Source organism: Peromyscus eremicus, chromosome 7 (genome assembly GCF_949786415.1).
Source record: "Peromyscus eremicus chromosome 7, PerEre_H2_v1, whole genome shotgun sequence".
In the NCBI taxonomy this organism is placed as follows: Eukaryota; Metazoa; Chordata; class Mammalia; order Rodentia; family Cricetidae; genus Peromyscus; species Peromyscus eremicus.
In genome coordinates, this window is record NC_081422.1 from 10,777,149 (window position 1) to 10,884,263 (window position 107,115).

General features: G+C 46.7%; 3 protein-coding genes and 1 pseudogene across 3 annotated transcripts; 1 reads left to right on the forward strand and 3 right to left on the reverse strand.

Moving 5' to 3' along the window:
- Positions 1–21,073: 21,073 nt before the first annotated feature.
- On the reverse strand, positions 21,074–54,565 carry Endod1 (endonuclease domain containing 1). The gene is made up of 2 exons (XM_059267330.1): positions 54,214–54,565; positions 21,074–24,900 (listed from the first exon to the last, which is right to left on the reverse strand). Exons 1-2 carry the CDS (start codon positions 54,511–54,513, stop codon positions 23,698–23,700), a joined length of 1,503 nt encoding a protein of 500 aa, XP_059123313.1. The 5' UTR covers positions 54,514–54,565; the 3' UTR covers positions 21,074–23,697.
- Positions 54,566–58,265: 3,700 nt separating this feature from the next.
- Positions 58,266–66,792, reverse strand: LOC131914613 (small ribosomal subunit protein uS5-like; annotated as a pseudogene).
- Positions 66,793–85,774: 18,982 nt separating this feature from the next.
- LOC131914061 (lysine-specific demethylase 4D-like) lies at positions 85,775–87,493 on the forward strand. The gene has a single exon (XM_059266656.1). The coding sequence runs from the start codon at positions 85,775–85,777 to the stop codon at positions 87,170–87,172; it is 1,398 nt and encodes a 465-aa protein (XP_059122639.1). The 3' UTR covers positions 87,173–87,493.
- Positions 87,494–96,671: 9,178 nt separating this feature from the next.
- On the reverse strand, positions 96,672–98,434 carry LOC131914062 (lysine-specific demethylase 4D-like). Its single transcript, XM_059266657.1, has one exon. The coding sequence runs from the start codon at positions 98,371–98,373 to the stop codon at positions 96,976–96,978; it is 1,398 nt and encodes a 465-aa protein (XP_059122640.1). The 5' UTR covers positions 98,374–98,434; the 3' UTR covers positions 96,672–96,975.
- Positions 98,435–107,115: the final 8,681 nt, after the last annotated feature.

Genomic DNA, 107,115 nt, shown 5'->3' on the forward strand with positions numbered 1-107,115 from the left:
ATTTTCACACACAGAAAGAGAGAAGTACCTATCTGAAACATTTTTGGTGAATCAGGTCATATGCACTGGTTTCTTTGCTCACAAGTGAATTTGAATGTATAGTCAAAACGCCCAGAGAATGGTGTTATGAACCGAGGTCAAGTAGGAAGGAGAATGGATGGGAAGGAACTGATGCCTGCATAATGTTGAGTGGTGATGAGGCTCGCGGCACACAAGGAAGAATCGGGAGGAACGTTTAGGGTCTTTTGTGAAGGCTTCCCAATGAAAGTCCTAAGAATCCATCCCAAAGACAAAATACCTCCTTGGCGCACATTCCAGCTGTAGTAGGGGTCAACAGAACCAGCTTCTTGCTGGTTGGAGCCCTTTTTTTATAATTTGCAACCTCCAGGGGGAGAAAGGGCAGGCAACCGAGACCAGCCCTTCTGAAACGGATTATCCCGAACTCAAAGTCCACACTTGCAAGGCTTTTATAAGGTTACAAACAACTTTATGTGTGTGTCTGTGTTTTGTTCTGTCCTGTATAAAGTCTCATTCAGTCCTCACGATAACTTGAAAAGAGCTGACCCTTTGATTTTACAGAGGAGAAAGCCAAGACTTGGCTTTGTCATCGAAGAATCACCACTTAGCAAATACAGACTCTGAACTCTGCTTTCTGACATTTTTTATTAACATAATTTCTTTATTGATTCTTTCGGAATTTCACATCATGCATCCCAGTTCTGCTCATCTCCCAGGTTCCCCCATATCCACCCCTCACCATTACAGTGCCCCCCCTAAAAGAAACTTTTAAAAGAGAAACAAACAAACAAAAAGCCTTTCTTCACTATCTTTCCAGCCTCTCCAATACCTCTTCGTTCATCTTAGTGGCATTGGGAGCTGCAGTGTGTCACATAGTATACCCTTTTGTCCAATCAGCCTTACTTGCAAATGTTCATTGCATTAAGTCATTGGTTTGGTCCAAAGCCTCTGGCTTCTGGTACCCCACCATCACTGAACCCTCACCAAAACTCCTCTCGGATATCCCTCTGCCACCCTGAGTCATGGAGATCCTGTTTCTATCATGCCACAGGACCAGTCCCTTCATGAACTCCAGCAAGTCCTAGACGGGGTAGATGTTAGAGTGGGCCAACCCAAGGCCAAGGCCTGTGTGGCAGCTGAGCTGGTTGGTCCAGGCCACTGGAGCCACCCACTTCAGGTGAGGGGCGGAGCCAGCTCTTCTCCGCCCTTGCCGTCAGGGCCAGTTTCCTCATACCCTTGGTGAGGGTTGGGGCCATCTCTCCCAAGTGTGGGGGTGGGGTGGGGAGTAGCTCTCCCATGAGGGTCAGGGGCATCTCTCTTGCTGCAGTGACCAACAAGGTGCAGGGCCAGTGAAGGGTGGGGCTAGCTCAGCATGGCTTTCTGATTTCATCACACACGGTTCCTTTGGCCCCTTGTGTAACACAGGTCACAGATTCCAACACAGACCTCAGCTGCAGCAGGACCACAGACCTAGACATGGCCCTCACCATGGCTGCAGGTGGCAGCACAGCCACTCAGATCAGCATGGCTATGGTGGCAGCATGGCCCTGGGACACCAACAAGGCCATAGGTTGTAGCCTATACCTCAGGCTTTCATGTGGCCTTTGGTGGTCGGTCACACAGGCCTCGGACTTCAACACAGACCCCAGCTGTGGTAGGACCATGGACGCAGACATAATCCTCCGCAACAGCTGGATCTGGATGCTACCGTCACCCAGGTAGCAGCACAGGCCACTCAGATAGGCATGGCTCCAGTAGCAGGGTGGCCCTCAGACACAAACATGGCTCCAGGTGGTGGCCCAGACCTAAGGCATTCACATGGCCTTCGATGGTAACAGGAGCCGTGGACATCAACACAGACCCTGGCTCAGTAGGGCCAGAGACCCAGATGCTTTCTCTCATTTTTATACTGAAGTGCACCACCTTAATTCAGCCCAGGCTTCTTGATCAGAGGTATAAATGACTATTGTCATATGCTATCTACATGACACTTTACTAAGATGTAAAAAGATAATATGTGCTCCAAACAATGAGATAATTTTCTTCTCTGGCTAACTTGATATTTTTAATTTTAAAAAAAATTAATTTTTTTAGTCCAAAAAAGGCCATATGATTTAATAAATAAGAGGTGAGGTCCATTAATCCATTCTCACCTAGGAATATGGACTACAAGATTCAGGAAAGCCTTAAACTAATGCACTTTGTTGGTGGGGGCTTTTCTATATAAAAAGTTATAAATCAAACTATAGCTTCTAAGGTAAGCTTCCCTTACCTTGGGGAGAAGGTGGGGAGAAAGTCCATCTCAGAAAATGTCTCTTTTCCCAGAGTCTCTCACATCGGACAAGACTCAAAGTATAGGGATTCCATAAAACACCACTTGTCTTGATATCTGGGAATCTGAGATGGCTTTAAGGCACTTGGGCAAAGATATCAAGTAGACTAATCGAGGCTTTGTATATGGGGCTTAGGGAAACAGTAAGCCATGAAGGAGGGTTGAGGGACTTCTGAGAGTTACAGGCCAGGTCAAGTGGAAAGAACCAAGGAATGGAAGAACCAGTGATACAGAGAAAAGGGCCTGTACCACACCTGTCCCCATGCTGGCTGCAACAGGGAATGGAGGAGATGTGGTCCTCACATGGAACTTATGGTGGAGGGAACAGAAATGGAGGAGAAAAAGCGAGAAGGCCACAAAGCTACCTCACTTATGTGTTGAAGCAAAGGGGAAAGAGAAGAAATAAGATTAAATGTTAAGGCAAGCCAGTCAGTCCCCACCAGGATGCTAGTGAGTGCCAGGTGCCCCCATGGTAAGTGCTATAGGGTCTGTGGTAGTCTCATCTCCTAGCATCAAAACTGATGGAGATGGGAATCCCCTCTACATGTTGCCTCCTCGCCCACTGCAAGGTCTTCCCTTCCCAGTTCAGAATGACTTGACCAGTGAGTGTCTCCAAAAATACCAGAACAGCTGAAGAATCCACTCAGAACAACCGAAGAAGGAGTCTGTGAATGTGCTGGGTGAAGGAGCCATCACAGACCCTGGCCCAGCTGAGACAGGTGGGAGGACTAGGCATTCCCTGGGCACTGGGTGAGATGTTAAGCATGGTTAAAACATGGTTAAAATCTGTTGAAACTATTGTTGGTAGTTCTTATGTTTATGGTGTAAGCACCTGCTACTCATGTTCCTGTAAATAAGAAATGATGTTGGGAAAGGGGCAATTGGACTCTGATCACCAGGTATTGGATTCTCACTTCTTTCCTGTGCTGTCTTAAGCAAGGCCTACCATAATGCCTAATGGTCAGTGGGGCTACCCTTCTGCCAATACCAGCTAGCCAGAACTCTCCATGACTTCTTCAAACGATCCCAACGATTCCAGCTGATCACCACTCCTGAAGGCAGCTCCTGCCAGGCCCATTTGAAACAGTTGTGTCTACCTTTCTATAATCACAAGCCTAGATGGACCATTTCCTCCTTAGGAGGGAGGGAAAAAAGAAGGAGCACTTTCCAGGGTGAAGGGACAAAGGTGACTAAGGAGTTGCTAAGGAGTAAGGCTGTGATTGGTCCAAAGCCACAAGCATTAATGACTGATTGGTGCTAAGAGACAAGGCTATGGTTGACCCAAACAAGTGGCAGTGATTGGTCCAAACACCCCTTGAGAGACATTCTCCTGTGCTACCTGCTTAGGTGTTACAACATGAGGCCTAGTAAAGGATGGGCCCTGTCTGTCTGTCTGTCTATCTATCTACTATGCTATCTATCTATCTATCTATCTATCTATCTATCTATCTATCTATCTATTATCTATCTATCTATCTATCTCCCCACACATACACACCTTCTTGTGCAGAGCTGGCTGGTAGCAGAGGCAGCACAGAGTGGGCAGCAGTGGTGGACTTGACAGCTCACGAAGAGGTAGGCTCAGCAGCTGGGACCACTACTGCCCAGCTTTCAGTCCCCATCAGTATGCTTCCAAACAGCCTAGCTTACGTCCATTAGTAACACTGCTAGACAGCTGAAATGCCTGCAGTGACTGGCCCTTCTGCTGTGCACCCTGTCCACTGGCGACCCTGTCTGCTTGCTTAAATCCCACCTAGTGGACAGCAATCCCACTGGTGCAAATTCTGGTGCCCACATCCTGAGCAGTCAGCTGACTGTTCTAGCTCCCAAGGGGTAGCAGGTGGCCAACTCTCAGGCACAGTCCTGAGCAGGCCAGCACTTCAGCTAATCCAGATAGTATATACTGAAGGGTCAGGCAGCCTTGATGATAACAATTTCAGAGCAACCAGGGCAGAAAAAGAAGAGCAGTAGAGGCCATGAGAGAGCAGAGCACTGATAAAAGGCTATGAGGAGCCAGAGAGGAGAACATGCAGGCCCTGCTCACCAGGAGAGCTCCAGAGAACCGGGCCCTGTAACACTGGTCACTGCCAGGAGCCCAGGGTTCTGATACCAAGGCCTGCAAAGGGGCTACAATGTTTGTAGGACTAAGGGTCCTAATATCCAATCAGACAGGAGGACTGTAACAATAGAATGCCACCTGCCAATGCTCTCCCTGCTGGCTGCCACCACTCACTGCTGTCAGGCCAGCATCTTGCTCACCCTGGATTTCACCTAGGTAAAGCAGAGCTCTCAGCCTGCTGATTACTGGCAGTTGGACTCTTCCCCAGGCCTAGAACCTGCACAAAGTGGTCCATGATGGGCCCCTAAGGGAACAAAACCCTTGGTTAAAGCAAAATTACCCAGCCAGTATGGGGTCTCTCTCAGCCATGCCAAGCCAATACCAAAGCGAAGATAACAGTGGTTGCCATGGTGATTTTTATGCTCAGAGCACTAGATAGTCAGACGATCACACTTACTGGGGCCCAAGCCATCTGGATAGAGCCTAACAGTTTTGTTGGGTGTCTGAAACACACCCCAGACTAAATCTTGATGCTGATTCAGCAAGGTCCATGTCATCTGCATTCTAGATTCCTTTAATTCTTGAGAAGTATGGTCTGATGCACTGCAGCCCAATGTAACTGGACACATGGGTGGCAGATCTTCAAGGCAGCAGGATTGTGCAGTGTGACAGGACCCCACCTCGAATTCCAAGCTCTACCAACTGGTTCAGTGCCCCTGGGTAGATGATGTTTGTTTTTAATTCCTTAAAACACTTTGCCTTCCTTCTTCACCTTTATAGGAGCAATGAAAAGTAAGGCCCTTCCCAACCTACTCGGGGCCAGGGCAGGCTCTCACTCCCCCATCCTGCAGGAATGTGTCCTCGCCCACAGCTGCGGTCTTCTCTCTGACCACATGCCCCAAACCCCGGTTTTCCCTGAATCCAAGTCTTCTGAACTCCCCTACTCATCTTTCAGGGTACAAAGCAAATGTCACCTCCTCTTTGAAGCCCCTGCACCCCACCTTATCCAAGGAGCTGCTCCTTTCTGGGCACCTACACCCTTCCTCCACCTCGCACATGTGTGAACGATAAACAGCATTGGGCATCAAAGCCCCAAGCCTTGAAGTGAGCGCGATCTTAGGATCCAAAATACAAGATAAAGGGAAACTGAGTGACCAGCTCAATGGTACACAGCCCATCAGTGGCCAGGCCAGGCTGTCTGACACCAGGGAAGTGCTCTGAACCACTGAACCACGGTACTATGCTGCCAACTCCAGTGCCCATGGCACCCATGCCCATCTCCTCCATTGAGTGAGACATCTAGGGACTGTATTTTAGTCACGTCCATATTTTATTCATTTTCTGCAGCTCCTCTCCTAGCACCTGGCACACAGGTGTATGCAAGTTCTGCCCACCAGACACTAACACGGGGCGATTGAAAGAATACCACTAACCCAGGAGACCCGTTCTCCCACCACATGCTAGTCCCCTGACCATGATTGCCAATACCTCCACTACAGTCCTATCCAAGGGGCCTGGTATGGCCTCGTGGAAGTTGGTGGGCAACAAAGAGCTACTTGTAGTGTGTCTGACTGAGACTCCACTGCCGGGTTTGTCCTGCGCAGCTCGGCCTGACGCTACACAGAAGCTGCATTTCTCCAGACACCTCTTCCTGTGGAATGACTATGCTCAGAGGGGAAGGGGCCACTGGACCTGCAGAGGGGCTCTGGCTGGCCACACAGCTCCCAGAGGCAGCGGTGATATCTGGGGTTGGAGGAAGCCTTGAAGAGGGAGTCCTCTGAAGGCACAGCTGGATACACAGCTGGCTGCACACCAGTCCTGGAGCTGGCAGCACACCAGTCCTGGAGCTGGCAGCCAGCCTTGCCCAGCTCACACCAGCCAGAACGTCGCTAGGCAGGCCAACGAATCAGAGAAGGTGATACATTTAAAGCCTTCAGAGTTAGCAAAACTGGAGGTCACCTGGCCTGTGCCTGTTTCTTTCGCCAAGTTTAATGTCTAGTTTTCATTTTTCCAGGACTCTGACCTATATAAACAGTCTCCAAGTCACCAATGTGCCTTGGGCATTTTCCCTCCTCAGAACCAGAAGGCAGACTTTGCCAAAGTGGAATTCTTTTCAAAGCCCCATGTCTGGCTTACTTCACCTGCCCAACAGGAGTGAAGCCTTACAAAGAACCATCTTTCAAGGTTGGGCTCTACACGAACCATATTTAAGCCAATGCTTACACAACTTGGGCTGAAAGCTCTGACTTGGAAACTGTTTGAAAGAGTAGGGAGGGGACAGGTGTGGCCAGGAAGTGTTGGCAAAGGAGGCACCCTGGTCTCTAGCTTTGCCACCAGTCTGCAGCTGATGCAGTTATGAGTTTTCAGACCCATGGTAAATACCCACTGAGCGTGTGTTTGCAACAATGCTCACTGTGGCATCTGAAGGTTCACAAAATAGGGTCACTGTCCTTAAGTAACTCTGTCACTGGGAGATTCTGGACATAAAGGGCATAGGACATGGTCGAGTCCCTGTGGGACCGTCTCCTTTTAGGTCTGCTGGAGAGAGAGACTCGATGGCCACTGGAGCTGCCCCTAGATAGATAGGCACTTTCACCATGGAAACAGAACATGAAGGGAGGGGCATGGTTGTCCTGCGTGGCAGAGGCACTAGCGTGAGAGGAAGATGACTGTGAGGGCTGAACATGGTCAGTTGGTAGAGAAAAGCTAGAGAAGGGTCCAAGCTGGACAGTAGTGAGAGGAAGGGGCCAAAGGGCCAAACCAGGACCTACAAGTGAAGGCCAAGTGGTTGGGCTTAGTCCAGGTTTCCACTGGGAAACTTGGCGCCCTGAGAACTGTGTGCATACAGGTTGGGTGTGGGTGGGAAGAGGGTAGGTATGTGGGATGTGTGTGTGTTTGCTTTAGTTGAGATTCATTATATAGTTTTTAAATCTACATGTGAATATCTGGGATGGGGAAAACAGTTGCTTTGCTTCTACCTTACCTCTCTTACCCACTCAGATCTTTGCACTAAGTACCTACATGAACCTGAGTTCCTGGCTCCCGCCATAGAAACAATAGGAACCATTGGAAGGTTTAGAATGATGGAAACAGAGTTTTAGGACTGCCATTCCCATAGGAGGTTCCCAGGTGAAAATACAGGACACCCAGGGACAGCTGAATTCCATATGAACAATTTTAAAAATAGAAGTATGTACCATATTTTTTTCTTTTTTTTTTTTGCCTAAAGTTTTAATTTAAAGGGGATCTATTTCCCCCTTTGCTAAATCTGGCAGCCTTGCCCATTTGGGATATGACAAACAAAAGGAAAGATATTGAGGAAGAAGTCCAATGCAGACCTGTGAGAGAGCCACATAGCCATGGGGGGCTCCATTTTCTATGGAGTAGGCAGGTGGGGTGCCATGAGAGTTAGTGAAGGATGAACACAGAGCAGGCAGCCGACAGGGTTGTGTGGCAAAGACAAAGAAGTAGCCCTAGCACAGAGATGCAACTCCTGAGTTAGACAAGAGACTTTTCTTGTTCCCCTGGGAATGCCAAGGTGGACACATCTTTCACACACTGCATATGAGTTAACAGTCAGCCCAGGCCACACTACCTGCCATGTCCTGCTGTGGAGGCCATGTCTCTTCTGAACTGCCTGCCTGGCTTTTTGATGAGTGGGTAACAGAATGTCAGCTTTGCCACCCCGACCCTGTGGAGGCCCACAGAGGCTTCCTAGTGAGACTTTACTCAGGGTCAGAGGGCTACACAAGGAGATGATTTGGCCACGGGCATGTTTACCAGGTGTTTGGAAGGGTCTACACTTGGCTGTATGGTGTGCTTTGATCTTGCAAGGGGGAGGTCTTTTGCCTCTCCCCTTGGTATATTATAAAAAACCCTTCTGAATAAATTTCTGGGTGGCTAGGTATTGATCCAGGGCCCTCCCGAAGCTATTCTGTCTTTCTTATCGTCTCTTTCTATCTTTCTACCTAATGTTTCCTCACTCCTCTGTCCTCCACCCATGAACCCTTCAATAGGTGAGAACAGGTCGAAGCTGGACTCCAACAGACTTCCACATTACCCCATGGCCTACACTGCTTGGACTTATACAACTCCAGTTTCTCTACTTACTAATTGGGTAGACTAGCCAGCTTTTCTACCCAAACACAAGGCACTTTGTAACTTGCACTCCTCTTATGTATGTTTCCGTTTGTCATATCAGTTTTAGAAGTGGCATTTACACTACATTGTCTAACACAGTTCCTTTCTGAGGCACATAAACCACACCTCTAGAGCCGTGGTTCTCAACCTTCCTAATGCTGCGATCCTTTAACATAGTTCCTCATGTTGTGGTCACCCAAACCATAAAATTACTTTTGTTGTTACTTCATAACTGTAATTTTGCTGTTGTGAATCATAAATATCTGATATGCCAGATATCCTATATGCGACCCCCGAGAACCACTGCCCCAGAGCTTGGATTTCCTCAAGTCCCCTCACCAACCACAGTAGTCCTGGAAGCCCTTCCAGCCCACACCTGTACCCTGACAACCTCACTTCCCACTTCTAGCTGGGCTCTCTACAGGCAGAAGTCTGCTTAATCAACCTTTTTAGTTGCTTTTCTTAAAAGTATCCAAAATTAAACCACTTTACTCTCTTTTCCAAAGTTGTCCAGTCTTGGTCAAGCCACTCCATCCTTCTCAGAGTTGTGCTTAATGCACCCATACATCATGGCACAGGAGACCTTTCAAATCTAGCACTGCTCTTATAGGTCAAGGTTCAACTGTCTGTCTGTCTGTCTCTCTCTCTCTCTCTCTCTCTCTCACACACACACACACACACACACACACACACACACACATCACTACTCTGGCCTTCAGATTGTGAATATCAATTTCCATCTGCTGCTAAATGTCCAAGGACAGTTCTCCCCTGCTTTCCCATTGAATCCACCATCTGCCACGCCTGTGGAGCTCTATCCAACTGCCCCTTTCCAGCAGAGTGTGACACTCAGGGTCTGACCACAGGCCCAGCAAGGCCTCCTTAACTGGCACATAGTAGATATTCCATAAATATGTGTTGAATGATAAAAACGATCATATGAGCCTTTAATTGCCAAGAAGAATCATTTTAAGAGGAAACTCATGAGGACATCCAGAGGACAGTCAGTTCTGCCCACAGCCACTGCCGTTACCACAGCAGGCAGCAAAGGCCTCTGCACACAGGCAGTCATTCCCTCTCCCTCCCTCCCTCCCTCCCTCCCTCCCTCCCTTCCTCCCTCCCTCCCTCCCTCCCCCCCCCCCCACACACGGACACACACAGAGACAGAGACACACACTGACACACAGATACACAGACACATACTACACACAACCATTCTCTGTCCCTCTTGCCTTATGTTGGAAACTTTTCAGCTACTTAAAATGTAAACAGTTCTTAAAAGGAAGGAGAGACAAAAGAACAGTCCCCTCCACACAGCCAGTTTACCTGGGCTTTACTAGTGACAAGGACAGACACTTTCTCTTGGAGAGCCTGGCCAGTTAGAACCAGTGCAGGATGCCCCATGCTGCCCTGAGAGGGGCAGGAAAGAGAAGCCATGCAGAGAAGAGGGACATCCACCTGGAAGATGCTTAAGTCCCACCTTGCCAGTGGTAGAGTGAGGAGCGATGCTGAGCGGCACACACAGAAACCTGGACTAAGCGTGCCCTCTGCAGGTAAAGCTGGGAAATGCACTCACTGTGCAAGAGTGTAGAGAACAGCAGGCTGCTCCCTGCTGGTGTGGGATTGCTCAGAGGCTCCACAGTAAAGAGGGCACTGTGGCACATTCAGTGCTGTCTGGCCACCTTGACAGAGTGAGCAGGCTGTCAGAGTCTGGTGGAACTCAACCTTCACTGCACCTAACTCCCGATCTGAGAGCACCGCCATCTAGCAGCTTCTGCACCGGCCCCCCTTGCTGTCTGTCAGGCATGCCTGGGGACCCCCAGTGGCACTGTCTAGATGCAAATTAGCAAGAGGCTCCACCACCAGCCTTCTCATCTCAGTCAGCCTACAAGGCAAGGACCTCAAGGTGGGCAGGCATGCACGCTACTATCCAAGGCTCCAATCCAAAGAAAAGAAAAGGATCGAAGTAAAAGGACTTGGGCCCACTATCCCACCGGCCTTTCTTAACCCTTTCCATCTCACCCCTGCTGTGTGTCTCCAGAGCTGGACAGGGGAGGGGAAGAAACACTGGGACTCACATAACTCTGACCTCTCAGGATGTGCCAGGAGCCAGGCATGGAGGCTCAATCACAGCTGGGGACAAACACTTTGTCCTAGATCTGCAATGCCCTGTGGGCGGCCCTGTTGTTCCCCATCAGCAGGGAACAACCCAGAGAGACTCAGGTCAACTGTGCATATCCCAGCAGGGATGTTCTCTCCACCAAGACCTCCTAGGAACGGAGAGATGCTATTCAAGGGCCTCTGAGTCCCCATGTGGATGTATGTGTGTGTGAATGCATACACAGTCTCTGTGTGTATTTTGCAACTGCAGGCAAACACTGTTCACTCTCAGGCCCTGCACAAGGTGCAGCAACACACTCAAGAGTGTGCTTGCATCTGCCAGGCAGGCAGGCCTATCAGAGGGTTTCATTCTTTCTCAACTCTGACCTCTGAATTTGCAGGTGTCCACATCTCCACTGTGTGTAAAGGTCCCCAACCAAGTCAGCTCCTACTCCTGGGAAAATGAACTGTTCTGGCTGGGTTTTTTTTTTTTTTTTTTTTTTTTTTTTTTTTTTTTTTTTTTTTTTTTTTTTTTCAAGCCTGTAGGCTCGAATTTGACAAAGGTATTGTTTGAGCGCAGCCATTGTGAGTCAGGGTGAAGGAGGACATCTCTCGGGCAGCCAGGCCTTGTCATTTCCACCTTCAAGGAAAAGAATGTCCTTTTGTGGCCACATTCAATTGGCTGGTCTTGATCTTGCACACCCTGGGCGCCCATCTCTTCTAGGATGCCAAAGAAAGTGCAAGCCCCACTCTTCTGGGACGTTTCTGCCTGGAGAGAAATAGACCCTCCTTATCACACCAGGGGGTGGATGGGGCTTCGCCTGCACTGTGAGTACTGCAGCCCTTGACTTCTTGCTGACAGGGGCCCCCGGGCAGGATGGAAAATTTGTGCAAAGTTTGCTGCCAATAAACGACAGAGGAGTCGCAAACCCCATGCTGTCTGGCTTGCAGAAATTAACCAGGGAGGACAAAGGTACAGGGAAATACAGTTAATGGTGAAATCGATGTACAGCCATGTGGACACAGACAATGAGACAGATGCGTAGATAACATAGTTATAACTATAGGAATCTAGACAGATACAGATGCATGCATCTTCCACCATGCCCAGAGATGAGGAAAAATGCCACTGAGACACTGTTCCCTTTCCATCACAGCCCTCCAAAAGCCCTGGCAGACGTTCCTTGACTCCAGTTCTATGTGCCACAGAAAATGGCATCTTCCCACACCCCATCAGCCTATGGCCACTGTCAGTCTGCTGTGTTTCCTGTACTAATTGTTCACCCCAGATAAATCACCTTGCTTCTCTTACAAACCTGTGTGGTGCCTAACTTTCCAACTCATTGCCTAAGATGCCAAGAAACACCCGGCCCGGAGCATGACTACCAGTGACAATGTGCCAGCCTTGATCTGCGGCTATTCAGAGGGGACAGGAAGGTAGACAGGGAGCCAGTGACAGGGCAGTCAAGGGAGTCTGGGTGCAGAGGGAGGGATAATGTGCTCTGGCAACACTTTGGAACTTCTTGCCACTCTTTCCTGAGAAATGTGTCCCCTCCTCTCTTCCCTTCAACTCTCTTCTTCTCTTTCTTGTTTTCTCACCCAGAAAACCTCAAGTTCATCTTTTCTTCTGCCCCACCGACTTCTGATTCTCCATTCACCGGCTTCTTCCGGTTCCCCTACAGCTCAAGAAGGGGAGGCTGGACCAGCCAGACTGAAGGATGGGGTCTGGCAAAGGCCTGCGTGCTCTGTTTTATTTCTTCCACTTTTCATGCTAGCCTTCGAAGATGACACATTGTGACTGGTTTGTTTGTTCTCAGCCTCTATGAGGGACTCTTGTCCCTGAACTATTTACAGTTAGAGCAGTGGTTCTCAATCTTCCTAATGTTGTGACCTTCTAATACGGTTCCTCATGCTGTGGTGAGCCCCCAACATAAAATTGTTTTCATTGCTACTCCATAACTGAAAGTTTGATACAGTTATGAATCATGACGTAACTATCTTTCCTGGTGGTCTTAGGTGACCCTGCACAACCCACAGTTTGAGAACCACTGCTTTAGTGCTTCTGTGTAGTTGTGTAGCCACAATTTGGAGCCCTAGAGAAAAACAAATTCAGTTCACAGTCACTAAAATGCCCCAGCCTGCCCTAAGGAATCCATGTGCAGGTTGTAAGGAGCCATTACAACATTGCCTTGGTGTTCTGTTTGAGCTAGGAGACCTGGCCTACCCTTTGAGAACTGTCTGGGAGTTGGGCCGTAAATACTGTTGTCCACATGTCCAGGGCCATGACTGGCTGCCCAGACACATCAGCTACAACTCCCTCCTAGGATGGCACCTTCACTGGCTATATTATTTACCGCGTCGCCTGTACTGGGAACTGGGTTGGTGTTAACGGTGCAGGCCCTTGATGCTGCTAAGACAATTCAGAAGGGCTGTCCCAGCTTCAGAGCCATGGGGTCTGCTAAATTCTCCATGGCTGTGGCACAGGCCACCTTCATGTCTATCTGTGGCCTTCCCTTTCCAAGACTTTGGTCCTCAGAACCCTGTTTTGTTTTGTTTTTCCAGTTCTTTTGGTTGGTTGCTTCCCTCCTGCTGCCCCTGAGTACTCTGTAAACTTCCTCCTAGGATCTCCCATTAACTCACCTCTCACTTCTCAGTGGTTCTCAGGAAACACACCCACAAAGCAGGAAATGCCTACGGTCAACCCTGGTTTTGCGATTTAGGGTAAGTTTTTAATCTTTCTAAATCTCATTTGCCACCAAGAGACAAGGGCTTCTATGAGGATGTGTTTTTGTACTGTGTGTGAGTGTCCAGAGCACTGAGCAAGGGAGGTTCCCAGCACCTCCTTCTGGCATGGTTCTTGAACACACCACACATTCTACTCCAGTTCAGAATTCTACTGCACAAAGTTTTTTTAATATATATTTTCCTCGTGTTTATAAATGCACCATACCCCTGAAAAGAATGGCTTCTTTGTAACTCAGATCTGAGAGCTCTGCCCTACATAAAGTTGCCACCATCAGAAGACCAGAGAACTCTGGAGTTAGCTGATTTCAGACAAACACTTCATCAAACCTGGCTAATTCATCCTGAAGTTTCCTTACCTGCCAAATGAGACATTCGTAGTGACTGCCTGTGGCCGATCCACCTCTCCATGAATTTCTTCCAATCCCAGCTGCTCCTCAGAAAGGCTCCATCATCCATCCTCCATCACTAGACAGAGACTGCCCATCATCTGGGCTGGGCTGACCTGCTCAGCCATTGCACTGCATAGAATATTCTTCTGGGATATCCAAAACAAGGTGAGCCTCCTTGTCTGGATCTTTTGGAATGTTCTCTCTGGTAACCCAGGCACCAAGCTGTGAGAAACTCATGCTCCCAGAGATGCTGTGTGGGGTGCACTGGGTTAACCGTGCCAGTGGGCAGCTGGTGTCAGTGGCAGCCAAGTGAGTGGACTTTCCTGGGCATCCTTCCACCTTGGCCTTTAGATGCCTACAGCCCCAGCTGCCACCTGACTGCAATTCCATAAGACCCCCCAAAAGAAGAGCCCTGCTGAGCCCAGAAACCAACAACCAAAAAATGTAATTATGTTGTTTTTAGCCACTAAGGCACACAGTAGTTTGTTACACTGGAACCATAATGCCACCTCCTGGGGGTGTTCGGAAAATTAAATGAGATGACTCATGCAAATGGATTAACAAAGTGCTCTGTCAGCAATTACTAACCTTTTAAAACGCAATCTGCCTATAAGCTCCAAGTCCTGGACACAGTCAGGCACCTCCTAGTCCATGTTTAGTGGGCGTCTGTCCCAGGCAAGCTTTCTGTGTGGTCATAGATTTTCTAAATAGTTTCATAATCCAATAATAGTTTTAAGCCCTATCTACTCCAGGAAGAGCGGCAATGGCCATGTCAGGGGTAGACACGTGGGCGTCTCTACATGGTTTCGTATGTACGGGCGGCAGGAGGAGGGAGGCATTTCCCTTTAAGGCCGCCCTCACTGCACACAGCGTACATGAGCTCTGGAGCCTGAGCTCTGGGGCCTGATTCTGGGTTTTCTGGGCACTACCTTGTGTTTTTGAGTGGCAGTTCTCGGGTGCCCTGGCTTCTGGATCCAGATTCTGAAGCTGGACTCTTGCACACCCACTGACACGTCACTGTCCCTACTGATCTCCTCAAGGAAGGAAGGGAGGGCAGGGGGGAGGCCTGCCTAACTCTGGAACTGGGCCAGCAGAGGTCTTTCAGGCTGTTGCTTAGGTCTTGTTTGTTAACTCAGCTTTAAGCCCCTAGCTCCCAGAACAACCAAAACAAGACAAAACTAAAAAGAAAAAGAAAAAATACCCTGTTGTGTGAAGTTCAGAAAAACATCAGCGATGATTCTTTGGGGTCAAGTCTGTTTCAAAAACAATGTCAGGGAAAATCAACAGTAGCCTCCTTGGGTTTCCCACTGATGCCATGTTTTTAACAGGCTGGCGATCTCAGAGGCAGGTGAAGCCAGTTATTACAAAACCCTCAGGAGTTCATGCTGGGGTCACCAGAGCCACACCAGCAGCAGCTGCTGAGGTTGACGGCTATCAATTCTCCACAGAGAGCTGAGTTTCATGGATTCTTAAAATTATCTTTAAAAACGTCTCGCAGGCGGTATGTACAATCACAGGGGTTGAAAATTTTGTGTTTTATTTTACCTGTAGGAGAGTTTTGCATACACGGATGGAGCGCCATATGTGTGCAGTGCCCATGGAGGCCAGAAGAGGGCGCCAGATCCCTTGAACTGAAATCAAAGACAGGCTAAACAGTCCATGCCGGAACTCTAACCCAGGGCCTCAGGAACAACATCGTGTTTTCTTTTTCTTTTTCTTTCTTTTTTTTTTTTTTTGTTTTTTTTTGTTTTTTTTTTTGTTTTTCGAGACAAGGTTTCTCTGTGTAGCTTTGCGCCTTTTCGTGGAACTCTCTTGGTAGCCCAGGCTGGCCTCGAACTCACAGAGATCCGCCTGGCTCTGCCTCCCGAGTGCTGGGATTAAAGGCGTGTGCCACCACCGCCCGGCAACACCATGTTTTCTTAAGCACTAGATTAGAACTTTTTATTTTAAATGACAGTCGTAAATTCTGTGCCATATTTTGGATTTGGTGTTTTGGTTTGGTTTGATTTAGTGTGCGGGTTTTTTGTTTTGAGCAGAGCCCTTCACCACCTCCCTGAGTGACCTGGAATCACTCTCAGGATTTTGGGAGAAGCACCGATCCACACAAGCAGCAGAAAGCTCGCTTCCTTGCGTAGTTGATTCTCTCTAGTCACAAATCAGATGTCTTCTCCTCTACCCTCTCTGTTGGTAAGTTTTGCCTAAAACCTGGTAAGGGTTTTATTAACATCTCTAGGAATGCCTGCAATTACAGTTTGCACAAAATGGAGCCGCTCTCTTAACCAGCTTACCGCAATTTTTGTAATTAACAATGTATTTGTATTGTGAGGGGGACTCAATCTGTTTAATCATCTTCAAAGGGTACATTGCCCTATACAATATCACCGATCCTTTTCTAGGCAGGAAAAAGTTAGAATTATAAAGAAAGCCTTGTAGGGAAAGTGTAGAGTATTTCCTTTGGAGTGTAGGGGAGGGGGCTAAGCATTTAGAGGGGAATGATGCCTTAGAAATGGCCGGAACTCTTGGGGAGATGTCAGTGAGTGTGTGCTTTGGGGCAAGAAGGATGGAAGCAGACAATTCCAGAGGCTGTAGACAGACCCCAGAAGATAGACAGAGGCTTCTGTAGTCTGGGGCAGTGGTGGGTGATTGATTGGAGAGCTGAGCACGGTGAGAGTGGAGTCCTGTGCCTGCAAGTGGCTTCTCCTTCTTAAAGCAGAAGTGGAGGAACCCTTACAGCGTGACTAAAGCTCACCTCAGCCTCTGCTCAGCCCCATAAAGGCGATGGGTTTGTGGGACTCCTTGGCCATTAGTCTCACTTTCACAGCCTGGCTAGGGGTTCGACCCTCTCATCCTCAGCATACACACAATAGCATACATGGCAACCGAATCTGTTTCTACTGGACCCCTTAGGAGAGAGGAGGCTCTGTGTGCATCTCCAGATTTCTCTCCATCACTGTCCTATAACCCAAGAACCAGACTTTGTATTTCATTTGTTCCTTCATCCCATCTTGACTTGGTCCAGGATCCAGTAGCTTATCTTTGGAACAATATTGTCTGGGGTCTTTCCCTTCCTTTTTATGGTCTTGCATTGGCTATGAACCTGCAAGTAACTCCAATGAGCCCATCGGTTCACCAAGGTGAACTTCAGTCCATCATGGCCTCTTTATCTGGGGGTGAAATAGGTGAGAGAAAGCTGAGGTGGCTTTAAGTGTGCCTGCTGGAGTGGGGCTGGTGCATCAAGACAAGTTCATTAACTTCCTGTGTGGCCTTGGGCAAGGTATATGACCAAACCCAATGTCCAACAGGCACACGCGTTACTCAGCAGTGCTCAGTGACCCCTGGCTGCTATTCAACTTATCAGGACCCTTATGGAATTGTCTACATGTGGAAACAGTGAGCTGCTCTCTAGATGTTCTCAGAGATCATAGCATAATTCTCACCTAACATGGCTTCTGGGTCCTAGACAGATGTTACTGGAAACTGAGCCCTACCTCAGAGGAGGGTGTCTCAGCCAGAGTGAGTGTGACAGTGGAGTGCTCTGTGTTGGTTTTGACAGTTTTCTCCAGATCTGAGAAACCAAATGTGGGCGCTAACGAGGTCCTGGAAGAACTGGGGCTGATCGGAGGAAGACTCACACCGAACACAGAAGAGGTTAACCTGATGACATTTCCTTCTTTTAAATTGAGAAGCAGAATTGACCACAGAAAGCTGAAACATTGTTGGAATCGCTCCTTTCCCTTTTGCCACAGTAAAGCACCCGCAAGGAGGTTTGGGGTCTGCTTAGTGTATTCACTCCACAGAGGCAGAGCAGCAGACGAGCCAGACAGGGAGAGTGGCTGATGCAGACTAGGAGACAGGTGTGGGCTAAATCGTGGTCTAGTGGCATTGGGCTAAGATAACTGGATACAAATCTATAAATATTCAAAGCAAATTCCCTAGACTTCCTCTGTCCTGCACAGCATGTCTTGGCCTCCCTGTGGCTTTTCAGCTCCTTTTCTGATGGACCTTGTCTATACATCTTGGTCTGTATATCTTATGCTCACAACCGGAATATAGCCTAGTGGTGTGGGGAGTCAGCTCCCAGCAGCACATCAATTTGGAAGCACAGGGCAGGGTGGGGTGGAGGTGGGAGCAGGGTGTGACCACCTCTGCCCAAGGCTGCTTTTGGAGGATCACACCAGCAGTGAAAACCCATAGAAATCAGCAAACATCACAAGTCAAGGAGCCCCTCCTGCACCCCAGAAGGCCAGCTGTGCAGCAGGTACCAACACCATTGGGACTGGAGTGTGCGTACTGGAGTGTGCATACTGGAGTGTGCAATATATCTCCAACCTTGTTTCTCTCGGGTGTACCCAGCCTGGAATGTTCTTACACTCACATTTAGAGACAAATGTCCTGGTCTTAGGAGGCCTCTCACTTTGTTCTCAGCACTCATAATCAAGGGCTTTCCTTGAGTCAGAAAGGCTCTGGGTTCATGGGAGGCTGGCCTAAGGTAGGCGCCTCCCAACTCTCAGGAAAGTATCCCAGAACACCTCTTACCTACTGAACAGATATCTCCTTGTATGGGGAAACTGTTTACAGCTTGGGGGAAGATTTCATAAGGTCACTGATAACCTGGACACACTGTGTTAGCTCTCCTCAGACTGTTTGTTTTTGTAACATACAGGAAGAGGGAAGTGGTGAGATTTCCCAAAGTGCAGCAGGCTGCTAGGGTGTTAGCTGGAAACAAGGAGAATGAGCAGTTTCTTAAATGCCTTCAGGTTAACTGCTCCAGTAACTCCTATATCCACAAATACAAGAAGAAGAAAAAAATGATAATAGTGTGGCTGCAGAGTCCTGCTGCTTACCATTCTCTTCTTGTTTACAAACACAGCAGCAGCAATCCCTGCCAAAGTGCTCACTGGGAAACTCAATCTGTGGGGACCGGGTAGCATGCTCCCACCCTGCTTCACTTCTGGATGCAGTGAACAGTAGATACCTGGGGACCACAATCTGCAAATATGTTCAGGAGACCATGCTCTTGCTTGCGACCTCCAGAAGTGCCGTCAGGAGTACTGTCTGGTGCCGAGAAGAGCCTGGGCTGGCCCAGGCTTTGCCAGCTGCCAGGCACGAGGCACCTTCTGCAGTCTAGAGTCTCACCTGCGGCTTTTCTATAGCATCTCACCTGTTTCCAACTCAGCTCTCACTGTTAAGTGACTCACATGTATCTTTATGTCAATGTCTATCATCCCAGGGATTCAGCTGACTTACCCAGAAAAGCAAATGGGTCTTAGGTGTGTGAGATATTCTATAGCAGAGGCAAAATGCATTGGGTTTTATGAATAAAGACTTGGGGCCAGAGAGGTGGCTCAGAGGGATACGGGCACTTGCCACCAAGTCTGACAATCTGAGCTCAGCTGTGGAGGTCCAGAAAGTCTGCCATCTCATTTCCCCAGGCCAAGTAGCCTTCTGTGAATGAATTCATAATGCCTTATCTAAGAGGCTGACAAATACAGAATGGCTATTCACAGTGAGGACCCACCACTTCCTGGCAGCTAAGATGTTGCCATCTGCATGGTTTCCTCTCACCTAAGTAGAAGTCTGGACAGGCCACATGTGTCATGAAATACTGGGCCCCAGGAGACAGAGACCAGAAGGAAAACGTCTGTCGGAGCCAGAGACCAGAAAGCCTCGTGTCTCCCTTCCTAAAAAAACACTTCGAACACAGGTTTCTGTTTTCGTATAATCATGTTTCCAGACATCCACCTAGTCTTTCAGATTCATGGACACCAATGAGGCACCCTGGTTTCCTTCGCTTTCATTCATGACATTGACTCCTGTACTGTACTCTGACTTTTCACCTTCATTCATGACATTGACTCCTGTCCTGTACTTTGACTTTTGACTTTCATTCACAAAATTGACTCCTGTACTGTACTTTGACTTTTTAACTTCCTCTATGACTCCTGTCCTGTACTTTGACTCTTTCAGCTTTGATCTAGAAACATCATGATCTTTATGGAAACTCCCAGTCAAGTTCACCCAGAACGTGCGGGCACAGTGCCAATTGCAGCAGCAGCACAGCTAACACTTGCTGAACAGTGTGCACAGTGACAGACACTCCATGTTCATTATCTAGTTTATCTAAAGTGTTTGTGGTAACCTGGCCAGGTGAATACTCAGTTAGCCCTGTCTTTCAGATGAGAAGTAGAGGTAGGTAACTTATGCACATACATTAGTAAGCCAGGACTCGGACTTTGTCATCTGAACTACAGAGCAATATTGGCCTCCAGGAGTGACCTCCTCACCTCCAGGGAGCATCTCAAATTGCAACCCTGGACAGACACAGGTGGTCATGAGTGCCTAGTTGGTTTGCATTGTGTCCTTCTGACATCAAATCATGACCCTGGGGAAATACCAACATAGACAGCCAATGAGAACTCTGAGAACTCACAGGAGAGGCAAACGGCCCCACTACATGCTCATAGTGCAGCACTGTGTAAAACATATGTGATGTGTTAACTAGATAGGGCACTCAACACATGACACAATGAAGTTCTTCCCTTTCACTCTAAGGGGTGCCTCACCACAGGCCACAGAGGACCACCTCTCTCTCTCTCCACAGGCTGCCTTTTCTGAACTGTGTGTGTTTCCTGATGCATGAACAAATAGGAGCATTTCTATAATTTTCTATGTGATCCAGAGTCTATGAAGCAAATGGGCCTTTGGTATGTACTAATGAAGGATATAAATAGAAGTTCTAAGCCCTGTTTCACTCATCCGAGCTTCTAATTTCTCACATACAACTCAAAAAATTTTAATGAACAAAAGCAAACTGAAAATTGCTTGAGTTGATATGAATCAAGAAGAAAATAAAGGGCCTGGGAGGATGGCATAGCACTTGCTGCATAGGCTTGAGGACTTGAGTTCAGATGCCCTGCACCCCACACATCTGTGACATCAGAGCTAGGGAGGCGGAGACAAGCAGGGCCCCAGGGCCCACTGAAGAGCTAGCCGGTTGGTGAGCTCCAGGTTCAGGGAGAGACCCTGACTCAATAAAACAAGGGGGAGAGTGAGAAGAAGGCACCTGACCTCCACCTCTGGCCTCCACACAAGCACTCATGTGTGCGCACACACAGATACAGAGAAAGAGAAGAAAACGAGCGTGGTGTGTAACTCAGTAGTACGGCACTCTCCGAGCATTGGCTTGGTTTACTCTCCAGCCTCACAGAGGAAGAAAGGGAAGTAATCCCAGAGAGCCCCAAACCTCATTCCAAGCACTCAGATGCTCCTCCACAAACCTTACAGAACCACTGAGTTGTCAACAACGACTTTATTGAGCATCTACAAGGTACATAGCATTGTACATAGCTTGATACGGCCACACCCTCTGTAACATCGTCCTTCATTCCCCACCGGTTTTCTTCCTGTGCTAGAGAGGGCAGGGCAGATACCCTCAGTGTGGTGCTTGTGAGGACACAGCACAGCACAGATTGTACCACCTCTTCTTCCCACCGTCCTGGACTCCTAGGGATGGAGCTTTTTCCATCTCTGCAACCTTGATGACCGAATACATGTTTGCTAGACAGATGGATGAATGAAGACCAAGGATGCTGCGTTTGGTTCCTTCCAATCCCTAGTTTGCCTTAGGCAGAAAAGGCACAAAAAGGCAGAGGGTGTATCCAAGAACATGGCTGACACAGACTAGAAAAACAGCTCCATGAATGACAGAATTGGCCAGCATCTCCAAGAGCCTGAGAATGGAATGAAGCCACAGCAAAATCTCCAAGCTGATGACAGGGCTCAGCTGCCGAAACTCCCACCTCAGAGCCCCGAGTAGCCTGCTGGCAACGGACCAGCAGCCCTGAGACCTGGTAGGACTTCAAAGCCACATGCAGCTGGTTCCAGTGACTCAGAGACCCTGCCCACAAGAAACTCCAGAGTGAAGGGTCTCAGCCCTCTAACCTGAAGGATATACTTTTGTCTTATCATCCTTTCCCATTTGAAAAAAAAAAAAGCCACACAAAGATAAATAATCAGACATCTGAATACAGGAAGGAGGCATTTCCAAGTGGTTCCCTAAAAGGGATTCAGGTGCCATGAGTGCCCTACTAGGGCCTCTAAGAATGCAAATATTCACTGAGAGGGAAAGAGAGCCACACAAGATGCAGTCTCACGTGGATACCTGGCATTTCACTAACCGTGTCAAATCCAGTTGATGATACAGAGCCTGGAGTATTTGATAGGTGATAAAATCCTAATTACACTCAGGGAGGCACACCCGGTGTGATGGGGTGTCTTAGCTCATAGCAACCTGCTTCCAGCTAGCCCCACAAACAAAATCAAGCCTACAGCCTCCTTGTGCCTCTGGGACCTAAACAAATGGGGGTTTGGCCAGACTGCTTCTCTGGCAACTTCTGAGAGTCCCTCTTTTGACCTATCAGTGCCAACACAAGCCCTCACACTCCACTTACACAGAGAAACCCTGACAAATACTGCTATGAGTCTTGATAAAAGGTGTGCATCTACCCAAGTGAGTTCTGCAGTCCAGACTCCAGATCAGGGCCAAATGGAAGTTTGCAGGCTGCTACTCTTCTCGGGTGCAGTTCAAATCATCTTCTGCAAAACTTAATTCTTGCTAAATTCGGGCTCTCATATGCCAGCTCTGGAGACAGCTGAGGTACTGTTCCCTCTTTGTTTTCTTTCTAGACTCCTAGTCTTTACAACTAACTTCCCGCCAACCGGGATGTCCCCAAGTTAAGACCACACTTGGCCCTTTTCTCCTTCACAATAACTCTTTGGAACACTAAGAAAAAATACTAGACAATCCATTCCCACTGTGGGAATGTTTGGTTCCCACAAAGCAAGTTTGGTTCCCTTTGTTATCATATTTAGTGCAAGATTTAAAATTACAAGTGATTGATCAAAATCAGGAATAAGCTCTCAAATTTAACTTGCATTAATGAAAGACATATTTTTTTTAGCCTCAAATATATTATAAAAATAATGTTCTAAGAGATAATGATTCTTAAATATGTATATACATCTATTTCTGCCCGAGATGGCCAGAGTATTCTTCATTTTGTCTATCACCTAGATAGTTATAACAATCATTTCAGGAGAGAAGTCAGAGTGCTTTATGGTATCAAGTACTCACTTGAATTAGATGTCACAAAATATGAAGCTTCATATTAGATTAACATGCAAATCTTTTGTGTTTAACGTCAACCAGAGATTGAATATAAGTCGATCAAAGCCTCCCGAGGAATGCCCTTGGACACACAGTACCTACTTAATGTTGTGTCCTTCCCGCTCCCTTTACACCTGGAGGGACCTGACTCACCCTAATCAGAATTCAGCTTTGGGAGAAATGAAACTCAAACAAGCCCTTGATACCAGGGCAGATGTTGTGGCAGATGCTGCCTCCATAGGGAGGGATTTCAACAGAGCAGTCACCAGCACCTGCCCAGGGTTGGATGGGTCGGAGAGGAAGAGAAAGAAATGCTAAGAGACTGGACAACAATATTCAGATCTTTTGCCTTAAATCTCTCAAGAGTAATGGGAGGCACAGGATTCTTTCTCCATTTCTCATGACCTTTAACCTCTCCTTCCCTATTTTTATCTTTTATAACAAGCTGGGGTCAGTTCAGGTGTTTCACTAGGAGTCAGAGCACAGTGTTGAAGTCAACGCACCCATGGAAGCTTGCATGTATAACTGTAGGTGCACAGCGGACCCTGACTCCAAACCTACCCTGAACATTTCACTTAGATCAGGTCTAAATTGTGCCAAACTCCTTTGCAGAAAAAGACAACCCACCCCCAGGCAACGTAACACAATAGCTGACAGAGAACAGAACCCGCTGTGAAAACAGAATAGTCTAGCTCTCTATTGAAAATAATGAAATTCACCGCAAAGGACACTACTAGGTTTCTGAGTTCTATAACTCCCCAGAATTGTCAAAAGGACTCTTGTAGCCAATCCGCTTGAAGACACTGAAAACAACCTGCAACAGACCACCCATGGTGCCAAAAGCAGTGTCAAAGAGCAGGGAGAGAGTGCCACCCAGGCCCACGGCAATGTCCTTGCACACAATGGGGATGGCCCCCACGGTGTACACCGGGAAAGCGGCCACGTCCACGAGGACTCGGAGAGGGATGCTCAGAGCTCGACAGACAGCCTTCACCAGACAGCAGAGGATCCGGAGGAAGGCCCTGATGACCTTGCCCACAACCTTGAGCACTTTCCAGGGAATGCCCACCAACTCTTGTCCAATGGTTACAAGGTATGAGACAGTGGCAGCGCCCAGACGGTATAGGCAACTCTCGATGCCATTTATCAGCTGCTTGGCAACAAACCAAAGGAGATGGACTACGTTCCTTAAGACTGCTATCACGACGTAATAAATTAACTGGAAAAGTTTGATGAATGGGGTAAAAAGGAAACCAAGGACTTTTCCCAGAAAGCTGCCTCCTCCTTCTGGTGCTTCTGGGGACAGCGGGGCAGACAGCTGGCTTTGGGTGCCGGCAAAGGGGCTCATGCTCTCTTGAGACTGTAGAGACCGCTCCTCATCTTGGACTTGGTTGACCACTTCCAGAATCTTCTTCATCTTCTCCGTGTCTTGCTCTGTCTCTCCACAGTTGTCCCTGAAGAGCTGAGGCTTATGAGGAAGCAGCTTCTCAAGGTCTCTCACCAGCACATCTTCTATGACGTCACCACCCTGCGTGTGCTTCGTGAAGCCCATGGCCCAACCTCCTCCAGGAACGTCACAGCAGGCTGCCAGCCAGACAAATTCTGGGATAGTCACTTTGCCCTTAACTCTGTGGTCTGAGGGGACAGCGCCTGTGAGGATATACAGGTCTTTGCCATCGCCACAGTGTGGAATCAAGGCTCGGTCCATGAGGCTGTTGAGATTCATATGCCATCGTTCCCTGAAAGACTGGGTCATTGGAACTGAATTTGTGAGTGGGAATGTGGACGCCTGGAGGTCACCACTAAGGAGGAATGGGTACAGCTGTCCGATTTCATAGTTAGAGTCAAGGTAGTCTGCATTCAAGGCTTGCTTGCTTCCCAGATTATTCACTGAAGTGACAGCGTCAGCCTCTTCAACTACCTCCTCAAGGTTGCTGTCGGGGTCATCAATCTGAAAGAAGAAGGCAGGGCTGAGATGAATCCCTGCTCACAGTACCTGAATCACTTACCAAAGCTCCAGAGAAATCCTACCCCTCTGCCATGCCTAACCCTTGAGTTCTCATGACATGGCTCGAGCACACACGCGCGCACGCGCACACAGACACACACACACACACACACACACACACACACACACACACACACACACTTAGATAGAATATGTCCTGCTTATGCTCTATTCTTGCCCCACCTCACAGTCAGGATGATTCTTCTCAATGTATGTATGACTATGTGTGCAGGTACATGTTGGGAGGTATGCACATACATTCACATGCATGTGACGTCAGAGGACAATCCTGAGTGTCATTCTTCAAAAGTCACCCACCTTTAAAAACAATACTATTAGCTTATGAAGAATTAGGTTTCATTACGGCATTTTTTCAAACAAAAGTTGGTTTTGTTGTTCCTCTTCCAAGCCTTGGTTTTGTTTGTTGGTTGGTTTGGGTTTTAAAAACTTAAACAAACAAAAAAAATGATTATTTGTTATGTGTTTTGTGAGGGGGTATATGCAGGTGTGTGCAGATGTACACAAAGGCCAAAAAAGGGCATCAGATCTCCCGTCAGACAGAGCTCCTAGAGCTGAATATACAGGAAGCTAGAAGCTGCCCATTATGGGTGCTAAGAAGAGAGGCTGGGATCTCTGGAAGAGCAGCCAGTGCTCTAACCACTGGGCAACCCTCCAGCCAATTTTGTTTTTTGAGACAATGCTTCTCATTAACCTGGAGTTCACTGATCAAGCTAGGCTGACTGGCCATCCAGCCTCAGGAATTTGTCTCTCTCCATCTTGCTTGCTCTGGGATAAGCCCAAGCCGCCACACCTGGCCTCTTTAATGTGGGTTTAGGGGTCAAATTCAGGTCCTCATGCTCATTCGGAACTCACTGTATCAGCTAGCTATCTCTCCAGGCCTGACTTTCCTTTTCTTTTTTCAGTGGCTGAGTTTAAACCCAAACGACCAAGCATGGGTCCTTCCAACTCTTATCCCATGGTATTCTTTTTTAATTTCTTCCACTTTTAGATTAACTGATCTTTGAATTAATCTCTCCATTATGCTTACAAGCCAACCAATATATGTGTAGGGAAAAGGGCCTGACTAAAGAAACCCACCCTGACCCTGGAGCCCAGAACTAGGGAAAGATGGCTCAGATCAGGACAGAAAGAAACACAATTTGGCTCAGTCAGATCAGAGCCATCTGCCCCTGGCCAACTGACTTGTGAAAACAACCAATCATAGAGCAGGACAGTAGAATCCTGGGCCCCAGGTCAACCCCTGGTTGACTCCACCCCCAAGACATCCTATGTAAACCATCCTGCCTGGTCAGTTAGAAAAAGGCTGTTCTCTCCACCCTGGTAGAGGCAGCTACTCTCCTGGACTCCTCCTTCCCAAATAAATCTCTTTCTCAAAAGAGTTTTGGGTGTGAAGATCTTCATTCACTGGCATAGAGAAGATCCATGCTGAGACTCCCTCAGTGGACAGAGCAAGAGAGAGCTGAAAAAGTAACACTTTTCTCTGAGCCTGAGGAGATGGCTACATTTCCTCAGGGGTTTCCCCTTTTGCAGAGTGAAGCAAAAGAAGCAACATCTGCTGGAGAAGGAGAGCTTGCTAGGAAGCCCCCTTAAGTGGGGGCTCAGCAAAGCTCAGCTGTAGCAGCTCTCTAGGAGAGGAGCAGGATTGCTATATCCTGCGGGGAGACCATCCCCCATCACACCAGGTACAGTCTGACTTTCCCAAACAGTCAGGATACCCTTCCCTGCTGAAGCAGTTCCAGGCCTGACTTTTCCAAGAAGTCAGAAAAATTTCCCTTCCAGGGTTGGGCTGCTGCTTTGCAGTTCCAGCTGTCAGAGCTGTGCTAAACAGCTCCAGGACACCTTCAGGGCAGAGCTGTTGTTCTGAGCAGCTCAAGGTGTCCGGGATACCTTGCCCTCCAGGGCTGAACTGTCTCTTTACAGCTTCAGCCATCAGAGCTGTCCTAAGCAGCTCAAGGAGTTGCCTGACTCCCCAGGTAGTCAGGACACCTTTCCCCAGAGTTGTTGCAACAAATTTACTTACACTGTTGGTGCCAAAATCTGGGACCAAACCCATAGAGTTGCAACCAATTTACTTACAATATGTGCTATATATCAATTATAATCTATAGCTGTATCTTTTCTTCTTCTTATACAAGATGCTTTTATAGTTCAACAGTATAATCTATACACACATAGATGTATACATACACATATAGATAGATGATAGACAGACAGATAGATAGATAGATAGATGATAGTCACTTTGCTAATCCAAAGGACAAAAGAATACTGAGTTAAGGACTATGTTGTTCTTTCCCAAAGTAGACTGTAAATTCCTTAAGGAATTACTGTGGTTTTGATGGAGGACCCAGCCCAAGGCCTTGAGGACTTTCTGCTCACCTTTAGGCCCAGTGAAGATCATAGTGACAGTGTTTATAACAACAGGGGCTTGAACAAAAGTTTAAAATGTGAAGTAAATGATAATATATTCCTCAAACATCTCAAAGCCTTTAAAAAGCACTTGCAATTCTGAGGAGTTTGTGATGTGGAAGCATGTGCTGCGAGATTGGAAGCAAAAGGCAAGATATAGTATTAAATGACTTAGTGGTTAGCACTGGCTGCTGTTGCAAAGACTTAGTTCCTAGCACCCACATGTAGGCTCACATCAATCTGTAACTCCAGTTCCAGGGGATCTGATGCCTTCTTCTGGTCTCTGAGTGCACTAGGCATACATGCAGACAAACACTCATACGCACAAAATAAAAATAAATAAATCTTTAAAATAATCATAATTTTGCATAAAAGCCCAAAACTACTCACTCTAAAATGCATTCAAAACATTTTAGAAGTAAGCATGTGTAATCAGCACTGGTTGCTTGATTCCTGGAGAATTCAAAGTCCCTTCTATTTTTCGGTCCCTGTACCACCTCTACCCACAAATCAAAACAAATCTCTCCTTGCTAACTGACACCCTAATATTGGAGCTAACTCCCTACACCACCCTCAAATGTCTAGTACAGCCAAGGTCATGGGGTTTAATTGTCTTCCCATCTAGGTCAAGCTGACTGTGTGTTTGCCTGGCTCTGCTGTGGCCTTCCACAGTGTGGGCCTTCAGACATGTACATACAGGACAAGTGATGATGAGGATCGAGCAGGCTGGCATGAAGCAGGTATGTCTGCTGGAGCCTCCTGCAGGTCTCTGCAGGCTGACTCTACCATGTTACTCCATCTTCCCCTAGCCTAAGAAGCAATGCATCTAGATGCTCCCCCACCCACCCCATCCCTGGGAGGAAGAAGATAAGGAGCTCATTCATTTTGCAAGGCCTTTGTCTCCACTTTCTTAAAGCTGAAAGATACACCCCAGGAAACAGTAGCTTCACTGCTGAATCAGGAGATCAAGACACAGCAGAGGTAGCATCTCTGGGGCCGGGTGTAAGGCCACATTAAGATGCCTTCTTGCACTCATTCACTAGGGTATCTTGTCTGCACTGAAGCTGCTGCAGTATCTTTAGCTTTAAGGGAAGTCTGTAGATGGCTTCTGGTTGCCCTGTTGGCAGAGCACAGACAGCATGCTGAAGTGTCTTCAATGCAAGGGCCACACGCAGATAGACTGTAGCCCAGGACATGGCCAGAGAAGCAAGGTTCTTAGATGATGAAGGGGAAGAGGCTAGAGAGGGAAGAGGAGGAGGAAGAACAAAGAGAGGCACAGGACATAAACATCCTGGTATTGGAGAAGAACCGGGACTGGACTGACACTCTCAAACTCCAAGCTGACCTCCCAGCTGCCACAGTCACAGGGGCTCCACAGAGGACACTGAGTGGGGTGCCTCTGCTTCTGCTCTGACCACACAGGGCTCACTGCTCCCCACAACTCCAGGATCTTTGCAGAGCCTGTTATTTTAACTCTTCTTGGGTTTCCATGTGCTTTATCCTTCCAATGAGCCCATCACTTCAGGAGGAAACACAAGACTTTATCTACGAAGGATGCAAGATCTTCAGAAAGGGGTCCAGATCCCATAAAGCTGCACAGCTTTTCTAGGGTACCCTGGTTATTTAGGGTCCCTTTCTTGTTTCACTCCACTGTGTGGCTCAGGACTTCAGGGGACAGACTGACTTTGCGATTTTGATCAGAAGGTTTCCTGTGTTTGTCTGCCTTTTCTGCCCACACTTCCCAGGGACGTGGAGAACAGACCCTGATGGTGACATTGAGGTGGCTGGGAAGGCCAGGACCCAGTCCCACACTGGGATCCAGGACTCCTCTGCCCTGGCCTTCCCTAGGTAAAGAGTCAATTACATGTTCCGGCTCTTCAGACAGCAGAGAACACCTCTCCCTCCTCTGCTTTCTTCAGAACCCTTGTCCATCATTTCTGCACTCTCACGGACTCCGTATTGTGGCCTATGGCTTGATGGCCAGATAGGATCCAGTGTTTTACACAGAAGCAGAGAGCACAGCCACTCTGCCCAAATACTGACTGGATAGTGCCAGACAGAAGTATGACTTGAACTATCGATTAAACATTTTAAATATAGAACTTTGTAAAGGACTGTGAATATTGTTTACAGATGGAAAAACTAAGACACATCAGTGGCAGACTAGGGTATGAATTAAGATCAGCCCTTTCATTCACTAAAGCCTATTCTGAACTGGTAAGCCACACTATCTCCTGGAATCTATTCTTAATAGGCACAGCTGCATCCATTTCTCCAGCAGAGAGAAGGGAAAAAATTCCACCCCCAGCACACACATCAAAATAAATAAGTAAATAAACAAACCAAAACACCCAAAGGAAGCAGACCGTCTTGAGGGGACTTTAAAGCAAGTGTGTCAAAGAGAGATAAAGAGGCATTGTGTGTGGGAGGGGCAGGCTTGAGACAAATTCTAGGAAAAAAGTGAAATGCAATGGAAACTCTAGGCTAGATAGAACTGAAAGAGAGCCACTGGATTGGAAGTTAGCTCTGCACCAGATGGAGAGGGGCAGACGTCAAATGTGGGAAAGAGGCCGATAGGAAGGAAAGAAACCTGTTTCCAGTGGACAAAGCCTCACATTTTCCCCAGTAATGCTGGATTCGATGGAAGGACAGAAGGATGGAGACTCAAGAAAAGTTGAAACGACAGACTCCTCAAAGATCTAGGAATTGTGGTATACCCTGGAGCTGCTGGAGCAAGAGGCGGTTCCAAGAAGACCTAGAATCGTTTTGTACTCTGTGAGTTTGTGACTCATTACATCTCAAGTGTATGGGACCCTGTGGGCCACACTTGACCTGTCCCACCGAGGTTTGGCACATACTTCATGTCACTGCGTCTTCCGATTCCCGGTGCCTGCCCTTCATGACAACTTGGACACAGATCATTCATGGCCTCCCCAGCCACCTGCCTCAACATTAACCTCTAACTGCAGGTCCACCTGTTATCTAATGTGGTTTGAATGTGAGATTTCCCCCACCAGCTCACGTGTTTGAACACTTAACTCGTAGCTGGTGCTGCCATTTGGGAAAGTTATGGAACCTTAGGATGTAGAGACTCAACGGAGGAAGTGGGTGACGGGTGGGCCATGAGATTTTACAGTCAGCCTCTTTCCTGTCCCATCTCTTCATCCTGACTGGCCCGGATACTATGAGCAAATTCTCACACCACAGGTGAGACACTCCTGTGCCTCGCTTCCCCCAACATCACGAACTGTACGTTAAACTAGAACTAAAATAAATCCTTCTTACCCTCAGCTGCCTCTTCTCCAGCTGCTCTCATCCAGTGATGAGGAAAGTGACTAAGACTTCTCATTTCCTACTTAAACACTGAAGAGACAAGTCTCTCTTCTCAGACCAGCCCCATGAAGACAAGGCTGGAGAAGGGCCCGACTGTCCTGTCTGCGGCAGGCTAGATGAAGAGAGCCCAACATTGTTCCTCTTCCTGCACGGGCCCAAGTGCTCACCACTGAAGGCTGGGTCGTCTGACCACCACCTCAGAACAATACACTACTATATGCAAATTAGTGTGGATGCTACTAGCCAAAATTAAAACAGAAAAGGAAAAACTAGAGAAATCTCCCAAGGTTTATCTAATTCAGTACTAAACTATTGAAAAAAAAAAAAAAAAAACGGCAAAGAACTTTTTCAAACATGTAGAGATCTTCATGAAGATTCCAGCTAGACAGCTGCCCAGAGCCCATCCTTCCTTCCTATCGGCCTCTTTCCCACATTTGACATCTGCCCCTCTCCATCTGGTGCAGAGCTAACTTCCAATCCAGTGGCTCTCTTTCAGTTCTATCTAGCCTAGAGTTTCCATTGCATTTCACTTTTTTCCTAGAATTTGTCTCAAGCCTGCCCCTCCCACACACAATGCCTCTTTATCTCTCTTTGACACACTTGCTTTAAGGTCCCCTCAAGATGGTCTGCTTCCTTTGGGTGTTTTGGTTTGTTTATTTACTTGTTTATTTTGATGTGTGTGCTGGGGGTGGAGGTTAGGTCCTCGAGCCTACAGGCCAAGCAGCTGACACCAGGCCATTCCCGCAGGCCGTTTTGTCTGTTTCTGCTAACTGGCTTGAGACCATGGGTCTACCTAAATGCTTTGTAGCATCCGGACGAGTAGGTCTAAGGGCCCAGTGGGTTTGGTGCTGAGCAGTGAAGTCAACACTTGTTGCCTTTCCCTGGACCCTGCAGACTTCAGTGACTCTGGACTAGCTTTGGGACGATTTCCTCAGTTCGGGGTTTCTCAAGGAGAAGGAAGACCAAAGATGCTGCTGAGAAGGAAGGGGGCCTGCTCCACTCCAGGCTTCTCCCGCGGGGGCCTGCTCCACTCCAGGCTTCTCCCGCGGGGGCCTGCTCCACTCCAGGCTTCTCCCGCAGGGGCCTGCTCCACTCCAGGCTTCTCCTGCTCCTCTCTAGGTCTCCTCTCCCACAGGGGCCTGCTCCGCCCTCCTGGGCGATCCTCTCACAGCCTGGCCCACACACAGACAGTCTTGCCCAGCTTACCAGGACTGCAGCCCTTTCTCAGCTCCCAGCTGTTCCCAGAGCCCTGTACTGCCTCCATGTCACAAACACGTAGGTGGCCTTTTTCTCTGTCCCCAGGCATGTTAAAGCCTCATCCCAATGGTCCCCTTGGCTTCCTATGCATCCCTTTCACTATTTTACATATTTTTGACACCTAAGGACTTCATTTTTTTTTTTGCTCAAATATGAATTTAAATTTTTAAAAATGACACATTTTACCCAATGTTTATATGTGGTCACACTGGGAGAATTCCTCATGTGCTCAGGTCTGAACGGCTTCTCTGACAAAGGCCTTTGTCTCTCCCTATTTTGCTGGATCCCCTATTTTTTCATCATCCCCAAATGTATCTGAGCCGGGTGTGGTGGCGCACACCTTTGATCCCAGCACTCAGAGGCAAGAGGTAGGCAGATCTCTGTGAGTTCAAAGCCAGTCTGGTCTACAAAATGAGTTCCAGGACAGCCAGAGCTACATAGAGAGACCCTGCTTTACAAAGGAGTGTGAGGTATCTGCTTTGCTTGAATCTCTCCACTCAGACTGGCTCCTGCAGTCTGGTACCGTATGTTTGAGGGCCTTCACTGACGGCGCCAGCAGCTGCACAGGCCGAAACCCTCCACTTCGAATTGGCTTTCTGTTGCTGTACAAACACTGTGGCCTAAAGCAACTGGGGAAGAAAAGGCTTATTTCATCTGACACCCCAAGTCTCAGGCTGTGCTGAGGGAAGTCAGGGCCTGAGGCAGAAACTAGGGAGAAAGCCGCTTGCTAGTTCCAGCTCTGGATTCTCCAGTATTCTTATATAGCCCAGGGACGGTGCCGCCCTGTGGGCTGGGCCCTCCTGGACCATCTGATAACCAAGACAACCCCCCACAGACCTTCCTAGGCCCACCTATCTAGGCAGTTCATGGATGACGAGGCTAAGGAGGTCACTGTCACCAACGGAGCGGTGTGGGAACCCCCAGATCCTTCCCAAGCCACACTGCGCAGTTTTTGAAACACATGATTCTGTTTTTATACTAATTCTTCTGCATGATTTATTACTCAAAATTAAAAACGGTGAAGACTGATTCAGACATTCTTAATACATTCTCTGCCCTGCTGCCACCGAAGGGTCAGGAGTACTTTCCACACACTACAGACAGTTTAATGATCTGCTTATTGCAAGCGCAGCAAATTAATGACAACGCAGATCCCTAGAGACAAAGCCATACCAGTGACATAAGAAGCCACTTCAGATTAGGTCTAGTCTCCAGGTTACACCCACCCCGACACACCCCAGGTTTACTCTGGCTCCCCAGGGGCATCTCTGTAGGGAGAAAACACACAGAATCTCAGGCCACTCTGCCTCCCAACTGACCTTATCCCTCTGGACTGATGATGTAATTTGATGGGGTGCCTGTATTTAATGGAATGTTTTTCCCTAAGATCAACATGTTAAATAGGTTTTAGAAGAAGAAGTTGTCTCCAGTTTACTAGTCTCCTGCCTCATAACCTTATAATAAATTCCTTTTCAAATTTAGTACCAAGAGAAAAGAATGTTTCTCTCAACAGCTTGTGTTTCCTTAACAGATAGTAAGAGCTATTTAAACCCATGGCATATCTTTTTTGTTTCAGAATTAAGTATTATGCCAATTTTGTGATGATATCCATGTTAGGAAAACAAAGGGTAGATAATAAGGGATTATGAGAAGAGCAACATCTGTCTGTTAATCAACACTTATTAGGGCTACATTGTGTGTGAGCCACTGTAGAAGGGATATTGAGACTGGGGATAATAATGCTAGCCAATGACTTACTGACCTTAAGAGTGTTCTAGGCTGCCGGGCGGTGGTGGCGCACGCCTTTAATCCCAGCACTCGGGAGGCAGAGCCAGGCGGATATCTGTGAGTTCGAGGCCAGCCTGGGCTACCAGTGAGTTCCAGGAAAAGGCGCAAAGCTACACAGAGAAACCCTGTCTCGGGAAAAAAAAAAAAAAAAAAAAAAAGAGTGTTCTAGGCTATTCTAAGAGTTTTATATGTAGCAAATCAATAAGTCCCTCATCTAGACTCACAGCGATGTGTTATTTTATCATCTTTTGATTGAAAGATCTGAGGTATTGGTAAGAGAGTTGACTGTCCTAGATCACACAGTTGGTATGTGCTGGATCAGGGTGTGACCTTGGGAAGTCCTGCACCAGAGCCAAAGTTCCCACTCTCTACTTTCTAAGCCTCCAAAGAGCCCTCCCAGCAGGGAGGTCAGATCTGTTTAAGGAGAGGAGATGCAGATGCTTGCAACGTTAAGAGAGTCCAGAAAAAACAGAACAGCGCAGTCTGCAACAGACGCTAGATATGAGAGAGATAGGAAAAGAGCAATCGAGAAGGAAAGGCATGGATGCAGGAAGTTCTTTTCTTCAGCAGAAACAAAATATAACATGAGACTCCAGGGACACACAAGATGACTACAGATCAGTGAAACCAAAGGTCAACAAAGGCTTAGTGCTATTTCCTGACAGAGAGTTCGGGCAGAAACAGCAGCCTGGGAACTGAATTCTGAGGAGGAAAATTAGAAGGAGGAGATGGGAATCAAAAGGATCTGAGGAACATGAATGCTGCTATTCCCTCCTCAGCACCCTGAGGTAGGCACGGTGATCGCTGGGAAAACTGAAACCCCGAAAGTGGCAAGTACAAAGTCATTCAACCGGACTGTGGACATGCCAAGGACCAGGTCCAGCTTACCCAGTTCCAATGCTCCCAACGCATGCCAGGAGCGGCTCCAAGCCTCTCAGGGAAGGAAGGGGATTCTGAGAGCCACAGTGCAACCTCTATGAAGACAGGAGGGGCGGGCGAGAGTCACTTGAGAGGCAGAGACAGCGCTGTAAGGAGAATCAGTCACCTAGTGTCATGTCCACAGCAAAGGAGGGGAGCTTCGGCCTGAGTGTGAAGCACACTGAGAAGGGAGAGGATGGGCACGATGACTTGAGATGAGTCGTGAGGGCTCAGGAATGAGGACAGAGGGTGAAAAATACGGAATACAGGTGGGAGGGGCTACTGGCTCCAGTCTGGGGAGTCTGTAAGTAAAGGTAGCAAGGATGTCAACAAATTGTAGGACCAGGGTTTCCTGAAGGGGCAGGCAAAGGTGGACTTCTGCCCCAGGACAAGAGGGATTGGGAGGTTAGAGCCACTTGGGTCTCATCTTAGGGCTGGTCCAGAACAGCCAGAGAGCAATGAACAAGGAACATTGAGTATATATAGCCTAGATGCTAAGGACCAGTAGGCTGCAAAATCCATGCAAACCTCTAAGGCTAGAGTCACACAGAGTTAGCACAAGGAGTTGGTCCCTGAGGGGGGAAGGGAAGGAGGAGCTGCCCAGTGACAGGGTGAGCCTTAGGAGTACAAGGCAGAGCTGTGGGGCTTGAACCACAGAGCTCTCCAGCCAGCTCCTCTCCTGTTTTCTTCTCCTACTCATCCTACTGAGAGGCCCAGGCTGCCTTTGCATCGCTCGGAGAAGCAGCAGGAGCCAGGAATCCCAGTTAAGCCTTCCCAAACCAGTCAAGGAACTGTCCCAAGAGACAAAGAACCGAGAGCCATCCTTAAAGTAAGAAAGGGTGCCAGGCTGTCCCCAGGTGAACAGGAGGCTGTGCAGAGGGCTAGGACTGCGGGAAGACTGAATGTGTTACTAGGATCAGCTTCAAAGAGCAGGGGCAGTATTTACACATGCATATGTACACATTCACACTGCACACGCATGGACACATATGTGCACACTCCTATGCCCCATACACACAGGTACACCACATACATGTACACCAGGGTGTTTGAAAGCCAAGAAGACAGTGAGAGAGGGGAACTGACAGTTGGCCTGGGCATGGGGCCTAGCATTTTTATAGACTGGTGGTTTGGTCTACTCTAACTTTTTTTTTTTTTTAAGACTCTTTCTTTTTTTTCTTTTTTTTTTTTTTTAATTCATTTATTTATTATGTATACAGTGTTCTGCTTGCGTATATCCCTTCAGGCCAGAAGAGGGAGCCAGATCTCATTACAGATGTTTGGGAGCCACCATGTGGTTGCTGGGAATTGAACTCAGGACCTCTGGAAGAACAGCCAGTGCTCTTAACCTCTGAGCCATCTCTCCAGCCCTACTCTAACTTTTGTCTGTCTACATTATAATGAAGAGTCTGTCTGTCCGGCAGGTTCAGGGTGGCGGAAGATCACATGGTACTGAGGGAACACAAGGAACGAAGAACAGAGAAGGAGGTCACAGGGAGGTGCCAGCCCAGGAAAAGCGCTCCTGAGAGGAGGGAGGACCGGGGCTGATGTGGCCGGTTCCTAGGGGATGTGGGGGTCAGCATCGCCACCACAGCATCCAGGACAGAGCGCAGGGAGAACTCAGGTCTTCCGCCTGGCAGGTCATTGCCCAGGGAAGAAAGGCCGCACTGGTCTCAGGTGGAAGAGGCGAGCGTGGCCCGCTGGTGATGGGCAGAGACCAGGTGCAGGCAATACGAGGCTGGGCAGTGTTAGCATTCATTTACTGTGGATGAAGAGAAGCTGTGTCTGGCTATGAACAAAATAAAAACAAAAACAAAAACAAAACAAAAAAAAACCTCCTGGAAAGAGTTTCTGTGTCTGCAGCGACTGGTGGACGAATCGGAATTTCTGTTCTGTGGAATGACTGGAATTTGTTTTAGGTTCAGAGGCCAATCACTTTGTCTTGGGCTAGTGTTAGCCTTCCTTGTCCCACTCTGTCTCAGAACCACCATCTCATGATAATAAATAAAAACCTCTTAGGAGCTCTTATAATAGCAGAACACTAGGCTCCACCAACCAAAGAGCTAAAATGCCGACAGATAGCATCTCTATGTACCTGCTGGTGGACGCAGCAATTATTGTAAACTTGCCTTGATTTACGACTTTTTTAATCTGTGGAACTTTATATAAAAACCCTGTGAGACTCCTTCCTCATTGGAACATGGAATTTTGAGTAACCTAAATCTGTGTTCTCAGGCCATGGTCACTCAAAATGGCTCTAGAATAAACTATTTCTAATTCCCTTTAAGATGAGAATTGTGAGCCGGACATGGTGGCATACACCTTTAGTCCCAGCAGAGGCAGGCAGACCTCTGAGTTCAAAGCCAGCCAGGTCTACACAGAGTTCCAGGACAGCCAGAGCTACATAGAGTAACCCTGTCTCAAAAAAAAAAAAAAAAAAAAAAAAAAAAAAAAAAAAAAAAAAAACCATTAAAAAAATGTGGAGAGTGGGGAGAGAGAGCTGTGGTTTTTACATTGACACTTGTCCCTGTACTGAAAGTGTGTTTACCCATCTGTCTGTCCTGCTGAACTGAAGGGTCAAGGCTTGTGCCTACCTGACTGCTCCACACTTGGCACAACAGCCTGTCCATAGGATACATTCAGGAATAATCACAATTTGCAAAGGATGCTGGAGAGAGAACAGACTGACTTTCTTTACTGCTGCCTCACAAAACTTCCACAAGGAAAAAGAGTGATGATGAAGAGTCATCAAAGGGGTTATTACACTTGGCAATGGTTGCCTTGGCCAGGGTGGAGTTTCCTCCCCCGGAGAATTTTAAGCCACAACTAGATAAGCACTCACAGGGATGAGTCAGTCAGTTGGGAGATGACCCAGTGGGCGAGCTTCAGTCTAACTGCAGACAGAGCCTTCCTATGGATTTGTTTTATTTTTTAACAAGACACAAATAATAGAATAGGCTGAATGGTGTGTGTTCTGAACTTGCTTCTGCAGAGTGAGGATGACATACACACACACACACACACACACACACACACACACACACACACACACACACGCTGCCCATCACCACTGGGGTGGGAGAAGTCCCTCTTTTTTTTTTTTTTTTTTTGGTTTTTCGAGACAGGGTTTCTCTGTGTAGCTTTGCGCCTTTCCTAGAACTCACTTGGTAGCCCAGGCTGGCCTCGAACTCACAGAGATCCACCTCCCGAGTGCTGGGATTAAAGGCGTTCGCCACCACCGCCACCCGGCCTGAGAAGTCCCTCTTTACCAGGAAGTTCAAGAACCTTGAGCTAGATTGTCAATCAGATGATCTTATCAGAGCTGTCCAGAGCAGAAAGGCCCTGTGATCACACACTGAAATTGTGTCCTTCAAAACCTCTCACCATGGACAACAAAAACAACAAAGGAGACCCAGGGAACCACGACAGCAGCTTTAGGACACTGGAGAAGCCTTCCAGCTCTCGGAAAAAAAACACTGACCCACCCATAAATAAGCCTAACTCCCTACTAGGCATCGGCAACTCCTTATCCCCTTGAGTGCAGAAGCAGCTGCAGAGGAATTAGAAGGATGCTAATGTTCTTTCTTCTGCTTTTTTTAGACCCAGAAATGGAGAGGTCTCCATTTCCTGCGCTGAGTGGTGGCTGACTGGCACTGAGGAGGGCCTGCCGGCCTTCCTCCTGGTGAATCACCTTCCTCTGGGCTCCCAGGCCACACACACACCTTCCTGCTCTGGCTTCTAACATCCAGCCAGGCTGGGCACACCCATGAGTAAGGGCTGCATGACCCACAGGGGTGCAGAGACCACCTTCTTATCAACTGACTCAGAACTGGGTGGGGGAAAGTAGCCTCTTCCACTTCAGACTTTTTCTTGAAAAGGAAGTCAAAGTAAAAGGAGAAAATAAAATAGAACACACCAACTCCAAGCTGGCAGTAAGTGTTGAAAAGGAAGCCCCAAGGGGAGGCTGGCACCGGGGCATCCATTTCTCTGGGGACTGCTCTGGCTGCCCCTGCTCTCACTGAGGTCCCCATTCAACCTCCTGGGAACCTAAGAGAGCTGATTCTTCTCAGGCCTTCACTGCCTGTAGAACCCTGTCAGGTTACAAACCCAGATGTCTTGAGTTTCCCTCCCCAGGAGAGTCTCTTTTCCAGAGTGACTGCTTTTGACATTTACATGTGGTACTGAATTCAGAGTGTCAGCGAAAGTGAGCAGTCCCCATTTCTAACTTTTCCACCTTCTGATTTCAGACCCTGAAATCTTAGGGCTGACTGCACATCAAAATACCAGAGGCTTAAAAAAAAAAATCCTCAAGCACTGTCCAAGCCTGCTAAATAGGATGATGATGGATGATGGGCGGAGCCCTTATTAGGATGCCTTTAAAGCTGTCTAGGTGATGCTAGAATAATTCCATACTGGGTAGCTCTAAGGCAAGTCTTCATCAAATGTACATGTATTGTCTCTGGTGGAATTAAGTGCTGCCTCTACAGCCACCACAGGAAACCAGTGACGTCTCCTTAAGTTGTTAGTTCCCAAAATTCAGTTTATATTCCAAACACATCAATCCTTGTTAAAATGCAGATTCTTGTGTTCAATCCATGGAACCCACTGTGGAGGAAGAGAACTGAGATCCCCAAAGTTCCTCTGACTGCCACATGCATGTTGTGACATGCACACCATGACAGGTACACACCCACGCCCACCATATATACACACAAACACACGTAAATATTTTTAATTGGGGGGGGGAATACATAGGAGGGTGCAAACAAGACTTTAAGGATTGCAATCATCTGGTTTCCAGAAGTTTCCTGGCCCTGGTTCCTTTGGGACTTGAGAAGTTTGTCTCCTTCCCTGTGTCTGTGAATCTTCTAGTGTGTTCTCATGTGCTGTGGGATGTTCTGTATGGCAAATGTGTTGCTCTGATTGGTCAATAAATAAATCACTGATTGGCCATTGGCTAGGCAGGAAGTATAGGCGGGACAAGAAGGAGAATAAAGCTGGGAAGTGGAAGGCTGAGAGAGAGAGAGACACTGCCAGCCGACATGATGAGAAACAGCATGTGAAGATGCCGGTAAGCCACAAGCCACGTGGCAAGGTATAGATTTGTGGAAATGGGTTAATTTAAGCTGTAAGAACAGTTAGCAAGAAGCCTGCCACGGCCATACAGTTTGTAACCAATATAAGTCTCTGTGTTTACTTGGTCGGGTCTGAGCGGCTGTGGGACTGGCAGGTGAGAGAGATTTGTCCTGACTGTGGGCCAGGCAGGAAAACTCTAGCTACACTCATGTCACACACACACACACACACACACACACACACACACACACACACACACCTGGTTAAAAGCAGAGAAATCTACAACTCTCACCATCGGTGAGGCTAAATACCAGCGATCCTGTTATTGTGAGAACCCAGTGTAGCCCAGCCCAGTATGGATAAAGGACAGGGGCTTTGTAGACAATGTAAACTTCCAGATACCAGGATCAAAACTGGGGAAAGTTCAGAGACAAGCAGTTTTAGTCCTCGAAGCTGGGATATCAGAGGGGCATCTCAGGGGACAGCGGCAAGAAGCCTGGCTGATAAGCTGCGTGGACATGGAACTGCACCTGAAGGAGGCTGCTGTCAACTCCGTCATGAGTCACTCACATCTGAAAACTGGGAAAGTTCACATGGAAGGCATCTCCATATAAGATTACTACTATACCGCAGAGCCAAAGCCAACAAGATCTTGCCTAACACATATGAAGTGCTGGCTTCCTCCCTAGCATTGAAATAAGGGAAAAGACACGGGATGGAAACGGACATGAGGAAGAAACACAGATGTCTACCTTCTGGGCTGAGCGACTTTGAGCACTGGTGACTCTGAGAATCTCTCTCCTCTTCTGTAAGAGGAAAGGACAATGATTCTCTTCGCAGAAGCAGGGGGAAGGTAAGGAGAGCGGGGCTATTTCATCTGTGAGTTACATATTACGTGTCCCAAAAGACAGGCTAGAGCAGACTGCATCTGAAGCCCTCGGCTCTTCTAAGTTAGGACACTTAGTAATTGTTTCTGCTTATCTACAAACCCACCCACTGAAAGGGTCCGGACACTCTCTTCCTTGGATGTGAGACTGTCTGACAGACATGTTTGCTGAGGCATCATAGGACCTTGGTTACTAAAATAAAGAGTATGAAGTGGTGCATTCATCTTTAGGTGTGACGGAAATTTCTGGACTGTTATATACACATATCTACACATACACAATCTATGAAGATTGGTTATTTTGAGAAATGGGATCCACTTTTTATACACTTTGAAAATCTCAAAATAAAATTTGATCATGAGCATATATGACATTTACATATATTGAAAAAATCTAAATAGTATAAACAACAATTATAGTAGCCACCATAGCAAAAGGCTTCGCTGAAGTCATTCTCGGATCCACCTACGGCTTCTGAGCCATACAGGAATTAGGAAGGCACAGCTTTCAAAACACCACTAGAACTACTCAATCCACACGTGCAAAGTGCTCAGCGCTTGCTGACATTTGTTATTCACAAATATACAGAGTACTGGCATCGTGCTAGACCAGGAACTGGAAACGTACATCCCATAAGCCAATCCTAGCCTACACATTTTCATAAATAGAGTTTTCCTATATCACCTATTAAAATACAACTTTTTATTTTGTTAAAATAAAAATAATTGAATAATTGCAGTAGAGACATCTGACCCACACCACCTAAGCTATTTCTCATTTGGCCTGTCACAGAAAAAGGCTGCTACCCCCAGTGTAAGGCAAGATCCAATGAGGAGCAACCACAGCCCTGGCTGCCTCAATGGGACTTGGAGTTGAGTCATATGGTTCTCAGTCACAGGAATAGCTGTGTGGTTGTAACATGCTGGCAAAGATAGGTGTGAGGGTGACTTTATTTTTAATGTAGTAGTTTGAATGGGAACGGTCCCCATAGGTGCATCCATTTGAATGTTTGTGCCCTGGTTGGTGGAACTGTTCAGGAAGGATTAGGAGTTGTGGTCTTGTTGGAGGAAGTGTGTCACTTGGGGCTTTGAAGTTTCAAAATACTCATGCAATTCCCAGTGTGCTCTCTCTCTTTCTGTCTCCTGCATGTGGATCAAGATGTGAGCTCTCAGCTGCTGCTCCAGCCCCCTTTCATCATGCCTTCAATCCACTATCATGGACTCTAGCCTTCTGGAACCATAAGACAAATTAAAATCTTTCTTTTACAAGCTGCCCTGGTCATGATGTTTTATCACAGCAATAGAAACCCTAACTAAGACATATGGGCAATTGGTCTAGTTGGAAATATTTCAGGGAGCCAAAAGCAATACACAAAGATTGCAGTGTGTGCCAAAGCCATTGGTGGGACAGATGACAGACACTGAAACAATAATCAGAATGAAGCCCCAGCCTCCAACATGAAGGCATAGCAAGGTGTGCGAGCCCAGATGAGCTGGGAGGAGAGCAGTGACAGGGAAAAACCGTTGGCTGTGATAAGGAGCCATGTGTTTATCAAAGAAAATGGGGCGTCCTGAAGAAAGGAGGTGAATGTTCTGAGAATTTCTCTAGCTTCAGGGTATTGCAGAAGGGCCACAGTGGGGCCAGGAAGGATGGGTTGACCTTAACCATCAGGAAGCTGAGCTGTAATTTTCAAAGGCTAGGAGCATGAACCTTGGAACTGAGATGGCAAAGTTCACAGAGAGAAGTTAGTGCAGCTCAGGGGCAGAAAGGAAAGCCACTGGCCATCTCAAACTGTAGGTCTGAGGCTAGGAGGTTTCCATGACAACAGATACAACACAGATACCCAACGATGGGGGGAAAGCCATTGGCCAGGAGGTTTCCATGACAGCAGATATAACAGAGATACCCAAGGATGGGGACAAAACAGGTCGTTGGCTCATAAACAGCTTCCTTTCCCCATGCTTCCACTTGCCTGACACAATGGCGGATGCTCATTCCAGAACACACACGGTGGCTGCAATGGTTGACTTTAACTGACAATCTAGAATCACCTGGGAAGAGTATCAATGGGGAAATGTCTACATTGGGTTGAACTGTGGATGTCTGTGGAACATTGCCTTAATTCAGTTAATTAATGTGGGAAGACCCAGGCCACTGTGGGTGGCATCATTCCCCAGGCAGGGGGGTCTGAACGTATAAAAGTGGGAGACATAGAGCTGAACACATGCAACCAACCAAGCAAGCATAAATGTATTTTTTTTCTCCCTGCTCTTGGCCATGGATGTGCTATGACTAGCTAGCTGAAATTTCTGCCTTGATTTCTATACGATGATGAACTGTGACCTGGAATTGTAAGCTGAAATTAACCTCTTTCTCCCCTAAATTGCTTTTTATCAGAGCAACAGAAATGAAACAGACAGAGGCCATTTCCTTAGAGGGTCCTGTTCAGCCTGCATACTGGTCCATTCAATCAGCAATTGCATTTGGATCTATTTCTTTCCTTTATTATGAATGTTAAGATACTGTCACACAGGGTTCCTGGAGTCCCCATTGCCCTCTCAAAAATCCAACCCTTGACATGCCACCTGTTAAAAGCATGCATTTGACATCTTCATCATAAAACCCCAGATTAGGGCACAAAGTCAGAGTATTTACTGACTGCAGTGGTACGTTTCTGCGGTCTGCCCAGCCCCCTCGGTCCCGCAGCTGCTTATAAAATAATCATTCAGAGGCTTAATATTAATTACAAACTGTATGGCCTATGGCTCAGGCTTCTGGCTAGCTAGCTTTTTCATCTTAAATTAACCCATTTCTATTAATCTATGTTTTGCCACGTGACCGTGGCGTTACTGGTCTGCTAGTGTCTTGCTGCTCCTTGGGCAACAGCTACGCATCTCTCCCTGCTCTCCTTTCTTCTCTCCGCATCTCTGTTTGGATTTCCTGCCTGCCTCTAAGCTGCCTTGCCATAGGCCAAAACAGCTTTATTTATTAGCCAATGGGAGCAACACATATTCACAACATACAAAAAGACATCCCAGACCAAAAGCCCTTTCTGACTAAACTAAGTTAAAACTCAGCCCCCCAAATAACAGAGACAAGGGAAATGGTTACCAAAAGCCCAGCAACTCCTTGTTCCTTGCTTGATCTTAGTTGATAATTGATAGCAAAAGGACTAATCACTGACTTTGGTTTGCACTGGAAATATCCCCACAGGCTCATATTCTGAACCTTTTCCCCCAACAGATAACTGTAGTTTTGAAGGCTTTGGACATTTAGGAGGTGGGCCTGGCTGGTAGAAGCAGCTCACTGGGGCTGGCTCCGCACCTAGCCCAGCCACTCTGGTCCCTGACGATGTGAATACACGTCCTTACCCCAATGCTCCAACCACAGTGCTAGAGTCCTCCACTGGGCCTTTCCCATGAATGTGAGCTGAAATCTCCCGAAACCATGAATCAAACAAACTTCCTCTGCCTGAAGTCTTTTGTTGGGTATGTGTTTACGGCAGTTGCCTGGGCTACTCAATGGGAACCGGAAGCCTGCTTTGCTAAGAAGCTGACTCAGCACCTAAAGGCAGCTGCTGGATGACTGGAAATGGACTAAAGGTTGGCACCTGCCTTCATACTGTGTCTGCCCCCTTTACTCTCTTAGCCTCTGAGTCATGGAGAGATGCTGACAACTTGAAACTGTTTTGTCTGAGACTACAGGCATGGTTAACTTGGCCCATCACCCCTTGGCAGGTGAGTGTCTCCTCTCCTCTTTCTTGTAGTTTCTCACCTACTTAAGCTCTCAGCCTCATCATAAGGCCCAGACCAAACCACAGGACCAAGGCCTTACTGAAAAGGATGACGTCAGCAGCAAGATTCTCAGTTCCTAGATGAAGTCATCAGCCATGAGCCCACCAATCGCAAAGCCAGAATGTTTATGCAGAAGAAGGAAACATCACTGAAAGCCAAGTCCTTGACTGAGGAACAGTCATCAAGCGTCAATCTTCCCCACCTCATCACATAAAAACCAGCCACCCCTCTGAAGTAGAGCAGCCTTGTGGTGCCTTTGGCCACAACCCGCTCCCTTCATCTCTCAAGCTGAACTGCCCGTTAGAGCTTCACCTGTCTTATATGTCTCTGTGGCTCGATCTCCTTTCTGTTCCTTCCATACTGTGAGACATCTCTGCCTCGCATTGCCTCTTCTGGTCCCTGGGGTTGGCTCACTCCATCACTGACTTCGTAAGTTTCAGGATGTGCAAGGCTCCTGTGGTTTTACTTCCCTGAAAAGCTAGGCTTCCTGCAGGGATGGAGAGACAGCAGTCTCCATTGACCTTGAAGGTGTCTCACATTTGGAATGTTCAGAACTAAATCTCAAACACACACACACACACACACACACACACACACACACACACACACACACACACACATCCACATGAAGTGGGGGAGAGAAAGAGAGAGAGAGTTTTATTGAGATACAACCAACATATCAAGAAGCAAACATATGTAATGTGTACAATTTTGAGAAGTTTTGGTGCATGTGAACACCCTGGTGCCAACATGCAAAAGTGGCAGGCGTTTCTAACACCCTCCAAGGTTTCTCTGTGTCGGTGTCTTTTTCCTGGAATGCATGTGTGTGCATGCATGTGTGTGGAGTAGGAGAGCTTCACATGAGATCTACCCTCTTTTGATGGTTAATGTTAATTATAAACTTGACAAAATATAGAATTTCTTGGGCGATGTGCCTCTGAAAACTGTCTGTGGAAGATTATCTTGATTATGTTAAGGCAGGAAGACACACCCACTATGGGTGATACCATTCCTTAGGCAGGGAGTCTCAGTCTGTGTAGGAGTGGAGAAGGCAAGCGGGACACTTGCACACACGCCTTCATTCACTGCTCTCTGTTCTTTACTGTGTATGATGTGATCAGCTGCTTCAAGCTCTTGACACCTCGACTTCCCTGTAATGACAGGTTGTGACCCAGAGTTATGAACCAAATAAGCTCTCTGTCACTTACAGCTTTTGGCAAAGTGTTTTACTACAGCAGCAGACATGAAAGACTGTAACAACTCTTTCGGCATGATGAACATCATCACCAAATGTAAGTGCACACTGTGCAAACTTCTAGGAGATATCCACCCAGTCACTAACCAGTACCTGTGAAAGGGCAGCTCCATGTCCCCACCTCTAGTAGCCACCATAATGTTCTTGTCCTTTCAGCCAACACCAGCTTTTGATATGCTCCCAAACTGGCTCTTCCAGGACTGTCCTCTCATTCACAGGAATTCTACTGCCTCATCCACAACTCCACCCATCCTCTTACCCCAAAGATCCCTAGTCCTTTCTTCAAAACACATTGAGAACCACACAGTCACGTCACAAGTCCTGCAAACACTGACCAAGCCGACACTGTCTCCTGCTGGGTGACTCTCCTAACTAGTCTCCACTTCCGCCGTTGAGCCCACAAGTCTCCTCTCACGGCAGCACCAAAACCGTTCTATTAAATGTGAATCGGATCACGGTGTCAGCCTCTGCTCTGAGCCCTGCATGAAGACTTTGCATTTCACACTAAGGACAAATCCATTCTTCCCCAAAGCCCACCAGAACCTGAGTGACCCAGGCTCCCTCTCCACCTCTAACTCTCATTTCCTGCTATGCCATGCTGGCTCTTGTTTCTTCCTCATACAAAGGCCACACATACCAGAGGGCCTTTGCACTTACAACTCCTTTTGCCTGGAATGTTCTTGCCCTAGATATCTTCTCAAACGGCTCCCTCCCTGCCTTCAGGGTGTACCCATACTCAATGACATTGTTGCAAGAAAACACTTCCAAACCACACCCTTTCTTGATATCTTACGTTAATTTCTTTTTCTCCTCAGAACTTAAAATTATTGGCATTCAATGTTTTTTTCATTTATTCATTTTACTTGTCATTTGTATCTTCTGTCAGATATCAGGCCCTAAGACAGCAGGTAATGTCTATCTGGTTCATTGATCTAATCTCAGCAATGAAATATAGCAGATGCTCAAGGATACCTATTGACTCAATGAATTCTGGAGTAAAGAGTCCTAGGCTTGGTGAAAGCGCTGTGTGTCTCTAACAGAAGAGCAATCACAGCTCAGGGCAATCTGAAATTAAAGTAAGTTAATTAAACATGATATTTGATTTATATTTTTAAATAATGCCTTCAGAATGACCCCTTTGGGGTGAGCTACACTTCTGTCCGGTACAGAGTCAATAAAACCACAACAGGAATGCTGAGTGGCCTTCCACACATGGTCCAGTGCAAAAATCAGTTTCTTCTTCCCATTCCTCCTTCCCTTTTTGTTTAGTTCTTCAGACAGGGTCTCATGTAGCCCAAGCTGTTCACAAGCTCACTATGTAGCTCAGGATGACCTCGTACAAGGCTGATGCTCTTGCCTCCACCCCCAACAGCAAGTACCACCGGCTCTTTCTTTCCTTTCTTTGAACAGACACAGAATCAGGAGGATGACTGCTCTGACCCACGCCAAGTTTCGTGGAATGAAAAGGAACAGCACAGTAGAAAGGAACTGCATCTCGCATGCGGGAAATTCCAGCTTCCCTTGACTGTGGTACTTCTTACAGAGAGACAGAAGTACAGCCTCCCCAGAAGACTGCACGGCCTCAGTTTCACCTTTAGCACTGGCACTTTAATAGGGAGGAGTTAGAAGCCCAGAGATTAAAATGTTTATGTCTCAAGGAAAGCTCTATCCAATCACCAGGAGCCAAGAGCTAAGCCACCAGTAACACGAAGCTGTGATTTTGAGAGCCATGTGTTTGTGGCAAAGCCATAAGCCAACCAAAGAACTGGTTCAACTCCTTAAAACAGCAGATCTAGCGTGGGCTCTGGAGAAACTTCTCATTTTTTTAATTGAAAATTTTTTTTCACACAATATATTCTGATCACACTTTTCCCCTTCCCAAACTCCTCCTAGATCTTTCTCACCTTCCCACCTACTCAACTCCACACTTTCTTTCTCTCTCCTTTATATATATATATATATATATATATATATATATATATATTTATGGGTGGAGCGGGCACGTGCCATGGGGCATGTGTGGAGGTCAGAAGCCAAGTCTGTGGAGTTTTCTCCTTCTACCATGTGGGTTCCAAGGCTCAAGCTCAGGTCCTCAGGCTTGGCAGCAAGTGCCCTTCCCTGCTAAGCTGTCTTGTCGGTCCAACTGGACACTTATCCACAAAGTGGCATGAGAGAGAAGAAATGGAGCAAGGGGTTTGGTTGCTCAGCACCGAAGAGGGTGCAGGCAGCTTGGGATCTACTGTCTAACAGTTGAGTGACGTTGAATAAGTTCATTAGCCACTTTGAACGTGAGTTTCTTACACTATAAAGCATGGGCTACTGGGCCTAGAGTTATTACATGATTTTTTTTTTTTTAAGTTCGATGGTGAAGACCTTTGCTAGAAGTAAGAGATCTAGTATGGAGAGTTACCACTGGGTAGATGTGTTCCTGATGGAGAGCAAGCCCTTAGCATGATCCCAAGAATGGCCTAAAGATTAATGGGAATCCGAAGATGAAGAAAGGGCCAGGGAAGGAAAGGGGCTCCTGCACTCTGAGGAAGCTGCAGGTGATTGACAGGGGAACCCTGCCCAAGTCCTGCACTTCCAGCTTGTGATTGACACAGGAACCCTCCCCAAGTCCTGCACTCTGAGGAAGCTGCAGGTGATTGACAGGGGAACCCTGCCCAAGTCCTGCACTTCCAGCTTGTGATTGACACAGGAACCCTCCCCAAGTCCTGCACTCTGAGGAAGCTGCAGGTGATTGACAGGGGAACCCTCCCCAAGTCCTGCACTTCCAGCTTCACCCAGGCTTCAAATGTCCTTGCTTCACTGTTTGTGATACAACACTTCTTGGTTGCTCAGCACCAGAAAGGGTGGAGGTATCTCTGATGCCCATCTGTTATTGCTGGTTTTCCATCAATTTATTCCATCCACATATGCACCCATCCATCCATCATGCACCCATCCATCCATCATGCACACATCCATCCATCATTCACACATCCATCCATCATGCACCTATCCATCCATCATGCACCTATCCATCCATCATGAACTCATCCATCATGCACCCATCCATCCATCATGCACCCATCCATCCATCATGCACACATCCATCCATCATGCACCCATCCATCCATCATGCACCCATCCATCCATCATGCACACATCCATCCATCATGCACCCATCCATCCATCATGCACCCATCCATCCATCATGCACACATCCATCCATCATGCACACATCCATCATGCACTCATCCATCCATCATGCACTCATCCATCCATCATGCACCCATCCATCCATTATGCACGTATCCATCCATCATGCACACATTCATCCATCATGCACCCATCCATCCATCATGCACACATCCATCCATCATGCACACATCCATCCATCATGCACACATCCATCCGTCATGCACACATCCATCCGTCATGCACCCATCTATCCGTCATGCACCCATCCATCCATCATGCACACATCCATCCATCATGCACACATCCATCCATCATGCACCCATCCATCCATCATGCACCCATCCATCCGTCATGCACCCATCCATCCATCATGCACCCATCCATCCACCCAATTTTTCACTCCTTCAGGTTTTCCCTACGTGCTGAGCACTGACATGAGTGTGGGATGTAGAGTATTTGAGAATAGTCACAGTTGAAGGGTCTATGTGGTAGTGCAAAAGGCACCCACCTAGCCCAGTGTGTGTGCATTTGTGATTAGCCAGCACCCTTTACTATACACATCAGTACTAACGATGTGTTTCTATAGCCCCAGTGCTACACTGCATGCTTACTAGAGTGTCACAACCCCACTCTACGATGGATGTCACTATTGCCTCTAATAAACAAACAGGAAAAGCAGGGTGGCAGACACAAGTTCACTCAGCTTGCACGCAGCAGGCCAGGAATCTGAACCAAGCCTTTTATCAAGAAGTAAAACCCAAAACTATCCTGTCTGCTGCACCCTGTACACAGAGACTTCAGTGTGTGGTGCCGTCTACATATCTGTTCTCTGATGCAATAAAGAGGGGGCTGAGATTACAATACCCTAAATCGTGTGGCCAACTGCTTCTGGGTGTGTAGGCAGCAAGCAACTGCCAGAAACTAAAGACTGAGAACTCCAGGTTCTGACTGAGACCACTTCATGGGTATTTACTGAAATATGAAATACAACCTTCTAAGGTCCTCTAGAAACATCCCTGTCACTGCAGAACCACTGAGCTCAAACAGTATTTCTGCATCTGCATGCACGTTCTCACTTGTCTGTGACAGTGGAAAAGAGAAAGAGGAGAAATTAAGATTCTCTTACGAAAGAGACACGAGAAGGCCCGTGTATATTAAAAGAACACTAGACTAAAAGCAATGGGTCCTGTTTTCAGATCCAAGCTGTGTGGCCTTGGACACCAGTTTACCTCTCTGAGCCAATTTCCTTGTGTCAACAATGAAGAGACAGTGATGAATCTATCTCAATCTATCTTTTTAAGATCAATGAACGTACACTGCCATCACTGGTTCTAAGGCCATTCCTCTTTAACATTCATGTTTATAAAATAAGGTCTTGTTGGATTTGAACAGGAATATACTTTGGAGATGATTGGCATCATATACAAACATATTCCATTTGCATTGAGGCATTGGCAGACTCTGTTCCTTAACTCCAACACTGCTCTGGAGTCTTGGGGAAAAATGTCCCCAGACAGGACGGTCACGGGGAGGTGTTTCCCCCTCTGCCTCTCAACATCTGTCCACATTAGGTTTAAAGGTGAGCTTCTCACAGGGCGGTGGTGGCGCACGCCTTTAATCCTAGCACTCGGGAGGCAGAGGTAGGTGGATCTTTGTGAGTTCGAGGCCAGCCTGGTCTACAGAGCGAGATCCAGGAAAGGCACAAAGCTACACAGAGAAACCTTGTCTGGAAAAACCAAAAATAAATGAATAAATAAATAAATAAATAAATAAAGGTGAGCCTCTCTCCAGCAGGCCACGGGGCTTTCTCTGCTTCCCTCTGACTGCTCTTTCTGTCCCTCAACGCTATCACCAGGCTGCAGGGCTGGGGACCCTGGGGCCTGTGAGCACAGATGGAAACCAAATCACTGCAGTGTCTCAAGGCCCCGAGCTAGTGCTGGATGGGAGGCCATAGAAAAAGGCTCTGAGCTCTACCTATAAACATGTTGACAGCAGAGGGTTTCTGACCCAAGGAAACACGCCACTAAAAACTCCCATGCAGAGCGACTCACCACTGCACCTGAGTGATCCTCCAGCTCATAGTTATTTAATCCATCACTGATTCAATGCTTTCTATGTGCTAAGCTCTGTATTTGCAAGAATGAATAACCTATGTCCTACATCCTCAGCCAGAATTCTAGGGCTCAAGCAGGGGAGACAGACAACAGGAACAGACAATTATAAAACACTGCCCTAAGTACAAAAGTGAAGAAATCAAAACTGGGCATGATGGTGCACACCTTTATTCCCAGCATTCAGGAGGCAGAGACAGGAGGACCCCTGAGTTGGAGGCCACAAAGTGAGTTCCAGGACAGCCTGCTACACAAAGAAATCCTGTCTCAGAAGAAGGGGGAGGAGGAGACAAAATCAGCCATGGTGGTCAAAGCCTATAATCCCCATCCTAGAGAGGTGGAGGCAGGGGGGATGGAGAACTTGAGGACAGCCTGGGCTACACAGCAGGACCCTGTGGAGAATAAGGAGACGGAGACTCGTACAGGGGAGCACAGGAGTACGGTCCTAACTTAGGAGCAGGGTCTATTCGGATGGGGAGTAACTTTGGGAGAAGATATTCCAGCAAAGGTGTAAGGGTAGAGTGGGAGAAGGTGAAAGGTCAGGGTTGGCGGGAGCTATGTGAGAACGGCCGCGTTCCAGGGGACCACAGGTAATGCAGGCCTGGCTACATTCCTGCGGGTGTGGTGACAAGAGGGACAGGACTTGGCCAGGAACCAGGATCCAGCACAAGGGTCTTGTGAAAGGAAGTGCCCAGCCTGCGGCTTGAACTTTGTCCCCAAGGTGTTGAGTAGCAACACCTCTGGAAGGTTGTTAGCACCAATGACTACATCCCTGCATCTTCCATTCAGAGACCTTCTTTAGGGGCAACTGCAGGCTGCCCCAGAGCTGCCCTGCTGCCCAGCTGGGCTGGTGCCACCCTGCCTGACTCATTGTCATAGGCCAGTACTGAATTGCCTGCCTCCTGCCTCCTGGACCTCTTGGTCATGCTGACCTCATAAGGTGATACGGGCACAAGAGAACTTGGCAACAGAAACGTCTTGGAAGCAGCTGGAAGCACATACTGAGTCCTGAGCAGGACTTGCAGTAGGGCATTGGCAGAGAGGCAGGTCTTGGAACAGAAGCAGGGGCAGCCTGCTGCAGTGGTTCCAGAGGTACCTGTGCTTCTGTCTCCTCCCTCCCCACCCTTTCCCTTCAATCTTCTTTGGCCCCCTTGCTGACATCAAGGTAGGATACTGTGGAGGAAATCTTTCAGGGAAAAGTGGCCTCGGTTCTCAGCCTTGGAGACTCCCCAACAGCATGGGGGATGAACGTGTGTGTTTGTTCTAAAGCTCAAGCTGGCCTAGAACTCACTGTGCAGCCTGAGCATGACCTTGAACTCCTGATCTGAATGCTGGAACTGTGTGCATGAGCCCCATTTTATGCAGTGTTGAGGATAAGTGCATGCCAGGCAAACACTGAGCCACAGTCCAAACCTCCAGTATTTTGCAGAAGTCAGGACATCTCACAGCTCCAGCTGCTGTTTGGAACTATTCCCTCAGCTCTCCACCTCGATCTCACAGCCTCACCCCATTGCTCCACCCAGGGTCTCCACAGGCTCACTGTCAAACCCTGTTCCCTTATGACTCCCTTAATAACACTTACGAGGCTCCGCCTAAGTCTTCCCTGATGACTCCTTCCTCTGCTCCTCCCTCCCATGACTCCCCTTTATTATGAGTCCTTGGGCTCCATAGCTTATGATACAGTATTAGCTTACCTGCCCCAATCATTCCCGAGCAATGATCCACAAACCTGCCACACCCATCTCATATGATGCCAGGCTGAAATTTCTTCTCCCTCTTTCTCTTCATCTCCTTCTTAAACCCTACCTAATCCTTCCAGGCTCAGCACAAATGCCAACCAGACCCTAAAGCTCTCCCCTATCACCTTACCAATGGATTAAATCTAGCAGGACTCTGTTTTACCTTGGTTAAATTATGTGTTTTGTGGACAGCACATGAGTAGCTAGTACTTACGTGTCCTGCCCCTCTGGAGAACAGAACATATAGCAGCTCACTTAACGCCCCCCACAACCATCCTGTGTTATTATCATCCTGCAGTCATCACGGATCAATAGCTAGTCTGGAGGAAGCAGGGTCTGAATGCACACAGGCAGGCAGCAGGTGGTCACCAGCTATATTCAGAATTCTCATGACTTCACCCTGTGTATGTTTGTCCCCTCCAGACGCTACTGAGCTCCTCGGTGAGAACAGACTAGGTTGCTGCTCTCTTCCCAGACCCGGGGAACATAAAGAACTTTGGGTTCTAGGGGTACACTGGGGGAAGGTAATTTTAGATCCGAAGGTGTCTTCCCTGTATTTACACATTAGTAACTCTTTGCACTGGCCTGGCCTCACAGGTCCCGAGATCAACAAGCTGCTGGAAGGATGTAAGAAGGTAATATTTGTGCAGCCTGCCTGAAACCTGCCCGACCAAGATCTGGTAGCTGGAATATGATCGAGAAACAACCCACACATTCAGGTGGAGCCACCTGAAAGCCTGAAGCTTCTTAATGGTGGCCATCAGGAACCAAAGGCTGTGGACATGCAGGGTTGGAAGGCTGGGAGAAGTCAGAGAGAGGCAGACAGCGTGTGCAGCGGGGACCTGGCAGAGGAGAGCCAGTCAGCAGGTTCTGCAGGGCCCAGAGAGGCCTTTCTGAGTGTTTGATCCCTGCCACCAGACAGACCCAACACTGTGAAAGGTGACATGATTGCCAAAGGTCTGATAATCTATAGAAACGAAGAGTCAGGAAAAACTAGTTTGCCCTTCCTCCGTGGGTACTGACCCACGGAGTTTCTCAAAGTCCATGCGCTCTCAGAAGCTTTCCCCCAGCAGAAAGGGCAGTGACTTCCTAGCCTCAAGATCAGCTCATCTTACCACCTGGGTGATCATCTGCAAACTCCTGAGTCTGTAAAATGAGGTGAACTTGCCCATCACCCTGGTGAATGCTGCTGAGGGGACGAGCGCGGGCCTGGGAAGCTTGTGCTTCCCGTGGATCTCCCCAGGACCCCGAATGCTGTCTCCCAGTCCATGTCCTCTACTACCCAGGAAACCAACCAGACACTGCAGACGTCTGCGCCCACAAGGAGGGAGGGCCATCTCCCCAGGGGACCTCCCGCCCCTGCGGCTTAAGTGGCGACTCCCACCGGGGCAAGGCAGGCTGCAGTTGCGGGGTGGAGTGGATCTGAACCTCGGGTCCGTCCGTCCCGTCCACCCCTACCCCCACCCCCGGCCGAACCCTGCTTACTTGCGGCTCCAGCAGCCCGCGCTGCTCGGTGCTGAGGGGCGCAGGGCGCGCAGCGCGGAACGCGGAGAACACAGGGATGCGGTGGCCCGGGCTGTACAGGGTGGCAAAGCGCTCGGCGCCCGCGAAGCGCTGACAGATCCTCACGTGCGCCTCGGTCTCCAGCCCAGCGGGCGGGGTCCCCGCGTAGAAGAAGCGGTCGCACTCGCCGAAGCCCGCTTGGTTCGGGAGCAGCAGCCGGGCCTGCAGCAGCCCGGCCAGGGCCAGGAGGCCGCCCAGGGCGAGCCAGCGCGCACAGCCCATGGCGGCCTCTGCGCGCCTGAGCGCCGCAGGAGCAGGGAAGTCCGCGGTGCGCCGCTCCGGCGGGGCGGCTCCGGGCCAAGGCCGCGCCCCTTCTCCGCCTCCACCCCGAAGATGGCTGCAGCGCTCGGCCGGCCTTTCTGCCGCTGCACCCGCTCGTGGACACTGGTCACCTGCCGCCTTGCTGCTGGGTGCCAGACCTACCCCTCCACGCTGGTCTGACCTAGTCCAAGGGATGGTCCTGGGGCTGGGGATGAGAAGCCCGGGCTTGCTCGCACCAGGGCCCCCCCGGGATGCACAGGGGCGGGAGATGCCCGCAGAGCAATGCTTTCTGGAGCCTAAACCTGCCCTTCCGCATCAGTCTCTAGGCAGTGGTGGAAATGCGTTTAATCCCAGCAATGGGGAGGCAGAGGCAGAGGCAGGCGGATCTCTGTGAGTTCAAGGGCAGCTTTATCTACAGAGCTAGTTCCAGGACAGCCAGGACTGTTACTCAGAGAAACCCTGTCTCAAAAAAAAAAAAAAGAAACCCGGTTAAAGCCAGTCGTGGTAGGGGCAAGGAGATCCGTAATTCAAAGTTAAACAGGGCTCTGTAAAACAGATAAATCCCTGTTAAGGGAAGTTCCTAAGCTGACAGCACAGCCCTGCTGTGGTTTACTTGGTGCTAGAGTTAGACATCAAACGAAACTCAGAAGGGAAAGAGACCGCCAACAGCCTTTATTCCTCCCACTGCTTATGTGCCTCCCCCACCTGCACACCCCCACCTCGAGTTAGTATAGTGATAACAAGAGCAAGGTCTCTGTGTGGTGAGTGCAGCCCAAAGGGAAAGCTTGTTATTAATTCCAACGGCGTGCTGTTAAAGGAATTGCTGAAAACCCACCAGGAATCCACCGAATGACCTCTACAGGACTTGAGGCTGTAGTCCAAGGAGATGGCCTGAGAAGACAGTATCTGAACTGACAGCCGGAGGAAAGCAGCCCACGCTAGGACGACTTTCCCCAGAAGGGAAAAGCATGTGGGAAGAACTTGAGGAAGGCTGGTGGCATACGGAGCAGAGGAAACCGGATGGGGTGTCGCTTAGTGGGTGGAGTGCTTGCCTGAGTATGTAAAAAGTCCTCGGTCCCATTCCCAGTACTATATAAACAAGCTGCGGTGGTGTGCACCTAGGGAAGTAGAAACAGGGGACCAGGAGTTCAAAGGCAGGGCAGGCTTGAGACCCTGTCTCCAACTTAATTAATTAATTAATTAAATGTTTTCTCGGAGCCACTAATGGATTATAACCCGCAGTTTGGAAAGAATATTATACATTAGGTTAATGAGCCAAGCAGGGTGACTCAGGCTTATAATCCCAGGACTGGAGAGAAGGGGGCAGGAGAATTGAGAATTTAAGACCAGCCTGGTCTACATGGCAAGACCTACCTCAAAAAAATCAATCAAAACAAATAAAAAATATTACTGAAAACTTGAGTCTTTTGATCATATTTCTGAGCAGAGACTCACGTACTGGAGTGTTCCGGAAAGCATTAAAAACAAAAGCAGGCTGAGGAGATGGCTTAGCGGTCACAGTGACGGCCGTGCGAACGTGGGGGTGGAGGGTCAGTACAAGCTCAAGAGTCTACTTGAGTTTGATGCACAGAGCCTGAGTAGAGGCAGGGCGAGGTGGCAGACTTGTAATCTCACGCTGGGGAGGCGGAGAAAGGTGGGTCCTTGGGGCTCAAGGTCAGTGTTGTCTACTTGGTGAGTTTCAGGTCAGTGAGAGCAGAAGTGGACAGCACCTAACACGTGCACGTGCGAGCACACACACACACACACACACACACACACACACATGCGCATACACACCTCTGCCCCACTGCCTTACCCTCATGGTATGTTAGAGTTTCATCTCAGCCTCCTGTGGCTGCCAGATAGAAACAACATTTGCACACCCTACTGTGGTGACATTTTGTTTGTGATCTAACAAATAAAGCATGCCTGAAGATCAGATGCGGAGTTAAGCCACTCGCCATAGAGGCCAGGCAGTGGTGGCACATGCCTTTGATCCCAGCACTTGGGATCTCATGCCTTTAATCTCAGCCCTAGGGAGGTGGAGACAGGAAGTGATGTGGCTGGGTAGAGAGAGAAATATAAGGCAGGAGGAGACGGGAAATCCGAGCCCTTTTTGGCTAGGGATTGCGTAGAGGTAGGAACTAGTGACTGGTTGCTCTGCTTCTCTGATCTTTCAGCTTTCACTCTGATATCTGGCTCTGGGTTTTTATAAAGACCAGTTAGAATTTGTGCAACACCTCACAGATAGTTGTATCTACTCAACTTCTTTCTGCTCATAGTATGAGACACTATTTTGGTTTTTTGTTTTGTGTTGTATTTGTTTTGTTTTTTCCACATGCTCACCTTGCAATGATAAAAAAAATTATAATTTTGAATTTGCTTTGAAAATTACAAATTTCTTTACTCCAAGATTCTGAAAAAAATCACAGGGTGGGAAGGCCTAGAGCTGATTCAAATATTTGCTGAGTGCTCATTCCAGGAGAGGATTGTCTTAGCAGCATACAGGAGTGCTCAGGAACGCTCATCAGTCTGTCCTTGCTGGTCACCCTGAGTCCTTTCTTTCTCCACTGACTTAGTTCACAGAGGAGGCAGCTTTGGCTTGAGTTCCCTTAGGTCCCTCTATTCAGAGCCCTAACACTGTGCAGAGCTACAGCTGAGGCCTGAGGGAGAGAGAGACAGTGGCTGAAGTGAAATACAAGGACATCAGTGTACACTTCTGGGGTTTGGGTTTCTAGCCCACGTTGTCTGAAAACGTGCTTTCTTGTCCCCCACACTGTGCCGACGGCACCCTACCACCACACTGAATGAGCAAGACCCTCATTGCTCCGACTCCTACTGTACTTTGCAGGTGAGATAACTTCCTACCAGAAATGTGACTGTCTACTCTCACACTCTCCAATCACCCTTCCTATGCCTTCCCATAAAACCAGCCCTGCTGCTGGTCACATGACCACTGCCCCTTTCTTAGGGCTCCTCTCTTACCACACCCACCCTGCACATGCCCTTAGACAAACATGCCACATTCCACTCGACCTTGAGCCTCCACAGCAGGAAGTACTTCTCTCTCCCCTTGCTCGCTTTTCCCCTACAGTCTGCCCTACCTACCTCAAGCCATGCACCCTCCCGACAACCTCCTACTTACCCCACCCCCATACACCCAGCTTGAGGTTAAAAGCCCCTTGATCTCCTCCTCCTGTGTGGTAGCTACCTTCACCTTTAGATGTCAACTATGTGACTGTTGTAAAGTCAAATTCCAATGTAGGGAGGAAGAAGGAAGGAGGGGAGGAAGAAAGACTTCTCTAAGGCGTTTCATTTGGGCTTTATGGCTCCAGCCCATTTGCTCTCAGAAGGCCTCTTTTCCTATTTATTTTGTGTGTGCGAGTGTTTGCCTGTGTGTGCTCTGTGAACCACTTGTGTGCCTGGTGCCAGTGGAGGCCATTAGAGGCTGGTGGACCCCCTAGAACTGGAGTTACAGACAATTGCGAGCCACAGTGAGGATGCTGGGAACTGCACCTGGGGCCTCAGTCTCAGAAAGTTCTCCTTCCTTCCTTCCTTTCTTCCTTTCTTCCTTCCTTCCTTCCTTCCTTCCTCCCTCCCTCCCTCCTTCCCTCCTTCTCTCTCTCTCTCTCTCTCTCTCTCTCTCTCTCTCTCTCTCTCTCTCTGTGTCTCTCAACAAACTTAATTCACTCTATTTTTCTTGAATAAAAACCCTATGTGGTGGCCACAGCTGGAGCCTGGGTCCTCTGAACAGAGACTCTAGCGAGAGTTTTCACAAGATGGTCAGTGAATTCCTGATAAGGAGACTTGGTGAACACAGTCTCTTTCCAGAAGTCGGGGGTCAGGTAGCTGTAGGTCTTGGAGATGGCATGAAAGGTGTTCTTGGCAAAGGTGCCCAGGGTGGCAGTGCAGCCCTGGCTGATGTGCAGCAGTCATCAGTACTGGCCTTCATCAGTAGCTTCTTGAACACAGGAGCAGAGATGATGCCAGTGTCTCTGGGGGCAGGGATGAGACACACCAACACAGAGCCACAGCGGCCTGTCACCTTGCAAGGAACAGTGTAGGGCTTGCCATTCTTGTGTAATGCCCACGTGTGAACCCCCAACAAGACCACCAAGGAGCCAACTTCCAATGCAAGAACAATAGGTTTCGTTTATTCCGGCCTAGGCAGGGACCTCCCCAACACTATGTTTCAGCAGGTGAAAGAGGGAAGGCCCCGAGCACTCACTTTAAGGGGTTTGTATAGGAAAGGTTTACATGCAGAGGGTTACATATCTCAGGATCAGACAAGGGGGTTAGGGGTGAGGTCGTTCTTTGAAGTTACTGGCTGAACTATAAGCATGAGGTTACTAATGGCTAACAGGATTCAGGGTATCTATAGAGACATAATTTTTTTACTCTCTATGTCCTGCTTTTGCTGAACCCAGGATATGTACATTCAAATTTATTGTTCCAGTCCTACTCTCCCCTGAGTTCAGCTTCTGGTCAGCTGAGCCCATTAGTTCCCATTTCTTATTTTGCCAAGTCCAGGATACATAGATTTATTGTTTCAACATTATCTTCCCATGAGTTCAACTTCTGGTCAGTTCTAAAACTGCTGGTCAGCAAATACCTTTAGAGGAGGCAGGAAGGGGAAGGAACGTCTCTCAAGATGGCTACTAATTTTTCCCTTTCACTTTTCCCCCAGCAGCCTCTCCTAACAGGCACAATGGAAAGCTTGACCGAGTTGATGGCCCCTCGGCTGGCAGTGGCTACCTCATTGGAGCACTTAACACCAAGATCAACATGACCATTGTAATTCCCAATAGTGACAAAAGCCTTGAACCTGGTCCGCTGGCCATCCCAAGTCTGCTTCTGCCCTGGCATGATCTTTAGAAGCTCATCCTTTAGGGATGAGCCTGCCGAGGACAATTTTAAGAGCCATATTGCCTGCCTGAGTTAAGTTTCTGTTGTCCAGTACTGAGCCACTAACCAGAAACTTTTGACATGCCTGGACAAATCCTGAGTTATTAGAAAATAACTTAACATTTCTTTATCTTTCTGCTACAGTGACCATTAGTAACAGTGTTTTGTGGTTGGGTTGCTTGGTTGGGTTGCTTGGCAACTCAACAGTCCCCTGATCTTTTCCCAAAGAAAATTTCCTGGTCTGCTTACTATAAACCCCACCTGAGAAAAAGAAAATTTTACAGCTTGATCAGAATACTGTCTTGTGGTCAATTCTTTGTGTCTCTTGTCCCTTTTATTCGCCATTCCCCCTTCTAGGGTCTCTGCTGAAGATCCTGCTGGCCGGGACATGAGCCCAGGGAAAAGTCCATAATCTCAGATTCCTTAGTGGGCAGGGAGAACAAGCAGATCTCTAGGGACTTGATTTTCATTTCCTTGACCAGACAGCCCAGCTTGGTAACAGGGGTTCAGTCCTTGTCTTCGACTTTACCTCCAGGAGCTCCATGGCCTTGATCAGGACTATGGCCCTAAGACTCTGCTGGCCTTCTCTTGGGTCTTCCTGCTACACAGCGTCACCCGCTATTTGTTTTTTTCTTTCAGAAGAGGCCAGAAAGTTTCTTAAATGCCCACCATGAGCCTGTGGCTGCACTGACTGCTGAGTATTCAGAGAAAGCAGAACTTCATTTGGTTTCCACGGTCCCTCCTAAACTCATCCCAGCACCTTCCGGAGCCAGGTGGGTACCCAGAAGAGAAAGCAGAAGTCAGGGATACCCCCAGAAACTTCTGCCTGAGACAAGGAAGGCAAGGGCTTTACAAAGTTAGCAAGTTCTGAACCATCAAATGCATGCAAGGTCAGGTGCCTAGTCTTGCTTGTCTGTGTTTCTTGTCACATATCAACTCCTGTGACCTCCTAGGCACAAAATATTTGGGTTGAGAAACTATTATACACGATGGTGCCGAGGATTGTTTAGACAGACAGCAGCAACGGTAGAACCAGTGTAATCGAGACATGTTAGAACATGGCTGTAACCATCGTCAGTCATTTCTAGGCCCCTGAGGCTGTGTCTTTGGCTCTCTCCTCTCTGTAGAGTCTCTAGCATTAAAGAGAATCAACACAGAGTGAGGATGTTAACCTAATTTGGGTTGGGAGATGCTAGGGGGCTAAGAAGGAGTTTTCTTTTGGGTTAGAATTCATTCTTTCTCTTCCAGATAACAACAAACCTAGAAGCTTGGTAGGATCCCCCTTAAGTGAGAGACAGCTAGCTGAACTAGACTGTAGACGATGCTTAGACAACAGGACGTAGAACAGAACACTGCTCACCTGTGGGCAGAGCTGACATTTTTTTCTATAAAGTTAAACTTCGAATAGTGTTCTGAAATAGTACTGGGTAGCATTCGATGAGTACAGAGACTCAGGCTTACAAGATGGAAAAGTTATTGATATTTGTTTCACAAAAATGTATACTTCACGCTTGAAAATAGCTAAGATGGTAAATTCTATATTTTTATCACACTAAAAAGAGTTTAAATATAATAGTATTAGACAACTTCAGATCCCGTAAGAGGGATGCATGTATGTGCACACAGCCCCGCTCTGCTGACTACTCCCTCCCATGAGCTCACAGTAGAAGAAACCATCAGTAAATGGCTGAGCACTTCAGGGATGTTGAACTGACATCTTTTGAAAGTAAATAGTCTTAGCTCTGGGGAGATGGGAAATTGCTTGCCCACAAGCAGGGAGACCTAAGTTCAAACCCTAGAATCCATACAAAAATGATCTGAATGGTGGCATACTTATAATCCCAGTGCCATGAGGCGAGACAAGAGGCTTCTGGGCTTGCTGGTCAGACATTCTAACCTAATTAGGGAACACCAGGCCAAGGAGCAACCCAATCTCCAAGGAGAAATGTTCCTGGAGTGCTCTTCGGGTTGTCTTCCAGCCTCCACATGCACCCACATATATGCACATGCCCCCACATATATGCACATGCACTCACATGCATAAAGATCAAACACTATCTAATGCCCCTGAAGTTTTGAACATGCAGTAAATTCAGCAAGTAAATACTGTAGGAAAACCCTTGGTAGGACTTCTTCCCACTGCCACGTGTGGCTCCAATGCGCTTGTTTGTTTCTCCTAGTCCAGCACATGACAGAAGCTTGTGAAATAATGCAGCAGTAAGACCCAAAGCCGTGTTTCCAGATTGGGATAAACGTCTTGGTTGCATTCTTCTGTCTGAAGGCTGTTGATATCATCCCATCACTGGAAGTCACTGCTCAGAGGAGAAAGAGGCTGGAGTCCTACCTGAGCATCTTCCCACTGAACCCCGTTCAGATGAAGTAGAGGCTTTCCCCCTGAATACTGGTGGGAACGTGGAAACAATTCATTAATTCAAGCCTAGGCTCGGTGCTAACCACTGTGGACAGTGAATAAAATGTGGAACTTAGAAGGCAGTTGTCTGGGCTTTCATTTAGTTTTAGAAAGACTAAACTCAGGTGTCTAACTGGATGATTTAGGCTGATTGTTTAAAATTCCAAATCAAGACTGTTGATGGGGCTGGAGAGATGACTCCACAGTTAAGGGCACGGGCTATTGTTTCAGAGGACCCGGGTTCAAGTCCCAGGACCCACATGCCCAATCACAATCATCTGTAACCCCAGTCCTGGGGATTCTGATGACTTCTTCTGGTCTCCAAAGATACCACACTGCAAACTCATGGTGTACAGACAGATATGCAGTCTGAACATCCATACATATAAAAATAAACAAATTTTTTTTAAAGATGGAATCACTGAGCTGGGTGTGAGGGATGTACTGATGATTTCAGCATTCAGGAAAGTCAGCCGAGAAGAGTAGGGGCTGGAGGCCACCTTCAGCTGGGAAGCAAGACCCTGCCTCAGGAGAATCAAAGTACAGAGCCCTTCCAACACAATCCCCCAAAGCCAAGAGCCGAGATCCACTTGTTTGACATTTTTTGACAGCCCTCTGCTAGTAGCTGGGTCATATGGGCAAGAAATGTTCACAATAACACCATCAGCAAGTGGCTCTATCTGGGAGGTCACAGATACAGGCAAACATTCTCCTCCTCGGTGATAGTGTGAAGTCCCACACTCCCCAGGCAAGTACAATTTCAAGGAAGAAAAGATACATTGATGGATGTTAAGAAACACTTAAAATCGCTCAAAGAGGGAAATAAAAGCATTGTGAGGATAAGGCAGGAGAAAAGAAAGTCCTAGGGGTTCATGCTTAGACCCTAAAGGTTCATAGCCTTTAACCTCCTCTGATATATTAAAGAAGGCCTTGTTGAGGAAGATGAAGAGGATGACAGAGAGAGTCACGGCCTGAGGCGAGCCCAGGGAAGTATCTAGCCTTATTTCCTGATTCTCCTGGGTCCAATGATGACTAGATAGCAACATTTCCATTTCCAGGCCTATTGCTTATGCTCACAAGAGCTTCTGGACTGTTGGTTCTTTATATTCCTGGCCCCTTCTCCCAAGAGCCCCACCTACATTCCCAATGACATCCACACTGTGAACTCAATTCCCCAGGCTCACGGGAGTCAGCTCCTCACCTTGCCCGGTACAGCATAAGGCTTGTTCCTAGCAGTAAGAGCTGTTGTTAAAGTTGCCAGGCATTTGAACCCTTTGTCTTGGGTTTTTAATTTGTGCTGCGTGTACCCAGCACCCAACAACGAGGGCATCTGTTACCAATCTATTTTTAGCAACAAATGCCAGCCACATCATCATGCACAAAGGGAGTATTGAGAGAGAAACATTTGGTCACTTGCAGATACATGGCAGCCTAAAACAAGGAGCTTTGTCCAATGCTCGGACCCTAGGTGACGCAGGGGAGGAGCATCTGTGGACGCAGAAGGAAGGGCAGAGAGAGAGAGAACAGTGTAACTTCCCTTCTTGCTTCTGCTTTGTTACTCCTGGGAAACGGATATATCTTGTACATCTCCTACAAAGTCGGGCTACGTGTCAGGGAGAGAAGACCAAAGTGATTCTAGAAAGACATTCAGGGGACATGGATGGGGTACAGAGTCAGACACACATGCTTGGGCTTGGCTTTGGTCAAGGATCTGCCCAGCCAGCAATCTCAGACCGAGTTAAGTGACTATAAGGTTTTGGCTGCACAGCTCTGAGCACCCCAGGAATCTTGTCTTCCACCAGCGCAAGCAGAGCAAAATCACTTAGGGTAGTTACTGGGGTTCTTGGGGGTTTTCCAACCAGAATGGGCTGTGTATAGAACACCCAGCCTGTCTCGGAATTCAGGACCAACTCTGGCCTCTGAAGATATGTGGATCTTTTAAGGTGTTTTTAATTAGCTACTGACATTGAAAACCCCAAATATTTTTCATAAACTTCCAAGTTTCTAGCTATTCCTGAAATTCAGAAAATGACAACTACATGCATGCCCATCGTTCCCTCACAACACCTGTCAGATGCCCCTCTCTGGGCCCTCTGACAAGTGGGCAGGCACAGGAGAAGCAAGGGAGGACCCTAAGGTGAGGAAATCCTGAGAGAGAGAGAGAGAGAGAGAGAGAGAGAGAGAGAGAGAGAGAGAGAGAGAGAGCTGCACCCCAGCTTGGGTAATGCTGTGAACAGCAACAAAGGGGACAGAGAAGCCGAAGCCTCGTCACGTGTCTTGTTGGCTGGAATCGGGTGGATGGGGAGAGAAGAACACCCCTCCAGTCTCCCACGGCATTTCTTTGTTTCGGGAGCTTCACAACCAGCCAGCCACACTAGAATCTCAAAGGCAGTTGAAGAAACAAAACTCCCATGTACCCCTGCAGCCAAACTCCTCATGGACCCCAAGCCAGATGGGGGATCTTAGCCTTGGCCAGGAATTTACAAGGTAGTGTCACTTGGAGGTTTTAAAGTTTTTTTACTCCAGCCAATTAAAATATCTGGAGTTGGAGCAACAAACCAGAGACATGGGTGAGGTTCAAATGCAATCCCAGTGGAACCAAGGCAGAGTCTCCACCCAGTGGAAGGCCTAGCACTCACTAGGGCAGGACCTCTCAAACTTGACCTTGCCCCCAACTCAGCTTGGAATCTAGGTACACATACAAGCTCCTGAAAGGCTGCATTGCCACGAGGCTAAGATGGGGACCGGGGAGAGTTCAGTCCCAGAGCATGCATGCTCAAGGCATCAGGCTTGGTCCCTAGCATAGCAAGAAATCAGCCCGTTGAAATCAGGGGAGCCGTCAGGATCCTGCCCACACTCGAAATGACAAAGCTTCAGCCACCATCTTGCCATTCTCTTGCCAAGTTTGTCAGTAGGAGTGATGTATCAAGTCTGCCTGCAACCTCTATGTCTTCAAATAGCACGGGCAGGGATGGCAAGATGCCCAGAGGGTAAAAGCACTGGCCATCAATGCCATCTGAGTTCAATTGCCGGAACCCATAGTAGAAGAAGAGAATGGACTTTCCATAGCTGTCCTCTGATCTCCACATGCCTGCCTCTCACACACACATCACATACACACACATCACACACACATACAAACAAACAAATAAATAGTGAGAGCAAGAATTATCAATCAAAATAAACCATGGATGACAGAGGGACGGGCATGCTGGAGCATGCCTTTAATCCCACCACTTCAAGGCAGAGGCAAGTGGATCTCTGAGAGTTACAAGTCTACCAGAGCTATACAGTGAGACTCTGTCTCAATAATCATAATAACAGTAACTAATAATAATAGTTAAAGTGGACTCCATGATGGAGCTTCCATATGTTCGTGATCTATCATGAGGTGAAACTCTCAGGCAACAGAATTCTTTGAGAGTCACCCACACTCCTGTGAGTAAGCTCATTACACTCATTGGTTTATGCCAGACCTGGGTAGAAGAACCCTTCTGGTGTCGGTGGTGTAAATGGGGTGAACAGACAGTTGTTCACATCTTCTCAAGAAAAGTTGTCATAGCAGGAGGCCTGCTGAAAGGTTGACCATCGTGGGTGAGGGCATAAGGAAACAAAGTCCACCTTGTGGAGGTCTGGACATGGAGGGTCAGGATGGGGCTGGAGCCAAGATCAACCGTTCAAAGCCACGTAGGCCTCACCTCTGAATAGCCCACTTATCTGTGACTGTAGATTAGGCTACCTGTGGCACTAGAGACCTCGCAATCCAAACACACCCCCAACGCCTCTGAACGCTGTGCCGAGCATTCCTGCTCTGAGCTGCTACACGGTGCTTGTATTAACTTCCTTAACCTCCACAGGGCCCCTCCTTGCCATGACTGATGCAGATCATTTTCAGTTTAGGGAAGAGGAAGATGCCGAGGCTGCACAGTCCAGTCCGTCAATGCAGAAAAGCTGTTTAAATGCCGCATGCATGCTGGGGAGCACGGTGCTCCTGTCTCTCTGGAGCTGAAGTCTCCATTGGCCTTGCTGTACAGACTGAGCTCGTGGGAGAGGAAATGAGTGACGGACACAAAGTCACAGCCAAGGTTCTTGGCACATTGCAGACACTCATCATGCCCTCTGGCCCTCTTCTCTCATCAGTCTTACCTTCGCCATGAGCATCCGGTACGAGCTTCAGATGAGCGCTTTGCTGGGTATATCAACTGAAACCTCAATAACAAAGTACTGTCTTAATAGGGCAAACCATAAATACTGACTCTTTGTTTCTGGAGGCTGGGAAGTCCTCCATCAGGGTGCCAGCATGGTCCAGGGCTTGGTGAAAGTAATTAATAGATGATTTTCTCCTTCCTTTCTACCTCCTTTCCTTCCTCTCTTCCTCCCTCCCTCCCCCTCCCTTCCTTCCTCTCTTCCAAATATTTTCTTGCTTTTTTATCCTGAAGTATTTAAATTAAAAAAGAATTGCAATAGCAATACAAATAATTCCTGTGCACTATTTATCAAGGTTTGTTTGTTTTTTGAGACAACATTTCACTGTGTAGTCTTAGATGGCCTGGAACCCATTGTGTAGACCAGACTGGCCTTGAACTCACAGAGATCCATCTGTCTCTGGCCTCTAGAGTGTTGGGATTAAAGCTGTGCGCCACCATGCCTGGCCTGAAGACGCATTCTTTAGGTGCTTAAAGCCAGCATCTTGGGGAGACCCCGGACATCGTAGTGGCTTCTTAGGAGTTCTTAGGAGTGACTTCATATGGAGCTGCCATCCTGCATGTCTGTGTCTCCATCTGAGGGACTATAATGTCCCACCTCAGCCCCAGGCACAGTGCTCAGCATATGAGGCGTGGTTAATGATGTGGGGAATTTGGTATTGGAACATGAGAAACAGTTTATTATAACTCAAGCTATTTACCTCTCCTGATTATGACCATGGTGTCTTTGTTTTTTTAGTGCGTATGGGTATTTTGCTCGCATGTCTGTGTATTCTTTGCATGTCTGCTTCCCACAGAGGCAAGAAAGGGGTGGCAGATGCCGTGGAACTGGATTTACAGGTGGTTGTGACCCACCAGAGGTGGGTGCTGAGGCCTCTGGAGGAGTAGTAAGTGCCCTCCAGGTGTTATTTTAAAAGACAGTTCATGTGGCACATTTAACTCAGCTGTTCCTTAGGTGCTGGCCGTGTTTTCATTTGTGTTGTTAGTTTCCAGCTGCTTCTTCCATCAGCCGTATTCACTGGGTCTTCACCATACAGGAGAAATGAGAAAGATAATAACCTGCTGGTTAATCACATCTAAGAAATGAGGTAAACTTTGACTACAATATGACTATAATAGGGCAGTGGTTCTCACCCTTCCTGAAGCTGCGACCCTTTAATACAGTTCCTCGTGGTGTGCTGAGCCCAACCATAACATTATTTTCATTGCTACTTCATAACTTTAATTTTGCTACTCTTATGAATCATAACAGTAGCAAAATTGCTGGTGGTCTTAGGCAATCCCTGTGAAAGGGTCAGGTGACCCCCAAAGGGGTCATGACCCAAAGGTTGAGAACCACTGCAATAGGGTTACTAGTCATTTGTAAGATTAGTCAAGATGATGTCACCCCAAGAGCCAGATGAGGATATTTGCATTTAAGAGGTTTCTCAGGTGGGAGAAACAAATGCAGTAGACCCTGGACATCCACAAAAATGGACCCTGAGATCATTACAAAGTCTTCATTCTAGAATTTCCTAAGCATCCTTATCTGGGGCCAGGCTTTCCTGTGCACAGCCACACACTCCAGGTCCACAGTCTGTCCATGACACTCATCTCTCACCAGGCACTTCCTGCCAGGTGGTTCCTGCCAGGCTCCCCAGGACCAAAGTGTCTATTTTCCTTCATTCTAGCTTCATGCTCTTCATCATTCAAATACGAGACCCCCTAAGTGAGTGATTATGATGCAAAGACACTGTTAAGTCCAAAGGAAACTCCAGTTCCCCAAACTCACAAAGGCAGTACAAATATCCAAGAATGAGCTCAACCTGGACTACAGGAAGATTTCTGGCAGTTAGATAAAAGCCAACGTTCCTCAGGAATTTGTGAAGCTGGTTCCCCTCTACCAAAAGAACTATTCCCTTTATATTTGCAGAAGGGACATATGGCTACCTGTGGTGCCATGCCCCTTCTGTATCACAAGTACCTGTTCTGCATTTCAAAGTCTATGCTAGCGTCCTAGCCTTCTCACTTACTCCCCTACCCTAAATGGGCTTCCCTCCCCAGCTACTCATTCTCCTCATGCCCCTGCTATTTCAGTTGTGTGCTCTTTCTGTTCCTGCTTCTCTACTCTTCTCTAGTCTCCATTCCCTGCTGTGCTCCCCTCTCTCACAGAGAGCCCTGCCATGTTCAGTCTGCTGGCCATGTTCAGTCTACCTCTTTCTTTCTCTGCTCTGGACTCTACCAGTGCCTCTGGCTCCCTCCTCTCTCTCTCTCTCTCTCTCTCTCTCTCTCTCTCTCTCTCTCTCTCTCTCTCTCTCTCGTCTACAATAAGAACCTTCCCCTTAACCATGCCATGGAGCAGTCATGTCATCAGTTTATGCAGACATGGGTTGCCAGGATACTAGGAAGAAGATTTTAAAAATGCAGAAACTCAGCCACACCAATCACTTCTCTCTGTAGCAGAGACCACTCGCTGAGGGTTAGTGAGGGTTACTACACGGCATCACGCTGGAGTCTCTGCAGCAATGAAGACTAGCAAGAGAGTCAGATGTTTCAGCATGAGGCTGGTAAGCAGAGTGATAGACCCAAGACCACTATGGCAGGCACCATTCCTCACCTCCGCACCATTCCACCACACCATATGCCACCAACTCACAGGGTTTCCTTACCACTATCTCTCAGGCAAGGTCGTGGCAACTGTTTGTGGGTTTCCATTTAAAGCAGAGATAGGTAATAAAAACATTGGGAAGAAAAACTTTTGTATCCATATATGGTTGCATTTCAATGAAATCAATAACGTAATACAATTATCTCAAAATATCTGGAAAAAGCTGCTTAAATATACCAAAAAAAAAAAAAAAGTTAGCTAGCATCATGGTTGATCACAATAAATAATTCAGTGTACAAAGCTCATAGCTGAAAAACTTTTAATAAATCTTAAGGAAGTCTTAATACATGAACACCAACCTCTACAAGCACACATCCAGCCACAATTTTTAATGTTACAAGTTTGCTTGTGAATAACAATAACAGTATCCAACATTTATTAAATCAAATTGTATGCCCTGTCTTAAACCTGTATGCCAACTCCAGCTCAGGTGCACTATGACCAACATCTCACAGTGCCCAAAGAAGGAAGCAGAGAGCCAGAGGACAGAGCCAGTTCATTGAAAGATTACTCAATAAATCCGTGTGATATGCTCTGGAGAAAGGCTAGGTCTTTTGGCTCCTGCATGCTGATGCAATCCTGACCTTGCTCTGGTAACATCACAACTGGGCCAAGTATGATAAGGAATGGACTTTGCAAATAAGCTCGTATGACCCTTTGTATAAATAAATATGTGGTTAGACCATTTGGAAAAAGAACAGTAAACGTAATGGAGGGAAGATGGTTGGGCAGTTTTGGTTTTCTTTTCAACAAAGCTGACTATACCTTTTTCAAGATACCCCAGTAACTTACTTCTTCGATATTTAGACAAATAAGCTGTAAGCTTTCTTCTACACAAAATGCTACATATGGATGTTTGTAGCATTTCTATTCATAATTACCCAAACTCAGGAGCAACCAGGATATCCTTCAGTAGTGTGAACAGACAAACAATGGTACATCCATACAGTGGAATAGTATTCAATAATAAAAAGCAGTGAACTGCCAAACCACAAGACACGGAGCAAACTCAATTGGATATTGCCATATGAAAGAAGCCAGCCTAGGAAACCTGCATACTGTGGGGCTCCAGCTATAGGGTATCCTAGAAAAAGTAAAACTGTGAAGCAAAAAGATCCAAGTCTGTGATTAGGAAGGGATGGATAGGTGGAATACAGGAAGTTGTAGGCAGTCAAACTGCTGTGCCTGATGAAGTGTCTAAACCCATAGACTATGCAGCACCTAGAGTGAACCTGAATATGAACTACAGCCTTGGGCAATAGTGGAGGGCAGTGTCAAAGGAGGTATAACAAAGGCACCACCCTGGTAAGGGATGCTGATAATCCGGGCATCTGTCAGGAGTGGATTTTGATATCTAAGACCTTACTTTGTGTTAAACTATTATGAACTCAAAAAATAAAGTTTATTAGTTTTAAGAAAACTGAAAGAAAGAATCAGATAAGCATGTGGGATGGTGATGAGGCAATGGTAGCCCTGAATCCATAGGAGAAAGGCACATTAGTGTGTCCTTGGCCTTGAGTTTGGCCTACAGTATACAGATGCACAGAAGTTGTTCTTTTTCATCTACTGACTTTCGTCCTTTCCTGTCCCATTCACACCATACAGAATCTTTTTTTTTTTTTAATGACTGTGAGTGTTTTGTCTCCATGTATGACATGCACCACGTGTATGCCTCGAAAGTCATATAAAAATATCAGATCAGGGCTGTAAAGATAAATGACTCAGAGGTTGAGTGTACTGGCTGCTCTTTCAGAGGACCTGGGTTCAATTCCCCACACCCAGTGGTTCACAAGTGTCTGTAACTCCAGGGGATATGACACCCTCATATAGACATACATACAGGGAAAACACTAATGCACATGAAATAAAAAAAGAGTCATTAATTTTTTTTTTTAAATATCAGATCATTTAGATCTAGAGTTATGGATGGTTGTGGAGCACCGTGTGGGTGCTTGGAACCAAACCCAAGTCCTCTGCTCTTAATCACTGAGTCATCTCCCCAGCCCTTCCCACAAAAATCTTGTACTGTAATTTTGGCTCAGGGAAAATGGGTAGATTTTTCGTTACTGAAAGACATGTCTAGAAAGTGACAAAGCCCAGGATGAGTGTCTTTGTGCTGACTCTTTCCAGGTGTCCTCTTGACTGCTGAGGAGGTGGAGATGCCAACTAAAGGAAAGGTTCCCTTCCAGAACATACCACATTCCAGGCATACGTGGTAGTACAGGGTTCCCAGCAGGCAGTGGGCCTCAGTGGGCAGAGGGAAAGCACAGACCACGTTAGCCGCATCAGCATTTCCCTCCTTCACTATTACAAGAAAACAACGGGCTGTGGGCGGGGACTGTGAAGGACCAGAGGACTATAGTATTGCTGCAGAGTGCCTTCTGGGAATTTCTCATCCCAGGGTGTCAGGCCATTTGCAATGCAGGAGCAGAGGCAGACTTTTCTGGGAGTCACCCTTTCTTTGATGAAGAGGCGGAAAGCCCTGTAGCTCTGAAGCCATGCCAGAGAAGGTTGCCTCACCACTGGTAACAATGCAGGGTGCGGCAGACACTCCCAAGACTGGCCAAGAGCTCACTGCAGCCACCACCTCTGTTTACTCATGGGAGGCAGAGGCAGTGAGAAAATGCAGGAGGCAGAGGAAGAAGCAAAACTCAGCATAGACAGCTGGATGCTTCAGGACTTCTTCAGGACCCCTAGAGAGTGAACCTCTGAATAAATATATGGGTACACCCAGTGCTGGTGTCTCTCACACCTACATCTTGTGCAACCTCACAAGATGACAAGCACGTCACTCATCATGGGTCACTCTTGGTGAATCTGAGCTATCACCTTATCAGCTGGGTTTTTAACAGTCTTTCCACCACACAGGACACCAGGTTGTTCTGTGGATAATATCATTCTAATAAGACTAGAAGAAGAGGAAGTAGCAAGCTTTCTTAGGAACTTGATAGTACATGTGTGTAGCAGAAGATGAAAGAGAAGACTGAAGACAGCCTCTCCCTAACTCCACAAAGTTCTTTTAGTGCAATGGTCTGGCCTCCAGTGGGTAGATCTCTAAAGTAGATGCTTCAAAGTCAAGGATAAAGTGGTGAATTCTGGGGCTTTAAATGCTAGGAAAGAGGTACACAGCTTCATGGGCCTCTTTAGAATTTGGAGATAACACTAACATTTACCATGTGAATCAAAGGGCAAGAAGGGCCTTCCACCAGGTCAAAGGTGTAGCAAAAACCAGTTTGACCCATGTTCCTGAAAAACTAGGCGATCCGATTGTGTCAAAGTCTGTGTGACAGGTTACGTGCCCTGTGGCAAGGACTCTCAGTCATGATGGCACATCTGAGACCATTATATCTGGGACCTTCACAATGCAATGCTGGCGCCCCAGAGGCTCTATTCACTGGCTGAGAACAATCACCCTCTGGAGACCAGCCATTGCCCAAGCCGAGTGTCCAGTAGTGTCACCTGAAGGACTTGTTAAACTAGATCTCTGGGGCTGGTAAGATGGCTCAGTGGTAGAGGTACTGCCAGAGCCTTCAACCCAAGTTCATTCCTTGAATCCCACTTAAAGGTGATAGGATCGAACACACTTCACAAAGTCATCCTCTGACCTCCGTACTGTGCTGTGGCACAAACACTCATGCAGCATGTGCACACAGTAGTAGTAATAGTAATAAATGAAAATAAGAAAAACAGACTTCTAAGGCCTACTCTAGAGTTTTTAAATCAATAGGTCTATGACATGAGAAGTCTCTTGACTAGCTTTTTGAGCAAATGCTCTGATAATACCGATTCCAGTGGGGAGGAAACCACACCTTTGGAGTCTCTGATGTTGACCCCATTGAGGCCCCGGAAGAGAACCTGGTGGTGTTCTCTCCACCTCAGCTATTCAACTGTCCGAACTGATGGCCACACCCTTTTCCATCGGAAATGAACACATTTTGAATAAATGTCCTCTAATCAGCAAAAGGCAAGGCCTGCCTTGCACTCAGGGCTGAGTGGGCCAAGGAGCATAAACTGCAGAGGCTGAGGCTTGTGTCTGGACGCCAAGAGGAGGAGCAGCAGGGACTGACAGTCGTGGCTTCCAGGCCACGGGGACGAAAACAGAAGGAGAGGGCTGTGCTTGCTCTGGTACCATCCTGCAGCTCCGGGAAGCCAACGCTGGCCCCATGCTGCCACCCACTGTCGTCCAGAGGAGGCCACTGGGTCAAGCACCAGGTGTTTGGGCCAGCCTGGTGACCTTGGATTTAGTGGTCAGCACCGGCTCAGTTGGCTCAGGTGGACACACCCCAGCAGTTCACTCTCACCTTCCTTTCTGGAGACAGGGTCTCACCGTCGAGCCTGGTCTGGAATTTCTATATAGCCAAGGCTGATCTTAAGCTCTTCTTGTCTCTGCCTCCCAAGTTCTGGGATTATAGGCATGTGCCACAATACCTGGTAACCCCAGCTTTTCTTTTCTGGACCAAGACAGTGGTTACAGGTATTTTTTTTTAATAACTACACATACTTTTCTGTGTGTGTATACACACACACACATACACACACACACACACACATTAGTATGGATATATAAATTGAAAATTAATGAAGAAAGCTATTAGATCAACAGGAAAACACAGATTTATGAGAATATATTAAAGCAGTAGTGGAGAAATTAAGTAGGCATTCTTTTTAAAAAATTGTACATTTGTGTGTGTCTTCATGTATACATACATGTGTGGGGTACCCATGAAAGCCAGAAGAAGATGTTGAATCTCCTATAGATAAAGGCAGTTGTAAGCAGTCTGATGTGTGTGCTATGAACCAGCTCAGGTCCTCTGCAAAAGCAGCAAGTGCTCTTAACTGTTGAGCCATCTCTCCAGCCCCTAAATAGGCATTCTTGATTTGGAAATAAAATAAAATAAAATCTAGACTTTGAAGGAGATTTCAGCTCACAGCAGCCAGGTTTCTACACAAGACCTGCACAAAATCACGCCAGTCAAAATTCCACCATGAGCCAGGTAATGATGGCTCATGTCTTTAATCTCAGCATTTGGGGGGCAGAGGCAGTCGGATCTCTATGAGTTCAAGGCCAGCCTGATCTATAGAGCAAGTTCCAGGACAGCCACGGCTACACAGAGAAACCCTGTCTTCAAAAAGTCAAAAAACAAAAAATCCAGCATGGGTGAGGAGGAGGGCCTGAGATTCCAACCCCATCCCCTTGTCAGAGGAGCTACTGGCAGAGGAGAGCTGCTAAGGAAGGAAGAATCACTCTCCTTTGGGGATTGCTAACTGGGGAGGTTGTTAACAACTTTAAAAAGGGGATGTGAACTTGGGAGAGGATAAGAGTTGGAGGGAAGTAGTGGTGGGTGGATATGCTCAATATATATTGTGTAAATATATGAAACTTTTAAAGAATAAAATATTGACTATACTTTAAAAATCAACACTTATGCTAAGCCCTTGAATCTAACACTATAAATTTTCTCATTTAAGTTTTTAGCAAGGTCAATTTGCCTACTGTCAATCAAATTATTTAGCATTACTATGAAAGTTGTAATGAGTTGAAAAAAGTTGCCTCTTTTTCCCCCATAATTTGTCCTTCTTCCCTATCGCAATAAACACTGTCATCCCTTGAGCAAATAGCTAAGGAGTTGTGGTTTTGTTTCTTTTTTTACACATGGTCTCTTACTATGTAGCAGAAGGAAGACAGCAGAACTCCTGATCCAGCCCCCACTCCCCGCCCTCCCATCCCCCCACCCCAATCCTGGGTGTGACCCACCACCTCCGGTTTCTGCAGAGCTGGAGATCAACCCAGGGCTTCAGATGCTCTGGGCACGCACTGTACAGACTAAGCAACACGCCCAGCACAAGTCGTTCTTCGTTTTACTCCCTCTCTCATTCACTGTAACCACTGTCCTGTCTTTCTGCACCCACCACCACCTACATCCCCTGAATGTATCTATGTATTACAGTTTCCAGTGCCAGCAGCTGTGTCTGAGCAACTGTGGTCTCTTTTCTGGATTACAGCAAGACTCTTACGGCTTCAATTCATCACCCTATACAGTTTATTTAGCCTCCATAGTGATCATTATAAAAGGTGAGACAGACTGACCCTTCCAAAACTTGAGAGGCAGAGGCAGAGGCAGGAAGATCAGGAGCTTTGCTATGTAGGGGATTTGAGGCCAGCCTGGGGAAGCTCTGTCTAATTAAAAACATTGAATGAATAAATAAGTGTAGAGAGCCGTGCACGGCCGTGCCTCAAAGATGGCGCAGCGTCTGGCTTCTGCCTTCCCGATGGCAGGTGCTCCTTATTTGGCTAAGGCTAGGATCTGCCTTGTTTCTGCACACCTGGACCTAATCTGGCTTGCTTGCACGTGTCTGACCCTAGCGGCATTGTCCACGTGGCACCACGGGGTTGATTTGCCCAGTGGCTATAAAAGGGCGTGGGCTGGCTTTCTTGTGGGTGATTGTGAGTGTGACTGTGAGAGTGACTGTGTGGGTGACTGTGAGAGTGAGAGAGGAGAGTGAGAGAGTGAGAGTGAGAGAGTGAGAGTGAGAGTGAGAGTGAGAGTGAGAGTGAGAGTGAGAGTGAGAGTGAGAGTGAGAGTGAGAGTGAGAGTGAGAGAGAGAGAGAGAGAGAGAGAGAGAGAGAGAAGAAGAAAAGACTATCCCCGGGGTCAGAAGATTGTTCAAGGTTCCTGAATAAACTGCTTAGAGAAGAGTCTGGCGTCGCGTCATCCTTGCTGGTCGAGGCGGATGCGACAAATAAGAACAAGTAAAACCCATGAAATGTAAAATGGTTCATGACCCCCTTCTGCCTCTGCCTGCCTGAATCAGTACGGCACAGTACATGTCTCCTGTGTGTCCAGCCTGGGTGTCTTCCACAAGCTGAAGTAGGGGAGGGTGTGTTGGCTCACTAGGGGACTACGCAGCCTCTCCAGCTGATCCTGAATCATTTGCAGATTTCAAACGTTTTATTACATGAGTCAGATTTCACTGCCGTCTTCAGGCCCTAGTTATGTGTACCTGGTGCTCACTTACCCCTCAGATTGTTGTGATCCCTCACCCAACAAGACTTCATCTCCTGAGGAAGAGCCTCACTTTCGGGCTCCCTCATCTTTGGGCACCCTCTCCAGGCATTTGTAACTTGGCTTACCTCCCATCACCACCTCCTGGACAGCAAAGGCCTTATGTCATGGACATAATCCTGATTTTCCATTTTTCACACAGGCTTGCGAGTGGGCCTTTGAGTTTCATGCACATTCGTATTTGTAAAACTGTATTTACGTTTTTTTATGACAAGACGTTATTATGGTAAAATTTAGATCTTGAATACCTCATTGCACAGATGATACTGTTTTGAATTAGTTAGCACCAAACTCTATATCCTGAGATCTTTTCTGTGTGTATCTGGAATTTCTTGAGAGCTATGTATAAAAACACTGTCACGTAATAGGTACTAGAAAATATTGGGACCTCAGATTTTTAACAAATTCCTTAATCAAATGAAATTATAAAACATCTTCAAGCTTGCCAATTCATTTAAGCAGTTTCCTTTTTTTCTTCCTTTTGTTTGTTTGTTTGTTTTGATTTGGTTTTTGCTTTTGTCTTTTGTTTTCGGTTTTTTGTTTTTTGTTTTTTTTTTGAGGCAGGGCTTCTCTGTATAGCCCTGGCTGTCCTGGAACTCACTCTGTAGACCAAGCTGGTCTCAAACTCACAGAGATCCATTTGCCTTTGCCTCTTGGGTGCTGGAATTAAAGGAGTGTGTCACCACTGCCTAGCTGACTCAGAAGTTTCTAAACAAAGGAAATAGTGTATTTCTTTATTGATAAGACAGTACATTTAGATATTTGTAATACACACAAAATATTTATTTATTTATTTATTTTATTTTTTTGGTTTTTCAAGACAGGGTTTCTCTGTGTAGCTTTGCGCCTCTCCTGGAACTCACTTGGTAGCCCAGGCTGGCCTCGAAATCACAGAGATTCACCTGGCTCTGCCTCCTGAGTGCTGGGATTAAAGGCGTGCGCCACCACCACCGCCCGGCTCACACAAAATATTTAAAAGAGAGATACCATTAAAAGAATAATCTTAGCCCTGCATGGTCACATACGTCTGTAACCCCAGTACCTGGAAGGTGAAGGCATAAGAAGCTAGAGTTCCAGGTTAACTCTATTATATAGTGAGTTCAAGGCTATTATGGACAACACAGAATCTAGCCAAGAAAAAATAATTTTATTCAGTATTCTCCAATATAAACCCAGCAAACCCAGCATCACAAAGTCAGCCATTGACCTTAAATTGTTCTTTCTTCTTTGCTAATAATGTTTCTAAAACAATCTTCCCTATGCCATCTGTAAATTAAAAGAAAGAAAGAAAGAAAGAAAGAAAGAAAGAAAGAAAGAAAGAAAGAAAGAAAGAAAGAAAAAAAGAAGGAAAGAAAGAAAAAAAGAAAAGGCATGGTGAACACAAGTTTGAAATCCCAGCATCATTCAGTCTGGTCTATATAGCATGATACAGTCTCCAAAACAAAAACAATCCCAACCCAAGAAACAAGATTGATTGGATAAACAGACTATTGCCCATTAATGTAAAATCCTGTTCATGAGAACAGATCCCAAAAGCCAGGATACATTTCCTACCTTGAAGTTAACCTCAAAATTAGGCAGTGTGGTTGTCTCTTAGAAATCTAATTCAGCCAGTATGACCTCTTATTTATTTAATTCATTTTTTTTCATTTATTTTTACATACCAACCACAGTTTCCCCTCCCTCCTCCCCTCTTATTCCCTCCCCCCATCTCCCATCTACATCTACCTGCCCCCCATTCACTCCTCCTTTGTTCAGAAAGGGGCAGGCCTCCCATGGGAGTCAACAAAGTATGACACACGAAGTTGAGGCAGGACCAAACTCCTCCTCCTCCTGCATCAAGGCTGGGGGAGGCATACCAGCATGATGAACAGGTTCCCAAAAGCCAACTCAGGTGCCAAAGACAGGTCTAGATCCCATTGCCAGGGGCCTCACAAACAGCCCTAGCTACACAACTGTCACATTCAGAAGGCTTGGGTGGGTCCTAGGTCTGTCCCATGCAGGCTCCCTAGCTATCAGTCCAGAGTTCCATGAGCTCCCACTAGCTCAGGTCAACTGTCTCTGTGGGTTCCTCGATCATGATCTTGACACCCCCCAAACCCCCAACCCCCACCACCACCCCCGCTTGTCCAATCTCTCCTCCCTCTCTTCAACTGGACTCTCTGAGCCCCGCCCAGTGCTTGGCTGTGGATCTCTGCATCTGCTTCAATCAGTTAGTGGATGAAGTCTCTCTGATGGCAATTAGGGTAGTCACTAATCTGATTACAGAAGGCCAGTTCAGACACCCTCTCCACTATTGCTAGGAGACTTAGCTGGAGTCATCTATGTGGATTCCTGGTAGTTTCCCTAGCATCAGGTTTCTCCCTAACCCCAAAATGCCCTCCCATCAAGATATCTCTTTCTTTACTCTCCCCCTCTGTCCTGACCCTACCCAACCAACTTGATTTCTCATATTCCCATACCCCAGTACCCCACCCTTTCCACCCACCCCCTATTTTTGCTAATAATGTTTATAAAACAATCTTCCCTATGCCGTCTGTAAATTAAGAGAAAGAAAGAAAGAAAGAAAGAAAGAAAGAAAGAAAGAAAGAAAGAAAGAAAGAAAGAAAGAAATGAAGGAAGAAAAAAAGAAAGGAAGGAAGGAAGGAAGGAAGGAAGGAAGGAAGGAAAGAAGGAAGGGCGTGGTGAATACAAGTTTGAAATCCCAGCATCATTCAATCCCTGGCCATGCATCGCTCTTAGGGTTCTCCTTGTTGCCTAGCCTTTCTGGGTCCCTGGATTGTAGCGTGGCTATCCTATACTTTATAGCTAATACCCACTTATGAGTGAGTACATACCGTGTTTGTCTTTCTGGGTCTGGGTTACCTCACTCAGGATGATTTTTTTCTAGTTCCATCCATTTGCCTGCAAATGTCATGATGTCATTTTTTTTTACTGCTGAGTAATACTCCATTGTGTATATGTACCACATTTTCTTTATCCATTCTTCGGTTGAGGGGCATCTCAGTTGTTTCCAGGTTCTGGCTATTATGAATAATGCTGCAATGAACATAGTTAAGGAAGTGTCCTTGGGGTATGGTTGGTATATGTCCAGGATTGGTATAGCTGGGTCTTGAGATAGACTGATTCCCAATTTTCTGAGAAAATATCATACTGATTTCCAAAGTGGTTGTATATGTTTGCACTCCCACCAGCAGTGGGAGTGTAAACATATACATCCTCTCCAACATAGACTGTAATTAGCCTTTTTGATCTTAGCCATTTGGATAGGTATAAGATGATATCTCAGTAATTTTTGAATTGCATTTCTCTGATAACTAATGATGTTGAACAATTCTTTAAGTGTATCTCAGCCATTTGAGATTCTTTTGTTGAGAATTTTCTGTTTAAATCTGTACCCCATATTTTAATTGGATTTGTCTTCCAGGGTGACATGGTCTAGCCTTGCCCTCATTCACATGTCTGATATTGTCTATGGAAGGTCAACAAGATGGAGCAGCAGGTAAAAGCAATTGCTCACAAGCCTGAAGATCTATCAATCCACAGAAACACTGGTGAAAGGGAGAGCCAACTCCCCAAAGCGACAGCCATCCAAAACACACACCCATGCCCACATTCACACACACAAATACACACACACAAAACACACACACACACACACACACACACTAAAAATGAATGCAGCAAAAAGTCACTGGACCCAAGATTTGTTTCTTTTTTACTTCTTTAATTGAGTGTTCTTTGGCATGGTTTTGTTTAAATTTACATGTACTAGAAGAAAACAATTCAGAAGGGTATATAAATATAACTTACAATTCTCATATTTTAATGATGTATATGGTGTGGGTATATGCCTGTGAATGTGCCTTGGGAGATGGAGTTACAGTCCATTGTGATTTGTTTGTTTATGTCTAAAGACAGGGTTTCTCTCTGTAACTGCTCTGGCTGTCCTACAACTTGCTCTGTAGACCAGGCTTCATGCTGGACTTGAGATCTAAGATCTGTGCAACACCGACCTAACATTCTGTGTGTGTGTGTGTGTGTGTGTGTGTGTGTGTGTGTTCATTGTGAACTTCTATCATAGGATTCCAATTTTTATTCTCTGAAGGATTATTTAGTAAACGCTCTTCAATGTTGGGCAGATCTCCAGATCAAAACTTCTAATTTCAAAACCTGCTCCAGTATTTCAGTTCATAGCTTTGCATGCACACATTAAGGCAATTTTATTAAAGAACAGTCATTATAAATTCTCCCTGAGTCACAACTGGCTCGGCAGATGAAAAGTTCCACTATTCGAAGGGGAGTAACCTCCAGGGTCTGTGAGGTGGCCCAGGGACACGTGGAGCACTGGACTTAGCTCCTGGGCTCACTCAGGGAGTGTGGCGTGGTCTCAAGGAAGACAGGGTGACTGACTCAAAGGCCCCCACGGAAATTGGGAATGAACCCAGTACAGATCTCAACATCAACCAATGTTGGCCCAAGTGAGAGTGGGAGCTGGCCACCAGCACCTCAGGAGAGGTGTCCCAGGGGCCACATAAGAAGGAGGTGAACACGGCACCAGGCCTTGCTTACAGGTCACAGACTTACAAGAAGTAGTATACTTCCTGTGACATCCAGTGCTGGGGAGGTCGACACCAGTGTTCACAGGGAGACCAGTTGTCACAGCAGGAGAAATTATCAGGATGTTTAGATCTGAGTCTGCTGTGTGCACCCAAGCTGTCCCCAAACGCAGGACAGGAGCAGAGGCCTGGTGTCCCAGTGCGGCTGGTTCAGTGTGAAAACATGGAGGCACACTTCCCACTCCCTGGCCTGGGAAGCTAAGGCTTCCCCTCCCCTGCAGCATGGAGCTTGCCTTTGGGGCACTATCAAGCTTCTGGTCATAGAAACTGACCTACTAAACACCCTTACAACTCGACACCCAGTTTCTTGTTCTGGTACTCCAGAGAGACCTCCTGATGGCTGATTTCTCCTTTTCATTCTGACAGAGTCTCAGGCATCCCAAGCTAGCCTCAAATTTGCTACATGAGCCAAAGCCTTAACCTTGAACTCCGGCTTCTACTGCCCACCCACCGCCCCCAGCTTGGATGGCGGGCAAGCAGCACCACACCCGATTTAGGAAGTTCTAGGGTTCAAAGCCAAGCACTGTGCCAACTGACAACATCCCCAGACCATGCTGCAGGTTGTTTCACCTCAGTGTGTGCGAACATCTTTATTTCCCTTCCATGCCAATCCATCCAGCTTCCCATCCAAACCTGCTTATCTTTTTATTCAGCTCAACAGGATCCTCTTCTTTCTGTCTTTTCTTTTACCTTAAACTTATTAAACTTTCTGCTGACTTCATGATATCAACATTCATTAAAAAAGTTTCCAATGTTCCACTTACTGTTGTCTTGCTTCTGATTGTTTCAAAACAAAATGGGTAATCATTGGTTTTCAGTTGTGGAAGGAAATCCACCAGAAAAGACTGCTGGGACGTGGGATTAAGGCAACAGAAAGTCTTTATTGGCCAGCCGGCAACTACACTGGGTGTTCAGGATCCCAGTATAGTCAGGAGCCTTTCTCAGGGTCAGCTTTTAAGCTCAAAGACCATGTTCTGGGTTGACAAACTAGAGTTAACAAGAGCAGTTAGCCAAGCATAATTACAGGAAACAAAATGCAAGGTTAGTGTGTTTAGAGCCTGTCCTAGAACCATGGACTGCGGTGGATTAGGTGTTTGTCTTCATTTGGATAGGTGGTGCTGTCTACACCCTGACTGGTACTTCCATCAGCGAGTCATTAGTGCTAAGGTCTGGGGGCCTGTCATATTCCCCACTGGATTTAGTGAATGAGTGAAGTCATGTGCTCTGAAGAGGTGTATTTGGTCCTAAGCAACATTAATTGTGCTCAACTAATGTATAATTCTCCATATAGTTTAGGATTAAGGGCTCTGACATTAATCCACTCAAAATGAGGATTAGGGACCCAGTTGGTGCTAATAGCTGAGTGGTTAGCCAGGACAGGAGAACAGAGACTGCTATCAGTGATCTGAAGTAACTCTTAGTCTCCTTTTATTTTTGAAGTTTTATTTTTTTTCTAACCACACAGGTGTTTTCTAATTATTCCTGATCAATTAGCAGAGAAACAATAGGTTTCTCCCACAGCCACACGTAGTCCCCTTACCTCAGGAGCAGTGAGTCGAAACCTCTCCAATTATGTAGGAGCAGTTCGACAATGAAATCTAACTGTTGTTTTAATACAGACGCAGAAACTTCTAATACCTCTAGGTCTGGATCAACCTAGTTAATCTACTCAGTTTGTAAAGCATCAGCAGAGGGCACACTTAGTCAAACCTTGTATCTGCCAACCAAGTGGTCTCAGAGGCCTGGTAATATTGCCATTGTCCAGATGAGTTAATGTACCAAGCAGATCAGCAGACACCTGCTCATAAGGGGAAATGCCTAGATTAAGGGTGTTGGATATTAGACAAGTTTCAGCCCCTTGAAGTTCTCTAACATTAATTTGGGCTGTCCCCGGTCACAGTGAGATTTGTCAGTCAAAGGGGTGACAGTGGGGTTCGTTCTCATCCCTAGGTAGTACGGGAGCCTGGGAGTCTGAGCATACCCAGCCATCCTGACCAGTGGTTTCTAGAGAACACAAGATTTTGCTGCAATGCTACACTATCTTCAGGAAGGGTTATGCTCAAAGCCTAAAGAAAATATAGAAAAATGTAGTCTTTTTGAATGATTCAACTCAATGGGAATACTGAGATGAAATTAAGCCAAACAAATTTGGGCTGGCAATGTTAATATCAGAATTCAAAGCCAAATCAAAATACACATCAAATAGAAACAGACATTTGAACCCCAGGTGTGAAAAGCATACTTTAGAATAATTGAATCTTAGCTGGGCGTGGTGGCACACACCTTTAATCCCAGGACTCCACAGGCAGAGGCAAGCTGATATCTGTGTGGACTAGGCCAAACTGATCTACAAAGAGAGTTCTAGCACAGATAAACCCTGTCTTGATCAGGAGATTAAGGTCTTTCTTGGTTCCATATTGAATTCACCTTCAGCATTGTTACATGAGAAATGTTTAGTCATTCCACTTGAGGAACTAGGTGAATTGATATCAAGGTAAAATTGAAAAAAAAAAAACATACAGGAGTAAAATGAAAAGACACAACAGAACCCTCACAGAAATAGGGCAAGCAGGGAGAGGAAAACCCTTCCTTAGGAAAGATCTTAGAAGTGAAAGTCACAGTTAGGGCAGCGCATGTACATACATCAAAGTCCGGGCAGCTACAATGTACAGACATCTCTATAGCTTCAGGCCAGACACAGGAACCACTAGTAATTCTCCAGAAGTACAAATATCCAAAACTGACCTAGTAGAGAAACCAGGTGTCTACTCATATGAATTACTTTGTCTTTTTGTTTTGTTTGGTTGGTTGGTTGGGTTTTTTGTTTGTTTGTTTTTGTTTTTTTGGGTTTTTTTGAGACAGAGCGTATCTGTGTAACACCCCTGGCTTTCCTGGAACTCACTTTTTAGACCAGGCTGGGCTCGAACTCACAAAGATCCTCCTGCCACACTCTATGCCTTCCAAGTGTTGGGATTAAAGGTGTGTGCCACCAAACCCTGCTGACTCTGTCATTCTTAATGTTATCCTTCATTGGTTCTTGACTCCAAAACTGTGCTCAATACCAAATTCTCAGACATTTAAAATGTTTGTACTTCAATACTGATGAAAGTTTCAGGATGTTGTATGGCTATGAAATGACATTTTTCCCCCCGATTTTTCAAGACAAGGTTTATCTGTGTAGCCCTGGAAGTCGTGGAACTCACCCTGTAGATCATGGTGGCCTTGAACTCAGAGATGTGCCTGCATCTGCCTCCCAATTCTGGGACTAAAGGCATGAGCCACAACCACCTGGCAAAAAGACGTCTTCTTTCCTATTTGTTTTGTGGTGGATTTGGGTTAAATAATTATCACTATCTAGTTAGCCAAGATTTGAGGACACCGCTTATTTTCTTGTCTGTCTCCTGATCTCAGGTGCTTGTGTAAACACTAAACAAAGAATTGTCCAGCAAGACCGCAGACCTGCTTGTGTCTCTCTGTGGTGAAACTCTGTCATGCGTCCTTAAAATGTTCTCTTTTCTGTTTTGGTTTTTTGAGACAGGGTTTCTCTGTAGCTTTGGAGCCTGTCCTGGGTCTTGTTCTGTAGAGCAGGCTGGCCTGGAACTCACAGAGATCTGCCCACCTCTGCCTCCCGAGAGCTGGGATTAAAGGCGTGAGCCACCACTTCCGGGCCCTAAAATGTTCTTAGTGGTTCTATGGACAGTTGGCATATAGCATATTGCTGTGATGTATAACTTTCTTTGTTTAGTGTATTTCTGGTTTGCCTTTTCTCGAATTGGGGTGGTTTACTCTCAAATGAGGTTGGGCGGGGCTAACGGAGGGGTGTGGCCAGTGATAGGCGTGACTAAAGTGGGTGGGCCAGCACTGACGACAGTATTCACCCACCTTTGTGGGTATAAAAGACCCAGAGCTGAGGCTCCAGCACCACAGGGTGTGAAAGTCTCCCAGGAGAAAGCTTCTGTGGTGCTGCACTGTCTTCAGCCAGGTCTCTATGCTGTTGGAGTAAGGTAAGTTATCTGTATCTCTCTTCAACAACTTTCCGATGTTTGTCCTGCTGAGAAAATGACGAGGAGCAAAGGTTCATAAGCGTCAAGCACTCTCCTGGGCGTCAGGATTGGCTGGTCAACCTCCAGCTTTAGGGTGTCAGCTTTATCTGTGTTTCATTTGTGTTCAGTCCTGTCGGCATTTAAGTATGATTATTGTGGGGCAACGTTAATCCGGGCTATCCCCAGTCACAATGAGTTTTGTCACTCGAGGGGTTGACTGTCCAGTTAGTTCTTATCCCTATGTAATATGGGTGGTCGAGGGGGTCTGAGCATGACCAGGCATCCTGGCCGATTTCTGGCTGGGAATGATTGATATTGTCCCCAGGGTTCTCCCCTGTGGTATAGAGTCTGATTCCCTAGGTGTTCCCTGTTTCCCAAAGGCCAGAATCTTTCTTACAGAATTTCCAGATTTTTAATTTTTAAATTTTATGGCCATTGGATTCGATTTTCCTGTTGTGTATGTTTTGGGTTAGAGGCTAGTTTGTTTTCTTTTGTGGGTGAAGGTGTGGGACTCCTCCAAAGTGTTACCCAGTGATTTGATGAAGGGAACCCTGGGGACCTGCAACATCTCAAGTTGCATGGCCCCAGGCTCAGGGTGACGTTTTGAACACAAAAAACCAGGTTCTGGGTTGGCATACCTCAGTTAACAGAAGCTAAAAAGCAAGGTTGGTTTATTTAGAGACCTTCCCAAAAGTATGGACGTTGATGGATGAGGCCTTTATTACAGTTTTAGCAGGTGGTGCTGTCCTTGTGCTGAGGGGCTTTGGTTTGATTTCGTTTGGTTTGGTTTGGTTTGGTTTGGTTTGGTTTGGTTTGGTTTGGTTTGGTTTGGTTTGGTTTTTTTTGGTTTGGTTTGGTTTGAGACAGGGTTTTTCTGTAGCTTTGGAGCCTGCCCTGGATCTCGCTCTGTAGACCAGGCTGGCCTCAAACTCACAGAGATCTGCCTGCCTCTACCTCTCAAGTGCTGGTATTAAAGGCATGCACCATCACCACCTGGCTCCTGTGCTGAGTTTTACAGCCTTAATGAATGTACCTCCATCATGGAGTTCGTCTTGCTAAGGTCTGAGGCCTGTTTTCCACTTACCTTTTGAGAGAAGTCAGGTTTCCTCTCTGCTCTTCCCTAGTGAGGTTAGGTTTTCTGTCTGACAGTTGCATTTGAAATCTTAATTTTTCGTTTGTATTGTTTTCCTTAGATTTTAATTAATGAAGTTTCTTGAATTGGATGACTAAACATTTTATTTCCCGTGTATTCAGGACAACCTTGAGGACAATTTGGATCCGAGAACAACCTGAGTCCCTGATTATCTCGGTCCCAGAGCAGCAGTAGCCATGACATCTGAGCACTGTGGCCCCCAGAGCCCAGGGAGTGCCATCATGACCTTCCGCCCAACCATGAGAGAATTTTCAGATTTCAGCAGGTACATCGCCTACATGGAGTCCCAAGGGGCACACCGAGCCGGACTGGCCAAGGTCATCCCACCCAAGGAGTGGAGAGCCAGGCAGTCCTATGAGGACGTCAGTGACATCTTAATAGCCAGTCCCCTGCAGCAAGTGGTGTCTGGCCAGGCAGGTGTGTTCACTCAATTCCATAAGAAGAAGAAAGCCATGACGGTGGGACAATTCCGTGACCTGGCCAACAGTAAGAAATACCAGACCCCGCCACACCTGAATTTTGAAGATTTGGAGAGAAAATACTGGAAAAGTCGATTCTTTGGGTCACCGATTTATGGTGCAGATGTCAACGGCTCCCTGTTTGATGAGAACACTCAGTATTGGAACGTGGCCCACCTGGGAAGCATTTTGGACCTCTTGAAGCAGGAATGTGGCATTGTGATTGAGGGTGTCAACACGCCCTACCTGTACTTTGGCATGTGGAAGACCACCTTCGCGTGGCACACGGAGAACATGGACCTGTACAGCATCAACTACCTGCACTTTGGGCAGCCCAAGACGTGGTATGCGGTACCCCCCGAGCATGGCCGACGCCTGGAGCACCTGGCCAGGCAGCTGTTCCCGGGCAGTTCCCAGGGCTGCCAGGCCTTCCTGAGGCACAAGGTGGCACTCATCTCACCCACTGTGCTCAAGGAGAATGGTATCCCCTTTGGCCGCATGACGCAGGAGGCTGGGGAGTTCATGGTCACCTTTCCCTATGGCTACCACGCTGGCTTCAACCATGGCTTCAACTGTGCAGAGGCCATCAATTTTGCGACCCCGAGGTGGATCGACTATGGCAAGGTGGCTTCTCAGTGTAGCTGTGGGGAGGCCAGGGTGAGCTTCTCCATGGACGCCTTTGTTCGGATCCTGCAGCCTGAGCGACATGAGCTGTTGAAACACGAGGGACATGGAAGTGTGGACTACCCAGAGGTCACCTCGCACCCCAGTCAGGAGACATTTACTCTGACTCAGAGGCATCCCTGTGCGGGACCCCTCAGGTGTGTGGTAAGCAGAGCCCTCAACAGCTGCCCTTACACTAAGGTGGGCTCTGAGTCCCAGCGCCTTTCAACATCCAAGCTTTTGGCTCCTCAATTCACTGTCCAGGAGAGAAGATTCTCCAAGCAAGCTTCCGGGGCCTCCCTGATCTTCATGGATACTGCTGATGCCAGAGCCCTGGACCTTTCACAACATTCACAGGCCTATGGAATCTTGGATAGGAGCCCCCAAATCTCCCTGCCACTCAAGAAGATGGACTTGAACTCAACAGACACAGGTTCACCTCCTGCCCCTTAGACCTTTTGGCCACCACTGGACATTCCTAGTCATCTGAATCAACGGCTGTCTGATATGCTGACAACTGAAACTGTACTTTGGGTCCTGGATTCAAGTCACCTTTGAATTTGCACATGGTGTCTCCCTCAGAATTGATGCAAAGGATGGATCTACAGTGTGTCGTGCAACTGCGTGAAGAGAATGGATGCTCCATTTGACTGTGGTGTCAGTGATGGGGCTTTTGTAGTTTAGATAGGTTCCGGACAATGGGACTCCTGGATGGAGTCTTCTTCATGTGGGTGTGGAGGTAGGCCACACACCTGCTGTGATGGGAAGCAGCCAGCAGACATCCTTGCAGCTTCTAGGCTGGAAAACCACAAGTCCATTTGACACCTTAGAATATCCTGCCACACCAGTTCTGGGTCAGAGAAAAACTCAATGAGAGGAAATGGCACAGTTCTGAGGATGCCCCATCCTTCCTCCTGCTCTGACAACTGAGTCTTCCTGAGACCATCGACTTGAACCTCCCACTAGGAGGATGCCACAGGGAGAGAAGGCAGGTCTTGGGGCACTCAGCATGGTTCCGAACGTGCATGCACCTGACCTACTCACACAGTACGGTCTTCAGAGCACCATGGCCGTCATCTGCATTGGCACATCTGGAAGGACCTGCACATGCCCATGAGTGCCCTGACTGACTTTCTGGTCCAGAAGTAGGGAGGTGGGAGAGACAGGTGTAGGCTGATCCCTCCTGTATTTCCTCAGCATTTCCTTGTACTTCTGCCCTAATTGTCTCATGGTCTCAGGTGGTGCTACAGAGGCTACAGTGTGGACCGATAACAGGACCTGGTGGGGACTCTACACACTGGCTATGAGTAATCTGTTGTCCATGCTGGGGGCGGGGGAAATGGCTTTTTCCTGTCAGTTACCCCTCACCCATGCTCTGTAAGCAGGCCCAATAAAGATAGTATTAATTCTCCTAACTGAAGTGTGGTAGATACTTTGGTTTGTGTTTGGGGTGCTCTAAAGGAGGGTAGAGGTTTATGTCTCCCCAGGACAGGAATTCTGCCTTAGACTGGATGCCATATACACTTCTTCCCTGTCCCCTCACCACACCCATGGCCTGTCAAAACTAACTAAGAACACCTAACAGCCTCACAACAGAGAGACAGACAGTTCTGTGGTCTTGCTGAACAATGCTTTGTTTGTGGCTACACTACCACCTCAGATCATGGTATAGACAAGAAAATGAGCAATGTCCTCAAATCTTGGCTAACTATACAATGATAATTATTTAACCAGAATCTACTACAAAACAAAAATGAATATGTCTTTTTGCCAGGTGGTTGTGGCTCACCCCTTTAGTCTAGTGAGTACTAGGCCAGCCTGGTCTACAAAGTGAGTTCCAGAACAGCCAGGAACTGTTCATAGAACCACTAAGAACATTTTAGGACCGGGAAGTGGTTTCTTCTGCCTTTAATCCCAGCAGTCAGGAGGCAGAGGTGGGCGGATCTCTGTGAGTTCAAGGCCAGCATGGTCTACAGGGTGAGTTCCAGGACTTCCGGGGCTACACAGAGAAACCTGGTCTGGAAAAATCAGGGGAAAAAATGTCATTTCATAGCCATACAACATCCTGAAACTTTCATCAGTATTGAAGTACAAACATTTTAAATGTCCTAGAACTGGTATAGAGCACAGTTTTGAACTCATGAAACAAATGAAGGATAACATTAAGAATGACAGAACTCGCAGGGTTTGGTGGCACACACCTTTAATCCCAAAACTTGGAAGGCAGAGAGTGAGGCAGGAGGATCTCTGTGAGTTAGAGGCTAGAATGGTCTAAAAAATGAGTTTCCAAACACCTGTGAGATTTGAAAAAAAAAAAAAAACACCTCAAAAAGAAAAGGAGACAAAGAGTTAAATCAGATCATTGATAGCAGTCTCTGCTCTCTTGTTCCTGGCTAACCTCTCAGCTATTGGCACCAACTGGGCCTCTAATCCTCATTTTGAGTGGATCAATATCGGAGCCCTGCATCCTAAACTATATAGAGAATTCTACAATAGTTTAGCACAATTAATGGTGCTTAGGACCAACTAAAACTCTTCAGAGCACAGTTAGTCCATGACTTGACTCATTCACTAAATCCAGTGGGGAATATGACAGGCCCCCAGACCTTAGCACAACTGACTCCATGATGGAAGTACCAGTCAGGGTGTAGACAGCACCACCTATCAAAATGAAGACAAAGACCTTATCCAGCACAGTCCGTAGTTCTGGGACAGGCTCTAAATACACTAACCTTGCATTTTGGTTTCTGTAGTTATGCTCAGCTAACTGCTCTTGTTAACTGAAGTTTGTCAACCCAGAACACGGTCTTTGAGCTTAAAAGCTGACCCTGAGAAAGACTCCTGACTATACTGGGATCCTGAACACCCAGTGTAGTTGCCATCTGGCCAATAAAGACTTTCTGTTGCCTTAATCCCACGTCCCAGCAGTCTTTTCTGGTGGATTTCCTCCCACAACTGAAAACCAACCATTACCCATTTTGTTTTGAAACAATCAGAAGCAAGACAACAGTAAATGAAATACTGGAAATTATTTTAATGAATCTAGATGTCATGAAGTCAGCAGAAAGTGTAAAAGAATTTAAGGTAAAAGAAAAGTCATGTCGGGCAGTGGTGGCACACGCCTTTATTTCCAGTGCTCGGGAGTCAGACCCTGGTGGAACTCTGTGAGTTCGAGGCCAGCCTGATCTACAGAGCAAGATCCAGGACAGGCACCAAAATAACAGAGAGAAACCGCGTCTTATATATCGGGGGTGGGGGGGGGGAAGCAAAGCCTTAAAACAAGAGCATTTACTGTTGTCTTGCTTCTGATTGTTTCAAAACAAAATGAGTAATGGTTGGTTTTCAGTTGTGGGAAGATATCCACCAGAAAAGACTGCTGGGACGAGAGATTAAGGCAACAGAAAGTCTTTATTGGCCAGCCGGCAACTACACTGGGTGTTCAGGATCCCAGTATAGTCAGGAGCCTTTTTCAGGGTCAGCTTTTAAGCTCAAAGACGGTGTTCTGGTTTGACAAACTTCAGTTAACAAGAGCAGTTAGCTGAGCATAACTACAAAAACCGAAATGCAAGGTTAGTGTTTTTAGAGCCTGTCCCAGAACTATGGACTGTGGTGGATAAGGTCTTTGTCTTCATTTTGATAGGTGGTGCTGTCTACACCCTGACTGGTACTTCCATCAGCGAGTCAGTTGTGCTAAGGTCTGGGGGCCTGTCACATTCCCCACTGGATAGTGAATGAGTGGAGTCATGGACTCACTGTGCTCTGAAGAGGTGTAGTTGTTCCTAAGCACCAAAAAAATCAGTAGCTCTCCTATACACAAATGATAAAAGGGCTGAGAAAGAAGTCAGAGAAACATCACCCTTTACAATAGCCACAAATAATATACAATTCCTTGGGATAACACTAACTAAACAAGTGAAGAACCTTTTTGATGAGAGCTTTAAATCTCTAAAGAAAGAAATTGAAGAAGATATCAGAAAATGGAAGGATCTCCCATGCTCATGGATAGGTTGGATTAACATAGTAAAAATGGCAATCTTACCAAAAGCAATCTATAGATTCAATGCAATCCCCATCAAAATCCCAACACAATTCTTCACAGAGTTGGAAAGAAAAATACTCAACTTCATATGGAAAAACAAAAGACCCAGGATAGCTAAAAGAATCCTGTATGATAAAGCAGCCTCTGGAAGCATCACCATCCCCGACCTCAAGCTCTACTATAGAGCTATAGTAATAAAAACAGCTTGGTACTGGTATAAAAACCGACATATGGACCAATGGAATCGAATTGAAGACCCTGACATTAATCCATGCACATATCAACACCTGAGTTTTGACAAAGAAGCCAAAACTAGACAATGAAAAAAAAGAAAGTATCTTCAACAAATGGTGCTGGCATAACTGGATGTCAATATGTAAAAGATTACAAATAGATCCATATCTGTCACCATGCACAAAACTCAAATCCAAGTGGATCAAAGACCTCAACATAAATCCAGTTACACTAAACTTAATAGAAAAGAAAGTATGAAGTACTCTTGAATGCATTGGCACCAGAGACTACTTCCTAAATATAACACCAACAGCACAGACACTGAGCACAACAATTAATTAATGGGACCTCTTAAAACTGAGAAGCTTTTGCAGGGCAAAAGACACAGTCAATAAGACAAAAAGACAGCCTACAGAATGGGAAAGGATATTCACCAACCCCACATCTGACAGAGGATTGATCTCCACAGTATATAAAGAACTCAAGAAACTAGACATCAAAATACTGAACAATCCAATTAAAAAAATGGGCTAAAGAGCTAAACAGAGAATTCACAAAACAAGAATCACAAATGGCTGAAAGACATTTAAAGAAATTCTCAACATCCTTAATCATCAGAGAAATGCAAATCAAAATGACTCTGAGATACCACCTTACACCTGTCAGAATGGATATGATCAAAAACACTAATGACAGACAATGTTGGAGAGGATGTGGAGTAAAGGGAACACTCCTCCACTGTTGGTGGGAATGCAAGCTTGTACAACTACTATGGAAATCAGTATGGTGGTTTCTCAGAAAATTAGGAATTGAACTACCTCAAGACCCAGCCATACCACTCTTGGGCATCTACCCAAGAACGCTGATTCATACCACAAAGATACATGCTCAGCTATGTTCATAGCAGCACTATTTGTAATAGCCAGAACCTGGAAACAACCTAGATGCCTGTTAACTGAAGAATGGATTAAGAAAATGTGGTACATATACACAATGGAGTACTGCTTAGCAGAGAAAAACAATGACAGCATGAAATTTGCAGGCAAATGGATGGAACTAGAAAAAAAATCCTGAATGAAGTAACCCAAACCCAGAAGGACAAACGTGGTATGTACTCACTCATAAGTGGATTCTAGATATAAAGTAAAGAACAATCAGACTACAACCCACAGAACCATGGAGGATATATATATATATATATATGGGGGACCCTAGGATGACTATGGCTTGTAATAAATTTTGGGTTTACTCAATTACTGAGCAAACCTCAAGGAAACATTTCACTATTAATATAAGAATTTATACTATATCAAGCTGATAATAGAATAATTAATTAATTAATTAAAAAAATAAAAAATAAAAGAAAAATTTAAATCATTAAAAAAAAACCGAAACAAACATATTTTGCTAAAGTAAAAAGGGGGAACTAGGGACTCATCATTCCTCTCCACATTCTATTCTTTCCCTTGTTTTATATATTTTAAATTTTTTATTGGTGGATTCTCCTGGAGTATCCACTGCAGATAAGCACCGGAGGGCTCCTGTTGCAAATCACCCTCTGGAGTGATGGAAGGATCTTTCTACTGGCACTTGGAGGAGACCCGATCTGGTATTGATGTGGGCCCGGGGTTCAGTTTATGTCTTTCCTCAGGACAATGAGGTTCCTCTTTGGATTCCTGAGCGCTGAGTGCACCCTGTGGCTACTGCTGAAGCCCAACATGGCAGAGACCTATTGGGCCTTCATGAAAAACTCTCCCCTTCTGATGCCAATGGGGATTGAGAGCCCAATATGGCCAACTTTGGCAAGCATTAACATAAGCCTAGGAACTGTAACCATGTGGTTGGATTCTCTAGAAGGTAATGTATGGTAACTGCTTTTTCAAGTATGTTTGAGAACAAGTCACCCAAACACCTTGGAGATTAAGGATAACCCTGAAGGTCACTGACCTCTATTCATTAACAGTTGCATGCCAGCTAAGCCTTTTCATTTACAAAATCCTCTTCAAGCTGGTGTAATAATACTTTTCAGGAGTTGCTCTGTGCAACATTTATTGGCCTCCTGAAATTCATTTAGCCCCCTTTGAAGATATCTTAAGATTTATCAGCCTAGCCAGGCGTTGGTGGTGCACGCCTTTAATCCCAGCACTTGGGAGGCAGAGCCAGGTGGATCTCTGTGAGTTCGAGGCTAGCCGGGGCTACCAAGTGAGCTCCAGGAAAAGCACAAAGCTACACAGAGAAACCCTGTCTCAAAAAACCAAAAAAAAAAAAAAAATTATCAGCCTAAATGTAGCCATTATAAGACCATTAGCTCTGCTCCTTGTGAGCTGCCTGTTTTTTCTTTATGGTTCTTAGTTGTTCTTTTGCAGAGCTGCCTGATTAAGTCGTGCTGGGATCAAGAAAAATGGACCTTGGTGGTTCCTGTTCCTGGAGTTGTATCCATGCCAGTGGATGCCCACACACTCCAGAAGAGAATTTGACATTGCTGCTGCTGTTGTTGCTGTTATACAGAGGCGGCCACAACTGCTACTGTTTCTGGGATTACCATTTCATAATTGGTTACTACAGCTAGCACAGTGGAGACCCTGGCAGCAAAAGTAGCTACCACAGTTAATTAATCTTTCATTATATTGGGCATGATAAGTTTAATTCAGTAGTTATATACATTTCGATTGGCTTTTAAAATTATAAATTTATAAACTCAAGTTCCATTTGCCTTTGGGATACCATCTTACAAAGACTCCAATTTGCAGTAAGGCTCCTTAAGGAAGGGAATGGCTCAGTTACCTTTAGCCTACTGGCTATGGGTGGGTTAGGACCTCTGTTGGTCTTTTCTGTGTCAAACACACAGAATGCAAGCCCAGTGCCACTTTGAGATCCTTGGCAGCAGTTAACTCTGCAGCTCACACACGATTGAGCCTGTATGATAATGAGTATTCAGACGGGTAATGCCTTGGGGGGCGTTCACCAACCTAAGACGAGTGCCTGTGTAGCCTGGGCAGGTGTCTCCATGACGGGTAAGGTGACCTGCTGACGTCCCATGCAACCTAAGTCAGGAGCTCATTTATTAGTAAAATGGGGACCTACAAGGCCCTGGCCCCCATTTTGGAAAATTGTTGCCTTGCTTGCTGACCTTGACCTTGATATCCTCCCTATGCTAATTCCCTGCAAGGTTCCACCCTCCTGAATGCTTAAGGGAAGTTCCTTGTATGTGTATCCTGCATAATGGGCATTAACATCTTAGACGAAAGAATATAAAACATCTTTAGCAGCCTGGCAGTGGTGGCGAACACCTTTAATCCCTGAACTGGGATGAGTTCGAGGATAGGCTCCAAAGCAATACGGAAAAACCCTGTCTGGGCGGGGGGAGCATCTGTAGCAAACTTCTGCTCTCCAGGGTTCTCCCATTGTGCTGTAAGCATGTATTCAAGATCTCCTCCCTCCTTCAATAAATGGCATTCAGGATTAAAAAAAAAAAAAAAAAAGGAAATTCATACCAGGTAGTGGTAGCACATACCTTTAATCCCAGCAATCAGGAGGCAGACCCAGGCAGATCTCTGTGAGTTCCAGGCGAGCCTGGTCTACAGAACGAGATCCAGGACAAGCACCAAAATAACAGAGAAAAACCCCATCTCAAAAATCACAAGAAAAAAGAAATGCCTTAAACCAAGAGCAGTTAGCCAAGCATAACTACAGAAAACAAAATGCAAGGTTAGTGTATTTTGAGCCTGTCCCAGAGCTACGGACTGTGCTGGATAAGGTCTTTGTTTTCATTTGCATAGGTGGTGCTGTCTACACCCTGACTGGTACTTCCATCATGGAGTCAGTTGTGCTAAGGTCTGGGGGCCTGTCATATTCCCCACTGGATTTAGTGAATGAGTCAAGTCACGGACTCACTGTGCTCTGAAGAGGTTTAGTTGGTCTTAAGCACCATTAATTGTGCTAAACTATTGTAGAATTCTCCATATAGTTTAGGATGCAGGGCTCCGATATTGATCCACTCAAAATGAGGATTAGAGGCCCAGTTTGGTGCCAATAGCTGAGAGGTTAGCCAGGAACAAGAGAGCAGAGACTGCTATCAATGATCTGATTTAACTCTTTGTCTCCTTTTCTTTTTGAGGTGTTTTTTTTTTTTCAAATCTCACAGGTGTTTGGAAACTCATTTTTTAGACCATTCTAGCCTCTAACTCACAGATCCTCCTGCCTCACTCTCTGCCTTCCAAGTTTTGGGATTAAAGGTGTGTGCCACCAAACCCTGCGAGTTCTGTCATTCTTAATGTTATCCTTCATTTGTTTCATGAGTTCAAAACTGTGCTCTATACCAGTTCTAGGACATTTAAAATGTTTGTACTTCAATACTGATGAAAGTTTCAGAATCTTGTATGGCTATGAAATGACATTTGTTTTCCCCTGATTTTTCCAGACCAGGTTTCTCTGTGTAGCCCTGGAAGTCCTGGAACTCACCCTGTAGACCATGCTGGCCTTGAACTCACAGAGATCTGCCCACCTCTGCCTCCTGACTGCTGGGATTAAAGGCAGAAGAAACCACTTCCCGGCCTTAAAGTGTTCTTAGTGGTTCTATGAACAGTTCCTGGCTGTTCTGGAATTCACTTTGTAGACCAGGCTGGCCTAGTACTCACTAGACTAAAGGGGTGAGCCACAACCACCTGGCAAAAAGACATATTCATTTTTGTTTTGTGGTGGATTCTGGTTAAATAATTATCATTGTATAGTTAGCCAAGATTTGAGGACATTGCTCATTTTCTTGTCTATACCCTGATCTGAGGTGGTAGTGTAGCCACACAACAAAGCATTGTTCAGCAAGACCACAGACCTGTCTGTCTCTCTGTTGTGAGGCTGTTATGTGTTCTTAGTTAGCTTTGAGGGGCCATGGGTATGGTGAGGGGACAGGGAAGAAGTGTATATGGCATCCAGTCTAAGGCAGAATTCCTGTCCTGGGGAGACATAAACCTCTACCCTCCTTTAGAGCAGCACCCCAAACACAAACCAAAGTATCCACTACACTTCAGTTAGGAGAATTAATACTATCTTTATTGGGCCTGCTTACAGAGCATGGGTGAGGGGTAACTGACAGGAAAAAGCCATTTCCCCCCAGCGTGGACAACAGATTACTCATAGCGAGTGTGTGGAGTCCCCACCAGGTCCTGTTATCGGTCCACACTGTAGCCTCTGTAGCACCACCTGAGACCATGAGACAATTAGGGCAGAAGTACAAGGAAATGCTGAGGGAATACAGGAGGGATCAGCCTACAATGTCTCTCTCACCTCCCTACTTCTGGACCAGAAAGTCAGTCAGGGCACTCATGGGCATGTGCAGGTCCTTCCAGATGTGCCGATGCAGATGACGGCCATGATGCTCTGAAGACCGTACTGTGTGAGTAGGTCAGGTGCATGCACGTTCGGAACCATGCTGAGTGCCCCAAGACCTGCCTTCTCTCCCTGTGGCATCCTCCTAGTGGGAGGTTCAAGTCGATGGTCTCAGGAAGACACAGTTGTCAGAGCAGGAGGAAGGATGGGGCATCCTCAGAACTGTGCCATTTCCTCTCATTGAGTTTTTCTCTGACCCAGAACTGGTGTGGCAGGATATTCTAAGGTGTCAAATGGACTTGTGGTTTTCTAGCCTAGAAGCTGCAAGGATGTCTGCTGGCTGCTTCCCATCACAGCAGGTGTGTGGCCTACCTCCACACCCACATGAAGAAGACTCCATCCAGGAGTCCCATTGTCCGGAACCTATCTAAACTACAAAAGCCCCATCACTGACACCACAGTCAAATGGAGCATCCATTCTCTTCACGCAGTTGCACGACACACTGTAGATCCATCCTTTGCATCAATTCTGAGGGAGACACCATGTGCAAATTCAAAGGTGACTTGAATCCAGGACCCAAAGTACAGTTTCAGTTGTCAGCATATCAGACAGCCGTTGATTCAGATGACTAGGAATGTCCAGTGGTGGCCAAAAGGTCTAAGGGGCAGGAGGTGAACCTGTGTCTGTTGAGTTCAAGTCCATCTTCTTGAGTGGCAGGGAGATTTGGGGGCTCCTATCCAAGATTCCATAGGCCTGTGAATGTTGTGAAAGGTCCAGGGCTCTGGCATCAGCAGTATCCATGAAGATCAGGGAGGCCCCGGAAGCTTGCTTGGAGAATCTTCTCTCCTGGACAGTGAATTGAGGAGCCAAAAGCTTGGATGTTGAAAGGCGCTGGGACTCAGAGCCCACCTTAGTGTAAGGGCAGCTGTTGAGGGCTCTGCTTACCACACACCTGAGGGGTCCCGCACAGGGATGCCTCTGAGTCAGAGTAAATGTCTCCTGACTGGGGTGCGAGGTGACCTCTGGGTAGTCCACACTTCCATGTCCCTCGTGTTTCAACAGCTCATGTCGCTCAGGCTGCAGGATCCGAACAAAGGCGTCCATGGAGAAGCTCACCCTGGCCTCCCCACAGCTACACTGAGAAGCCACCTTGCCATAGTCGATCCACCTCGGGGTCGCAAAATTGATGGCCTCTGCACAGTTGAAGCCATGGTTGAAGCCAGCGTGGTAGCCATAGGGAAAGGTGACCATGAACTCCCCAGCCTCCTGCGTCATGCGGCCAAAGGGGATACCATTCTCCTTGAGCACAGTGGGTGAGATGAGTGCCACCTTGTGCCTCAGGAAGGCCTGGCAGCCCTGGGAACTGCCCGGGAACAGCTGCCTGGCCAGGTGCTCCAGGCGTCGGCCATGCTCGGGGGGTACCGCATACCACGTCTTGGGCTGCCCAAAGTGCAGGTAGTTGATGCTGTACAGGTCCATGTCCTCCGTGTGCCACGCGAAGGTGGTCTTCCACATGCCAAAGTACAGGTAGGGCGTGTTGACACCCTCAATCACAATGCCACATTCCTGCTTCAAGAGGTCCAAAATGCTTCCCAGGTGGGCCACGTTCCAATACTGAGTGTTCTCATCAAACAGGGAGCCGTTGACATCTGCACCATAAATCGGTGACCCAAAGAATCGACTTTTCCAGTATTTTCTCTCCAAATCTTCAAAATTCAGGTGTGGCGGGGTCTGGTATTTCTTACTGTTGGCCAGGTCACGGAATTGTCCCACCGTCATGGCTTTCTTCTTCTTATGGAATTGAGTGAACACACCTGCCTGGCCAGACACCACTTGCTGCAGGGGACTGGCTATTAAGATGTCACTGACGTCCTCATAGGACTGCCTGGCTCTCCACTCCTTGGGTGGGATGACCTTGGCCAGTCCGGCTCGGTGTGCCCCTTGGGACTCCATGTAGGCGATGTACCTGCTGAAATCTGAAAATTCTCTCATGGTTGGGCGGAAGGTCATGATGGCACTCCCTGGGCTCTGGGGGCCACAGTGCTCAGATGTCATGGCTACTGCTGCTCTGGGACCGAGATAATCAGGGACTCAAGGTTGTTCTTGGATCCAAATTGTCCTCAAGGTTGTCCTGAATACATGGGAAATAAAATGTTTAGTCATCCAATTCAAGAAACTTCATTAATTAAAATCTAAGGAAAACAATACAAACGAAAAATTAAGATTTCAAATGCAACTGTCAGACAGAAAACCTAACCTCACTAGGGAAGAGCAGAGAGGAAACCTGACTTCTCTCAAAAGGTAAGTGGAAAACAGGCCTCAGACCTTAGCAAGACGAACTCCATGATGGAGGTACCATTAAGGCTGTAAAACTCAGCACAGGAGCCAGGTGGTGATGGTGCATGCCTTTAATACCAGCACTTGAGAAGCAGAGGCAGGCAGATCTCTGTGAGTTTGAGGCCAGCCTGGGCTACAGAGGGAGATCCAGGGCAGACTCCAAAGCTACAGAAAAACCGTCTCAAACCAAACCAAACCAAACCAAACCAAACCAAACCAAACCAAACCAAATACCCTCAGCAGGAGGACAGCACCACCTGCTAAAACTCTAAAAAGGCCTAATCCATCAATGTCCATACTTTTGGGAAGGTCTCTAAATGCACCAACCTTGCTTTTTAGCTTCTGTTAACTGAGGTATGCCATCCCAGAACCTGGTTTTTTGTGTTCAAAAGGTCACCCTGAGCCTGGGGCCATGCAACCTGAGATGTTGCAGGTCCCCAGGGTTCCCTTGATCAAATCACTGGGTAACACTTTGGAGGAGTCCCACACCTTCACCCACAAAAGGAAACAAACTAGCCTCTAACCCAAAATATACACAATAGGAAAATCTAATCCAATGGCCATAAAATTTAAAAACTAAAAATCTGGAAATTCTGTAAGAAAGATTCTGGCCTTTGGGAAACAGGGAACACCTAGGGAATCAGATTCTATACCACAGGGGAGGACCCCGGGGGCAATATCAATCATTCCCAGCCAGAAATCGGCCAGGATGCCTGGTCATGCTCAGACCCCCTCGACCACCCATATTACATAGGGATAAGAACTAACTGGACAGTCAACCCCTCGAGTGACAAAACTCATTGTGACTGGGGATAGCCCGGATTAACGTTGCCCCACAATAATCATACTTAAATGCTGACAGGACTGAACACAAATGAAACACAGATAAAGCTGACACCCTAAAGCTGGAGGTTGACCAGCCAATCCTGACGCCCAGGAGAGTGCTTGACGCTTATGAACCTTTGATCCTCGTCATTTTCTCAGCAGGACAAACATCGGAAAGTTGTTGAAGAGAGATACAGATAACTTACCTTACTCCAACAGCATGGAGACCTGGCTGAAGACAGTGCAGCACCACAGAAGCTTTCTCCTGGGAGACTTTCACTCCGTGTGGTGCTGGAGCCTCAGCTCTGGGTCTTTTATACCCACAAAGGTGGGTGAATACTGTCATCAGTGCTGGCCCACCCACTTTAGTCACGCCTATCACTGGCCACACCCCTCCGTTAGCCCCACCCAACCTCATTTGAGAGTAAACCACCCCAATTCGAGAAAAGGCAAACCAGAAATACACTAAACAAAGAAAGTTATACAGCACAGCAATATGCTATATGCCAACTGTCCATAGAACCACTAAGAACATTTTAGGGCCGGGAAGTAGTGGCTCATGCCTTTAATCCAGCTCTCGGGAGGCAGAGGTGGGCAGATCTCTGTGAGATCCAGGCCAGCCTGCTCTACAGAACAAGATCCAGGACAGGCTCCAAAGCTACAGAGAAACCCTGTCTCAAAAAACCAAAACAGAAAAGAGAACATTTTAAGGACGCATGACAGAGTTTCACCACAGAGAGACACAAGCAGGTCTGCGGTCTTGCTGGACAATTCTTTGTTTAGTGTTTACACAAGCACCTGAGATCAGGAGACAGACAAGAAAATAAGCGATGTCCTAAAATCTTGGCTAACTAGACAGTGATAATTATTTAACCCAAATCCACCACAAAACAAATACGAAAGAAGACGTCTTTTTGCCAGGTGGTTGTGGCTCATGCCTTTAGTCCCAGAATTGGGAGGCAGATGCAGGCACATCTCTGGGTTCAAGGCCACCATGATCTACAGGGTGAGTTCCACGACTTCCAGGGCTACACAGATAAACCTGGTCTGGAAAAAATCAGGGGAAAAAATGTCATTTCATAGCCATACAACATCCTGAAACTTTCATCAGTATTGAAGTACAAACATTTTAAATGTTCAAGAATTTGGTATTGAGCATAGTTTTGGCCTGGATGAAACAAATGAAGGATAACATTAAGAATGGCAAAGCCAGCAGGGTTTGGTGGCACACACCTTTAATCCCAACACTTGGAATGCAGGGATTGAGGCAGGATGATCTCTGTGAGTTTGAGCCCAGCCTGGTCTGAAAAATGAGTTCCAGGACAGCCAGGGGTGTTACACAGAAACAACCTGTCTTAAAAGAAAAAAAAAACCAACCAAACAAACAAACAAACAAAAACAAAACAAAACAAAAAAGACAAATTAATCCATATGAGTGGACCACTTGGTTTCTCTACTAGGTCAGTTTTGGATATTTGTACTTCTGGACAATTACTAGTGGTTTCTATGACTGGCCTGAAGCTATAGAGATGTCTGTACATTGTAGCTGCCCGGACTTTGATGTATGTACATGCTCTTGCCCTAACTGTGACTTTCACTTCTAAGATCTTTCCTAAGGAAGGGTTTTCCTCTCCCTGCTTGCCCTATTTCTGTTAGGGTTCTGTTGTGACTGTTTCATTTTACTCCTTTATGTTTGGATTTTTTTTAAATTTTACCTTGATATCAATTCACCTAGTTCCTCAAGTTGAATGACTAAACATTTCTCATGTAACAATGCTAAAGGTGAATTCAATATGGAACCAAAAAAGACCTTAATCTCCTGATCAAGACAGGGTTTCTCTGTGCTAGAACTCTCTCTGTAGATCAGTTTGGTGTAGTCCACAAAGAGATCAGCCTGCCTCTGCCTGTAGAGTGCTGGGATTAAAGGTGTATGCCACCACGCCCAGCTAAGATTCAATTATTCTAAAGTATGCTTTTAACACATGGGGTTCAAATGTCTGTTTCAATTTGACGTGTATTGTGATTTGGCTTTGAATTCTGATATTAATATTGCCAGCCCAAACTTGTTTGGCTTAATTTCATCTCAGTATTCCCATTGAGTTGAATCATTCAAAAATGACTACATTTTTCTATATTTTCTTTAGGCTTTGAGCATAAACCTTCCTGAAGATAGTGTAGCATTGCAGCAAAATCTTGTGTTCTCTAGAAACCACTGGCCAGGATGGCTGGGTATGCTCAGACTCCCAGGCTCGGGTACTACCTAGGGATGAGAAGGAACCCGACTCTCACCCCTTTGACTGACAAATCTCACTGTGACCGGGGACAGCCCAAATTAATGTTAGAGAACTTCAAGGGGCTGAAACTTGTCTAATATCCAACACCCTTAATCTAGGCATTTCTCCTTATGAGCAGGTGTCTGCTGATCTGCTTGGTACATTAACTCATCTGGACAATGGCAATATTACCAGGCCTCTGAGACCACTTGTTTGGCAGATACAAGGTTTGACTAAGTGTGCCCTCTGCTGATGCTTTACAAACTGAGTAGATTAACTAGGTTGATCCAGACCTAGAGGTATTAGAAGTTTCTGCGTCTGTATTAAAACAGCAGTTAGATTCCCTTGCCAAAGTGCTCCGACATAATTGGAGAGGCGTAGACTCACTGCCTCTGAGGTAAGGGGACTATGTGTAGCTATGGGAGAAACCTATTGTTTCTCTGCTAATTGATCAGGAATAATTAGAAAACACCTGTAAATTGCTGGAGAAATAAAAACCTCAAAAAGAAAAGGAGAGAAAGAGTTAAATCAGATCATTGATAGCAGTCTCTGCTCTCTTGTTCCTGACTAACCACTCAGCTGTTAGCACCAACTGGGCCTCTAATCCTCATTTTGAGTGGATTAATGTTGGAGCCCTGCATCCTAAACTATATGGAGAATTATACATTAGTTTAGCACAATTAATGGTGCTTAGGACCAACTACACCTCTTCAGAACACAGTGAGTCCATGACTTGACTCATTCACTAAATCCAGTGGGAAATATGATAGGCCCCCAGACCTTAGCACAACTGACTCCATGATGGAAGTACCAGTCAGGGTGTAGAGAGCACCACCTATCCAAATGAAGACAAAGACCTAATCTGCCACAGTCTGTAGTTCTGGGACAGGCTCTAAATACACTAACCTTGCATTTTGGTTTCTGTAGTTATGCCTGGCTAACTCTCTTGTTTTAAGGCATTTTTTTTTTTTTTTTTTTGTGCGTGTGTGATATTTGAGACAAGGTTTTTCTCTCTTATTTTGGTGCCTGTCCTGGATCTCGCTCTGTAGACCAGGCTGGCCTCGAACTCACAGAGATCTGCCTGGCTTTGCATTCGGAGTGCTGGGATTAAAGACGTGGGCCCCCACTGCCCTACCCACTCTTTTTAACTGAAATATGTCAACCCATAACAAGGCTTTTAATGCTTAAAAGCTGACCCTGAGAAAAGCTCCTGACTATACTGGCATCCTGAACACCTAGTGTAGTCCTGCTGGCCAATAAAGACTTTCTGTTGCCTTAATCCCACATCCCAGCAGTCTTTTCTGGTGGATTTCCTCCAACAACTGAAAACCAACGATTACCCATTTTGTTTTGAATCAATCAGAAACAAGACAACAGTAAATGGAATACTGGAAATTATTTTAATGAATCTAGATATCATGAAGTCAGCAGAAAGTGTAAGACAGTTTAAGGAAAAAAAAAAAGACAGAAAGAAGAAGAGGATCCTGTTGAGCTGAATAAAAAGATAAGCAGGTTTGGATGGGAAGCTGGATGGATTGGCATGGAAGGGAAATAAAGATGTTCGCACACACTGAGGTGAAACAACCTGCAGCATGGTCTGGGGATGTTGTCAGTTGGCACAGTGCTTGGCTTTGAACCCTAGAACTGCGTAAATGGGGTGTGGTCTGCTTGCCTGCCATCCAAGCTGGGGGGCGGTGGGTGGGCAGTAGAAGCCCGAGTTCAAGGTTAAGGCTTTGGCTCATGTAGCAAATTTGAGGCCAGCTTGGGATACCTGAGACTCTGTCAGAATGAAAAGGAGAAATCAGCCATCAGGAGGTCTCTCTGGAGTACCAGAACAAGAAACTGGGTGTCGAGTTGTAAGGGTGTTTAGTAGGTCAGTTTCTATGACCAGAAGCTTGATAGTGCCCCAAAGGCAAGCTCCATGCTGCAAGGGAGGGGAAGCCTTAGCTTCCCAGGCCAGGGAGTGGGAAGTGTGCCTCCATGTTTTCACACTGAACCAGCCGCACTGGGACACCAGGCCTCTGCTCCTGTCCTGCGTTTGGGGACAGCTTGGGTGCACACAGCAGACTCAGATCTAAACATCCTGATAATTTCTCCTGCTGTGACAACTGGTCTCCCTGTGAACACTGGTGTCGACCTCCCCAGCACTGGATGTCACAGGAAGTATACTACTTCTTGTAAGTCTGTGACCTGTAAGCAAGGCCTGGTGCCGTGTTCACCTCCTTCTCATGTGGCCCCTGGGACACCTCTCCTGAGGTGCTGGTGGCCAGCTCCCACTCTCACTTGGGCCAACATTGGTTGATGTTGAGATCTGTCCCGGGTTCATTCCCAATTTCCATGGGGGCCTTTGAGTCAGTCACCCTGTCTTCCTTGAGACCACGCCACACTCCCTGAGTGAGCCCAGGAGCTAAGTCCAGTGCTCCACGTGTCCCTGGGCCACCTCACAGACCCTGGAGGTTACTCCCCATCAAGTAGTGGAACTTTTCATCTGCCGAGCCAGTTGTGACTCAGGGAGAATTTGTAATGACTGTTCTTTAATAAAATTGCCTTAATGTGTGCATGCAAAGCTCTGAACTGAAATATTGGAGCAGGTTTTGAAATTAGAAGTTTTGGAATGGAGATCTGCCCAACATTGAAGAGCATTTACTAACTAATCTATTTTATTCATTTTTAAAATTTTACATACCAACCACAGTTTCCCTCCCTTCTCTCCTCCCATCCCCTCCCCCAACTCGTTTCTACCCCTCATCCACTCTTCAGAATGGGTCAGGCCTCCCACAAGAATCAACAAAGCATGGCATATCACATTGAGGCAGGACCAAGCTCCTCCCCCTGCATCAAGGCTGAGCAAGGCATCCCTGCATGGGGAATAGGTTTAAAAAGCCAGCCTATGTGCCCAGGACAGGTCTTGATCCCACTGCTAGGGTCCCCACAAACAGACCAAGCTACACAACTGTCACCCTCATGCAGAGAGTCTAGGTCAGTCCCATGCAGGTTCTCTAGCTGTTGGTCTAGATTTGGAGAGCTCCCATTTGCTCAGGTCAGCTCTCTCTGTGGTTTTCCCTGTCATGATCTTGACCCCGAATTGCTCATATAAATCCTCCTCCCTCTCTTCAACTCTTCTCCAGGAACTCGGCACTGTGGTTAGCTGTGGATCTCTTCTTCTGCTTCCATTAGTTACTGGATGAAGGGTCTCTGATAACAATTAGAATAGTTATCAATCTGATTACAGGAGAAGGCCATTCAGGTACCCTCTCCACTATTGCTAGGAGCCTTAGAAGGGGGTCATCCTTGTGGATTCCTGGGAGTTTCCCTAGCATCAGGTTTCTTCCTAACCCCAAAATGGCCCCCTCTATCAAAGTATCTCTTTCATTACTCTCCTTCTGCATTCCTCCCCCAACTCGACCATGTCTCCCTCTTACCGTCCTCCTTGTTACCTAGCTTCTATGGGGCTACGGATTGTAGCCTGGCTATTCTTTGCTTTATATCTAATATCCACTTGTTAGTAAGTCCATACTGTTTTTGTCTTTCTGGGTCTGTGTTACCTCACTCAGGATGGTTTTTTTTTCTAGTTCCATCCATTTGCCTGCAAATTTCATGATGTCATTGTTTTTTACTGCTGAGTAATACTCCGTTGTGTAAATGTACCACATTTTCTTCATTCATTCTTCACTTGAGGAGCATCTAGGTTGTTTCCAGGTTCAGGCTATTACAAATTATGCTGCAGTGACCATAGTTGAGCAAATGTCTTTGAGGTATGGTTGAACATTCTTTGGGTATATGCCCAAGGGTGGTAACACTGGGTCTTGAGGAAGATTGATTACCAATTTTCTGAAAAACCGCCATACTGATTTCCAAAGTGGCTATACATTTTTGCAGTCCCACCAGCAGTAGAGAAGTGTTCCCCTTAACTCCACATCCTCTCCAACATTGACTGTAATTAGCGTTTTTTGATCTTAGACATTCTGACAGATGTAGGATGGTATCTCAGAGTCGATTTGATTTGCATTTTCCTGATAGCTAAGGATTTTGAACAATTCTTTAAGTGTATCTTGGTCATTTTAGATTGTTTTGTTGAGAATTCTCTGTTTAAACCTGTACCCCATTTTTAATTGGATTATTTGGCATTTTGCTGTCTAGTTTCTTCTTCTTCCTTTTTTTTTTCTGGAGCTGAGGACTGAACCCAGGGCTTTGTGCTTGCTAGGCAAGTGCTCTACCACTGAGCTAAATCCTCAACCTCAAGTTTCTTGAGTTCTTTATATATTTTGGAGATTAGTCCTCTGTCATATATAGGGTTGTTGAAGATCTTTTCCCTTTTTGTAGGCTGCCATTTTGTCTTATTGACAGTGTCCTTTGCCTTATAGAAGCTTTCCAGATTCTGGAGGTCCCATTTAATAATTATTTGTCTCAGTTTCTGTGCTACTGGTGTTATATTCAGGAAGTAGTCTCCTGTGCCAATGCATTCAAGGCTACGTCCTATTTTCTATTCTATCAGGTTCAGTGTAACTGGATTTATGTTGAGGTTTTTGATCTACTTGGACTTGAGTTTTGTGCAGGGTGATAGATGTGGATCTATTTGCATCTTCTACATGCCAACATCTGGTTATGCCAGCACCATTTGTTGAAGATGCTTTCTTGTTTCCGTTGTATACATTTGGCTTCTTTGTCAAAAATCATGTGTTCATAGATGTGTAGATTTACTTCAGGGTCTTTGATTCGATTCCATTGATCCACCTATCTTTTTTTTATGCCAGTACCAAGCTGTTTTTATTACTATAGCTCTATAGTAGAACTTGAAGTCAGGGATAGTGATACCTCCAGAAGTTGCTTTATTATACAGGATTGTTTTAGCTATACTGGGTTTTTTGTTTTTCCATATGAAGTTGAGTATTGATCTTTTGAGATCTGTGAAGAATTGTGTTGGGATTCTGATGGGGATTGCATTGAATCTGTAGATTGCTTTTGATAAGATTGCCATTTTTACTGTATTAATCCTATCTATGAGCATGGGAGCTCTTTCTGTTTTCTGACATCTTCAATTTCTTTCTTCAGAGACTTAAAGTTCTTGTCATACAGTTCTTTCATTTGTTTGATTAGAGTTACCTGAAGATATTTTATATTATTTATGGCTATTGTAAAGGGCATTGTTTCTCTGATTTCTTTCTCAGCACATTTATCATTTGTATATAGGAGGGCTACTGACTTTTTTTAGTTAATCTTGTATCCAGCCACATTACTGAAGATGTTTATCAGCTGTGGGAGTTCTCTGGTAGAATTTTTGGGGTCACTTATGTACACTAGCATATACTCTTCAAATACCGAAAGTTTGACTTCTTCCTTTCCAATTTGTATCCCCTTGATC

Excerpts from the sequence above, each read along its gene's own strand:
- Endod1 (XM_059267330.1), bottom strand. The coding sequence starts at position 54,513 with ATGGGCTGTGCGCGCTGGCTCGCCCTGGGCGGCCTCCTGGCCCTGGCC. Across the intron at positions 24,901-54,213 it reads GCGGGCTGCTGGAGCCGCAA|ATTGATGACCCCGACAGCAA; the intron begins GTAAGCAGGGTT and ends TTCTTCTTTCAG.
- LOC131914061 (XM_059266656.1), top strand. The coding sequence starts at position 85,775 with ATGACATCTGAGCACTGTGGCCCCCAGAGCCCAGGGAGTGCCATCATG.
- LOC131914062 (XM_059266657.1), bottom strand. The coding sequence starts at position 98,373 with ATGACATCTGAGCACTGTGGCCCCCAGAGCCCAGGGAGTGCCATCATG.